Raw genomic sequence first — 109747 nt, forward strand, 5'->3', positions numbered from 1 at the left:
AAAATACCACTGCTCTCTTCCCCCTGAGACTTCAACATGAAAAGAGAGCAGCCTGGATCTGGGGTCCACTGTAAGGAGAAATATCCTGCCAGGAAAAATAGCTAATGTAGGAAGAGGCTCAGCCAAGACATGCAGATACATTTCAGCCTCAGGACCCGGCCTTCCCTGAAACTAATGAGATCCTGAAGCTAATAATACTGAAACCAGCAAATTCGTTTTAGATTACAACTGAAGAATTAAAAGACAAGCCAAAGACTAGGAAAGGTTATCTGCAATATATGTATATGTAATATAAATGATATTTTATGTATATATATAAAATATATAACATTTTATATCTATATGTATACATATGTAACTACGTAGGTACATACATACAATAAAGGACACATAACAGAAGGAAGCACTTCAAATAAAAAAGGAAACAAAAATGTGTGAAATGCTTCAAGAGGTGCCCTCTTATAAGTAAATAGCCAAGGATCCAACAGGCACATAAAATGTATTAACATCATTACGTATCAGGTAAATGCAAATTAAAACCCAAAATGAGATATTAGCATATCCTCTGCTCAATGGCTAAAATTAGGTACCAGCCAGGTATGTGGAACAACTGGAAATTTCATGCATTGCTTTTGGAATTATAGGTGGAATTAAATTTTTTGAAAAACTGGAATACTTACCAAACTAAACAGAGTCTCCCCTATGATTCAGTCATCTCCTTCCTTCATACAAAACAGATGCCAAGAGAAATAAGTGTTTGTCTTTTGAAAGAGGAATTAAAAGCCAAACCAGGGATTATGTATGGTGAGAATAGGAGGGAAACAGATTAACTGTACAGACTGTATTTTGATATCTGTATGAAAATAAAGAATAAGCAAACAATATTGTAACAAAAGCCAAAGTTGTGGTTGCTTCTGTGCCACAGTTCTTGAGAAAGCAGATGAATGAACTTCCTGGAGTCCTGGAAAAGTACTTATCAGAGTGTGTACATATGTGACATTCCATCGAGTTGCAAACTATAACAGTTAGTGTACTTCATGCATGTTGCATGCATACTGTACACATGCATAGTGTATGTATGCCTTAATAAAACTGAAAAAAGTGATTAAGGGAAAGTGGTACAAGTGTATTTTTAGACAAAAAGAGAAAATATAACAGAAAGAAAGACAGTGCAGCTAAATATACCTGAATCAGCAGAAACCAACTAACTTTCATCTTACAAGAAAAAGTAGTCAAATCTTGTTTGAAGGTGTCAAATATAAATATTTCCCCACTGAAACAGGATGATACCTGTCTGATGCTTACCTCAATGATACCTAATTTCTATCACTGTTCACAGCTCCTCCTGCTTTTGAGATCACAGTGCATTTGCACAGATGTCTTTTCCCTTGAGGAGAGTGAAATGATGAGACTGTACTATGTCGATGACAACAATCCTGGCCCAAACTGGGGTTAACGCTACAGAGTCACTTTATTTGACAAAGAGATGGTAATACCAAACTACAGTGTTAGTACTTGCCAGAAAATCTAAGAAGCTGTGTATGGCTGTGATGGAGAAACTCAAGGATATGTCTGTGCAGTTGCTGCCTCTGGGGGAACTGAAGTCAAGCACTTAATGTGCTGTTTTCAGCCAGTATTGACTGGTGGGTCAAATAATCAGGAAAACAAGCTGGAGACTGGAGTCCACAGGCCCCCAAGCATCTTTATCCCTGTCTCATGACCCCACTAAACTAAGAATGGCTTCCTTTCCTCTGTCTTCCAATCCCTCTGCAAACTCTTGTTTCAGACAAGGCTAATCTGGAATTGGATAAGGAAACGATCCTGGGAAATGCAGTGTCCTACGTTCAAATTAACACACAAACCAGGCCAACCAACTTTACTTCTACCTTTCCCATCACAAGGCCTCTTTTTAAACTCAGGGAAATATCCAGCCCACTTACTGGCCATGAGAAAGGACAAAGAACAAAAATCTGATAACCCCAGGGAGGTCCTCTTAGTAAGAAAGGGGGAAAAATATTAGGCAATTTGCAGTATCTGCTATCTGGCAGATGAAATTACCAACTACTAAATGAAATGAAATCACCAATTTCTAAAGAAATTTCAAATAGCAAAATGTCAGCACTACAAAGACTACACACCTATGAAACAATGAGTTAAATAGAAACAAAAAGACTACTCCTGCATACATATGAAAAACTGTACTTCAAATCCCCCATAGGTCCAAAAGTGTCCACTGTTCTGGGAATTACACGTATATCTGAACCAAAACAAATACCTCATAATTAACCATATATGACTAGAGCTGAAAAGTTATTAGAGGGAAATATATCAGCTTAAATATATTATAAAAAAAGCACTGAAAATCAATGAGCCAGCGGCCCACTTTAAGGGTGGACTTACATGTACAGTAAGGTGGGAGGAACTAATAAAGGCTTTGCCACATTCCTTACATTCATAAGGCTTCTCTCCACTGTGAGTTCTTAGGTGTTCAGTGAGGGATTAAGAGCAGCTGAAGGCCTTCCCGCATTCCTTACATTCACACTGTATCTTTCCAGTGTGATCTCTCACGTGTACTCTGAAGGACGAGGGACAACTGAAGGCTTTTCCACATTCTTAACATTCATAGGGTTTCTCCCTACTTTGATTTTTCACATGTGTATTAAGGGAGGTGGGAAAACAGAAGGCTTTTCCACATTCCAGAAATTCATACGACTTCTCTCCAGTATGTTTCCTCACATGGATACTTAAGGAGGAGGGACAGTTGTAGTCTTTCCCGCATTCATTACATTAATAGCGTTTTTCTCCCGTATGTGTTCTGATATGGATGGTGAGTTTTGAGGACTCACTGAAGGCATTTCCACACTCTGCATTTGTAAGCCGTCTCTCCAGTATGAATTCGTATATGTATTATAAGGTGAGAGGAAGAACTGAAGGCTTTTTCACACTCCGTACATTCATAAGGCTTATCTCCACTATGAATTCTTTCGTGTTCTGTGAGGGATGAAGAATAGCTGAAGGTTGTCCCACATTGCTTACTTTCACATTTTGTCTTTCCAGAGTGAATCTTCATATGCACCCTAAAGAATGAAGAACAACTGAAGGCTTTGGTACATTCCTTACATTCATACGGTTTCTCTTCAGTGGGAGTTTTCACATGCTTCTTAAAACAAGCGAGAAAGTGGAATGCTTACCCACATTCCTTACACTGATAGGGTTTGTTTCCTGTGTGAGACTTGATGTGATTCTTAAGGGATAGACAATCCATGAAAGCCTGTTTACAATCACAGCATTCAAAGGATTTTACATCAATGGTTCTCTTCAGTATATTAAGATGTGAAATTTGGCTGATGGTTTTTCCACATTGATTTTCTTCTTTACATTCATAGATGTTCTCCACCACATGACTTGTTTTAAAAATAAAAAGCATATTATGAGTAATAAATTTTTACCATTTTCAGTGATTATGTACATTGTCTGCCCTGTCAAGATATAAAATCAAATCTCTCAAAGAAGTCTGTACAATAGCCAATGTTATCTTGAGTTTTTGACTTACAGGATTGTTCTGATAATAGATACAGGAGTTCCATGTAGCTGAAATACCTTTAGGAAAAGAAAAAAAGTGTGGGAATAAATAACAACCAATAGCCATGAACAAACTAATAAAGTTCTGTTTGCTTTTTCTTGTGACTTCTTTTGTCTATGAAGTTTTCAGAGCCACAGCCAGAGAAACTAAGATGGGTAAAAGAAATAGCTATTTTCCTCCCATGCATTATGTTGTGAAGTTGCTGTAAGAAATCAAATTAAATAACAAATATGAAGGGGTTGGACAGTAGTTCTTAATGCTGGTGGATCATTATAATTAACTGTTGGTCTTTAACAATTTACAGATGTGTTGGCCCCAATCTAGAACCAATCAAATCAGAATCTCCACACATCAGATTATATCATTTAACATGGTCAGAATAGAGAACCATTGCCTGAATATCTCTAGGAACTTAATAAATGCTCCATTAATATTACCTATTATTCTTATCATTATAACCCTAAGTCATACTAAATTCATATTTTATAACACTAGCTTCAGAACTCATATTTTTTTACCAATAAAAACTGAGTTTTTCTTGTTATCCCTGCATGATCCTATTTCTCTGTACTTCAATGGCCCAAAAGCAGACACTATCATGAATTTGGTGGATTTGATTTCCATTTGACATTCCCATAACATTAATAGATATTCCAAATATTCTATAATGTGTTCCATATATGTATATATATATTCCATTATATATATATATATATATATATATATATACACACACATATATGTATATATATTTCCACAACATATTCCATAATGTTCCAAATATTGACTCATGGACCCACGGTTTTCCTGAAAGTTTACCAAAATATAGTCATACTACACATGTGGTTTCCTGAGATGGTCCTATTTACCACAGTATTGTGGTTTAATATTGTCTCTTCCAAGCACACATACTTCAAACATTGTAAATGATGCCTGCTCTTACCTGAGGGCTGGACCTTACTTTCATTTTCCATCTCTAACAACTCTCTTAATACAATGTTTATGCCTATCTCGGTGACACAAGTAAGAATTTCTCTAAGATACATTCAGGATAGATGTTTCAGTTGGAAAAACAGTTACATTAAATTTTACTACTAATTGCCTACACTTTTTTCTCAAAGGAAAAATCAGAAATAATCAAATAATTACTTTAATGTCAAGATATACACCAGAAAAATCCCTGAAGTCTGTCTAGCTATGGACTTCCCATGATAGAACCACTTAAAAATTTCCATCTTTTACAGGGAATATTATTTCAATAGCTCAGATTTCCAAAACAGTCCACAAAGTACACTAGTATTCATAGGAAACCATATGGCTCCCAACATTCAGGTGATAAAGACCTCTGTAAGCCATGTGGCCAATTCCTTTAATTCACATATGAACTCCCCAAATTCTGAGAAGGAATGAATGGTTTTACCTAAATTTGCTCATCTACGAGTGAAGCAGGTTTCAAAAGAAAGTATTTCTGCTTTGGTGGAGGGCACAGAGTCCCCAGATGGGAATCAGGAGACCTTTGGCTGAGTCCTTCATCTTTCATGTACTAAATACGATGTGTGTGTAACTCTCAGCCTCCCTGATCTGATTGGTGTCCTTTCCTGAGAAACAGGGAGACTGAGTCTCAGCTCTAGGACATGGGCAACACCCAACTGAGGTTAGCACTTGATCAATATTCACTCATCATTTCTAAACCAGAATTTGGATCGTTGTTAGGATAGTTGACTTAGTGGATGACATGCAATCCCAAGAAAGGGTTCATGGCCTTTTATTCTGTTATGTGCCAGAGAATTACAAGTCTATCATGTCCCAGGGAATTTGTTCCTGGGATTAGCAGAAATCATAAAATTTACTTCAACCTATATAAAAATATTTATTTCTCTCTATCTTTCCTTTGTCTTTTATTCATTTTCATGGAGATTTTTCTCCACAGTTTTTTACAATTAAGAGTCTATTAGCCAGGGGCAGAAAATGGCGGTGTGAGTAGAGCAGAGAAAATCTCCTCCCAAAACCACATATATCTATGAAAATATAACAAAGACAACCCTTCCTAGAATAAAGACCAGAGGACACAGGACAATATCCAGACCAAATCCGCACCTGAGAGAACCCAGCGCCTCGCGAAGGGGGTAGGATACAAGCCCCAGCCCGGAGGGAGCCGAGCGCCCATCCCCTGAACTCGCGGCGGGAGAAGAATAGGCAGAGCAGGAGGGAGACGGAGCCCAGGACTGCCGAGCACCCAGCACCCGCCATTCGGGCCAGAGTGCAGGGCGCTCGATACTAGGAAAACAGGGCAGCAAGAACAGTGAGTGGGCACTGGAGGCCGGGCGCTGGAGGACACCAGAAAAGCGAGTGAACATTTTTTTTTTTTTTGCTGTTTTGTTTTGGTGAGAGCTTTTTGGAAGTCTTAAAGGGATAGGGACCCCAATACTAGGGAAATAGGGCAGCAAGACCGGTGAGCAGACGCTTGAGGCTGGGCCAGAGAATAAAGAAAAACGAGCGGCCACCTTTTTTTTTTTAAATTAAAATTTTTTTTGTTTTGTTTTTGTGGTCGTTGTTTTGTTTTGGCAGGTGCTTTTGGAAGTCTTAAAGGGGCAGGGCAGGGAATCCGGGGATCTCTGGACACCCCAACCCCTGGGCTGCAGGGAGCAGGAAGGCCCCTTACGGAGATAAATAGCCTCCCAGCCGCTCCCCCTCCAACGCGACTCCACCACTTTGGAGCAGCTGCCCGAGCCAGGCCACGCCGACAGCAACAGCGGAGATAAACTCCATAGCAGCTGGGCAGGAAGCAGAAACCCTGTCTGCACGCAGCTGCCCAGCACAAGCCACTAGAGGTCGCTGTTCTCCCAGGAGAGGAGGGCCACAAACCAACAAGAAAGGAAGTCCATCCAGCCGTCACTCGTCCCAGCTCTGCAAACTATTCCTATCACCATGAAATGGCAAAGCTACAGGCAGACAAAGATCACAGAGACAACACCAGAGAAAGAGACAGACCTAACCAGTCTTCCTGAAAAAGAATTCAAAATAAGAATCATAAACATGCTGACAGAGATGCAGAGAAATACACAAGAGAAATGGGATGAAGTCCGGAGGGAGATCACAGATGCCAGAAAGGAGATTGCAGAAATGAAACAAACTCTGGAAGGGTTTATAAGCAGAATGGATAGGATGCAAGAGGTCATTGATGGAATTGAAACCAGAGAACAGGAACGCATAGAAGCTGACATAGAGAGAGATAAAAGGATCTCCAGGAATGAAACAATATTAAGAGAACTGTGTGACCAATCCAAAAGGAACAATATCCGTATTATAGGAGTTCCAGAAGAAGAAGAGAGAGGAAAAGAGATGGAAAGTATCTTAGAAGAAATAATTGCTGAAAACTTCCCCAAACTGGGGGAGGAAATGATCGAACAGACCACGGAAAAACACAGAACCCCCAACAGAAAGGATCCAAGGAGGACAACACCAAGACACATAATAATTAAAATGGCAAAGATCAAGGACAAGGAAAGAGTTTTAAAGGCAGCTAGAGAGAAAAAGGTGACTTATAAAGGAAAAGCCATCAGGCTAACATCAGACTTATCAACAGAAACCCTACAGGCCAGAAGAGAATGGCATGATATATTTAATACAATGAACCAGAAGGGCCTTGAACCAAGGATAATGTATCCAGCACAACTATCATTCAAATATGACGGTGGGATTAAACAATTCCCAGACAAACAAAAGCTGAGGAATTTGCTTCCCACAAACCACTTCTACAGAACATCTTACTGGGAGTGCTCTAGATGGAAGCACTCCTAGAAAAAGCACAGCACAAAACACCCAACATATGAAGAATCGAGGAGGAGGAATAAGAAGGGAGAGAAGAAAAGAATCTACAGACAGTGTATATAACAGCTCAATAAGCGAGCTAAGGTAGGCAGTAAGATACTAAAGAGGCTAACCTTGAACCTTTGGTAACCACGAATTTAAAGCCTGCAATGGCAATAAGTACATATCTTTCAATATTCACCCTAAATATTAATGTGCTGAATGCACCCATCAAAAGACACAGAGTAACAGAATGGATAAAAAAGCAAGACCCATCTATATGCTGCTTACAACAAACTCACCTCAAACCCAAAGACATGTACAGACTAAAAGTCAAGGGATGGAAAAACATATTTCAAGCAAAGAACAGGGAGAAGAAAGCAGGGGTTGCAGTACTAATATCAGACAAAATAGACTTCAAAACAGAGAAAGTAACAAGCGATAAAGAAGGACACTACATAATGATAAAGGGCTCAGTCCAACAAGAGGATATAACCATTCTAAATATATATGTACCCAACACAGAAGCACCAGCATATGTGAAACAAATACTAACAGAACTAAAGGGGGAAATAGACTGCAATGCATTCATTCTAGGAGACTTCAACACACCACTCACCATAAACGATAGATCCACTGGGCAGAAAATAAGTAAGGACACGGAAGCACTGAACAACACAGAAGAGCAGATGGACCTAATAGACATCTATAGAACTCTACATCCAAAAGCAACAGGATATACATTCTTCTTAAGTGCACATGGAGCATTCTCCAGAATAGACCACATACTAGGCCACAAAAAGAGTATCAGAAAATTCCAAAAGATTGAAATCTTACCAACCAACTTTTCAGAAACACAAAGGCATAAAACTAGAAATAAACTGTACAAAGAAAGCAAAGAGGCTCACAAACACATAGAGGATTAACAACACGCTCCTAAATAATCAATGGATCAATGACCAAATCAAAATGGAGATCCAGCAATATATGGAAACAAATGACAACAACAACACTAAGCCTCAACTTCTGTGGGACACAGAAAAAGCAGTCTTAAGAGGAAAGTATATAGCAATCCAAGCATATTTAAAAAAGTAAGAACAAGCCCAAATGAACGGTCTAATGTCACAATTATCGAAACTGGAAAAAGAAGAACAAATGAGGCCTAAGGTCAGCAGAAGGAGGGACATAATAAAGAGAAGAGAAGAAATAAATAAATTGAGAAGAATAAAACAATAGCAAAAATCAATGAAACCAAGAGCTGGTTCTTCAAGAAAATAAACAAAATAGATAAGCCTCTAGCCAGACTTATTAAGAAGAAAAGAGAGTCAACACAAATCAACAGTGTCAGAAATGAGAAAGGAAAAACACGATGGACCCCACAGAAATACAAAGAATTATTACAGAATACTATGAAAACCTATATGCTAACAAGCTGGGAAACCTAGGAGAAATGGACAACTTCCTAGAAAAATACAACCTTCCAAGATTTACCCAGAAAGAAACAGAAAATCTAAACAGACCAATTACCAGCAACGAAATTGAAGCGGTAATCAAAAAACTACCAAAGAACAAAACCCCCAGGCCAGATGGATTTACCTCGGAATTTTATCAGACATACAATGAAGACAAAAATACCCATTCTCATTAGAGTTTTCCAACAAATAGAGGAGGAGGGGATACTCCCAAACACATTCTATGAAGCTAACATCACCCTAATACCAAAACAAGGAAAGACCCCACCAAAAAAGAAAACTACAGACCAATATCCCTGATGAACGTAGATGCAAAAATACTCAACAAAATATTAGCAAACCGAATTCAAAAAAACATCAAAAGGATCATACACCATGACCAAGTGGGATTCATCCCAGGGATGCAAGGATGGTACAACATTCGAAAGTCCATCAACATCATCCACCACATCAACAAAAAGAAAGACAAAAACCACAGGATCATCTCCATAGACGCTGAAAAAGCATTTGACAAAGTTCAACATCCATTCATGATAAAAACTCTCAGCAAAATGGGAATAGAGGGCAAGTACCTCAGCATAATAAAGACCATCTATGATAAACCCACAGCCAACATTATATTGAACAGCGAGAAGTTGAAAGCATTTCCTCTGACATTGGGAACTAGACAGGGATGCCCACTCTCCCCACTGTTATTTAACATAGTACTGGAGGTCCTAGCCACGGCAATCAGACTAAACAAAGAAATACAAGGAATCCAGATTGGTAAAGAAGAAGTTAAACTGTCACTATTTGCAGATGACATGATACTGTACCTAAAAAACCCTAAAGACTCCACCCCAAAACTACTAGAACTGATATCGGAATACAGCAAAGTTGCAGGATACAAAATCAACACACAGAAATCTGTGGCTTTCCTATACACTAACAATGAACCAACAGGAAGAGAAATCAGGAAAACAACTCCATTCACAATTGTATCAAAAAATATAAAATACCTAGGAATAAACCTAACCAAGAGAGTGAAAGACTTATACTCTGAAAACTACAAGTCACTCTTAAGAGAAATTAAAGGGGACACTAACCGATGGAAAATCATCCCATGCTCGTGGCTAGGAAGAATTAATATCTTCAAAATGGCCATCCTGCCCAAAGCAATATGCAGATTTGATGCAATCCCTATGAATCTACCAGCAACATTCTTCAATGAACTGGAACAAATAATTCAAAAATTCATATGGAAACACCAAAGACCCCGAATAGCCAAAGCAATCCCGAGTAAGAATAATAAAGTAGGGGGGATCTCACTCCCCAACTTCAAGCTCTACTATAAAGCCATAGAAATCAAGACAATTTGGTACTGGCGCAAGAGCAGAGCCACAGACCAATGGAACAGACTAGAGAATCCAGACATTAACCCAGACGTATATGGTCAATTAATATTTGTTAAAGGAGCCATGGACATACAATGGCAAAATGACAGTCTCTTCAACAGATGGTGCTGGCAAAACTGGACAGCTACATGTAGGAGAATGAAACTGGACCATGGTCTAACCGCATATACAAAAGTAAACTCAAAATGGATCAAAGACCTGAATGTAAGTAATGAAACCTTTAAACTCTTGGAAGAAAACATAGGCAAAAACCTCTTAGACATAAACATGAGTAACCTCTTCTTGAACATATCTCCCTGGACAAGGAAAACAACAGCACAAATGAATAAGTGGGACTATATTAAGCTGAAAAGCTTCTGTACAGCAAAAGACACCATCAATAGAACAAAAAGGAACCCTACAGTATGGGAGAATATCTTTGAAAATGACACATCCGATAAAGGCTTGACGTCCAGAATATATAAAGAGATCACACGCCTCAACAAACAAAAAAACAAATAACCCAATTAAAAAATGGGCAGAGGAACTGAACAGACAGATCTCCAAAAAAGAAATACAGATGGCCAACAGACACATGAAAAGATGCTCCACATCGCTAATTATTGGAGAAATGCAAATTAAAACTACAATGAGGTATCACCTCATACCAGAAAGGATGGCTGCCACCCAAAAGACAAACAACAACAAATGTTGGCGAGGCTGTGGAGAAAGGGGAACCCTCCTACACTGCTGGTGGGAATGTAAGTTAGTTCAACCATTGTGGAAAGCAGTATGGAGGTACATCAAAATGCTCAAAACAGACTTACCATTTGACCCAGGAATTGCACTCCTAGGAATTTACCCTAAGAATGCAGCAATCAAGTATGAGAAAGACCAATACAACCGTATGTTTATCGCAGCACTATTTACAATAGCCAAGAATTGGAAGCAACCTAAATGTCCATCGATAGATGAATGGATAAAGAAGATGTGGTACATATACACAATGGAATACTACTCAGCCATAAGAAAAGGGCAAATCCAACCATTTACAGCGACATGGATGGAGCTGGTGGGTATTATGCTCAGTGAAACAAGCCAAGCGGAGAAAGAGAAATACCAAATGATTTCACTTATCTGTGGAATATAAGAACAAAGGAAAAACTGAAGGAACAAAACACCAGCAGAATCACAGAACTCAAGAATGGACTAACAGGTACCAAAGGGAAAGGGACTGTTGAGGAAGGGTGGGTAGGGTGGGATAAGGGGGAGAGAAGTAGGGGGGTATTAAGATTAGCATGCATGGGGGTTAGGAGAAAAGGGAGGGCTGTACAACACAGAGAAGGCAAGTAGTGATTCTACAACATTTTGCTACGCTGATGGACAGTGACTGTAAAGGGGTTTATAGGAGGGACCTGGTATAGGGGAGAGCCTAGTAAACATAATATTCATCATGTAAGTGTAGATTAGTGATACCAAAAAAAAAAAAAAGGTGCAGTTCCTGTGTGGTAACCTCCAATGAATTCTACACAAGGGTATAAAGGGTATATAAAAGTGTAGGCAAAGGGTCTGTTTGTGTTTATACAGAAGATCAAAGCCTAATTGGGCTACTCCGAAAAGGAAATATGATACGATATGAAAGAGAACTTCCAACATCAGCACTCTCTGGAAGACTCATGCCAGAAGATGATCATGAAAAAACCCCAACAAAGATCCACGCACTGCTACAGCTGTAGATGCACTCATCCCACCAGTTCCTGGACCTGCCATGGGAATGAAGAAGGATATATCTAAGCTGCCCTGTGCATCCAGTAAAACAACAAATTTGACTGGATCTATACTGTTGGAACTCAATCAAGAATTAGGAGAAGTGCACATTGTAGCGCTCCAAAATCTTACAACTACAGACTATTTACTGTTAAGAGAACATGAGGGATGTGAACATTCCCCAGGAATGGGTTGTTTTAATTTGTCTGATTTCTCTCAGACTGTTCAAGTTCAGTTGGACAATATCCACCATATCATAGATAAGTTTTCACAAATGCCTAAGGTGCCTAACTGGTTTTCTTGGTTTCACTGGAGATGGCTGGTAATTACAGGTATGCTTTGGTTATGTAACTATACTCCTATTATGTTAATGTGTGTGCGCAATTTAAGTAGTAGCTTAAAACCTATACATGCTGAAGTTACTCTACAAGAAGATATGTCAAAGAAATAATCAATCTTCCCATGTTTTCTGCCGCCTTCTACTTCTATAGCTTTTCTTCTTCCTTCCTAATTACAACCCTTAAGTAGAATTCGTGCCTCATATCAAATTTACAGAGTATCATAATTCTTCCAAGTGGTAAAGATACCTCAAGACAAATGCTGGGCATAGAAGCTACAGGGCATAAATATGCAAAGAAATAAAAAGCTAACCATTTCAAACAATAAGGCTTCTCTCTCACTTACCAACTTTACATTTCCCTGTATGGCCCCAGAAGATGACTGGTTAGCCAGAGACGGGTAAGATTCCTCAAGGGAGGAACAACCTAAGACAGGCACAGTCGCAGGGGGGCCATCAGGTGAGAAATTGGGGATCAATAGAGGTGAGGCTTAGAACCTCACCCCCCCTGTTCTGTGAGAAATTTTCTGCATACGTGGATGTTTTATTGCCCTTGTCTAGCTTGGATTAACACATAGTCTACAGGCACACACCTGATCATCTACATTTGCTCTCTTACAACACTAAACTATGTTTTCTACCTTTATGTTGTATCTACCTACCACTTCAGCATCTTATTAAAAATAATAATAATAAAGAGAGAAATGTGATATCCACATATAAATCAAGTATAAAAATCAAATGAGTATTCATATTTGAAGTGACTGTTTATAGTCCATATTGCATGAGCAAAACCGAAGGTTTCTGTGATGGCTGCCCTTGTACTGTTCAGCATGTAAGAACTTATTCACTATGTAAGAATTTTTTCTCTATGTAAGAACTTGTTTGTTATGCCTCAGAAGATTGGAGACTGACGAAAATTAGGCTTGGATTGGATTAATGATTGTGCATTGTGTTTTGACTCCCCTATACAGAATTTTATTGTTGTTATCAACCATTTGATCAATAAATATGAGAGATGCCCTCACAAAAAAAAAAGTACACATTTCCAATGGTAAAATAATAAGTAACCGGGATGTAACGAATATAGTCAAGATATTGTAACAGCTTGGTATGGTGATAGCTGGTACCTAGAATTGTCATGTATATAAATGTTGAATCACTATGTTGTACACCTGAAACTAATGTAATGTAATACTGTGTGTCAACTACCCTTCAATAAAAAATAATTATCTACAAAACAAACAAACAAAGAAACAAACCAAAAAATACTCTATTAAATGGAAAACAATGTGCCCTTGGAAAATTTGGGGCCTGGATACAAACACTGTTTTGTGTTTTATCTTGCACTGCAGAACGACACTGTACAGAAGGAGATTAAAGGCAGAAGGTATCCAGTGTGCGGAATACATAGGGCATGTGCTCTGTTTCCAAGAACCAGTGAATAATATATTGAATATTTAACAGAAATTGTTGTTCTCTAGCCTTCATTGGGCCAAGCAAAGTGCAGGCTCTGAGGAGTCAGGAATGATGAGATTCAGTTGTTTCCCACCAGGTGCTCAGAGTCGACTTGCATAAGGACAAAAATAAAATATACTCTCAGAATCAAGGGAAACCAGGTCTACAGATTATAGGATATCTGAGGTGAGTCTCTGGTGCTTAGCCTTGATAATAATAAAAGTGTTTAATTTAATTTGCTCTTACTCTACTCATCCATCATATATATTATTCCACACCCAGGATCCATTATGTTGAAATCTTATTCCATGGAGTTGTGTCCACTAGACAGCCGATGAGAACACTGAGGGTCAGAGATACTAAAATCTTCCCCGGTGTCACACAGGTAACAAATAGGACAGGTTAGATTAAAAATTAAACACTGGGTCTCTGATCCATACACTGAAACTGTTCACTATTTAGCAATGAGAGTCTAAGCAGACACCCAGAGTCTGTGAGCTCCGTGAGGTTACTGGGGAGCCGTGTCCTGGTGGGAAGTGGGCCAAACCCTCGGCCTTTAGGTCTCCCTCAGAGCGACAGGGGATAAGGCACCGAATGCAGGCAGGAGTGTCCTTGGCAGAAAAATCAAAGAGCAGGGACAGGAGAGAGGTCTGCGTGCATTCTTAGGGCTGCACTCTGGGATTCTGCCTGTGCCTCAGCTGTAACCGCTGCCCCTGGCTCCGCAGGGTCGACTCCTTGCTCTGCAATGTGGTTCTTCAGGAGCCCACGGAGAAAGCGCAGTGACTAGTGGGTCTCTGCCTGGAATGCCAGGGAGAGAAGTGCCAGCATGGGCTGGGAGGAGAGACGTGTCTAGGTGCCCTGGGAACGGATGGACTCCTTCCTGCTATGACGGGTGGGGCTGGGGGATTCCTGTGATGGCAGGACCAGGTGGGCGAGCGGCAAAGCTGTGAAAAGAGCTTTCGTGCCCCCCCAGAACCAAGAACATGAACTAGAATATTAGCCAAGAATGTGAGGAAAGCTGTGCATATGGGTGCCTCCCGTCTATTTGTCCTGAATATCCTGCTTATCTTCATGGTGAAAAACCAACACTCCTGACGTTCCCTCCTCCCTCCACTGTCTCCATGGGAACCACTGGGCTGTCCCGTGTCTTTGCAGGAGTGTCACCAAGGAATGAGCATCTGCTGCCCCTGTCCTGCCCGGCACGGGCTGAGGATTCAGGCTCTCTCCTCGGGACCGGCAGGAAGGCAGAGTCAGCCGTGGGCCTCCTGATGCCGACAGCGGTTCTGGGAGAGGACAGAGCTGCAAAGCCCCTGAACCTGGGCTAAAACGGGAAAGGGTGGAGGCACAGGCAGGTTACTTACTCTTATACATCCTTGGGGTCTCAGTGCACAGAGCTCCTAATTAGCCAAACGGGTCCATGTTCCCCCGTCTCTGATGACTTGGGATTATTAGAGGAGGAGGAAAAGGGAATGTATTCGGAAGTGCGGACCCTCCTGTTTTCAGAAGCAAGCTCCCCTGTGCTACTCCTAGTGTCCACCCCACAGAGTTTTTAAATTTAGACAACTTTTCTTTGTCAGTTAGAAGAAGCAATGGCCGACTTGTATGTCTGCAAATACATTGAATTGATCATGCTATATGGGGAGAATTATGTCTCTTATACCAAGAATCTTATACAGTTTCCATTTTCCCTGTTAAGTTTTATGTCTCTAAGGAGAACCTCCCATTTTTCTCTCTGTAGTCCTGCTTTTGGTTTGTGGACGGTATGTTTTTTGCTATCTTGAATGAAAACCAAAGTTTTAATCTTTCTGCATGCATCTTTTACATGCAATAATAGTCTACTTCAGTGTATTTGCAAATGAAATATTTGCTTAAATATTATAGCGGGCTTCACAGATGTCTGAAGTCTCAATGGAGGCTGCGGTCCTTTCAGGGCATGACTAACAGGGGATCTGATGCCAAGCTCAGCCCTCTGGCAAGGCCAGGATTCAGTGCTTCTTGGGCAGTTGGATTTGGACATCTTTTAGTTTCCTGCCATGTGGGCTTCCCCACTGGTCGCTGAAAATGTGGTGGCTGTCTTCTAGCAGAGTGAGCAGGTGGCAGAGGAGAAGAGGCTGGCAGGATGGGAGTTTGAGTCTACGTACACATTAATGTTGGTGCATGAGCCAGATATTTTTGAGGTTTTACTCACTGCATGCAAATCCCATGATACAGCTCAGTGAGAGATGGCATACGCAAGGCATGAATACAGAAGGCAGGGATATCAGGAGCAGCTTGAAAGCTGCCCATTCTCAAAATCTCCCCCTATCCGGGATTCGGGCTCTATGCCGAAGACTAGAGATGTCTCTCTGGCTACCATAGTCTCCAACTCTTTATATCAGCATCTTCTCAGCAAAACTTTGTTGGGGAAGAACTGGCACATGGAAGAACTTACACTGTTTTGAGTGTTTCTGAAGACCCCACCCTGTTTCTCTTGGCCATGTGGTCAGAAGTCTCTCTGGCTTCTCCTACACCAGCAGGAGCCCTCCACTGATGTAAAGGTGAACTGCAGTCATTCCATGTTGAAGGGCATTCAGCAAATATGCTTAGAGGCTTCTGATTTCTGCTCAACTAGAAAGGGCACATCTCTTTCCCAATGCATTGTCTTTAGAACCACTGTTCTGGAACCCTTGAATAAAATGTGCTTTGGGCTTCAAGAGAAGACTAGAGTGAGATGTATTGGAATGAGGACCTGGTGCATCTTTCTTAATCTCAGCTCTGCAGCCTGACTGTGCAAGAGTTCTTGTGATGAGGAACTCAGATTTATTTCTTATTTGTTGATCATGAGGAAGACTTGAACATATAAACAATTACTTTGGAAATCCACTAGAGGCTGTGGTGATCATTTCTTGAAATACACAAATAATGAATCACTATGTTGTACACCATAAGCAAATAACAGGCATCATCATGATCATTTTGTGATATACACAAATATTGAATCACTTTGCTGTACACCAGTAATGAATGTTCTTTGGCAATTATATCTCAGTGATAGAGAAGAGGAAATTCACACAGAGCCAAAATTTAAACCACATACAGACACAATAAAGACCTAGCTCCAGGAAGTAGTGATCACACCAAAAGCTAGGAGCTATAGGGGAAAGGGAGGGTTAGAGCATTTTGGTGAGAAGAGAATTCAGTCATTGTGTGCCATGCTGAGGTCTGTGTCTATAAGAATGGGCGGCTGCCCAGACCCCTGTTTGCCTCTGCTGTTGCTCTTTCACAACAAAGATACATGGACAGATATAGCACCTCTGAAGGTATTAAGGTGAATCTGACCTAAGCCTGGGTCCATGAACTGGGTAATGCTACTGCCAGCGTGGAGGAGGCCCCTGACTGTGAAGACACTGACTGGGGGAAGAAATTAATAAATATGGACAGGATAGAGAAGACGTGCCTTGAAGTATATCCAGTGGTATAGAGAGAAGGAAGAGAACACAATGTGGGAGAAACCAAGAAAAACGAGGGAGAGAAAAGGTGGAATGAAGGGAGAAAAGAAACCTGGCTGTAGCAGAGGAAACAAGAAGCTGAAACAGAAGTCCACAGTTGACCCAATCAGACCTCCAAATTTCACTAAAAGGTTTGTACAAAAAAAAAAATGTAAAAGGATCCTATTGGCTTTTCCATCTCCACAACATAGGTTCTGAATTAACTTTAACATCTTCTGAAAGGCTCCAGTGCACATACCTTTCAGTTTCAAAATAGCCCCGTTTGGACAGGAATTCAAATATTCTCCCTATCTTCTCAGAATGTTCTCAAGAACATTAAGGGGCAAAATTTCAAATATGTCCTCATCTCAAACAAGGATTGAGATTGAACAAACAGAAAAAAATTACTATAAGAATAAAGAAGCAATATGTACCAAGAAAGAGGGAGCTCTGTTTATTTTGCAATGATAGAAGGGAAACTGCTCCTGCCCAGACACCTGGGTGATGCATGAGGACAGTGAGAAGGGTGGACTGATGGACGACTGCATGTCATCCTGGAGTGGCTGTGACATCAGTAAATCCAGAACCATCTCCCAATTTCATCAGTTACACTAAGAGGACTAATTTTGTGAACAAAAGGCAGAGGCCTAGATGACTACATATACACTATGTGCCTGGAGACTCAGAATTTCTTGTTGTGCATGTTGGATTTTGCTGCATTTTCCAGTCCTATGAACCAAAAAGGATAAAACATTTTGAGATCAGGCTGCTCTGCTGATAATCCTCTGCAGCGCCCTCTTGATGTCCCTGTTCCTCAGGCTGTAGATGAATGGGTTCAGCATGGGGGTGACAACCGTGTACATGACCGAGGCTGCCACACCCTTCCTGGGGGAGGGGGACACAGATGATCTGAGGTACAGCCCAAGGCCTGTGCCATAAAACAGGCAAACCACGGCCAGGTGAGAGCCGCAGGTGGAGAAGACTTTGGACTTCCCCCCTGCCGAGGGGACTCTCAGAATGGCGGAGACAATTCTAGTATAAGAGTAAAGGATCCCCGAGACTGGGATGCCACCAAAGATGGCACCAACAGAATAGATTAATATGTTACTGGTGGAGGTGTTGGAGCAGACGAGGTGGATAAGCTGAGGGATGTCACAGAAGAAATGAGGGATATCCACATCTGTGCAGAAGGTACGTTGGGACACCATCAAACAGTGAGTCAGGGAGTCTGAAAGGCTGATGACAAATGACACCATGATCAGCAGGCCACAGAGGCGGGGCCTCATGATGGCCGGGTAGTGCAGGGGGTGGCAGATGGCCACAAACCGGTCATAGGCCATCACAGCCAGGAGTAGGTTGTCCATACACGCAAAAAGAACAAAAAAGGACACCTGAGTGAGGCAGCCTGCATAGGAGATGGACTTGCTGGGGGCTGGATGTTCACCAGCATCTTGGGGACGGTGGTGGTGCTGAAACCAGTGTCATCCAGGGACAGACTAGAGAGGAAGAAGTATATGGGGTGTGGAGGTGGGGGTCAGAGCTGACAGCCAGGATGATGAGCAGGTTCCCCAGGACGGTGATCAGGTACAGGGACAGGAACAGCCCGAAGATGAGGGGCTGCAGCTCTGGATCCTCTGAGAGGCCCAGGAGGAGGAAATCTGAGACACCTGTTAGATTCTGAGGTTCCATGTAGGTGGGGCACCTGTTGTAAAAGAAAATATAGTTTGAATAAACAAAACGAGAATACATGTACCGAGCTAATTTTGTATTGTTTATATTTTGTATAAAAATATATATATTACTTAAAGTGTGCAATATATATTTATAAATATATATTGTAATACATATTAGTATTAACATACATTGTATATTGTGTGAAATACAATGTGTAATAAATATTTTTAATTTGTGAAAGGAATTTAGTTTTCTGAATTTTCTTTTTTTAATTGAAAGATAGTTGATACAAAATACTATATTGGTTTCAGGTGGACAACATAGTGATTAGACAATTCTATACTAGATGCACACCATTGTAAGCATGATCACCATCTGTCAACATACAAAGATATTATGATATTATCACCTATATTCTGTATGCAGTACATTTATCCTTGTGACTAATTTAGTTTATAATTGGAAGTTTGTCCCTCATTATCCCCCACATCTCTTTCGCCTGTCTCCCCTCTTCAGCCCCACCAGTTTGTTCTGTTTTTATGACTCTATTTCTGTTCTGTTTACATTTTACATTCTACATTTAAGTGGTATCATTTCACGTAGCACAATCACTTATTTCACGTAGCACAATACACTCTAGGTCCATCCATGCTGTTGCAAATGGCAAGTTTTCACTCTTTGTATGGCTGAATAATATCTTATTGTGTATATATAGGCAGTAAACTGGAATATCAGCATTAGCAATTTTTTGTCTGGATATGGGGGAAAAATACAAGAATAAACAAACAGCATTCCATCAGACTAAAAAGATGTTTTCCAACAACGGAAACCATCAACAAAACAAAAAAGCAATCTAAATGGAGAATATACTTGCAAATTACACATCTGATAAGGGGTTAATGTCCAAAATATATAAAGAACTCATACCCCTCAATACCAAAATATATCTGATTGAAAAATGGGCAGAGGACCTGAATAGACATTTTTCCAAAGAGGATATGCAAATGGCAAGCAAGCATGTGAAAGCATGCTCAACATCACTAATCATCAGTGTATATATATTTGATTCAAGAAATTCACAAGTAAAATATTCACACTTGAGGACAACACACCCTGGTACCTTCAGCAATATTTATCATTTGCAAGCTCTTTTTAAAACTCATTGCTTCTTGATATCTGTGTTGTTTATCTGTTTCTGAAATTAACACAGTAAAATATCAGACCCTGATTCTAAAGAAAAATATAGAGTAATAAATGTCTCTCTCTTTAACAAAAAAAATGACTCCAATTAAAGTATATTAACAAGCCCTCAACTGTACTTTATCTTATCCAAAGGAAACAGAAGAAACTGTCCTGATTTGGAATATAACCGTATGGAAGTTAAGGTTTCTAAATTAAAATTGAATATGCATAAACTGAAAGTATTTTTTATATGCCAATTTTTCCCTCAACTTTTATGGTAATTTGCTATGACACCCATTTTCTCATGGAGCTGAGAGCTTACTCACATGGGTGGGTCTTCTGGTCAGAGGCTTCTCAAATATAACTCAAATATATAAATATTTGGTCATGGTGGAGTTCACATTTGGACAAATATGTTTTTGTTATGTGCACAGAAGCATTCAGCATCCCTAATCCTGAAGATGGTATTAGTGATTAAATGGTTAAACAACAACTTTCTGTGAATATGCTGTACCTTTTTTGTTGTTGTTTGATGGAATAAATTTGTTTTTATTGCTACATAGTTGATATACAATACAGAATTGCTTCCAGATGTATAATAGTGATTGGACAGTCATATACATTATGTAATGCTTTTTGACAGGTTATTTTCTATCAGCGTTATACCATCTCAGGGAAAGCTCTGAGGTTGATTACTTTTTGCTGTTCTTATTTGTAGTGCTTGGTTAAAACTCCCTAAATACATCTCTAGTTGTACACATTTGTGAAGGGTTCATCTCTCATCAGTTCCAATCCTCTTATGCACAGTTAAGAAATTTAAGACTAAGGCCCAGACTGAAACCTTATATTTGACTTCTTATGCCAGCTCAGGCATTTTTAAATCTACCCTCTCTTACTTAGAATTGCGATTCAGCTCACTGAAGGCAACTCAAAAGTGTTCATTTCTCCTGGCAGGTCAAAATACGATGTCATTCGAGGGAAAGAAAATATGATTTCATTCGAGGGAAAGAAAATACCATTTCATTCGAGGGAAAGAAAATATGATTTCATTTGAGGGAAATGAAAAAAAAAGGAAAAGAAATTTAATAAAAAATACTTTACAAACACATGTGTTGCTTGCTCATCTGTTAAAATTATATTAATTCAAATGACCTTATAGGGTTGCTGTAAGAAATTAAGTGATAACTATAAAGTGCTTAGACAAGGTTTTAGTGGATCATTATAACTGCTTGCTGACCTTTGAAAAGTTCTGCTCCACTGATCACACCCAGAACCAGTGAAATCTACACTTAACTCCTTTGGGTATATATACACATATATAAGGCCTAGGTAGAGAACCACTACCACACAGTAGCAAATCCTCCAATAACATTACCTATTATTATTACTGCCATTACTACCCTCTAACAATACTGAACATATAAATACGTAATACGTCCTTAAGAATTCATTTTTCTAGCTCAACTGAGGTATAATTGACAAGTAAAAATTAAACATACTTAAGGTGTACAATGTGTTTTTATATATGTATACACTGTAAAATGATTAGCATGATAAAGCAGATTAAATAACCATCACCTCACATGGATGTTATTGTATGTGTGTGTGTGTGTGTGTGTGTGTGTGCATGTGTGTTGAGAGCCCTGAAGATCAACTGTCTGAGCAAATTTCAAGTATATAACACACTATTCTGTATAACTATAGTCACCAAACAGTAAATTTTAGCTCCAGAGTTTATTCATTCTGCATAACTTAAACTTGGGGTTCTTTGTCCAATATCTCCTCATTTCCCCAACATCCAAGCCCGTGGTAACCATCATTTGATCACTCCTTTAATGAGTTCAACTTGTTCAGATTCTATATATACGTAAAATGAAGCAGTGCTTGTCTTTACATGTCTGGCTAATTTCACTTAGCATAATATCCTCCAAGATCATTCAATCATTCATGTATAAAATGAAATGCTGAATAATATTTCTTTGCATATATATATATATATAAACACACACAATATCCATCCCTAAATGGTTCCACTTCCCTGCCTTTCAATTGCTCATAAAACAAACACTTTTCATGCATTTGGTGGATGTATTTCCTTGTCAATATTGCTAGACAGTAACATTCACTTATGTGTCCATCAATTGTTGTCTTGAACTTACCTAAATATTTTCATTGTACACAGTTTTCCTGAGTTCTGATTTGCCACAATATTGTAATTTGAGACTCTGTGAAGTAAATGTATGTATTTCAAACACTTTGAGTGATACCTAATATTACTTGAAAAATAAATTTCATTTGTGATTTCCTTATTATGACACACCTAATAAAATACTTGTGCCTCCTTCTGTCTCACACAGTGAGAACTTCTGTAAGATACATGCATGAAGGAGAAAGGATTTGTAAAAACTGGTAATATGCAACTTCACCATGAGTTCCCTACATGTGTTTTTCCAATAGAAAAGTCAGACAAATTCCACCATATGTTCTTGCTGTCAAGGTATAGAAACAGAAAGATATGTCCAGCAATGAATCAATCTTTCCATGACAGGTCTTCATGAAAATGCACATATTGTACAGGGAATAATATTTCTGCACCTCAGCTTTCCAAAAATGATTTACAAGATGCATGGCTGTGCATAGAAATTCTGTGATCTACAGTAGTTGTGCAATAAAGGTCCCCATGAACCCTTGGCCCATTCCCCTACAGATGAGCTCACCAAATCCCAAGAGAAGGAATGAATGGTTCTGATTGCATTTGCTCATTTACAAGTAAGGCAGGTTTGAAAAGAACATAATCATTCTGCTTTGATGAGGGGCACAGAGCCCTCAGATGGGAACCAGGAGGCCTTTCACGGACTCCCACATCTTTCACATACTAAATGCGGAGTGTGGGTAACTTTCTCCAGCTCCCTGTGCTGGTGTCCCAGCTCTGGGATATCGGCAGCACCTAGCAGAGGTTAGCAATTGATGAAAAATCAGTCATGGTTTTCAAATCACAATTTGAATCGTTATTGGAGAAGTAGGATTATTGTTAAAACACAATCCCAAGAGAGGTTTAATGGCCTTTTATTCAAATTTTATGGCAGAGAAGTAGAAGTCTATTATAGTCCAGGGAATTCATTCATGTATTGACCAGAAATCTTAAAATGTATCTCAGCCCTGCAATAAGGTTTATTCCCTTGCTCTCTCACTCTTTTATGACACTTTCATTTTTAAGAAAATAGCCACATTTTTAAATGGAATACTGTTGATTCAATTAAATGGAAAATGACAGGGCTCCTAGGACATCTGTGACAGAGATACACGCACCAGGGTGTTATCTTTTGTCTAGTGCTGTGGGACATCACAGGAGGGAAGGAAGACACACAGTGTGCAGAAGCCACACTGAGGCTCAGTTCCTGGGAACCAGGGATGCATCTACTAAATATATAATAGAGATTGCTTTTCTCGTAGCCTGCGCTGTGCCAAGCAAGGTGTAGACTCCACAGAATCAGTAATGAATGACATTCAGTTGTTTCCCTCACGTACTCAGAATACACGTGTGTAAGGCTTACAAAACTGAAATGTTTTCTCAGGGACCGGGGAAAAACAAACCTTCATATGGCAGCATATTTTACTTGATTATATGGCACTTAGTAAGAATAATAATAACGTGTCAAATATACTTTGCCTTTACTGCACGCAAGCACCACATTCTTACACCCTCACTATTCCCTATATTTAATTCTCAATCAGTGCAGGTGTGTTCCAGAAGATCAATTCAGATGACAACGTTGAGGCTTTGAGACACTAAAAACTTTCCCTGTGTCACAATAAGTACTGAATAGATCAGACAAACTTAAAATTACATGGATCTCTGAGGCCCATGTACTGACCTTGATCACTCTGTGTCTCCCTGTACATCAGTTTTTAAGCAGAGGCCCAGAGCTCTAAATTTCCCGGTTTGCCTTTTCACTGTTTGCTATGAATATAATCCAACACTATGGCTTTATGTCTCCCATAGAGATTGAAAAGGGTTAAACTACAAGAATACAGTAGGAAGCAGACAGCTGAAGCAAAATCAGTGAAAAGGGGTGATAAAGAGCTTCCCCAAATTATCATGTTCTAACCTTTCCTGTGACCTCCACCCATGGTCTCGGGTAACCTTCCTTGGTTGATAACATCAGGTACCACACACAGCTCTCTGATGGGGTCTAACAGGGTCCTTGGAATAAAGTGCACAGCGAGGAGTGGGTCTCAGCCTACAGAGACTGAAAAGGGAAATGCCAGGTCAAGCTGACAGCGGAACATTATCCAAATGTCCTGTGATTAGAGTCTGACTTTTGGATTCAAACCTGACTTCAACCCTTTCTACCCAAGACACACAGTTACATTGCTGTCCTTCACTGTAAAATGATAATAATACAATGTCTGTCTTTTTGGAGGTGGTTATGCAGATTATATTTAACAAGCTACATTTTAAAAACCAAGCTCTGAGCATAACACTTAGAAACCCTGGTAAAACATTCAGGAGAGTGTGGTCAATATCATCATTTCCACCAACATGATTCCTACCTTCACAAGCATTTTCATGCTTATTGGACAGTATAGGAAGACATATTTCCTCCTCTGGGTTGTGGAGAAGTCTGCCAGAGCTACAAACAGTGGTGAGGAAAGCATAAGCATGCATGAGTTCTTGTAGCCTCAGCAGAACCAGGGATTTGAAGCTCACTGGCTTGTGAGCTGAAATGTAGCATATTGGTGCCCTTCCTTATGGCTGTTCCAAATGCTTGTCCTGATAAAGAAAAAGAAGCTCCTCTAGCCCCTCCTCCATCCAGCGCCCCCAAGTACTCACTGGGCTGTTCTGTGTCTCTGCCTGGGCATGACCAAGGGCTGATGAGACAACAATCCATCTCCTGCATGGAAGGCAATGGAAACGCAGGCCCTGCCCTCAGGACCGGCAGGGAGACCGACCCAGGCAGGGACCCGCTCAGGCAGACAACGATTCTGGGCGGAGAAGACACGGCTGTGAGGCCCACTGGACTGGAACCAGCAACCCGAGGTGCAGGAAGACAAGGGTTAACATCTACTATTGTGTGGCCTCGGGGGCTCAGTGCACAGAGCTCATAACCACCCCGATGGGTCCCTGTTTTCTCAATCTCCGAGGACTTGCAGGTATTAATGGAAGGGAAATGGAGAAAAGTGAGTGTGCTTGGGAGAGTCTGGACCCTTCTCCCAGGAGAAAGCTCACCTGTCCTCTGCTCTTCTGACTTCCAAGCCAAAGCGTTCTTATAAATATCATGCTTTTTTTCCAATTAAAAATAAACCATATGTGACCTGAATGTACAACTCTATTGAATTAATATTGAGATTTAGAGAGCATTTGGTCTCTCATACTAAGAATATAATATATTTCCATTTCCTCAGCTGAGATTTATGCCCCCAAGGGGAACTTCTATTATTTTTCTTTGCATAGTCCTGGGTTCCAGTGTACATGTTAGTATCGGAGATGGATTTTCTTTTTTCTATTTTGAATATTTTGGTTTCTTAGCTGAAACTGTGCATAATGGAGAATAGCCCAGGTTCTCACTTTTCTTGCAAATTGATGCATGTTGGTATATTAGACAAGTATCATGTTGACATACATCTCAGGAATTTGGCATGTTAAGTTCAGATGTGGGTCTCACAGATGTCTACATTCAAAATGTAGGCTTGGGCTGTAGTCACCTTAAGGATCGACTAAAAATTACCCAGTCCCAAGCCTGCCCATGTGACAATGGCAGGATTCTGCTTTCAAGGGCATTAGGCCATAGGATTTTCTCTGTTTTATGTCACAAAGGCTTCTTCACTGGGCAGCTGAGAATATGGTGGCGGTCTCCCGTCAGAGGGAGTTGATGACTGGGTAGAAGAGTCTGGCATGTTGAACATCTGAGTATCTTTATTCATTAAGGTTGGAGTGACACCCCAGTATTTTCTTAAATATTATTCATTGGATGCAAGTCAGTAGCTCTGGCCAACAGTCCAATCACTGGGTGCGCACATGGGCTTGAACACGGATACTAGCACTCGTGGGGAGTATCTGAGATGCTCTGCACCAACAAGGCCTGACCCACTTTCAGGAATTCCAGCTCTAAGCACAAGACTCCAGAATGTCTCTCTCCTTCTAACATAGTCCCCAACATTCACGTCACCATCTTCTCAACAAACTCTCCTAGAGAAGAACGTACTCTGTTGGTATTTCTGCAGCCCCTGCTGTGGGGCTCCTGGCCCTGCCATAGGAAGTCTCCCTGGTTTTTCTTACACAAACACGGTCCTTCCATCTTTGCCAGGAGAAGCCAGAGCCATTTCAGGACCAATTCCATAAGCATCTCTAGAGGCTTCTGATTTCTGCTCAACGAGTTGAGGGCTCATCTCTCTCCAAATATATTTTCTCTAGGACCTTTGTATTTCAACTCTCAAGGTCCTTCTTAAAGTGTGATTTTGTTTCATCTAGTGATATAAAAGTGATGTGTGGGTATCATGGTTTCTCTTATCTATCTTACCTTTTCTTTGAAGTTCTCCCAGCTCAGATACCACTGTTTGGGGAGCTCAGCGATGGATTTATTTTCAGCTGATAGGAAGAAAACTTGAATATTTAACCAATACACTTGCATATTGGAGAAAGTATGTCAACTGGCAAAAGAACTTTTAGGGAGCTCAAATGACCACACATCAGGGTAACACAAAAAATTGGAGAAAGATGTGTGAGTGTTGAGACATTCTACAATGCATAGGTAGGCGGAAAAATCTAATATTAAATTGTTATCATATTAAACTGAAGTCATTTTTTAATGGGAGGAGAAAATCAGATACTAAATTCATAGTTAGGGCAATTGTAGGCAATTGAAATTCATAGTAAAATCAAAGTAATATGAAAGTATGAATCATGAAGTACCAATCATATGACATCTTTTCAGAAGGCCTCGATTGCTACCTCAGAAACTATGTGCAGCATCTTTAAAGGAAAGATTGATATGTACTTAGGTGCCTGGGTATGTAGCCAAAGACAGAAGGAGCCCAAAGATTGACTGACCACAATAGCAGAAAAAGAAGCAGCTACAAACTGGAATCCTAACGAGGCAGTGACAATGACAGGAAGATGCTCCCTTTGCTGAGGACATGGTCTGTTGCTATCCTTGACTAACAAAAATGAAGACAGAGTTTAACCTAATCATAATGACTTGGATGACAACAGTCCAGACATAATTAGAACTACACGGCCATTGGAAATATACACCAGTCCTCGAAACGTCCGTGCTATACCCTTGACCAAGACATATCATTATGATCCCTTTTTTTTGGAGAGGGAATCTCTCATATTTATTTATCAAATGGTTGTTAACAACAACAAAATTCTGTATAGGGGACTCAATGCACAATCATTAATCAACCCCAAGCCTAATTCTCAACAGTCTCCAATCTTCTGAAGCATAAAGAGCAAGTTCTTACATGGTGAACAGTGCAAGGGAAGTCATATCACAGAAACTTTCGGTTTTGATCGCACATCATGAACTATAAACAATCAAGTCAGATATGATTATTTGTTTTATTTTTATACTTGATTTATATGTGAATCCCACATTTCTTCCTTATTATTATTATTATTATTTAATAAAATGCTGAAGTGGTAGGTAGATGCAAGATAAAGGTTGAAAACATAATTTAGTGCTGTAAGAGGGCAAATGTAGATGATCACGTCTGTGCCTAAAGACTAAGTATTAATCCAAGCTAGACAAGGGCAACAAAACATCCACGGATGCAGAAGATTTCTCTCAAAACATTGAGGGTGAGGTTCTAAGCCACCCCTCTGTTGGTCCCCAATTTCTCTCCTGATGGCCACCCTGCGACTGAGCCTTACTTAGGTTGTTCCTCCCTTGAGGAATCTTACCCGTCTCTGGCTAACCAGTCATCTTCCGGGGCCATACAGTGAAATGTAAAGTTGGTAAGTGAGAGAGGAGCAATATTGTTTGAAAAGGTTAGGTTTTTACTTTTTTGCAGATTTATGCCCTGTGGCTTCCATGCCCGGCATTTGTCTTGAGGTATCTTTACCACTTGGAAGAATTATGATACTCAGTAATTTTCGATATGAGGCACGAATTCTACTAAAGGGTTGTAATTAGGCAGGAAGAAGAAAAGCTATAGAAGCAGCAGACAGAAGAAAACATGGGAAGATTGATTATTTCTTTGACATATCTTCTTGTAGAGTAACATAAGCATGTATAGGTTTTAAACTACTAATGACATTGCACCCATACATTAACATAATAGGAATGCAGCTACATAACAAAAGCTGACCTACAATTACCAGCCATATCCAGTGAAACCAAGAAAACCAGTTAGGTACCCTAGGCATTTGTGAAAACTTATCAATGATATGATGGATATTGTCTAACTGAATTTGAATAGTTTGAGAAAAATCAGACAAATTAAAACAACACATTCCTGGGAACTGTTCACATCCCATGTGTTCTTTTAACAGTAGATAGTATATTTTGGAGCACAGCAACTTGCACCTCTCCTAATTCTTGCTTGAGTTCCAACAGTATAGATCCAGGCAAATTAGTTGTTTTATTGTATGCACAGGTCAGCTTAGATATCTCCTTCTTCATTCCAATGGCAAGTCCAGGAACTGGTGGGATGACTGCAGCTACAACTGCAGCATTGCCAGGATCTTTGTTGAAGATTTTTGATGTTCAGCTTCTGGAATGACTCTTCCAGAGGATGTTGATGTTGGAAGTTCTTCTTCATATTGTATCTTAATTCGTTTTCTGTGTAGCCAAATTAGGCTTTGATCTTCTGTATAAACAGAAACAAACCCATTGCCCACACTTTGATATGACCTTTATACCATTGTGAAGAAACTATTAGAGACCACCACCCTGGAACTGCTTTTTTTTAAAAGAGAAAGAAATATTATCAGAAAAATGTGCTTCCATAGCTGATCATCTGACACCCTTTAAAAGATCAAAGTTAAGGATATGTAAAGCATGCATTAATCATTGATTTGCAGTTAATTTTATCCTATCAGGGAGTAATCCCCCTTTTTTGTTATCATTAATCTACAATTACATGAAGAATATTATATTTACTAGGCTCTCCCCTGCACCAAGTCCCCCCCACAAACCCTATTACAGTCACTGTCCATCAGCATAGCAAAATGTTATAGAATCATTACTTGTTTTCTCTGTGTTGCAAAGCCCTCCCCTTTCTCCTACTTCCCACATTATACATGCTAATCATAATACCCCCTTTCTTCTTCACCACCCTTATCCCTCGCTACCCTCCCATTCTCGCCAGTCTCTTTCCCTTTGGTAACTGTTAGTCCCTTCTTGGGTTCTGTGATTCTGTTGCTGTTTTGTTCCTTCAGTTATTTCCTTTGTTCTTATACTCCACAGATGAGTGAAATCATTTGGTATTTGTCTTTCTCTTCTTGGCTTATTTCACTGAGCATAATAGCCTCTAGCTCCATCCATGTTGTTGCAAATGGCAGGATTTGTTTTCTTCTTATAGCTGAATAATATTCCATTGTGTATATGCACCACATCTTCTTTATCCAGTCATCTACTGATGGACACTTAGGTTGCTTACATTTCTTGGCTATTGTAAATAGTGCTGCGATAAACATAGGGGTGCCTCTGCCTTTTTCAAACTTGAGTGCTGCATTCTTAGGGTAAATTCCTAGAAGTGGAATTCCTGGGTCGAATGGTAAGTCTATTTTGAGCATTTTGAAGAACCTCCACACTGCTTTCCACAATGGTTGAACTAATTTACATTCCCACCAGCAGTGTAGGAGGGTTCTCCTTTCTCCAGAACCTCGCCAACATTTGTTCTTGTTTGTCTTTTGCATGGTAGCCATCCTTACTGGTGTGAGGTGATATCTCATTGTGGTTTTAATTTGCATTTCTCTGATAACTAGCGATGTGGAGCATCTTTTCATGTGTCTGTTGGCCATCTGAATTTCTTTTTTGGAGAACTGACCGTTCAGTTCCTCTTCCCAGTTTTTAATTTTATTATTTGCTTTTTGTTTGTTGAGGTGCCTGAGCTCTTTATGTATTTTGGATGTCAAGCCTTTATCGGATCTGTCATTTACAAATATATTCTCCCATACTGTAGGGTACCGTTTTGTTCTATTGATGGTGTCTTTTGCTGTACAGAAGCTTTTCAGCTTGATATAGTTCCATTTGTTCATTTTTGCTTTTGCATCCCTTGCTCAGGGGGATATGTCAATGCAGAAGTCGCTAATGTTTATGACCAAGAGATTTTTGCCTATGTTTTTTTCTAAGAGTTTTATGGTTTCATGACTTACATTCAGGTCTTTGTCCATTTCGAATTTACTTTTGCGTATGGGGTTAGACAGTGATCCAGTTTCATTCTCTTACATGTATCTGTCCAGTTTTGCCAGCACCATCTGTTGAAGAGACTGTCATTTCCCCATTGTATGTCCATGGCTCCTTTATCATATATTAATTGAGCGTACGTGTTTGGGTTAATGTCTGGAGTCTCTAATCTGTTCCACTGGTCTGTGGCTCTGTTCTTGTGCCAGTACCAAATCATCTTGATTATTATGGCTTTGTAGTAGAGCTTGAATTTGGGGAGTGAGATCCCCCCCACTTTATTCCTCTTTCTCCGGACTGCTTCAGCTATTCGGGTCTTTGGTGTTTCCATATGAATTTTTGAAGTATTTGTTCAAGTTTGTTGAAGAATGTTGGTGGTAATTTGATAGGGATTGCACCAAATCTGTGTATTGCTTTTGGCAGGATGGCCATTTTGACCATATTAATTCTTCCTAGCCAAAAGCATGGAATGAGTTTCCATTTGTTAGTGTCCTCTTTAATTTCTCTTAACAGTGTCTTGTAGTTTTCAGGGCATAGGCCTTTCACTTCTTTGATTAGGTTTATTCCTAGGTATTTTATTCTTCCTGATGCAAATGTGAATAGAATTGATTTCCTGATTTCTCTTTCTATTGGTTCATTGTTAGTGTATAGGAAAGTCACAGATTTCTGTGTGTTAATTTTGTATCCTGCAACTTTGCTGTATTCCGATATCATTTCTAGTAGTTTTGGAGTGGATTCTTTAGGGATTTTATGTACAATATCATGTCATCTGCAAATAGTGGCAGTTTAACTTCATCTTTACCAATCTGGATTCCTTATATTTCTTTGTTTTGTGTGGTTACTGTTTGTAGGACCTCCCGTACTATGTTGAATAACAGTGGGGAGAGTGGGCATCCCTGTCTTGTTCCCGATCTCAGAGGAAAAGCTTTCAGCTTCTCACTGTTCAATATGATGTTAGCTGTGGGTTTATCGTATATGGCCTTTATTGTGTTGAGGTTCTTGATCTCTATACCCATTTTGCTGAGGGTTTTTGTCATGAATGGATGTTGAATTTTGTCAAATGCTTTTTCAGCATCTATGGAGATGATCATGTGGTTTTTGTCCTTCTTTTTGTTGATGTGGTGGATGATGTTGATGGATTTTCGAATGTTGTACCATCCTGGCATCCCTGGGATGAATCCCACTTTGTCATGGTGTATGGTCCTCTTGATGTAGTTTTGAATTCGGTTTGCTAGTATTTTATTGAGTATTTATCATCTACATTCATCAGGGATATTGGTCTGTAATTTTCTTTTTTGGTGCGGTCTTTGCCTGGTTTTGGTTTTAGGGGGATGTTGGCTTCATAGAATGAGTTTGGGAGTGTTCCCTCCTCTTCTATTTTTTGGAAAACCTCAAGGAGAATAGGTATTATGTCTTCTCTGTATGTCTGATAAAATTTGGAGGTTAATCTGTCCGGCTCGGGGGTTTTATTCTTGGATAGTTATTTGATTACCGTTTCAATTTCTTTGCTCGTAATTGGTTTGTTTAACGTTAGTGTTTCTTCCTTGGTCAGTCTTGGAAGGTTGTATGTTTCTAGGAAGTTGTCCATTTCTTCTAGGTTTTCCAGCTTGTTAGCATATAGGTTTTCATAGTAGTCTTTAATAATTGTTTGTATTTCTGTGGGGTTTGTCATGATTTTTCCATTCTCATTTCTGATTTTGTTGATGTGCGTTGATTCTCTTTTTCTCCTAATACGTTTGGGTAGAGGCTTATGTATTTTGTTTATTTTCTAAAAGAACCAGCTCTTGGTTTCATTGATTTTTTCTATTGTTTTATTCTTCTCAATTTTGTTTACTTGTTCTCTAATCTTTATTATGTCCCTACTTCTGCTGACTTTGGGACTCATTTGTTCTTCTTTTTCCAGTTTTGGTAATTGGGATGTTACACTATTCATTTGGGATTGTTCTTCCTTCTTTATGTGTGCCTGGATTACTATACACTTTCCTCTTAAGACTGCTTTTGCTGCTTCACACAGAGTTTGGGGCTTTGTGTTTTTGTTGTCATTTGTTTCCATATATTCCTTGATCTCTATTTTAATTTGTTCGTTGATCTATTGATTATTTAGGAGCATGTTTTTAAGCCTCCATGTGTTTGTGAGCCGTTTCGCTTTCTTTGTAGAATTTATTTCTAGTTTTATACCTTTGTGGTCTGAAAAGTTGGTTGGTAGTATTTCAATCTTTAGGAGTTTACTGAGGCTCTTTTTGTGACCTAGTATGTGGTCTATTATGGAGAATATTCCATGTGCACTTTAGAAGAATGTGTATCCTGTTACTTTTGGATGTAGAATTCTGTAGCTGTCTATTAGGTCCATCTGCTCTACTGTGTTGTTCAGTGCTTCCGTGTCCTTACTTATTTTCTGCCCAGTGGATCTATCCTTTGGGTTGAGTGGCATGTTGAAATCTCCTAAAATGAATGCATTGCATTCTATTTCCTCTGTTAGTTCTGTTAGTACTTGTTTCACATATGCTGGTGCTCCTGTGTTTTTGCATATGTATTTATAATGGTTATATCCTCTTGTTGGACAGAGCCCTTTATCATTATGTAATGTCCTTCTTTATCTCTTCTTACTTTCTTTTGTTTTGAAGTCTATTTTGTCTGATACTAGTACTGCAACCCCTGCTTTCTTCTCTCTGTTGTTTGCCTGAAATATGTTTTTCCAGCCCCTGACTTTTAGTCTGTGCATGTCATTGCATTTGAGGTGAGTTTCTTGTAAGCAGAATATACATGGGTCTTGCTTCTTTATCCGTTCTCTTACTCTGTGTCTTTTGATTGGTGCATTCAGTCCATTTATATTTAGGGTGACTATTGAAAGATATGTATTTATTGTCATTGCAGTCTTCAGATTCGTGGTTACCAAAGGTTCAAGGTTCAGTTCTTTAGTATCTTACTGCCTAACTTAGCTCGCTTATTGTGCTGTTATATACACTGCCTGGAGATTCTTTTCTTCTCTCCCTTCTTATTCCTCCTCCTCCATTCTTTATATGTTCCTAGTTTTATTCTGTGCCCTTTCGTGTTTCCTTTAACTGCTTTTAAAGGGTAGTTGATTTTATTTTTTACCTTTAGTTAGTATTTGGTTGGTCTGCTTTCTTTGCTGTGATTTTATTTTCTCTGGTGACATCTATTTAATCTTATTCATGCTTCCGTCTAGAATAGTCCCTTTAAAATACCCTGTAGAGGTGGTCTGTGGGAGGCAAATTCCTTCAAGTTTTGCTTATCTGGGAATTGTTTAATCACTCCTTCATATTTAAATGATAATCATGCTGGATACAGTATCCTTGGTTCAAGGCCCTTCTGTTTCATTGCATTAAATATATCATGACAATCTCTTCTGGCCTTTAAGGTTTCTGTTAAGAAGTCTGATGAGAGCCTGATGGGTTTTTCTTTATAGATGACCTTTTTCTATCTGCCTTTAAAACTCTTTCCTTGTCCTTGATCTTTGCCATTTTAATTATTATGTGTCTTGGTGTCGTCCTCCTTGGGTCCTTTCTGTTGGGAGTTCTATGTATTTCCGTGGTGTGTTCTATCATTTCCTCCCCCAGTTTGGGGAATTTTTCAGCAATTATTTCTTTAAAACACTTTGTATCCCCTTTTCTCTCTCTTCTTCTTCTGGTACCCCAATAATATGGATATTGTTCCTTTTGGATTGGTCACACAGTTCTCTTAATATTGTTTCATTCCTGGAGATCCTTTTATCTCTCTCTGTGTTAGCTTCTATGCGTTCCTGTTCTCTGGTTTCTACTCCATCAATGGCCTCTTGCATCTTATACATTCTGCTTATAAATCCTTCCAAAGTTTGTTTCACTTCTGTAATCTCCTTCCTGGCATCTGTAGTCTCCCTCCAGACTTCATCCCTTAGCTCTTGCATATTACTCTGCATCTCCGTCAGCATGTTCATGATTTTTATTTTGAATTCTTTTTCAGGAAGACTGGTTAGGTATGTCTCCTTCTCTGGTGTTGTCTCTGTGATCTTGGTTTGCCTGTAATTTTCCCTTTTCATGGTGATAGCGATAGTTTGCAGAGCTGGCACGAGTGACGGCTGGAAGAACTTCCCTTCCTGTTGGTTTGTGGCCTTCCTCTCCTGGGAGAACAGTGAGCTCTAGTGGCTTGTGCTTTGCAGCTGTGTGCAGAAAGGGATTCTGATTCTTGCTTGACTGCTTTGGAGTTTATCTCTGCTGTTGCTGTGGGCGTGGACAGCCTCAGCCACTGCTCCAATATGGTGGAGCCGTGTTTGACGGGGAACGGCCGGGAGACTTTTTATCTCCATGAAGGTCCTCCTTGCTCCCTGCTGCCCAGGAGGTTAGAGTGCCCAGAGATCCCCAGAATCCCTGCTGCTGGACTAAGTGTCCCAGAATGCTTCCGCCGGGCCGTGAGGTCCCTGTCACTTTAAGACTTCCCAAAAGCACATGCTTTTCTTTGTCCCGGGTGCAACATTTGGAGGGACCCGCTCACAGGTATTACTATCCTGTTCCCCTAGTTTCCGGCACCTCAGTCTTGCACTGTGTCTGCCCTCTGGTGCAGATGGCCGGGGCTGGGTATTTAGCAGTTCTGGGCTCCCGCTCCCTCCCCGCTCCGCCTCCTCTCCTCCCGCCAGTAGCTGGGGTGTGTGGCGCTCGGGTCCTGCCGGGCTAGGGCTTGTACCTTACCCACTTCATGAGGCAGTGGTTCCTCGCAGGTTTGGATGTGCTCTGGCTGTTGTCCTGTGTCTTCTGGTCTCTCTTTTAGGAAGAGTTTTCTTTGTTGTATTTTCAAAAATATATGTGGTTTTGGGAGGAGATTTCTGCTGCTCTACTCATGCCACCACCTTGGCTCTGCCCCTCTTTGTGCATACTTTTAATTTGGTCTTTTTTCCTATTTGTTTGGAGGATATAATCTCTACCTTAAGGAGTAAAGCATCTAATATAATTTTGCTTCTTAATGGTCTTGGTCAGATTATTGATCAAGTAGGGTGACTCGGTAAATTCCTGTCCAAAGCAGAGTCTTTTAAAATAGAAACGGGACATGATTAAAATTGAGTTTCGATGAATAGTTATCGACTGAGATTTTCTAATGAAAACTAGGATGCAATATACCCAAGGGTTATATTCACAAGCACCTATCAGAGCAGAGGTATTTCCAAACTCCTTGACTATTCTCATTTCCATTCCATCTGCCTTTCCTCCAATCATATCTGGCTATGTGACAAAGGGACAAATCAGGTATGATCACTCCTTGGGGGTCCCTATGAGTCACATCCACAGTTATAAGTAGCTGGCAGAGGCCAGGGGCTGGGGGAGGGAAGATAGAGTTAGTGTTTAACTGGGACAGAGTTTGACCTGGGAAGATGGAAAATTCTGGAGATGAATAGTGGGGATGGGTGCACAGCATGTGAATATGATTAATACCATTGGACTGAATACTGAAAAAATATTTAATATGGGAAATTTTCAATTATACATATATTACCACCATAAAAACATAAATTAAAAGTAAAATACAGTAAAATTTTTGTAATTTTCTTTTCCAAGTAGATTCCCAGAATTCCCCTAGAGACTGACCAGATAAGACTGGGTTAAAGTGATAAGTTATACATTAATAAAAGGACCCAGGTAATACTTTTGATAAAGTTAAATTCTGAAACATTTCCCTTTTTCTCAATATTTCTCAAAGACTGTCCTAGGGACCAGAAAATTTGGAAAATGTAAAAAATCCAAATTATCTGATCCAAACCCTGACCTACTGAGACAGAAACTTGAGGTGGAACACAAAATGTTTTAACAGGTCCTCCCAGTCATCTGCTGCAGCTAATGTTTGAGAGCCACTACCCTAGGGAATCCTGGGTCTCTTTGATGCTCAGCCACTTCCCTGATGGCTACAAGTTAGAAAATGCTGGCATTTGTCCCCCAAAAAGGCTAGAGTGATTTTTCCCACAGGAAAGGGGCCCAGGGGAGAGGAATTACAGCTTGCCGCACTGTGTGTCTCCCAGGGTTAAGGAATTGGCAGGTCAGAGTCCCCTGTCTTTGTCGTCCCTGCCCTTGAGGAGTCTGACTGGGTCAGGAATGGAAGATTCACTGAATAATTTGTCTAACAAGCTTCAAAGAGGATTCAGCTCCTGGGGAAAACAAACTCTGTAACACATGCACTTATAGTCATCAAGGCCCCAACATGCACACCGAAGACACTCATGCCTTCTCTGCAAGAAGTGTTGCTTTTTTGGGGAAAGAAATGCCTTTTTCACTACGTACTCTCCATGAGAAAATGAGATTCAGGGAAGTTGACCTCTGTGGTGGGCCCGTATTGTGAAGCCTGGACGGACCAGTAAGTGTTGCAGGAAATAGGGAAAAGATGTGGCCAAATGGAAAGGGCATTACTATTGTGAAGCATGTGGTAGGGAACACCCTGTGACCTCTTTGGAGAAGTCACTCTAGGGGATAATTTCTTTGGAGGGTGAAGGTATAGACCACTTGAATGAAGTCCTCATTGGTTAGAGAATTTTGACTTTGGCCATAAGGTTGATGGAGTCAGTGGCGAGGTAGAGGAAGAGGTGACATCCACAGTCCTCCCTTGACATCATAGTTTACAAATTGATGCCCCCAGGTTCATAAAGAGATTTAGACGCTTTACTGTGAAATCTTGATCTCCAATTACTCTTTTTCCTATTCCCTGGCTCCAAACCTTGAGACCCTCATATTGGGGCAGCCAAGACACACCATTTCGGAGGCCTTCGTTGCCACTCCCATTTGCTTGTGGGAACGTCCCATTTCTCTAAAGGACCTGCTCTTACTCCTCCCACTTCACCCTTATCCATGGATCTTATTAGAAACTCCCAAGAGTGAAGGGTCTGTGTGCCTTGGTATAAAGGGCTTCTGGGTATAAAGGCTGGGGATGGTTGGGTAACACGGAAATTTAAGGGCACAGAAAGACCTAACAAACATCCCCCGTGGACCTCCTCCCCTTTTACTACAAAATCATCCTAGAAGGCACTGAAACACCCATGTTCCTTCTACACAGTTCCACTGGAGCCCACGTGGGGTCAGGGCTCATCCTCAAGCAGTGACAGGGGTTTCTCACAAGATGCTGGAGCCATTTCTTAACTTCTTCTGGCCCTTGTTCCTCTTCCCTGTTGAAAAAAAAGATATAGTAAGAATAAACAAAACAAGAATGCAGGTACTGAGCTAATTGTGTATCTTTTATATTTTTTATAAATACATATATACCATTTAGAGTATACAATATATATTTTATAAATACATAGTGTAAAATATATTGCTATTAACATACATTGTATATTGTGTGAAATACAAGGTGTAATAAATATTTTAAATGCATGATTGATACAAAATATTATATTGGTTTCAGGTGGACAACACAGTGATTAGACAGTTCTGTACTAGATGCACACCATAGTAAGTGTAATCACCATCTGTCAACAAACAAAGACATTACTATATTGCTGACTATATTTTGTACACAGTACTTTCATCCCTATGCTAATTTACTTTGTAATTGGAAGTTTGTCCCTCCCTATTCCTTTCACCTTTTTCCCATCTCCCCTCTTCAGCCCCTATGGTAACCACCAGTTCATTCTCTGTTTTTATGACTCTCTTTCTGTTCTGTTTATATTTTACACTGCATGTAAGTGGTATCATATGTTATTTGTCTTTCTCTGCCTGACTTATTTCACTTACCATAGTCCCCTCTAGGTCCATCCATGCTGTTGCAAACGGCAAGTTTTCATTCTTTTGCATGGCTAAATAATATTGCATTGTGTATATATAGACAGTAAACTGGAATATTAGCATTAGCAATTTTTTGTCTTGATATGTCTTCCCAGGTAGGGGGAAAAATACATAACTGAAACTTTGTGTTCTTTGTCCAATATCTCCTCGCTTCCCCTATACCCAAGCCCCTGGTAACTATCATTTGATCTGTCCTTTTATGAGTTCAAATTGTTTAGATTCTACATATAAGTAAAATCATGCATTGTTTGTCTTTCCATATCTGGCTAATTTCATTTAGCATAATATCCTCCAAGTTCATACATGTATCACATGAAAGGCTGAATAATATTCCATTGAATGCCATATACAATATCCATCCCTACATGATTCCACTTTTAGGCACTCCAGTTGCCCAAAAGCAAGCACTTTTCATGAATTTGGTGGATGTATTTTCATTTCAATACTGCTAGAATGCATAATTGTTTTATGTGCCCGTCAACTGTTGTCTTCAACCTTACCTAAATATTATCATTGTACAAATATTGTTCCTGAGTTCTGATTTGCAGCAACACAGTGTTTTAAGACTCTCTGTGAAGTACATATATGTATTTCAAACACTTTGAATGATACATAATATTATTTGAAAACTAAACTTAATTCGTCAATTCCTTATTATGATACATGTAAGAAAATTCCTGTGCCTCCTTCTTTAGCACACACTGACAACTTCTGTAAGATATATCCATTAAAGACAATTGATTTTCAAAAACTGGCAATGTGCAACTTCACAATGAATTACCAACATGTGTTTTTCCAATAGGAAAGTCAGACAAATTCCACTATATGCTCTTGTTGTCAAGGCATAGAAAGAGAAAGATCTGTCTAGCAATGAATCTGTCTTTACATGACAGTTCTTCATGAAAATTCACATATTGTAGAGGGAATAACATTTCCACACCTCAGATTTCCAAAAATGGTTTATAAGATGCATGGCTGTGCATAGAAACTCTGTGATCTACAGTAGTCAGGCAATAAAGGTCCCCATGAACCCTCAGCCCATTCCCCTACAGGTCCCAAGGGAAAGAATCAATGGTTCTGATTGCATTTGCTCATTTACAAGTAAGGCAGGTTTGAAAAGAACATAATAATTCTGCTTTGGTGAGGGGCACAGAGCCCTCAGATGGAAATCAGGAGGCCTTTTGCAGAGTCCTACATCTTTCACATACTAAATGCGGAGTGTGGGTAACTCTCTCCAGCTGCCTGTGCTGGGGTCCCTTACCCAGACACCCGGAGGCTGACTCCCAGCTCTGGGACATTGGCAACACCTAGCAGAGGTTAGCACTTGATGAAAAATCAGTCATGGTTTTCAAATCACAATTTGAATCGTTATTGGAGAAGTAGGCTTATTGCTAAAACACAATCCCAAGAAGGGTTTAATGGCCTTTTATTCAAATTACTTGGCAGAGAAGTAGAAGTCTATTACAGTCCAGGGAATTCATTCATGGATTGACCAGAAGTCCTAAAATGTACCTCAGCCCTGCAATAAGATTTATTCCCTTCCTCACTCACTCTTTTTTGACACTTTCATTTTTAAGAAAATAGCCACATTTTTAATGGAATACTGTTGATTCCATTAAATGGAAAATGACAGGGCTCCCAGGACATCTGTGACAAAGATATACGCAGCAGATTGTTATCTTTTGTCTAGTGCTGTGGGACATCAGTGAAAGGAAAGAAAACACAGTGTGTAGAGGCTGTATTGAGGCTCTGTTCCGGAGTACCAGGGATGCATCTAATAAATATTTAATATAGATTAATTTCCTTGTAGCCTACACTGTGCCAGACAGTATGTATGCTCTGAGGAATCAGAAATGAATGAGATTCTGTTGTTTCAATCCAGGTGCTCAGAATGCACTTGCATAAAGCTCACAAAACTAAAATGTTTTCTTGGGGATCTGAAGAAAAGCAAACCTTCATAATACAGCATATTTTACTTGATTATATGGCATGTAGTGATAATAATAATAATGTCTAAAACATAATTTACCCTTACTGCATGGACCCACCATGCATTTGCTCACATATTCCATAGTCACTATGCTTAATTTCTAAAAAGTGCTGGTGAATCAACTGAAGATCAATTCAGATGACAATGCTGATGTTCAGAGATACTTGATATCTCAAGAAAAACATGCCCTGTGTCACAGTGAGTAATAAACAGATCAGACAGATTTAAAATTACATGGATCTCTGAGGCCCACGTACTGAGTTTGATCACTCTGTGTCCGTATGTACATCAGAAGGTTTAAGCAGAGGCCCAGAGCTCTAATTTTCCTGAGGTTCGCCTTTTCATTGTTTCCTAAGAATATAAATCGGCACTCTAGGTTCATGTCTCCCTTAGAGATTGGCAGCAGTTAAATTACAAGAATACAGTAGGGACAGTTGGAACAAACCGAAGGAGCACAGCAAAAGGGGGCTTCCCCAAATTATCATGTTCCAGCAATTTCTGTGGCCTCCACGTATGACCTCAGGTGACCTACCTTGGCTGATACATCAGGGACGACACACTGCTCTCTGATGGGGTCTAACAGGGAATGACACCCAAAGGAAGAGAACAGTGATGAGTGGGTCTCTGCCTATAAAAGACTAAAAGGAGAAATGCCAGGCTATGTTAATAGCCGAGAATATTATCACATGTCCTGTGAATGGAGTCTGACATTTGGATTCAAACCTGACTTCACTCCTTTCTACCCAAGACACACAATTATGTTCCTATCCTTCACTGTAACATGATAATACTCCAGTGCCAGTCTTTTTGGGCGTGGTTATGCAGATTAAAGGTAAGAATCTACATTTTAAAAACCAGCTCAGAGCTTGACACTTGGAAACCCTGGTAAAAGATTCAGCATAGTGTGCTTAATATCATCATTTTCACCATCATGATCCCCACCTTCACAATCATTTCAGTGCTTAGTGGGCAGTAGTTCCTGAACTGGGGTGGGGCAGGGGGAGAGATGTCTGCTGGAGCTACAACCAGTGTGCAAGGAAAGCAAAAGCACACATGAGTTCAGTGCCCCCAACAGAACCAGGGATTTCAATTTCCCTGGCCTCTGAACTGGAAGGTGGCATACTTGTGCCCTTCCTTATGGCTGTTCCAAATGCTTGTCCTGATAAATAAAAAGATGCTCCTCTAGCGCCTCTCCATCCAGTAACCCCCAAGTACTCACTGGGCTGCTCTGTGTCTCTGCTTGGGCATGACCAAGGGCTGATGAGACAACAATCCCTTTCCTGCCTGGAAGGCAATGGAAACGCAGGCCCTGCCCTCAGGACTGGCAGGGAGACCGACCCAGGCAGGGACCTGCTCAGGCAGACAACGATTCTGGGAGGAGAAGACATGGCTGTGAGACCCACTGGACTGGAACCAGCAACCCGAGGTGCAAGAAGACAAGGGTTATCATCTACCATTGTGTGACCTCGGGGTTTCAGTGCACAGAGATCATAACCACCCCGATGGGTCCCTGTTCTCCCAATCTCTGAGGACTTGCAGGTATTAATGGAAGAGGAATGGAGAAAAGTGACTGTCCTTTTAGAGTCTGGACCATCCTCCCAGGAGAAAGCTCACCTGTCCTTCTGACTTCCAAGTTACAGGGGTCTTATAACAGTCATACTTTTTCAATAAAAAGGGATCAATATGTCACCTGAATCTGCAACTCCATTGAATTAATCGTGAGATTTAGAGAGACTTTGATATCTTATCCTAGGAATCTACTATATTTCCTATTCGTCTGTTGAGATTTATTCCTCCAAGAATACCTTCTATTTTCTTTTGTGCAGTCCTGGTTTGTGGTATACCTGTTAGAATTGGAGGTGGATTTAAAAAATTTTTAAATATTTTTGCTCTTTTGAATATTTTGGCCTTTGGGGTGAAACAATGCATATTGGAGAAAAGCCCAAGTTTTCATTTTTCTTGCAAATTGATGTATGATGTTATATTAAACAACTATCTATGTACTCAAGTGGAAGTCACAGATGTCTACAGTCAAAATGTAGGCTAGGGCAGTAGTCAACTCACGACTTGATTATAAGAGGTTCTAATTCCAAGCTTGCTCAACTGAAAATGGCAGGATTCTGTTACTCTTCGGCAGTGGGCGCTAGACATCCCTCGGCTTCTTGTCACAAGGGCTTCTCCACTGGACAGCTGACCGTATGGCAGCTGCCTCCCATCTGAATGAGTTTTGACAGAGTAATAGAGGCTGGCAAGTTGAAAATCTTAGCCTTTTTACTCATTACAGTTGGAGTGACACTGCAATATTTTCCCAAGTATTATTCACTGGATGCAAGTCTCTAGATCTAGCGAACACTCCAATCACTGGGTGCACACATGGCCTTGAATATGGATGTTAGCACTCATAGGGAGTATCTGAGATGCTCTGCACCAACAAGCCCTTACCTGTTATCAGGAATTTCAACTCTGAGCACAAGACCCCAGAGATTCTCTCTTTCTAACAGACACTAACCTTCATGTCACCATCTTCTCAACAAAATTTCCTAGGGAAGAACTGGCACATGGAAGAACTTACTCTTTTAGTATTTCTGCAAGCCCTGCCACGGTGCTCCTGGCCCTGCCATAGGATGTCCCCCTGGTTTCTCTTATACAAACAGGTGCTTTCAACTTTGCCAGGAGAAGCCACCGCTAGTTCAGGACCAGTTCCATAAGCGTCTCTAGAGGATTCTGATTAGGTTCATCTGTCTCCTAATATACTTTCTTAAGAACCTTTGTATTTCAACTCTCAAGGTCTTTTCCAATATGTGATTTTGGCTCATCTAGTGAAATAAAGGTGATGTATGATTTATCTTATCTATTACCTTATCTTTGCAGTCCTTCTGCTCAGATGTCTCTGTATGAGGAGCTCAGAGATTGATTTCTCATTAGCTGATAGGAAGAAAACTTGAATATTTACCCAATTAACTTGCAAATGGTCCAAAGTGTGCTCCCTCTGTGTGTGTGAATGGCAAAAGAAAATTTAGGAAGCCGACATGACCCAGTGTCAGGAGAATAGAAAACAATTTGAGAAGGAGATGTGAGTGTCAAGACATTCTACAATGCACAGATAGGAAGAAAAATCTAATATTAAATTTTCATGATATTTAACTGTAGTCATTTCTTAATGGGAGGAGCCAATTAGATACAAAGTTCATAGTTAGTGAAGTTGTAGGCAATTTAGTGTCATGGTAAAAGGCAGCGTTCATTCAACCAGTTATTTCACAGCTTCTCAGAAAGCCAGATTGCTACCTCAGAAACTGTGTGCAGCATCTCTAAAGGAAAGGTTGATGTGTATGCGGGTGCCTGGTTTTGCAGCAGAAAACAGAAGGAGCTCAAAGACGTATTGGTCTTAATAGAAGAAAAAGAAGCATGTACGAACTGGAATCCTAATGAGGCGGTGACAATGACAGGGAAGATGTTCCCTTTGCTGATGTCATGGTCCTGTGCTATCCTTTAGTAACAAAAATGAAGATAGAGTGTAATTTTATCATAATGGCTTGGATTACAACAGTCTACAGCCATAGTGCCACACAGCCACTGGAAACATACACCACTACTATGACTTCAGTTGTATACCCTTGACCAAGACATATCATTATCTCACTTTTTTTTATCCTGAGCACAATTTGTGACCTTCCAATTGCATCTCACAATGTAGCTTTATTCCCTATGTTCTGATTTATTAGTCAGGGTTCATTCAAGTAAAAGAAGAGCCACACTGGTTATTTTAATGAAGGTAACTTAATATAAGTATGGCTAAATAGTTAATGGAAGATGAAAGGCACATAAGAAAAAATGTGGTCACACAGAGTCATCACTTTAGGATGTAGTGACAGCCCCATCAGCTAAGGGGTATAGGGAAGTGGTTGGGCATTAGGGCGTGGTGTCCTTTACTGACTATTATTGGAAGAAACTGAAAAGAAACCAGGAAAATCAGAGCAGTAGTCTGAAGACTACAAGTCCCACCACAGCATCAAAACTTTAAGTATAGAAAAGTAAGTTTGGAGCACAATCATAATAGCTTTATAAAACCGTATGTAGACATGATCTGCTGCAGAGCTTGGAGGAAGATGTGAAAACATAACACCAGGACTGTTGAGAAAAATCACCTCGGCTGTTGTTAAGGCAAATGCTTTTACATCTTCTCCTTTATGAGCTCTGACCACATGATGGTCTTTAGGATGAGACTGTGACCAGTAAATAACCCAAACACAAGTCATGTTTGAATGAAACATCTGAGAAAATCCAAGAGTCCTGCACCTTGGCTATACCTTTGAACCAACAGGGTTGAGGTTAAAATGTCCACACTTTTTCCACTCTTAATCCTTGTTGGTGGGACTCAGGAAGATGCCTTAAAGTTCATCAGTCTCTTCTAACATATAGGCTCTCCCGTGCAATCTGCATCAATAGATTTGACTGAAACCAAAGTTTTATGGAAAATAGACATAGAGTGAAAATGGTTTAGATAAATTGGATATATATTTAAAAAGAGATTGTGAACTTCTGCAGGATGCCTGGGTCATGGGTGACAAATGCAGAAGATTCCATAGGTGTAATAGGATTCCACTCAGCAGTGATTTGGGCATAGATGGGATCCCAGAATACAACCTTAATCCCGTCAAATATGTGTCAAATATACAATTTTCAGATAATATAAACCAAAGGAATGAAGAACATTGGCTACAAAAACCATGTGATCAAGCAGGCATGTTTGACAATTTCAGATGTTTGATTTTACCATCTTTTCTAATCTCCAGAGAAAAGAAAAAAATGGTGGAAGTTTAAGATGGGGCTATTCTGTTGAGGAGCTTCTGCATGGCCCCCTTTAGGTCCCTGTTCCTCAGGCTGTAGATGAAGGGGTTCAGCATGGGGGTGACCATAGTGTACAACAATGAGGCCCCTGCACCCTTCCTGGGAGCATGTGAGACACTTGAGCTGAGGTACAACCCAAAGTCCTGTGTATAAAACAAGCAAACCACTGACAGGTGAGAGCCACAGGTGGAGAAGGCTTTATACTTCCCACTGGTTGATATGACTTTCAGAATGGAGGAAACAATTTTGTAGTAAGAGTAAAGGATCCCTAAGATTGGAACACCCCCAAAGACGGCACCAATACGATAGATGAATATATTATTGGTGGAGATACCATCACAGCTCTGCTTGAGGAGTTGTGGAGGGTCACAGAAGAATTGAGGAATTTCCACTTTGGTGCAGAAGGTAAGTTGTGACACCATCAGGCAGTGCAGCTGGGAGTCCAAAAGGCTGATCGAAAGAGACAGCAGGACCAGCAGGCTACAGAGGTGGGGTTCATGATGGTCACATGGTGCAGGGGGTGACAAATAGCCACAAACTGGTCATAGGCCATGACAGTCAGGACTACACTGTCTAAACATCCAAAAAGATTTTAAAAAGTCAACTGAATCAGGCAGCCCACATAGGAGACAATTCTGCTGTGAGTTTGAATGTCAAAAATCATCTCTGGGACTGTGGTAGAAGTAAAACCGAGGTCAGCCAGGGACAGAATGGAGAGAAAGAAGTACATGGGGGTGTGGAGGTGGGGGTCAGAGACGATGGCCAGGATGATGAGCAGGTTCCCCAGGACTGTGACCAGGTACATGGACAGGAACAGCCCGAAGAGGAAGGGCTGCAGCTCTGGATCTTCTGTCAATCCCAGGAGGAGGAATTCCACGACACCTGTTAGATTTTGTGGTTCCGCATAGCAGAGACACCTTATGAAATAAAGAGGGAAGCTGATATAAATGGAACCAGTTTCCGGGTACCCAACAGTCTGTCTATATTTTGAATTCAAATGATTCACAAATAAAGTTTTCACATGTAAGGACCACGCCCCATTAACAAAATCTCTCATTTGTAGCAAACACATTCTTCTTAGAACTCCTTTCTCACTGGTATTTGTTCCAATCCCCTGTTTCTAGGTGTGTCCACTTTGGAAAGATTGGGCCAAAGAAATTAGAGGCACAAGGATATATACAGATCTAAAAAGTCCATCAGTAGAGCAGGATCTTTAAATATCTCTGCAGCTATTTTTGTCTATTCTTCTGTCAGAGCAAAGACTCGTGTCCTCGGAGTTAAAAGTAGAAACACACACGGCACCCTGGTAACACAGTGCAGGGGTTCATTCAACCTGATTTAAGCACAGGGTATAGAATCCCCATAGAACAACCATTATCGTGGAGGAAGTCGCTAGTCCTAAACATACTGATTGGAGGCTTTCTGGAGTAAGATATTTCTAAATATGAGCAGGATTAAGAAGCCCTCCCTTGAAATAAACTCAGTTATTAAAAGACAAATAATAACAAGAGAAAAAGGAAAGCACAGGGCTTTCCTAAGCCCCTAGTGTGTGCAAGCTGTATGGACTACATTGCATTCCTGTGAATGAGAAGGTTAACCCATATATATATACATCTTTTTTTTCAGAGCCTACTCAGTGCTGGCCACTGTGTACATTCTGGGGAATAAGAAATGAATGAAACTCAGTAGTTTCCCTGTGGGCCTTCTGCTTGGAGAACACCTGGAAGGAGAAAGGAAAGCATTGAATAAGTAGGTTGGTTTGTAATTTCAATATTTTATTGAAGCCACTATACCAAGAATATGATGATTTCAGCAAGACAGAAAATTTATACTAACAGCACAACTCAGTTTGGACTTGCCACATTTCAAGGGCTCAATAGTCACTGCAAACTAAATTGTGTGAAGACATTAACATGGCTTATGTGCTGTGAATAATGTCTGGCCACTCAGATCCAAACCTGACTTCTCCCATTTTTACTCCAGATCATGGTACAGATTAAATAAGGATGTTGTGTTCATTTTGTCAGCTCTACAGCAATGTGTGCACCTGCATCTTAGAAATGATCAGGCAGATGGAAATTGAAGTTCCATAGCACAAAGCTCGGGGCCTGGCACAAGAAACCCTAAATAATGTTTGGTGATAGTGGGGGTACTCTATCATGATCCTAATCGTGCTCATTTGGGAGTGCTCTGAACTGGTTTGCACAGATCCATTTCCTGCTCTGGCTTGGGCAATGCTCATGGGAGCGAGACATGGTAGTGGAGGAGAGCGGGATTCCGAATGATTTTCTGAAATCCCCAAGAAAAAAGACAAGTGCAGGAAACTCATCGGCTTTTGAGCTGAAACTTTGTACATGTGAGCCCTCCCATCTGGCCACCCCAACCTGTCTCTGCTTGTCTTCTTGATCAGGAAACAGCTCCCGAAGCCCCTTCCACACCCACCACCTGCCCAGGCAATCCCTTGTCTGTGCTGTACCTCAGCCGAGTCATGACTTAGGAGCTGGGATGCAATGCCTTCTCCTGCATGGTCAGTGATAGGGCTGAGGCTCTGTCCTCAGGACCAACAGGAAGACAGACTCAGGCATGAATCAAGGAGTGCAGATGATGAGACATGGATGAGGCATGACCGAGACTGGCACCCAGATAAGGCTGGTGGCGCTGGCTAATTGTTTTCACGTCCTTGACCTTGGGAGCTCAATGCACAGAGCTCATCATTAAGTGAAATTGGTCCCTGTTCTACCAAACTCTGAGGACATCCTGATCTTAACAGAAGAAAAGGATAAAGTGAATGGGTTTACAAGGTTCTGGGCCCTACCTCTTCCCAGGAGAAGACTCATGTACATTTCCCATCTGATTCCCAGTTTTAAGGATCTTCATATAATGCAGACTTTTTTTCAGTTTAATTGATGAGTTCCAGAGCTTGATATTTGCAAGTCCATTGTATTAATAGTGTAAACTAGGGGGAATTAGGTCTTCCATAACAAAATCAAATCATTCTGTCTCCTGACTTAAGATCTGTCTCTCACAGAAACTACTTCCCTTTCTTCAGTATTTTTTCATTTTATTTAAAGGACCGCCCAAGTTCAAATTTTTCCCTTTCACTGATGTATGTTGGCATATTAGAAAACTACTGATTTTTATACATTGACTCGTAACTCCCTAATCCTCTTGAATAACCCAGAGTGTTGAACAGGACTGCCGTTAGGAGGGTCGCTAGGGTGGAGACCCCTCTGGGTCTGCCTGGGTGAGGACCGGTTTCTGGGCCATCCACGTGGTTGCTGGGAGGACTCAGATGCTGTGCGCCGCTGTCCCGGGACCTTCCTCAGTGTCAGACCCGTGGGTCTGTCATAGGGAAGCTCCCACATGGCAGCAGGTTTCCATCAGAGCACGCAGAGAGGTGACAGAAACAAGGGCCTGGAATCCAAAAGCCAGTCTGTTTTGTGCCCTAATCTGGGAAATGACATCCCATCAGTTCTGCCATGTTGTATTTGTTGGAAGCCAGTCAGCAGGCCCAGGACACACCTGAGGGGATGGGTCTCCACAAAGGTGCGAATGCAAGGGTTGGAGGCCCAGGAATCAGAGTGGAATCCGCCTCACCCTCACTCAGAGCGCTGTGCTCTAGGCAACAGAAGATGCTGGGGCTGTCTCCCTGCTTCCCATGGTAACCCCAAACCCATCACACTCCGGTGCTCTCAGCGAAATTTCCTGCAGAGTCACTGCCAGCTGGGTAGAAATTGCCTCTGACTTGGTATTTCTGCAGATATCAAGTTCCTTGTGGACACACAGCCAGAAGAAGCCAGTGTGGTTTCCCTTCTGCCAACAGCACCCCTCCACTGTCATCGCATCAAATTGCAGCTCTTCTGGCCCAAATTCAGCAAATGCCCCTAATAGCTTCCAATTTCTGTCCATTCAGAAGAGTTCATTTGCTCCAGAATATATTTTCTTTAAATTACTTTGGGTGGACAGACCCTAAAGTTTAAATGAATGTTCTTTTGCCCGTTTGGTTTTTCTCGAGTTGAAAAAGTGAGTTTGGTGGTAGTGATGGTCCTTTGCAAGTTGCTGCATCCCACCCCTGCAGCCCTCCTGCCCCACAGGACTCTGGGTGAGGAATCTGGGGATTCATTTGTCATTAACTGATACAAAGAAAATTTGACAAAACCTTGATGGTGAAGTAGGAGACCCCAGCCTTATCCCACCAACAAACATCAGTAATTAGACAGCTATCCATGAGCACAACAGCTCTGGGACAGCTCGGGAGTCACTTAGGAAATTCCAGCAACACATCAGGACAAAACACCTGGGAATAACCAGAATGTGACACAAAAGGGAAGCAAGAACAGCTTCATTTGTCTTCATCATCCCTGGTTAAAAAGGCAGCATTACTTTCCGTCATACCAGAACTCTTTGTGTATCATTTAGTTGTGCATAAATGGATGCGCAAATATAGAAATCTTGTAATGCAGTCATTTTTACTGGGTGTCTTCCCACTGACGGCTACGGCCTCATCACTAGTCAGGAGCATTCCTTTCATTCATATCAAAGTTCATTATCAATGTAGTTGGTAAGTGATGTTATCTAGAGGGAAAAGTCACGGTAAAACTAATTAGTCTTTGGATGGGTTTTCACAGAACCAAGACCACTACCAGAAAGCCATGTGTGACACCTCTGAGGATAGGAGGATACATATTTTGAAGAACAAAAATATTGCCCAAAGATGGATTCGTCATGACCAAAGACAGGGAACCATGGCAACCAAGTAAATACCAAACAGGTTCTTACAAATGAAAGAAAGGAGCCGCCTTTGCCGACAACATGGACCTTTGCTGTGCAGGATAAGGGACAGGAAGACAAAGTACAACTTCTTCATGATGAAATTTGTGACTTAATTATCCTTGACACATCCTTAATTATCAGAACCACATGTAAACTGGGAATATGACATCAGTACTTGAGTCGCAGTGGTGCAGTCTTTACAGAGACATTTATTTAAAACCACCTACATTTTATGGGCTTATTTTGCAATATTCCAACTGCACTCAACTCATATCTTTCTCCTCATGTTATGATTTGCATTCAGGAGTCAGGCCATAAGAAAAGAAACAAAAGCCAATTATTTTAATAGCAGTAATAGAGTCTAAGGAGCTTGTCAAATGGCTACCAAAGGACAAAGACAAAAAAGGAGCAATGTGCTTACAGATGGAAGCCGAGAAATACAAAGGGCTTAGGGATGTACAGCGAGTAGTGGACTTAACTTTAGCGGGTAGTGAAATTACTTACCACTATTGGAAGAATGCAACAAGAAAGCCAGATGGAAAATAGAGCAGTGATTTCAAGCGACTCATCTTAGCATCACAAGATAAGGACAGAAGGGTGAGTTTGTAGCAGAAAGACAATAATTTAATAACCAACACAAACGAAAAATCACAGTGCTGACGGACAATGTATTTGAGGATAATATTGGAAGAAAATGGCATTACCTGGAGCTACAATAAGCTCCTTCATAATTTAGCCCTTTAAGGTTGATCTCTTCAGGAACTCACAATTTAATGATCTTGGGTGCTTTTAAAACTATCCTCATTCCTAGGCACACACTAGTCCAATTGAATCAAAAGGAGCACAAAAATTCTCAATCACAGTATAAGCTGGTCACAGGGCTAGTAGTGCAGCGTGAAGAATATAGTCAGTGATTCTGCACATCTCCCAATGTTGGCAGATAATAACAGCACTAGTGGGTGTGAGGATATAATTATATGGGTAACTGTTTAACTACTGTGTTGTGTAGTTGCAGCGAATATAAGATGGTGTATCAATGATACTTAAACAAAAAATAAATTTATTAAACAATATCTGGGAATGAGACCCAGCCGTCAGGATTTACAAGACTCCCCAGGGTATGCCAATAAAATCCATGGTTGAGGACCAGGTAACTGCATTGTCAGACAATACATAAATGAATATATTTGCCAGATGAAAAATTTGTAATGAAAATACATGAGCAAGTGTGGGAAAGGATGTAAATTTCAAGCATATAAAAAGAGGTTTTTTCACCTCGATAGCAGATTTTTGAAAAGAGTCTCTCGTGCATTCATTCTGATGACTAGGGATCCCAAAATATTACCCAATACAATTAATGACAAAATAAAAGAACTAACACTCATCTATAAAACATGGACAGGAATGAAAGCCATGGCAATGGAAAATATATGACCCAGGAGGAGAATTCACTAGTATCTATGTTTGGCTTCACTGATTAATTCAACCTACGCACCAAAAAGGATTATACCTACCGAGATGACCCTGTTTTTCTGAGGAACTTCCACGTGGAGCTCTGGGTGTCCCTGTTCCTCACGCCCAGATGAAGGGGTTCACCATGGAGAAGACCACCGGATACATTCACAAGGCCACCACACCCTTCCTGGGAGAATGTGACAATGCTGATCCAAGAAACCCCAACAGCTGATCCACAAAGTAAACAAACAATTGACAGGGGAGAGCCACAGGTGGAAAAGGCTTTGTACTTCCCACCTGCTGAAGGTATGCTCTGAATGGAGTGGGAAAATTTACAGTAAGAGAACAGGATCCATGAAAAAGGGAGACACACAGAGACGGTACCAAAGAAATACATGACTATGTTATTGGTGCAGGTGTCAGAACAGGTGAGGTTGAGGAATCGAGAAGGGGTAGAGAAGAAATGAGTGATTTCCACATCCTTGAAGCAGGTGGGTTTTCACATCCTCAAAGTGTGCAGCTGGAAGAATAGAGGCTGATAAAAAAACCCTTCAGCTAAGTCACTGAGACTTGTGTTCATAATGAGCAGGTAGGGCAGGGGGTGGCAGATGGCCCTTAACAGATCATGGGCCATCACGGTCAGGAGCATACCAACAATACATCCAAGAATGACAATATAGACATCTGAGTCAGGCAGCCCACCTAGGAGATGACTATGCTGTGAGTTTTGATGTCCACTATCATCTTGGGTATCATGGTTGAGGTGAAACCGATGTCAGCGAAGTATAAGTTGAAAAAGAAGAAACGCATGGGAGTGTGGAGGTGAGGGTCGGAGCTGACAGCCAGGAAATAAGCATGTTCCCAAGTTTGGTGACCAGGTATATGGACAGGAACAGCCCTAAGAGGATGTGCTGCAGTTCCAGGTTATCGAAGAGATGCGGAAGGAGGAATTCTGAGACATGTGTGATGTTTTGTGATCTGGGGAAGCTTTGATGATTTTTGAAATACAGTGGGGTGTGTTCAATAAAAGGAAACATTAGAGCATAAATGCACCTATTACTGTGTCTATATGTTTTGTTCAAGCAGTTGCCAACCAGTATACAAGCCTGGAGCCATACACCCCAAGAACTTGCAATATTTATCAGTGAGATGAATCCTACCTGCCTTGAACTCTTTCCTCCTTGGCTTCTTTATTTACCTTTCTACACACATGAAATTTAGAGAATACTCAACTGAAGAGGATCAGAGGAACTAGAACACTGAGATAACAAATCCATGATCACAGTGAAAACACATCCTACTTATTTAAGAAAAAATATGCAGTAATAACTATTCTTCACCCATTAGGAAAAAAAAGTTATTCAAATTTAAAGAACTTAAGAAGCGGTTATATATAACTAATTTTATTCAAATACAATGCTAGATATTCCCTGCATTTAGAATATTTATAAGCATTTCCATTTTCTCACATTTAATGGGCAGGTATGAAGACAGGAGTTAGGGGTCAATGGGAGCATCTTGGATACGGCAAACCACACAAAACCCAGCATCTAGAGTGACTCAGGTTGTGTCTCAAATTCACTGCACAACAAAATTCCCTTGGAGACAACCTGCCAAAAGGGTAGAATTTCCTCTGCATTGGGTAGTTCTGCAGACCCCACTATACTACTTCAGGACATGCTGGCTCAAGTTGAATCCCTGGTTTCTGTTACAGCAGGATGGCCCTCCATCATCAGGCCAATCTGCAACAGTTGCATGGCCACATTTAACAAATGTCCCCAGGGGCTCTGATTTTTGGTAACCAGAGAGGGCTCAACACACTCGAGAATGCGTTGTCTTCAGGTTTCTTCGTGTTTTGAACTAATGAGAATGTTAATAAAATGTGGTTTTTGGTTTATCTGCTTTTTCCCATAGTTTATCAAAGTGGGATATATGTGGATAACAGGCTCTTGTAACTTTCTCAATCCATTCCTTGTAGCCTTCCTGACCCAGACACCTCTCTGCTGAGGAACGTGGAGATCCGTTTGTCATTAAATGGTGGGATGAAAATGTTAATGTGTACCCATTATATACATCATGTACAATAGCCAGATTATATACAATCGTCAGATTGGACATGGAGGGAATGATGCTCTCTTTCATGTGTTCGGATAAATGACAGAGGGTATCTTTTTGGGTTAGCACATGGCAGGTATGCAGAGGTGGGCATGAGAAGAGACTGGGTGGGAAATGTTTAGAATGAGTAGTCCAGAGAAAAATGTATTATTAAACTGAACTTATTTTGTAGTAGACGACAGAGACAAACCAGAATTCGCAGGACATGGACTATGAAAACCAAAGTTAGTTATGCTTGTGCATTAAAATGTGACATATTCTCTTTGTTCTCATCCCAATTTCCAACTACCCTGCCAACGTGAGTGTCCTTGGCCAAATGGCAAGTGAGCAGAAGTGGGCTGGGAAGGGAAGAAGGTGAAAGTTGGAGCCTTTTAAAATATTTGGGCAATAATAAAAATAATATGAAATTGAAGTCATCACACACTGGGAAGAGCGGATCAGATATTGACTCATCACCAAAGATGAGTGTATGGGACATAGTGTACAAATAAAAAAGATACTTATGTTCATGTAGTAAAATCCATAAATTACTTTGTGCTTTTCCCAGTTCCTTATTAAGCAATGAGTATCTTTGAAGAAAACAGGAATATTCTCACATTTAGTGTGTGGTGTGTAATTCAGAAATTACTGTCCTCACTTTTATATCCCTTTATTGTACGTGGAAGTTTTTAAAGTCCACTTTTTATTCTGAGGCTTCATCTTGCTCTTTCTATTAAGGAAAAACAGATCCCATTTGAGGGTCCTAGTAATAAAAACAGACAGACCATGCATTTCTTAGAAAGGCCTATGAAGGCAAGGGATTTGGAGAATTAGAAAAAAAATATGAAAAGATGTCAAATTCTTTCCACTTTTTCTTATGATAAGGTGAATGATTTATTCAGTGTTGCAGAGAGTAGCTTACTGTGCTATTTTTACTGAATGTTAAATGATAGTCAGTCCCTGCCCTTGACCTGGCCATGGCCTCATCCTGTACACATAAAATGTAATGGCCAGGCAGGCATTCGAGATAAAGTATTCATGGTGTTCAAATAATATACTTAAAGTATGTTGGACTCAGAATAGATAAGAATTTTATTGATATTTACAGTTTTCTTACCATGTACACGTATGATCTATTAAATCCAAGATGTCTTTAAGCATTCTGCCATGCCAAGAGCTTAACTGATGTTAAGGGATAACTTGAACTTTTAGGACATAGTGAGTTTTTAAAATATATTTTTCATTAAAGTACACTTAATATACTATTATGTTGGTTTCAAATATACAACATAGTGATATGATAGTTACCTACATTACGAAAAAATCACCCACTAGTGTAATTACTCTCTGTCAACATAGAAAGATATCATAGAACCTTTGACTGTATTCTCTTAAGGCATCGCGATTTTACTGACCACTTTTGAAAGTACCTAAGATGAATCAAGATGGAAAATACAGCAGTGATTTCAAGAGCCTCAGCCCAGCACCAGAAAGCAAAGTAAAGAATGTGAGTTTTTTGCAGAGACTGTAGATTCATAACCAGAACCTATTTCCAGCTGTATGGATTAAATAGAAGATAGTTGAAAATCATTATCAGGAATAATGGGAAAAATACATTGTTGCTTAGGCCCTTCATGTCTTCCCCCTGAGAACTCTGATCTCATTCAGTTCTTCAGCGTTTGTCCCTGGGCAGTCGGGACACTGCTTGGTATCCTAAGGCATCCAAGCCACAGTTGCAGAAACAATCAGACTTACATCAATCAGTAGGTGTCAATGTCAGTTCCACACTGGAACCATCTGGATGCTTTTAAAACTCCTCATGCTCAGGCCACACTCCAGTCCAATGAAATCAGGATCCTCTGGTGGCGAGACTCAGCTACCAGTATCGAGAAGTTTCCCAAATGATTTCAGGAAGAACCAAGGCTGAAACAAGCAAATGCATCTTCACACATAACCTACATACTGAGATTTATGAAGGAGCAATATGTATGGAAAATATACAAGAGCTGCTGTACAGGCGCAGACTTTAAACTTATGAAAAGACAGTCGTTCATCTTCCCAGGATGCTTGGATCACCAGTGAAAATCCACAGAAGTACCCACGGAAATTATGGGATTCCATCACGCAGGAATTTTGAAACAACCAAGTTCCTTTAAAGATGTACCAATGGAAGCAATGTTCAGATTTTAAGCAAGAAGAGGTGGAACCCACATGCTCTGCCAGAATGATGTGATGAGTGAGAAATAACTGGCAGGTGTAGGTGTTTGGCTTTCAGCATTTTCCAATGCATGTTCCAAATTAATGGCATGAGGGCTGAGATTAGACGCTTTTGCTGAAGAGCTTCCACATAGCCGCTTTGATATCCATGTTCCTCAGGCTGTAGATGAAGGGGTTCAGCATGGGGGTGACCACGGTGTACACCACCGAGTCCACCGCATCGTTCCTGGTAGAAAGTGAGACAGCCGAACTGAGGTACACCCCAAGACCAGTGCCATAAAATAAGCACACGACTGACAGGTGAGAGCCACAGGTGGAGAAGGCTTTGTGCTTCCCACCTGCTGAGGGGACTCTCAGAATGGAGGAGACAATTTTGTAGTAAGAGAACAGGATCCCGGAGATAGGGAAAAACCCGGAGATGGCACGAACAAGATACATGACTATGTTATTGGTGGAGGTGTTGGAAGAGGGGAGTTTGAGGAGTTGAGAAGGTTCACAGAAGAAATGAGCAATTTCCACATCCTTGAAATAGGTGAGCTGGGAGACGATCGAATTGTGCATCTGGGAGACCAGAAGGCTGGTGAAAAATGATGCCAACACCAACAAGCCACAGAGGTGGGTATTCATGATGGCCATGTACTGCAAGGGGTGGCAGATGGCCACCAGCCAGTCATAGGCCGTCACGGCCAAGAGAAGACTGTCCAAACATCCAAAAAACATAAAAAAAGACATCTGCGTCAGGCAGCCTCTATAGGAGATCACTCCGCTGTGAGTTCGAATGTCCACTATCATGGTGATCATGGTGGAGGTGAAACCGAGGTCAGCCAAGGACAGGTTGCAGAGGAAGAAGTACATGGGGGTGTGGAGGTGGGGGTCAGAGCCGAGAGCCAGGATGATGAGCAGGTTCCCAAGCATGGAGACCAGGTACATGGTCAGGAACAGCTCGAAGAGCACAGGCTGCCATTCCCGATCATCTGACAGGCCCAGGAGGAGGAATTCTGGGACACGTGTTAGGTTTTGTGGTTCTGTGGATCTTGGACAACTTTTGAAAAAAAAAAGAGTGTTGGGAATAAAGAAGCACGTAAGTGGGTACCTGGACCTGTGTCCATGGTTCGGGTGCCAGCAGTTCACAAGTGAATTGTCCACACGCGGGGTCACATTCTCCGGTCCCTTCAGCAGTATTGCTCAGTGTCTGAAATACAATTTTTCTATCCCTGTTTCCTTACTGTTTCCTAAGCTTATTCACCCTTTTTATACACAGTTATGCTAGAGAAACTGAGATATAGAATATCAGAAGAAAAGAGGACATTTAGGGATGAATGAGCAGTCCATGAGAATACCTTAAAAGTATAAGCCTGATTTTTTAAGGAAACACATTGAATAAGAAGTGTTCTTCCCCCTCAAGGAAAAAGAATCATTCCAGCTGAAGTATGTTTTAATGAAAGAAGCAGCCTTCTGTCATTTAAATACAGTGGAACTATACTATCAGCATTCTCTATTAAAGTAACATGTTCATAATCAGAAGGTATTTATTCGATGTACCTGTTATCCTCACGAGTTGTCATTTGTCTTTGGTTTCCAGGCAGAGACACAAACCAGTACCACTTCACTGCACCTCTTGTCCTGAGGGGCACCCCATAAAATTGAGAGAAAAGCATGAAAGAAGCAGTGTATGCAATCCGTAAGTACTATGTTCTGTTTCTGTGAACCAAGGAAGGATTTATTCAGTATTTAACTTTTTGTTATTGTTGTTGCCAGCGCTATTCCAAAGTTGATGTAAGCTCTGGGGAATCAGAAATGAATGTGACTCAGTAATTTCCCTCCAAGTACTCAGTATCCAGTTGTCCAGGGAAAAAATGAAAATGTTTTGTCAGATGTCCATTAAAAATGAAGCCACGCATCAGATCAGCATATACTTTGGATGAATGTGATAAAAATTAGTGTATTCACTATTAAGAATAATAATCACTATATTTTTTGCCTGTTGTATGCATCCATCACATATTTAATCACATAGGTACTGTTCATCATCTATTTAGTCCTTCCTCAATGGTATCAACTAGGAATCAACTGAGAAGACAATGTGGAGAATCAGTGATAAAGAACTTGCTTCGTGAAAGTAGTTAATAAGCATGGCAGATGGCACTTAAAATTATATAACAGAGGCGCTTGCAGTTAACTTCTTTACTCTGTTAAAATTTAAAAAGATTAAACCAGAGGTTAGGAGCTGTTAACCAGTAACCCACTTATGGGCATCTTCCCATAGGTTCTGGTTTCCTGAGTGCGGAGGGAACTACGCAAATTGACCTTCTGTTTCCTTTTGACATGGTGGAGGGCTAACTGATGGAACAGAGGAGGAAGTGGACAGCCTAGGCGAAATCCAGGAGCAGGTGTATGAGAGAGATCTGCCCTAAATTCATGAGCCTGCTCTTACTGCAATCCCGCCTGGCCATCTCAGTGATCTTTCCTATACTATATGCAGCAAGTGCCACCTTCTCCACCCACAGAGGCCTGCCAGTGACCTCCAAAGACAAGAGCATGGTGGGCAGAGGGCGTCTGTGGGGAGTAAGCAGAGAAGTGAAATGGCATGTTTCATTGGCAAGGGATGGCCGCTGGCTGGGCGACCTGCGTCTCCAACCCGACTCTTTGACTCCAGCCCGGCTTCAGCCCGTTCTCTCTCATGATCAGGAACAGTTACACTGACAGTCTGTCATCCCTTCATCCTCTCTGGAAGAATAATAACAGGGCACACATACCTTACGGATGACTGCACAGATAACACAGAGCACTCCATTCACAGCCTGGCCCTTAGGAATCTACTCAAGAGCCATGGTGTCACGTCCATGCTCACCCGGTCTCATTCTCCTTTGTCATCACCCTCATGATCACACCAGGATCCTTAGGAGATAGCTGAGAGGGACTGATTTCTCAGTGTGGTGAAAGAGATGCCTGTAAGGGCTGGGAACAGTGTGGGAGGGAGGCAGGACACTGAATACAAGCTGATGCCCAGGAGCAGAACCGAGGACATACACGTCATGACTGTCTGCACTCAGGCTGCATACTGGCACCCTCCCATCTGGCCACTCCAGCTGCCTGCTTCTCCTGATGACACGTACATGCGTCCCCAACCCCCTGTAGCCAGTACCCCCAGTGGCACTCACTGGACATAACTGCTTCTGTGCTGGGACATGACAAAGGAGAGATGAACAAGGGCCCTTCTGGTGCCTGGGGGCTGGTGGCAGCTGGCGATCTGTTCTCAGGACTGGCAGGGACCTCTTGATTCAGACAGTGACTCTGAGGAGAGAAGTCACACATGCAGACCTGTCCTGGGACCAGCAACCTGAAAGCTTATTTACAGCTGTGTGGGTTTGCAGGCTCAATGCTCAGAGCTCACAATTAGCTAAATGAGTCCGTGCGTTCCCCATTTCTGAGGATTTTTTAGTAGTATTGGAACAGAGTCATAGGAAAAGTAGTTGTCCTTCGCATGGTATGAGACTTCTACTTTTTGAGAGGAATCCCACCTGTACTCCTCTCCTTTTCTTTATTAAAATATACTTGATATACAGTGTATCACATTGGTTTCAGGCGTACAGCAGCACATTGGCAATTATATACATTATGAAGTGGTCACCATGAGCAGTGTAGCTAATGTCTGTGAAATACAAAAATATAACAGTATTGATGACTCTATTCCCTATGCTGCACTTTTTATCCCTTGACTTTTTTATTTTATAACTGAAAGTTGTACCTTTTTATCCCCTTAACCTGTTTTGACTGTCCTCACACTAACTGCTCCCATGACAATCACCAGATTGTTCTCTGTATTTATAGAGTCCATTTCTGTTTTATTTGTTCATTTGTTCTAGTTTTTAGATTCCAAAGATAAGTGAAATCATATGGCATTTGTCTGTCAGTGTCTGAATTATTTCATGTAGCATAATACTCTAGGTTTATATGTGTTGTTGCATTGCAAGATTTCATTCATTCTCATGGTTGAGAAATATTCCATTGTGTACATGTAGTACCACATCTTCTTTAGCAATTCATCTATCAATGGACACCTATGTTGCTTCCATATTTTACCTATTCTAAGTGATGCTGTGGTAAACATAAGAATGGATGTACCTTTTTGAATTGGTGATTTTGTTTTCTTTGGATAAACTCCCAGAAGTAGAAATGACTGGGGCATATGGTATTTCTATTTTTAGTTTTTTGAGAAATATCCATACTGTTTTTCATAGTGGCTGAACCAAGTTACATATTCCTCTTTCTGGCTCTCTTGCCTGGGAATTCAGCCCTTGGCAGGTTCCCTAGGAACTCAGCAAGACTGAGAAATGACAATGGAACATTCTTGGCATAAAAGAATTTATTATTCAGCTTTATACTCCTGGCAATAGATTGAGAATCTTCATCCAACAGTGTGCAGGTCTGCAATGCTTCTCCACCTCTGTATCTTGCCAGGGCACTGGGCAAACCTCTTTCTATGGTGACTCAATCAGTATGATTTATTGTCTACAGGTGTGGAAGCAGTAGCCAAGCAGTAGGTCAAGTATTTTATAAGTAGTGTATGTTCAAGTGAGGACTGGCCGCAGGAAATTTTATTTCCCCTTCACTGACTTTTAAGTTTCATAATTCTTAATAAAAAATTAAGACCTATTAGTTAACATACATTAACATGTGAGTTTATCATCATCAAATGCATTCAAAGGACCAAGTAATTTAAGGGGAATTTGGTCTTGATGTAGAGTATCAAGAGTCTAATAGAAGTGATCATGGGAAGATGGCAGCATGAGTAATTCAGAGGAAATCTCCTCCCCAAAACATATATATTTATGAAAATACAATAAATAGAACTATTCCTAAAAGAGACACCAGTGGATGCAGTACAACTGCCAGGATTCACCTACATCTGTGAGTACTCAACATCACATGAAGGAGGAGCCATAAGGGTCCGGGAGTAGATCCATGTGCCAACAGTGCCAGATGGGACCAGGAGAGGCTTGTGTGAGCCCACAGCAGCACGAGCGAACCGCCCAGGCATGGCTCGCATGCACTGGTGGCAGTGAAGACAGAGGATCCCAGTAGAGCCCCGCACGCACCTGCAGTGGAGCCATAGGGAGCAGGCGTGCATGCAGCAGCCGACTGGAATCCAAGCCCAATGCACAGCCGCCTGGGACAGACCAAAAGGCCACTGCTGCTACACAGCTTTCTGGCAGGGGTGCTTCTAGCATGGAGGAGTGCAACTGGCATGCCTGCCACTCCCCACTGGGCTCCGTGCTGCTCTGAAGGAGACCACGCACAAAGCAGTTTAGGGGACTAACCTGGTGGCTGCTTCAGGAGTGCGGGTTACTGTCACAGGCAGCGGAGAAAGGAAAGGCATCCAGCAAGCAGGAAAGGACTTCCTTCTCCCAGCTGACACACCTGCAACCTGCCTACAGCCACTGCTATCACCATGAAAAGGCAAAAAAATTTAGTCCAGTCCAAGATAGTTCAAATAACATCTGAGAAAATATCTGCAGAGGCAGACCTAACCAGTCTCCCTGAAAAAGAATTCAAAATAAAAATCACAAACATGCTGACAGAGCTGCAGAGATATATGCAGGAGCTAACAGATGAAGTCTGGAGGGAGATTACAGACGTCCAGAGGGAGATTACAGAAGTGAAACAAACTCTGGAAGGATTTAGAAGCAGAATGGATAAGATGCAAGAGGCCATTGATGGAATAGAAACCAGAGAACAGAAACACATAGAAGCTGATGCAGAGAGAGATAAAAGTATCTCCAGGAATGAAACAATATTAAGAGAACTGTGGGACCAATCCAAAAGGAACAATATCAGCCTTATAGGGGTACCAGAGGAAGAAGAGAGAGAAAAAGGGTAGAAAGTGTCTTTGAAGAAATAATTGCTGAAAACCTCCCCAAACTGGGGGAGGAAATAGTTTGCTCAGACTACAGAGGCACACAGAACTCCCGAGAGAATGGACCAAAGAGGACAACACCAAGACACATAATAATTAAAATGGCAAAGATCAAGGACAAGGACAGAGGATTAAAGGAAGCAAGAGAGAGAAAAAAGGTCACCTACAAATTAAAACCCACCAGGCTATCATCAGACTTCTCAACAGAAACCTTACAGGCCCAAAGAGAATGGCATGATATATTTAATGCAATGAAACAGAAGGGCCTTGAACCAAGAATACTGTATCCAGCACGATTATCATTTAAATATGAAGAAGGGATTAAACAATTCCCAGACAAGCAAATGTTGAGGGAGTTTGCCTCCTACAAACCACCTCTACAGGGTATCTTAGAGAGACTGCTCTAGATGGGAGCGCTACTAAAAAGAGCACAGAACAAAACACCCAACATATGAAGAATGGAGGAGGAGGAAAAAGAAGGGAAAGAAATAATCATCAGACAGTGTTTATAACAGCTCAATAAGCGAGTTAAGTCAGACAGTAAGGTAGTAAACAAGCTAACCTTGAACCTTTGGTAACCACGAATTTAAATCCTGCAATGGCAGTAAGTACATATCTTTCAATAGTCACCCTAAATGTAAATGGAGTGAATGCACCAATCAAAAGACACAGTAATGGAATGGATAAAAAAGCAAGCCCCATCTATATGCTGCTTACAAGAGACTCACCTCAAACCCAAAGACATGCACAGATTAAAAGTCAAGGGATGGAGAAAGATATTTCATGCGAACAACAGAGAGAAAAAAGCAGGTGTTGCAATACTAGTATCAGAGAAAGTAGACTTCAAAATAAAGAAAGTAACAAGAGACAAAGAAGGACATTACATAATGATAAAGGGCTCTGTTCAACAAGAGGATATAACCATTATAAACATATATGCACCCAATACAGGAGCAAGAGTATAAGTGTAACAAATACTAATCGAATTAAAGGAGGAAACAGAATGCAATGCATTCATTTTGGGAGACTTTAACACAGCACTTACTCCAAAGGACAGATCCACCAGACAGAAAATAAGTAAGGATACAGAGGCAATGAACAACACACTAGAACAGATGGACCTAATAGACATCTATAGAACTCTACACCCAAAAGCAACAGGATATACATTCTTCTCAAGTGCACATGGAACATTCTCCAGAATAGACGACATACTCAGCCACAGAAAGAGCCTCAGTGATTTAAACAATATTGAAATCCCTATGAACCAACTTTTCAGACCACAAAGGTGTAAAACTAGAAAAAAATTCTACAAAGAAAGCAAAAAGGCTCACAAACACATGGAGCCTTAACAACATACTCTTAAATAATCCATGGATCAACGACCAAATTTAAATGGAGATCCAACAATACATGGAAACAAATGACAACAACACAAAGCCCCAAATTCTGTGGGACGTAGCAAAAGCAGTCTTAAGAGTAAAGTATATAGCAATCCAGGTATATTTAAAGAAGGAAGAACAATGCCAAATGAATAGTCTAATGTCACAATTATAGAAATTGGAAAGAGAAGAACAAATGAGGCCTAAGGTCAGCAGACAGGGGGACATAATAAAGATCAGAGAAAAAACAAATAAAATTGAGAAGAATAAAACAATAGAAAAAATCAATGAAACCAAGAGCTGGTACTTCAAGAAAATAAACAAAACAGATAAGCCTCTAGCCAGACTTATTAAGAGAAAAAGAGGGTCAAAACACATCAACAGAATCAGAAATGAGAAAGGAAAAATCACGACAAACCCCACAGAAATACAGAGAATTATTAGAGAATTCTGTGAAAATCTATATGCTAACATGCTGGAAAACATAGGAGAAATGGACAACTTCCTAGAAAAGTACAACCTACCAAGAGTGACCCAAAAGAAACAGAAAATCTAAACAGACCAATTACAGCACCGAAATTGAAGCAGTAATCAAAAAACTACCAAAGAACAAAACACCCAGGCCAGACGGATTTACCTCAGAATTTTATCAAACACACAGAGAAGACATAACTCCCATTCTCCTTAAAGTTTTCCAAAAAATGGAAGAGTAGGGAATACTCCCAAACTCATTCTATGAAGCCAACATCACCCTAATACCATAACCAGGCAAAGACCCCACCAAAATAAAAAACTACAGACCAATATCCCTGATGAACATAGATGCAAAATTACTCAACAAAATATTAGCAAACCGAATTCAGAACTACATCAGGAGGATCATACACCATGACCAAGTAGGATTCATCCCAGGGATGCAAGGATGGTACAACATTCGAAAATCCATCAACATCATCCACCACATCAACAAAAAGAAGGACAAAAACCACAAGATCATCTCCATAGATGCTGAAAAAGTATTCGACAAAATTCAACATCCATTCATGATAAAAACTCTCAACAAAATGGGCATAGAGAGCAATGACCTCAACAAAATAAAGGCGATATATGATAAGCCCACAGCTAACATCATACTGAACAGCAAGAGGCTGAAAGCTTTTCCTCTGAGATTGGGAACAAGACAGGGATGCCCACTCTCCCCACTTATTCAATGTAGTACTGGAGGTCCTAGCCACGGCAATCAGACAAAACAAAGAAATAAAAGGAATCCAGATAGGTAAAGAAGAAGTCAAACTGTCACTATTTGCAGATGACATGATATTGTATACAAAAAACCCTAAAGACTCCACTGCAATACTACTAGAACTAATATAAGAATTCAGCAAAGTTGCAGGATACAAAATTAACACACAGAAATCTGTGGTTTCCTATACACTAACAATGAACTAATAGAAAGAGAAATCAGGAAAACAATTGCATTCACAACAGCATCAAAAATAATAAAATACCTAGGAATAAACCTAACCAAGTAAGGGAAAGACCTATACCTTGAAAACTACAAGACACTCTTAAGAGAAATTGAAGAGGTCACTAACAAATGGAAACTCATCCCATGCTCCTGGCTAGGAAGAATTAATATCGTCAAAATTATCCTGTCCAAAGAAATATACAGATTCGATGCAATCCCTATCAAATTACCAACAGCATTCTTCAATGAACTGGAACAAATAGTTCAAAAATTCATATAGAACCACCAAAGACCCCGAATAGCCAAAGCAATCCTGAGAAGGAAGAATAAAGGGGGGGGAATCTCACTTCCCAACTTCAAGCTCTACTACAAAGTCACAGTAATCAAGACAATTTGGTACTGGCACAAGAAAAGAGCCACAGACCAGTGGAACAGAATAGAGACTTTCTTCTTTGAAGAATTGTCTGTTCTTCAAAGGGGTATGTCGGGGGGACTTGGTGAATGGGGTGGACCTAGTAAACATAATGTTCTTCATGTAATTGTAGATATATGATGCCAAAATAAATAAATAAATTAATAAATAATGAAGTAGAAGACAAAAAAAAAAGGATCTAATAGTATTTCCATTTTCCTGCTTCATAGTTTTGTCTCTAAGGACAACTTTTTACCATGGAAAGAATGCTTAACATAAGATATACTATTTTAACAAGACTTGGTAATAAATTATCATTGAGGGTAGGCATAATGCTGTACTTCTGATCTCTAGAGTTTATTCACCTCCCTTGACTGAAACTTTATACTATTTGATTGGTAACTCTCCAACTCCTCTTCTGCCAGCCCATGGCAGCCACCATTCCACCCTACGATTCAATGAATTTGACTATTTTAGGTACATCATATATGTGGAATCACGCAGTATTAGTCTCTCTGGGGTTGGCTTATTTCATTGAGCACAATGTCTTCAGGGTTTACCCATGTTGCTGCAAATGCAGAATCAACTTTTTTGAATCAGGACAAATTATAATATGTAATCACAGTTGATTTATTCATTGTCAATGGACATGTAGAGTTTAGGCTGTTCCCAGTTCTTCGCTATTCTGGCTAGTACTGCAATGAAAACAGGAATGCAAATTTCACTTAGATATCTTGATCTCGATTCTCTTGTGTATATACCAAGAAGTTATGCCGGATCCTGTGGAACTCTATTTTTAATTTTCTAAAGAAGCTTCATACTATTTTGCATAGTGGCTACCACATTTTTAAAAATTTACCCTTACAAATACCTGAATGTAAGTAATGAAATGATAAAACTCTTAGAAGAAAACATAGGCAAAAATCTCTTGAATATAAACATGGGCAAGTTTTGCCTGAACGCACCTCTTCTGGCAAGGTTAGCAAAGCAAACAATGAACAACTGAGGCTACATCATGCTGAAAAGCTCCTGTACAGCCAAGGACACGATCAGCAGAACAAAAAGGCATCCTACAGTATGGGAGAACATACTTGCAAATGACTTATCTGATAAGGGGTTAACATCCAAAATATATAAAGAACTAATATGCCTCTACACCCAAAAAGCAAATAACCCTATTAAAACATCTATAAACCTTGATTCCACATATATGATGTGGCAGAAGATATGAACAGACAATTCTTCAAAGAAGAAATTCATATGGGAGACAAGCACATAAAAAGATGCTCCACATCACTAATAATCAGGGAATGCAAATTAAAACCACAATGAGATATCACCTCACACCAGTTAGGATGGCCAACATAGAAAAGAGCAGGAACAACAAATGTTGGTGAGGATGTGGAGAAAGGGGAACCCTCCTGCACTGCTGGTGGGAATGTAAATTAGTTCAGCCATTGTGGAAAACAATAGGAGGTTCCTTAAAATTCTTAAAATACAAATACCATTTGACCCAGGATTTCCACTCAAAGCAATTTACCCTAAGAATGCAGGAGCCAGTCTCAAAAAAGACATATGCACCCCTATGTTTATCACAGCACTATTTATAATAGCCAAGAAATGGAAGCAACCTAAGTGTCCATCATTAGATGAATGGATAAAGAAGAAGGGGTACATATACACAATGGAATATTACTCAGCTGTGAGAATAAAACAAATCCTACCATTTGCAACATGGATGAAGCTAGAGAGTATTATGCTCAGTGAAATAAACCAGGTGGAGAAAGACATGTACTAAGTGATCTCACTCATCTGTGGAGCATAAGAACAAAGCAAAACGAATGAACAAAACAGCAGCAGACTCACAGAACCCAAGAATGGACTAACAGTTACAAAAGGGAAAGGGACTGGGGGCAAAGGGGTTGGGAAGGGAGGGAGAAGGGGAATAAAGGGCATTATGATTAACACACATAATGAAGTGAGGGGACATGGGGAAGGCAATGGAACACAGAATAGACAAGTAGTGATTCTATAGCATCTTACTACACTGATGGATAGTGACTGTACTGCGGTATGTGGTGGGGAATTGATAATGAGGGTAAACTAGTAACCACAATGTTGTTCATGTAATTGTATATAAATGATACCAAAGTAAATAATAAATAATATATAAATAATTTGCACTTACATTTTACAAGTGTTTCAATTCCTCCACAAACTTGCCAACAGTTGTGATCTTTCTTTTTTATAATAACCATCCTGACAGCTGTGAAGTGACATCTCAGGGTGGTTTTAATTTGCATTTCCCTGATAAATAGTGATAATGAGTACTTTTTCATATACCTGTTAGCCATGTGTATACATTCTTTAGAGTAATGTGTGCTTCCATCCTTAGCATGTTCATTAACCAGGTTATTAGGTTTTTTTTTACTGTTGATTCATAGGAGTTCGTTATATATTTTGGAGATTAACCAATTAGCAGACTTATAGATTGCAGATGTGTCCTCCATCCCAGAGAGTGCCTGTTCTCTAATGAAGAATCTGAAGTGCACTGAGGTGCCACAGGTATCAAATTTTTGCTGAGATCTAGATGGAGTGTGTCTTTAAATCCCATACTCTTCCTTTTATCTGTGATGCCTCCCTTAGAACAGAGTTAATAGCAACATTCTAGATAGCTACTGTGGACTTGTTTGGCATATTTCCATCTAGGCTTTTCCCCATGCATTGTGTTTATATTAGTAGCATTCATTCTGAATTTCAAAGTTTTAAGAATGAAAAAAGAGAGTTTTACCTCTGGGGAGAATAGAAAATGAGATGTCAAAGGAAACCTTGCTGAATGAGGTTTTCCAGAGAAACATATATATATATATATATATATATATATATATATATATATATATATATATATATATAATAGAAGGGAGATTTAAGAAATTTGTACACAGGATTGTGGAGAGGTAGCCAGCCCAAATTTTACAGGGTAGACCAGCAGGCTGGAAACAGTGAGGTATTCTAATTCAGTCAAGAGGCAGTCTGCTGGCAGGGTTTCTTGCTCTACCATATCAGTTTCTTTCTATGAAGGCTTTTAACTGATTGGGTAAGAACCACACCTATATAGAGGGTTCTCAGCTTTACTCAAACTGCATTGATCTAAATGCTAATCTCAGCCATAAAACACTTTTACAGAAACATCCAGAATAATTGGCCAAATATCTGAGCAACAAAGTCGGGCCAAACGGAAACATTAAATGAGCCATCACAATTACCTTGGCAAATTCCAAAACTTTTTTCCGTTTATTTGGCTTTCAGAAATGTAGGCATATCCTATTCATTTTTTCCAGAGTAGATCATATCCAAAGCTTTTTATATCACCTCATGAAAAACAAAGGAATCAAAACCCTAGTTTGGTCATTTTTGATTGGGGATAGTTCTTCTTATTAAGTCTGCATGGCTTTAACCTCTTTAAAGGGTGTTCCCTTATCTAGTATGAAAGTTCCTCATCATGAAGTCGATAGACAGTTTAGTTACTGGCCAAAGGTCAAATAAATTAAACTAGTTATTAGACATGTTTTCAGAGAGTCCCAGCACGCTGAACAAACTACGTGCAGCATGTCTAAAGGAAAGATGGGCACCCGCATAGTGCACACACATCAGAGGCACAGGCTGATTTCTCAGGATAAGAAATAGGGAGGAACATCTTCAAGTTTAGCCCTGTAGTGTTACTAGTGAAGGGAGGTCGCTACCTTTGCTGAAGTAAAGTGCACAGGGGGACAGCATCTTATTATCAACACAGATATGCAGTTGCAAGGTACACAAGGAAAAGGTAGGTAGAGGAATATCAAGGATGTTGGGTAAAATCACATTTCCCATTCCCAGGGGGAACTTGCTTTCGTCCCTCGTGTGAGCTGAGATCACTTTGAGAACTTCATCACCTAGTCATGAGCAGAAAAGGATTCAAACACACTAGATTTCACTGAACAAACATGTACTTATATCAGTAGTTCCAGCCTTGATTATACATGACAGCCAATGGGGATCATTTTTAAATCCTCATGCTAAGGCTACACTTAAGTCAAATGAAATCATGGTCTATGGTGAAGAGGATTCATCCATACTTTTAAAGCTCCCCAGTGATTGTAACAGAAAGCCAGAGATGAGAGCCAGTTATGGGCAATCTTTCTCATAACATGCATCCAAAAGTTCTTTGGATGTGAATAGCTGTGAATTTTCGAAAGGATTCAGGATTGCAATTCTTAAAAAATCCTAAGTTGTATGCTTCTCCAGAATGCAGGGATCATAGATGAGAAAAGAAATGCTCCACTCCTGTATAATGATTTACTCATGCACTGATTGTATGAGGATAGGTTCCCACAGAACTGCCACAATCCCGCTGATAATGCATCAAATAATCAATACTGAGATAGGAAACACTGAGGGTATTGACAGGCACAAGAACCACAAAAATCATGGAACCAAATGGGCACAACTTCATGCTCCAGCTATTTGGTTTCACTGAATTTTTCAACCTGCATGCTGAGAAAGGTGGCATAGGCATTGAGATTTGGAGGCTCCCCTGAGGAGCCTCCGCACGGCGCCCATCAAGTCCCTGTTCCTCAGGCTGTAGATGAAGGGGTTCAGCATGGGGGTGACCACTGTGTACATCAATGAGGCCACCGCACGCTTCCTGTGGGCACGTGACGCATCTGAACTGAGGTACACCCCAAGGCCCGAGCCGTAAAGCAAGCAAACAACTAACAAGTGAGAGCCACAGGTGGAGAAGGCTTTGGACTTCCCACCTGCAGAGGGTCTCTCAGAAAGGAGGAAACGATTTTATAGTAAGAGAGAAGGATCCCTGACACCGGAACACCACCAAAAATGGCACCAGTAAAATACATTAATATGGCACTGGTGGGGATTTTAAAGCAAGCGATGTTGAATAGCTGAGAAGGGCCACAGAAGAAATTAGGCAGTTCCACATCTATGAAGAAGGTGAGTTGTACAACCATCAGACTGTGCAAATGGGAGTCCAAAAGGCTGATGAAAAATGACGCCAAAACTAGCAGGCCGCATAGACGGGGATTCATAATCACTGGGTAGTGCAGGGGGTGACAGATGGCCACAAATCGGTCACAGGCCATTGCAGTCAGCAATATGCTGTCCATACATCCAAAAACAATAAAAATAGACATCCGAGTCAGGCAGCCTGCATAGGAGATGACTCTGCTATGAGACTGATTGTCCAGTATCATCTTGGGGACCGTGGTGGAGGTGAAACCAATGTCAGCCAAGGACAGGATGGAGAGGAAGAAGTACATGGGGGTGTGGAGGTGGGGGTCAGAACCAACGTCCAGGATGATGAGCAGGTTCCCCAGGACGGTGGCAAGGTACATGGACAGGAACAGCCCAAGTAGGAGGGGCTGCAGTTCTGGATCATCTGAGAGGCCCAGGAGGAGGAATTCTGAGATGGCTGTTAGATTCTTTGTTCCCATGTAGCTGAGACACCTCCTAGAAAGGAAAAAAATGCTGGGAATGAATGAAACAAGCGCACAGGAAGCCAGCACTCCATCTACATTTTGAATTCAAGCAAATCGAAGTAAAGACTTCAAATACTGAAGATCATAGACTGCAGGACCTTGAGCAATATTTGTCACTGGTGGCCAACTCATTTACTTTTACATATCTTGACTCATTGATTTCTTGTCTATTTACCTGTTTCTATATATACCCACTTCAGAGACAATGAGCTAAAGTGTGACAGAGGAGCAAATGATTTAGAGCTGATACATTCACGATTGCACTTACATATCTGTCCCCTCATTTGAAGAAAATAGATGGGATAAAAATATCATTCTCTGATAAAAAAATTCACTCCAATTAAAAGACATTAGGAAACAATCAAATATACTTTAACTTATCCAACTGCATTACAAGACATTCCCTTATTATGGAGCATTTATAAACACTCTGTAATATTACCTGAATTCTAAATGAATGTCAAGTTCTGTTTAATCAGTTAGAATTTTGATATGACAGTTATCTAGACGGATTTTCATTATGATTTGGTTTTCTGATATCTGTCCTCAGTGGAACTAAGTGCTTACCCACCTATGTGAGTTGTGTTTAAGGTTTTTTGTGAACATTAATCCTAATATGAAGTTTTGTACACAGCACTGTTTGTATCAACTCTACAGCATGTCAAGGACAGCCTTTGTGCTTGAGGATGCTTTCTGCATTTAAATCTCTGCTATATATTGCATTGATAGAAATATTTAAACTTTAGCAGCAGGGGAAAAAGATGGTGGCATGAGAAGTGAGGCAGAAACCTCTTCACATAACCACACATAACACAAAAGTACAGCAAATATAACTACTCCTGAAAAAGCTACCCAAAGAATGCAGAACAGACTGCCTACATCTGGGGAAAAGAGAAGAGTTCATAGAAAAAGGTAAATTAACTGGACATACAATGGCGAAATGACAGTCTCTTCAACAGATGGTGCTGGCAAAAATGGACAGCTACATGTAGGAGAATGAAACTGGACCATTGTCTAACCCCATATACTAAAGTAACCTCAAAATTGATCAAAGACCTGAATGTAAGCCATGAAACCATTAAACTCTTGGAAGAAAACATAGGCACGAACCTCTTAGACATAAACATGAGTGACCTCTTCTTGAACATATCTCCCCGGGCAAGGAAAACAACAGCAAAAATGAGTAAGTGGGACTATATTAAGCTGAAAAGCTTCTGTACAGCAAAAGACAACATCAATAGAACAAAAAGGATCCCTACAGTATGGGAGAATATATTTGAAAATGACACATCCGATAAAGGCTTGACATCCAGAATACATAAAGAGCTCACACGCCTCAACAAACAAAAAACAAATAACCCAATTAAAATATGGGCAGAGGAACTGAACAGACAGTTCTCCAAAAAAAGAAATACAGATGGCCAACAGACACATGAAAAGATGCTCCACATCGCTAATTATCAGAGAAATGCAAATTAAAACTACAATGAGGTATCACCTCACACCAGTAAGGATGGCTGCCATCCAAAAGACAAACAACAACAAATGTTGGCAAGGCTGTGGAGAAAGGGGAACCCTCCTACACTTCTGGTGGGAATGTAAGTTAGTTCAACCATTGTGGAAAGCAGTATGGAGGTACATCAAAATGCTCAAAACAGACTTACCATTTGACCCAGGAATTGCACTCCTAGGAATTTACCCTAAGAATGCAGCAATCAAGTATGAGAAAGATCAGTGCACCACTATGTTTATCACAGCACTATTTAAAATAGCCAAGAGTTGGAAGCAACCTAAATGTCCATCGATAGATGAATGGATAAAGAAGATGTGGTACATTTACACAATGGAATACTACTCAGCCATAAGAAAAGGGCAAATCCAATCATTTGCAGCAACATGGATGGAGCTGGAGGGTATTATGCTCAGTGAAACAAGCCAAGCAGAGAAAGAGAAATACCAAATGATTTCACTTATCTGTGGAATATAAGAACAAAGGAAAAACTGAAGGAACAAAACAGCACCAGAATCACAGAACTCAAGAATGGACTAACAGGTACCAAAGGGAAAGGGACTGGGGAGGATGGGTGGGTAGGGAGGGATAAAGGGTGGCGAAGTAGGGGGGTATTAAGATTAACATGCATGGGGGGGGTAGGAGAAAAGGGAGGGCTTTACAACACAGAGAAGGCAAGTAGTGATTCTACAATATTTTGCTATGCTGATGGACAGTGTCTGTAAGAGGGGTTTATAGGGGAGACCTGGTACAGGGGAGAGCCTAGTAAACATAATATTCGTCATGTAAGTGTAGATTAGTGATACCAAAAACAAAACAAACAAACAAAACAAAAAAAAGGGCAGTTCCTGTGTGGTAACCTCCAATGAGTTCTACACAAGGGTATAAAAGGCATATAAAAGTGTGGGCAAAGGGTCTGTTTGCGTTTATACAGAAGATCAAAGCCTAATTGGGCTACCCCAAAAATGAACTAAGATACGATATGAAAGAGAACTTCCAACATCAGCACTCTCTGGAAGACTCATGCCAGAAGATGATCATCAAAAAACCCCAACAAAGATCCACGCACTGCTACAGCTATAGATGCACTCATCCCACCAGCTCCTGTAGTTGCCATGGGAATGAAGGAGATACCTAAGCTGGCATGTGCATACAGTAAAACAACAAATTTGACTGGATCTGTACTGTTGGAACTCAACCAAGAATTAGGAGAAGTGCAAATTGTAGCGCTCTAAAATCTTACAACTACAGACTATTTACTGTTAAAAGAACATAAGGGAGGTGAACATTCCCCAGGAATGGGTTGTTTTAATTTGTCTGATTTCTCTCAGACTGTTCAAGTTCAGTTGGACAATATCCACCATATCATAGATAAGTTTTCACAAATGCCTAAGGTGCCTAACTGGTTTCCTTGGTTTCACTGGAGATGGCTGGTAATTACAGATATGCCTTGGTTATGTAACTATACTCCTATTATGTTAATGTGTGTGCGCAATTTAAGTAGTAGCTTAAAACCTATACATGCTGAAGTTACTCTACAAGAAGATATGTCAAAGAAATAATCAATCTTCCCATGTTTTCTTCCGCCTGCTACTTCTATAGCTTTACTTCTTCCTTCCTAATTACAACCCTTAAATAGAATTTGTGCCTCATATCAAATTTACCGAGTATCATAATTCTTCCAAGTGGTAAAGATACCTCAAGACAAATGCTGGGCACAGAAGCTACAGGGCATAAATATGCAAAGAAATAAAAAGCTAACCATTTCAAACAATAAGGCTTCTCTCTCACTTACCAACTTAACATTTCCCTGTATGGCCCTGGAAGATGACTGGTTAGCCAGAGACGGGTAAGATTCCTCAAGGGAGGAACAACCTAAGACAGGCACAGTCGCAGGGGGGTCATCAGGTGAGAAATTGGGGATCAACAGAGGTGAGGCTTAGAACCTCAACTCCCCATTCTGAGAGAAATCTTCTGCATACGTGGATGTTTTATTGCCCTTGTCTAGCTTGGATTAACACATAGTCTACAGGCACACACCTGATCATCTACATTTGCTCTCTTACAACACTAAACTATGTTTTCTACCTTTATCTTATATCTACCTACCACTTCAGCATTTTATTAAACATAATAATAATAAAGAGAGAAATGTAGTATCCACATATAAATCAAGTATAAAAACCAAATGAGTATTCATATTTGAACTGACTGTTTAGAGTTCATAATGCATGAGCAAAACCGAAAGTTTCTGTGATGACTGCCCTTGTACTGTTCACTATGTAACTTATTCATTATGTAAGAATTTGTTCTCCATGTAAGAACTTGTTTGTTATGCCTCAGAAGATTGGAGACTGATGAAAATTAGGCTTGGGGTTGATTAATGATTGTGCATTGAGCATTGACTCCCCTATACAGAATTTTACTGTCGTTAACAACCATTTGATCAATAAATATGAGAGATGCCCTCACAAAAAAAAAAAAAAAGGACAGACTTCCAATGGTAAAATAAATAAGTAAGCGGGATGTAATGTATAGCATAAGGAATATAGTCAAGATATTGTAACAGCTTGGTAGGGTGATAGCTGGAACCTAGAATTATGTATATAAATATTTTATCACTGTGTTGTACACTTGAAACTAATGTAATGTAATACTGTGCGTCAACTACCCTTCAATAAAAAATAATTATCTAAAAAATTAAAATAAAATAAAAAAATAAAAAATAAATAATAAAAAATAAATAAATAAAAGAATATCCATTCCATCCATGAAATTCAAATTGGTCAGTATAATATTAACCTACAGCAGAAAATAGAGTCTTCTCATTTTTTTCAATATTATAATTCTGAGGGGCAGAGAAAAACCCTCTTGTTGAAAGTGTTAAAATCTTTTCTCAAACAAAATATTTTGTCTTGAGGGGAAATTTTCCTTCAGTTAGTTTTCATGTGGGAATGGGCAGAATACACTCTTCCCATTTTTAAAGGTGTACTCAATAAAGAGGTAATCCTTCTTCCCGCCCCCCCGAAAAAAGGTAAATTAACAAAGCCATGGTCTGGCAGGAAACAAGCCCTCCCTCCCCCACCCCAGCTCACAGGCAGGAGAAAAAGAAATGGGGAGGGAAGGGAGTAGAAGCCCAGGACTGGTAAACACTCATCCCTGGAGCTCTGCTCCTGGAGCACCAACCCATATTAAATGGTGCTCTGGAGATTAGTGGGGTTGGAAAGCAAAGGCAGGCTGAATACATGGAGAGACAGAGATTCCAGTTGTTTGTACATAACAGGTACCAACAACCTGCTGCTCCAGAGCAAAACAAAGACAGGCACTGTTTGCAGATGGCATGATATTGTACATAAAAAGCCCTTAACAATCCACCCAAAAACTACTTGAACTAATAACTGTATTCACCAAAGTTGCAGGATACAAAATTAATATGCAGAAATCTGTTGCATTACTATACACTAACAATGAAACAGCAGAAAGAGAAATCAGGAAAACAACTCCCTTTACAGTTGCATCACAAGGAATAAAATACCTAGGAATAAACCTACCCAAGGACGTGATAGACCTATACCCTGAAAACTACAAAACACCCATGAGGGAAATTAAAGAAGACACCAATAAATGCAAATACATTCCATGCTCATGCATAAGAAGAACTAATGTACTCAAAATGGTAATCCTGCCTAAAGCAATCTACAAATTCAATGCAATCCCAATCAAAATGCCTACAGCATTCTTCAACAAACTAGAGCAAATAGTTTTAAAATTCATGTGGAACCACAAAAGACCCTTAATAGCCAACGCAATCCTGAGAAGGAAGAATAAAGCTGGCAGGATTATGCTTCCCAACTTCGAGCTGTACTACAAAGCCATAGTATGAAAACAATTTGTTACTGGCACAGGAACAGATCCATCGATCAATGGAACAGAATAGAGAGCCCAGATATAAACCTACATATACATGGCCAATTAATATACAATAAAGGAAGCATGGACATACAATGAGGAAACAGCAGCCTCTTCAACAACTGCAGCAAAACAGGACAGCTACATGCAAGAGAATAAAACTGGACTATTGTCTAACTCCATACACAAAAGTAAACTCAAAATGGACCAAAGACCTAAATGTAAGTCATGAAACCATAAAACACTTAGAAGAAAACATAGGTAAAAACCTCTTGAATATAAACATGAGCAACGTTTTCCTGAAAACATCTTCTTCTGAAAGTGAAACAAAAGCAAAAATGAACAAGTGGGACTACATCAAACTAAAAAGCCTCTGTACAGCAAAGGACACCATCAGCAGAACAAAAAGGCATTCTACAGTAAGGGAGAATATATTAGTAAATGTCTTATCTGACAAGGGGTTAACATCCAAAATATATAAAGAGCGCACATGCATCAACACACAAAAAACAAATGACCCGATTAAAAATGGGCAGAGGATCTGAACAGACACTTCTCCAAAGAAGAATTTCAGATGGCCAACAGACACATGAAAAGATGCTCCACATCACTAATTATCAGGAAATGCAAATTTTAAATGCAATGAGATATTACCTCACACCAGTTAGGATGCCCAACTTCCAAAAGACAAGAAACAACAAATTCTGGGGAGGATGTTTAGAAATGGGAACCTTCCTACACTGCTGGTGGGAATGTAAATTAGTCCAATCATTGTGGAAAGCAATATGGAGGTTCCTTAATAAACTAAAAGTAGAAATACAATTTGACCCAGTAATTACACTCTTAGGAATTTACCCAAAGAATACAAGATCCCAGATTCAAAAAGAATTATGCACCCCTATGTTTACCGCAGCCCTATTTACAATAGCCAAGATATGGAAGGCACCTAAGTGTCCATCAGGAGATAAATGGATAAAGATATGGTACATATACACAACAGAATACTATTAAGCCATAAGAAGAAAACAAATCTACCATTTGCAACAATGTGGATGGTGATAGACAGTATTATGCTTAGTGAATAATCCAGATGGAGAAAGTCAAGTACCAAAAGACATTCCTCATTTGTGGAGTGTAACAAGCAAAACTGAAGGAACAAAACAGCAGCTGACTCACAGACTCCAAGAAGGGACTAGCGGTTACCAGATGGAAGGGGTTGGGGATATTAGGTAGGGAAGGAAGGAGAAAGGGATTGAGGGCCTGTATAATTAGCACTCACTATATAGGTGGGTCTTGGGGAAGGCAGTACAGCACGGAGAAGACAGTAATGACTCTACAGCATCTTGCTATGCTGATGAACACTGATTACAGTGCGGTGGCGGGGACTTGATAACATGGGGGAACACTGAAACCAGAATGTTGCTCATGAGAAACCTTCATTAGATTATTTGTCAATGATAACCTTAAAAAATGTTTCAATACATTTCTAATTCTAAGATTTGTGGAGCATTGTTTCCTCATGAAATCAGCACTTATTTACAGTTGAGGTTTTACAACCAAGTCATGTCCCAAAGCTGACTGAATCCCAGCCTTCTTAAACTAGATTGAGAACTTCAATGTTAGTCCTTCCTGATCGTGGGGTCTACAATGCTCAATTGTAGGCAGCTCAGGTCATAGTGCATCCTGGCAGGTAACAACGTGATTTAATTTGAAAAAAATGCAAAAAAATGTGTAATTCAGAGAATAATATTAAAAAAGTCTGAATTGTAAACGGAGGTAAGAATGGAACCCAGTTTATAGGGTCACTTTGAGAAATGAAAGGAAATAATAAATATAAAGTGCTTAGACCACTGATGGTCACTCCCAATCGACCATTATAATTAACTGGGGATCTTTTAAAATATACTGAGGTGCTGGCTGCAGCCTAAAACCAGTTAGAGTAGAATTTCTGTATGTGAATCTGTTCATAAATCTAATGTACAGTGAGAGCTGAGAAGCACGGCTTTTGAATACCACCACTTAGTAAATCCTCCATTAATGCTATTTCTTAATAGTATCAGTAAAACCCACTCATCATATCAAACATTAAAAATGTGAGCATTCAGTAATATGTGCTTCATAGCTTATTCTATAGGGATTTGAAATACTACCAATAATATTTCAGCTTTCTTGCACCCCCTTCATGATCTCTTTCCACTATATATACATGTCCCTCAAAGGCAACCAGTGTCTAGAATTTTACAGGTATATTCTCTTGCCAATGTTTCTGTGGTGTTAGGATTGATAAAAATGTTAAAATGCATTTCTAATTCTAAAATTTGTGAAGTACTGTTTCCTCATCAAATGAATACTCTTATTTACAGTTGAGGATATACAACTAGGGAAGGTCTCAACGGTCTTCTTGAAAACTTAGCTTATTTCCTTATCATGACAATCTTATGCAAATTCATTTACCTGTCCACATAACACAAGTGAGAATGTGTATGATATAAATATGAAGTATAGTTTTTTGATTGTTCAAATCAGTGCTCATTTAATTCTGCTATTCGTTGCCTGCATAATTTTCCCATTTAAAAAATCAGATACAATCAACTACCTATTCTTACTGCTGAAATATAGAATCAGGTATATCCCTGAAGTTTGTCTAGTAATCGTTATTCCATGATGGCTCACCTAAAACTCTAAGCTTGTAGAGGAAATAATATTTGTATACCTCATATTTTCAAAGTAGGATGGAAAAAATATTACTATTCTTGGAAACCCTATGAGCCACAATAGGCACACCAGACAGACCCCAGTGAACGACTTTTTCCATTCCCAGATTCACAGGTGACTTCAGTGGTCCCGTGAAGAGAAACCATCTGGGACAAAGGTAGTCTGAGTCCAACATCTTTCACTAAATTTGGAGAGTGTGTAAATATCTCAACCAGTTTCTGATGGCATTTCTTATCTAGAAATGGGAAGAATAATATCCCTGAAATTTGGCACTTTATTGTTATGGAAATTTAATCAGAATAAAATTATTATTGCAGCAGTAAGTTACTGATAAATTTAACCTCAAGAAATACTTAATGGCTTTTATTTAGTTACATGGCAGAGAGATCAAAGCATTTCTCATCCCAGGGAAGTAGAGCATGGCATGACTTCATATAATAAATGTAGAATGCTGTACATGTCTCAGTCTATGATGGCAAATTAGTCTTCCCTTTCCATTTCTCCCTTCTTTAAAATTTTCATTGTTTAAAATCTCCACAAGTTTTTGACACTTAAATATATTTAATTGATATTTGAGTATATAGTGACATATACTTTATAAAAGGAAAATAATAGGCTCATAGAAAGTTCATGCTGTAGAGACACACCAGTACTGCTGTACCTTGTCTTGTTTTAAGGGATATTCTGGAAAGGATCTACTTGTATAAGGGCAAAACTAAATGTCCTGTCAGACAAATCCATACCTGCAGATCACAGGATATTTTAATCAAACAGTATGAAGCTAGACTTTTAATAATAATAATAATAGCTGAAATTTTTTCTGACCTTTCTATGTACACAGAGATGCTAAGAACTGGCCCCATATCACACAAGAGATAAGAAATAGAGCAGACAGAATTAACGTAATTTGTGAGTGTCTGACGCCCATACACTAAGCTCCTCTTCACACTGTTTCCCTGCCCTTCACAAGGCTTAACACAGACGTCCAGAGGTCTTAACAAAATTTAGTTGAGATAAACCATTTATCTGAGTTTGGACTCCTGAGAATGGAAACCAGCACCCTGACTGAGAAGGGCTACAGCACAAGCTGAAGGAGGAAGAAGACACTTCAAGGAAGATGGCAGCAGTGGCGAGAGAGAGATCTGCCTTAAATAATTATCTGCTGATCCTTCTCTGACCCTGGCCTTCATCTCAGCTGTCCTTCCTGTGGCTGATGAAGCAAGGGGATCCAGTCGTCTCTGAGAGGCCCACTGGGAACCTCCAAAGGGCAGAGCACGGTGACCGGGGCGGTCTCTGCCCAGAGTGGCCTGGCAGGTTGAACGACATGTTATGTTGGCAGGAGAGAATAGCGTGCCTGGTGCCCTGTGTCTGGATTTTGGTGGCCAGATTGAAACTCTACTTCATGCATTTCACCCCATGGCAAGATATATTTAAATGCTGTGCTCCCTTGTTCATCTGTAAAATGACAATAATGTGCATTCCTTTTCTCTGGGGTGTGACTATGCAGGTAAAATGAAACAAGCTCTAGACAACGGCTAGCTCCTCGCACTTCAGGATGTTCTTAGGGAAGACTCGTGATGCCATGCTTTCTGGATTCGTCCTCACCTCTACTTCATGACCTTTGAGTTCTTCGGGGACAGTTCAGACAGACCTGTTTCCTGTTATAGTTGTAGTAATGCCTATGGCGTCCAGAAGCAGGGTCGGAGGAAAGCAGAACTCTACTAAGAGTTCTTGGACTCCCTCCAGAACCAGGAACATTACTTCACAGCGCACAGATGCGAAACTTTGCACGCTGCTGCCCCTCCAGTGGTCCATCCCCATCCCAGATGTCCTGCTTCTCCTGGCAATAAGGAAACAATATTTCCCAGTGCCCCCTCCACCCAGTCTCCCAGGGCACTCACTGGGCTGCGCTGTGACTCTGCCGCTGCATGACCAGGGAAGGCCAGTCTGCTGTCCCTCTCCTGCCTGGTGCGCAGTGACGGCTGTGGCTGTTTCCTGAGGACTAGCAGGAAGACAGAGTCAGGCTTGCCTCCTGAGGGAGATTAATACACTGGGAGGAGGAGACACGGGGACTGTCAACCTGAAAGAGTGGAGATACAGGCCAATTATTGATGCATGGCCTTGGGAGCCCCATGCACAGGACTCATAATTGGCTAAATTGATCCATGAGCTCTATTCCCTTAAGGCTTTGCAGTTTTGAGGAACCGTGGGAGGAAAGTCAATGTCCTTGGTCCAGCTCAATTACTTCTGATTCCTACCCTTTCCCAGAGGCACGTGTACTTGGCCTACTCCTGTAGCACGTCCAAAACAGAAGCTGTTCCTCGAAAGCTTAGATTATTTTAACTTGCAAATTCTATGGCACTTTTGATTTACTGAAATGACAGTGATGAAATATCAGGAATATTGCCATCGTTACTGTTAAGAATTACATACCAGAACCTGTAAATATTCCTGTATTTAAACATTTTTATGTCTGCAAGGAGAGTTTCCTACTTCAATTTTTTTTCATGTTTTTCTTTGGTATACATACAATAAAGTGCACAAATCTTACATGTACAGCTCAATGGATTTTATCGTGTGTATACACTCACATAACTATCACCCAGATCAAAACATGAAACATTCTCACATGTTTTTCCCTCGCATTGGTTTCATTTGTTGCTGATTTATATTGACATATTAGAAAACAAATTGTATATTGCCATTTTCTAACACTCTTTGTTCTAAGAGTATTTCTAGGTGTTTTTTTAAGTACAATTTTATTATCTGAAATTTATCATTGTGGTCTTTTTCCTTATTGCTATTTCTGTCCAAAAGCACAGGCTACCTCCCCTTGAACATTATGCATTATGTAACAGTGATAGAATGGACATCTGAGTGTCTTTGCTCTCTATGATGAAAACGATTCAAAGGTTCTACCATTTAACGTTATATTGGTTGTTAGCATACGTATTTTTTTGTTTATATTGCTGTTCTACTAAGATTTTAAATCTGGGTCAGTTTTAATTTACCAAAATGCCATTTTAACATCTCCAGAAATGAATATTTTGCTTTTCCCTATTATTATGACCACTACCTTTACTTATTGATGCTTTACTGTGTGCTAAACAGTGTCCCAAAAATTTTACATATATTTGATCTCCTCATGACAGTAACCCCATAAAGGAATCTAATTATGATCTCAATCATATTGGACAGAGGTGAGTAAAATTTTCCTACAAAGAGCCAGATAGCAAATAATTTAGGCTGTGTAGGCCACCACACATCCTTTGTTATAACTACTCAGTTCCATCGTGGTAGCACAAAAGTAGCCTCAGATAACAGGTACATGAATGAGCAAGTCTGTGTTCCAATAAAATTTTATTTATGCAAAGAGTTAACAGTCTACTTTTGTCTTACAGATCATAGGTTGGAATAAATTAAAATTATGTGCCCAGATCCACAGCTTGAACTTGTCCAGGATCACAAAGATAGAAATGGAAGTTCAGTTTTGAATTGTTGGAGTTCTTATTTTAAATAAAACTATGTATGTAGAAGTTATAATCATGGTGACCACATTTGGTGTGAACTTAGCATGTGACCAAAGTTTTATCACATTAGGTGATCCCCACCGTGTGCTACCAATATAAACCTTGTCAGCTGAGCTCCCTTGTGCCTCTGTTTCACCATGTCTATGATGTTAATAAGCGTTTGCCTCATAAAGTTTTTATGATCAAGTAAGTGAATACATGGAAGTTACGACTTAAAACATGAATGACAGAGAAAGAAAGCTCATTAAATATTAAATAGTGTTTTCTTCTATCTCTTCTCTTTTGTCATAAACCAAGCTAACCCTTCCCTTAGAGCATCTCTGAAACTAATTTTGGTCCTTTAAACTCTTCTCAGTCTAAAAAACTGGGAGAGTGAAGCAGGAATTTATGATTGCACAGAAACGAAATGGTCCTGCCCCCAAGCAGCCACACCTGTAGTGCTTTCTTTATGAATCTTCGATGGTACTGGATGGCTTTGGTTTGATTTATCGCCAGGGATAATATAACTGCCTTAAGTGAAAACAAAAACTTTCTGACTCCTTGTCTGTTTTTACCTCCCTTATGTGTCTACTGTAATGCCAGCGTGCTTTAGCATGCCTAACTGCACCAATGAGTTTTGAGTCTCTGCTCGCATTTGACTACCTGACATTTGACTGGACCAAACAAGTCACATGACAAAAGGCAAGAACACACGGGTGAAGAAATGGTAGAATTAATCTAAAACATGGGAATGAAGGCTATGGTCCTCAGACCATGACATGAGACCACTATAGAGACGAAAGCAACTATTAACACAGGGATCCCATTTGAGCATTCCAAAATTGCAAGGTCATATATGTCCAGAGACTTTGCTCACCGGACACTGAGAAGTTTTGCTGTTCCCTAGGTGGTGAAAATGAAGACATTCCAGCTTATTATGGCTCAGGGTTTCCTTTGGATCTCAGTAGAGATGGAGGCTGCCATGGAAATGGGCTAGCTGTACACCATGCTCTCTCAAGTTTAGCACCACTGGTATCTGGGCCACAGAGCTCCTTGTTGTGGGCGCTGTCTGGTGCATTCCCTGAATTCCTGGTCTCCTTCCAATAGATACCAGCAGGCCCCCTAATCCCAACTGTGACATTCAAAGTTGTGTCAAGATATTGCCAATGTCACCTAGTGGGTAAAATTTCTCCTGGTTAAAAACCACTGCTGTGCACACTGTCTTAAAGAGCCTTTTATCTTGTCCAGAGCAGAAGACAAGTGTAGCTTGACTCAAGTCCACATTCCTGTTGGGAGTTGAATACCATATTCCCACATGGCATTCCATGTATGAAGTTACAGGAACTTTGAGAAACTTCACAGAATATAGGTACAATTATGTGTGCCTGCATTGTGCATTTATGGACCTTCTGATTCTCCAAGCGCCAGTGACTCAGAACCGCTATTGTTTTACTCAGGCTCTTGTGTCCAAAATTTGGAGGAACAAATACTGGACCCGAAGGGTTGGGAAGTGTCACAGATGGTTTTGGGTTCTTAAACTTCAGCACATGTAATTTTCACAAAATACCCCAATGTTGTAATTCCTGGAACACCCAGGGGCTTCCGTGCCTTGAGGCATTTCCCCTGCTGCTGCTCTGCCAGTGCTGCACTTGCCCAATATTCACCTTCTTTCCCTTTCTAATATTCATCAGCCTTTAGTTGAAATCTTTTCTCAATTTCTGAGGCACTAATTTAAAATTATTCTCTCTCAGGTCTTCTCCATCCACCCCCCAGAGCACTTGTTTCCTTAGAGCACTTGTTTTAGTGAGTGCTGCTTTCCCTGGGATTTGAATTCTTTGTGCACAGTGAGTGTTGTCTGTCTTCTTCATGCCTCTGTCCTCAGCACCTGGAATGCTTGGATACAGGAGGCAGTTGGGTTGGTTCTTTCCCTTTCTGCTCGACACTCATATCTCTACTTATTGATTTGTATCTTTTTTCAATGACAGAAAATTCTTGGAATATCAAAATAAAAACCAAAACCTACCTGTTCATGATATTTTTAAGTGAGAAATAAAAAAAATAGCACAGCTGCACACACAGCTTGGATGGATCCCAAGGGGATTATGCCAAGTGAGAAAGTCTACCTCAGATTACACACCGCATGATTACATTTATATCACATTCTTGAGATAACAAAATTAGAGAGGAGGACAGATTAACGGCTGCTGCGGCTGGTGATGAAGAGGATTTAGTCTAAAGGCAAACGAATAGCCTTCAAGAGCTATTTTGTGGTGATGGAGCAGTTCTGTACCCTGTGACAGTGGTTCCATTAATCTACATATGCACTAAAACTGCAGACACACACATGTGCACACTCATGTGAAGCTGGTGAAATCTGAGTAAGATTTGTAGGTTTCCACTGTGGGCAACTGGGTAATGGATTACATGTTCTTCCTTGTACATATTTTTTCTACAGCCTACTATGAATCTATAATTATTCCATAATAAAAAGTTAAGCACACAAACACCAAAATGTCCAGAAAGTTTAATGTGTTTTCTAAGGACAGAGAAATAATGAATTGAAATATGAAGACTGTAAATCACGTGTCTTGATTCCCAGTCTTCTCTCCATTCCTCCAAGGAAACCCTTGTGACTTTAGCTGTCACATAAAAAGTTTTATCTGCACATATCTCAAATGCACTGCTGCTGATAATGTTAATAGTAGCAAGTTCTGATTGGATGGATTTATAGGCCAACTGGACATAGTAAAAGACAGGTAATGATATAAGCATCTGTCTCAAATACCTAGAAAAATATGAGAAAATAAATCCAAATAGAAGGGAAAAATTTATCTTTTAATTTTCTAATTTTGAAAATAGAAAGCAGAAAAACTGAAAGTTGGTTGTTTCAATAAATTAATATATCGTAAATCCCTTCCAAAGAAGGAAGATAACACATAAATTACCAATATCAGGAATAAGAAAGGGTATATAGTTGGTTTTCAAATATTATACAGAAATTGTAATATATCATGAACTTTATTGCAACAAATTAGAAAAGCTTTGGAATGCACACTTACAACTTAGCAAAACTAACAGAAGAACAAATAGAAAATTTGAATAGTGTTTTGTCTATTTATATGTCTGCTATAATTCACCTGTGAAACTATCTTACAAAAGCTTCCTGTAAAGAAAACCCAAAGAAAGTTTCACTGGTGAATTATTAAAAACATATCAGAAATAGGTAGTTCAAATTTTATACAAAGTCTTTCAGAAGTATTTCCAACTCCTTCTAAGAGACAGCATAAACCTAATTTAGAAAACAACAGACAATTAAAATAAAAGACAAACTTCTCATGAACACAGACATGGAAATAATTTTTCATGTTACCATAATGAACTAGCAAGAGGAAAAGGCTAATAAACTCATACATATCATGTCCAAGGGTGGTTCATTCAGGAACACAAGATTCTTTACCAATTTAAAATCGAGAATTGTTGTAACTAGCCACGTTAACAGACTACAGGATTTTTTTTCTTTTAAGATCCTGATACATGCATAACACAGAGAAGACAAGTAATGATTCTAGGGCATCTGACTACACTGATGGACAGTGACTGTAGTGGGGCATATGGGGGTACTTGATAATGGGGGGAGTCTAGTAACCATAATGTTGTTCATGTATTTGTACATTAACGATACCTAAAAAAACAAACAAACAAAGAAATAGATAAATAAAAAGATCCTGATACATGCAGAAAAGGCATTGAATAAATTCAGTTTCTGTACATGATAGAAAAAATTGGCAACCTGGAATTGAATGGAATTCCTTTCACTTAACACATATTATTCATGAAAAACTTACAGCTATTGTTATACTTAAAGGTAAAATACAGAACACTTTCCCCTAGCTAAGGAACATGTACATGCATCACTTAAAGCAATGAGGCAAGAAAAGTAACAGTTTAGAAACCAAGCAAGACTTTATTTGTATTGACAGGACTGTAGACACAGAGAATCCAAAATAATCCCATTGAATAAATAATTGGATTTATAAATGTCACTGGATAAAAGATGTACAATGTACAAAGAGAATTTGCAATTATACGTGCTAAAACAAAAATCAAGAAAAAAATGTAGAAAGCAAAACACACAATACACCCAGAAATGAATTAAATAGTTGCATTCAATATCTATGATTAAGATTATGAAACACCGTTAAGAGAATTTAAAGAAGACCCAGGTAAATGGACAGTTGCATTGTGTTCACTTGGAAGACTCAGTAGAACAAACATGTCAATTTTATTCAGGCTTGTCTATAAAGTTAATGCAATTCCAAGCATAGTCTGAGATTTATTTGTGAAAATTGATATGAGATTCTAAAATCAGCATTTCAAAAACAAATGGGGGATAAAGAAGGCAAGGGAATCTTGGATTAAAAAGTTGGAAGTCTCCACTATCAGATCTCCAAAATCCTACAGATCAACATCACGAATGAGCAGAAAACTTGAGCACCCAAGAAATGTTAACAGATAGCATCTAACCTTTCTGACCTTTCAGAAAGGATTTCTAGAACTGTTTAGCCTTGGCTGAATTCGCAGACTTAATAGTTCCCTCCCATTGCTAAGTAAGCACAAGTGACAATATTATTACCTATATTTCTATATCCCACCTGCCTACTGCTGCCCCCCCTTCTCTACACATCACAATGGCCAAGACTCTATGATCCCACTGGTGCAGACTCTGGTTTCTGGGTGAGCATGGCAGCCAGGCCTAAACATTCCTCTGGCCACAGGGATTGGATAATGGTTGTCAACTGAGACAGTCACATTCAAATATAATAATATTGGAATAGTTCAAAAAGAACACTGCTCTCTTCCCCTGAGACTTCAACATGAAAAGAGAGCAGCCTGGATCTGGGGTCCACTGTAAGGAAAAATATCTTGCCAGGAAAAATAGCTAATGCAGAAAGAGTCTCAACCAAGACATGCAGTTACAATTCAGCCTCAGGACCCGGCCTTCCCTGAAGCTAATGAGACCCTGAAGCTAATAATACTCAAATCAGCAAATTCGTTTTAGATTACAACTGAAGAATAAAAGGACAAGCCAAAGACTAGGAAAGGTTATCTGCAAAATATATATATATAACATAAATGATATTTTATGTATATATAAAAAATATATAACATTTTATATCTATATGTATACATATGTAACTACATAGGTACATACATACAATAAAGGACACATAACAGAAGGAAGCACTTCAAATAAAAAAGGAACCAAAAATGTGTGAAATGCTTCAATAGGAGCACTCATATAAGTAAATAGCCAAGGATCCAACAGGCACATGAAAAAGTATTAACATCATTATGTATCAGGTAAATGCAAATTAAAACCCAAAATGAGATATCAGCATGTCCTCTGCTCGATGGCTAAAATTAGGTGCTTTCCAGGTTATGTGGAACAACTGGAAATTTCATGCATTGCTTTTGGGATTATAGGTGGAATTAACTTGTTTGAAAAACTGGAATACTTACCAAACTAAACAAACTCTCCCCTTATGATTCAGTCTTTCCTTCCTACATACAAAACAGATGCCAAGAGAAATAAGTGTTAAGTCTGTTGAAAGAGGAATTAAAAGGCAAACCAGACAATATGTATGGTGAGAAAAGAAAGGAAACAGATTAATTGTACAGACTGTATTTTGATATCTGTATGAAAATAAAGAATAAGCAAACAATATTGTAACAAAAGCCAAAGTTGTGGTTGCTTCTGTGCCACAGTTCTTGAGAAAGCAGATGAATGAACTACCTGGAGCCTGGAAAAGTACTTATCAGGGTGCGTACATATGTGACATTCTATCGAGTTGCAAACTGTAGCAGTTAGTGTACTTCATGCATGTTGCATGCATACTGTATACATGTATAGTGTATGTATGCCTTAATAAAACTGAAAAACGTGATTAAGGGAAAGTGGTACAAGTGTATTTTTAGACAAAAAGAAAATATAACAGAAAGAAACAAAGTGCAGCTAAATATACATGAAGCAGCACAAACCAACTAAATTTCATCTTACATGAAAAAGTAGTCAAATCTTGTTTGAAGGTGTCAAATATAAATATTTCCCCACTGAAACAGGATGACACCTGTGTGATGCTTACCTCAATGATACCTAATTTCTCTCACTGTTTGCAGCTCCTCCTGCTTTTGAGATCACAGTGCATCTGCACAAATATCTTTCCGCTTGAGCAGAGTGACATGATGAGACTGTACTATGTCGATGACAACAATCCTGGCCCAAACTGGGGTTAACGCTACAGAGTCACTTGATTTGACAAAAAGATGGTAATACCAAACTACAGTGTTAGTACTTGCCAGAAAATCTAAGAAGCTGTGTATGGCTGTGATGGAGAAACTCTAGGATATGCCTGTGCAGTTGCTGCCTCTGGGGTAACTGAAGTCAAGCACTTAATGTGCTGTTTTCATCCAGTATTGACTGGTGGGTCTAATAATCACGAAAACAAGCTGGAGACTGGAGCCCACAGGCTCCTAAGCATCTTTCTCCCTGTCTCATGACCCCACTAAACTAAGAATGGCTTCCTTTCCTCTGCCTTCCAATCCCTCTGCAAACTATTGTTTCAGACAAGGCTAATATGGAATTGGATAAGGAAATGATCCTGGGAAATGCAGTGTGCCACATTCAAATTAACACACAAAAGAGGCCAAACAACTTTACTTCTACCTTTCCCATCACAAGGCCTCTTTTTAAACTCAGGGAAACATCCAGCCCACTTACTGGCCATGAGAAAGGACAAAGAACAAAAAACTGATAACCCCAGGGAGGTCCTCTTAGTAAGAAATGGGAAAAAATATTAGGCAATTTGCAGTATCTGCTATCTGGTAGATGAAATTACCAACTACTAAATGAAATGAAATAACCAACTACTAAAGAAATTAAAAATAGCAAAATGTCAGCACTACAAAGACAACACACCTATGAAACAATGAGTTAAATAGAAAAGACTCCTCCTGCCTACATATGAAAAACTGTACTTCAAATCACCCATAGGTCCAAAAGTGTCCACTGTTCTGGGAATTACACTTATATCTGAACCAAAACAAGTACCTCATAATTAACCATATATAGCTTGAGCTGAAAAGGTATTAGAGGGATATATATCACCTTAAATATGTAAAAAAGAAACACTGAAAATCAATGAGCCAGCGGCCCACTTTAAGGGTGGACTTACATGTACACTAAGGTGGGAGGAACTAATAAAGGCTTTGCCACATTCCTTACATTCATGAGGCTTCTCTCCACTGTGACTTCTTGGGTGTTCAGTGAGGGAGGAAGAGTGGCTGAAGGCCTTCCCGCATTCCTTACATTCACACTGTATCTTTCCAGTGTGATCTCTCACATGTACTATGAAGGACGAGGGACAACTGAAGGCTTTTCCACATTCTTTACATTCATAGGGTTTCTCCCTACGTTGATTTTTCACATGCATACTAAGGGAGGTGGGAAAACAGAAGGCTTTTCCACATTCCAGAAATTCATACGCCTTCTCTCCAGTATGTTTCCTCACATGGATACTTAAGGAGGAAGGACAGTGGTAGGCTTTCTCGCATTCCTTACATTAATAGGGTTTCTCTCCCGTATGTGTTCTGACATGGATGGTGAGTTTTGAGGACTCACTGAAGGCATTCCCACACTCTGCATTCGTAAATCTTCTCTCCAGTATGAATTCGTATATGTATTATAAGGTGATAGGAAGAACTGAAGGCTTTCCCAAACTCCGTATATTCATATGGCTTATCTCCACTATGAATTCTTTTGTGTTCTGTGAGGGATGAAGAATAGCTGAGGGTTTTCCCACATTCCGTACTTTCATATTTTGTCTTTCCAGGGTGAATCTTCATATGCGCCCTAAAGAATGAAGAACAACTGAAGGCATTGGTAAATTCCTTACTTTCATACGGTTTCTCTTCATTATAAACTTAAGTCATACTAAATTCATATTTAATAACACTAGCTTCAGAACTCATACTTTTTTACCAATAAAACCTGAGTTTTTCTTGATGTCCCTGCATGATTCTATTTCTTTGTACTTCAATGGCCCAAAAGCAGACACTATAATGAATTTGGTGGATTTGATTTCCATTTGGCATTTCCAAAATATTAATAGATATTCCAAATATTCCATAATGTGTTCAATGTATATGTGTATATATATATATATTATTATTATTATTATTATACAACATATTCCATAAATTTCCAAATATTGACTCACGGACCCAGACTTATCCTGAAAGTTTACCAAAATATTATCATACTACACATGTGGTTTCCTGAGATGGTCCTATTTACAACAGTATTGTGGCTTAATATTGTCTCTGCCAAGCACAACATATTTCAGACATTGTAAATGATGCCTGCTCTTACCTGAGGGCTGGACATCACTTTCACTTTCCATTTCTAACAACTCTCTTAATACAATGTTTGTGCCTATCTCGGTACAACAAGTAAGAATTTCTCTAAGATACATTCAGGATAGATGTTTCAGTTGGAAAAACAGTTACATTAAATTTTACTACTAATTGCTTACATTTTTTTCTCAAAGGAAAAATCAGAAATAATCAAATAATTACTTTATTGTCAAGATATACACCAGAAAATCCCTGAGGTCTGTCTAGCTATGGACTTTCCATGATAGAACCACTTGAAAATTCCCATCTTTTACAGGGAATATTATTTCAATAGCTCAGATTTCCAAAACGGTCTATAAAGTACATTAGTATTCATAGGAAACCATATGGCTCACAACATTCAGGTGATAAAGACCTCTGTGAGCCATGTGGCCCATTCCTTTAATTCACATATGAACTCCCCAAATCCTGAGAAGGAATGAATGGTTTTACCGCCATTTGCTCATCTAGGAGTAAAGCAGGTTTTAAAAGAAAGTAGTTCTGCTTTGGTGGAGGGCACAGAGCCCCTAGATGGGAATCAGGAGAACTTTGGCTGGGTCCTTCAACTTTCATGTACTAAATACGAAGTGTGTGTAACTCTCAGCCTCCCTGATCTGATTGGTGTCCTTTCCTGAGAAACAGGGAGACTGAGTCCCAGCTCTAGGACATGAGCATCACCCAACTAAGATTAGCACTTGATCAATATTCACTCATTATTTTTCAATCAGAATTTGGATCGTTGTTAGGATAATGGACTTAGTGGATGACGTGCAATCCCAAGAAAGGGTTCATGGCCTTTATTCTGTTAGGTGCCAGAGAATTACAAGTCTATCATATCCCACGGAATTTGTTCCTGGGATTAGAAGAAATCATAAAATGTACCTCAACCTATATAAAAATATTTATTTCTCTCTATCTTTCCTTTGTCTTTTATTCATTTTCATGGAGATTTTTCTTCACAGTTTTTTACAATTAAGACTCTATTAAATGGAAAACAATGGGCCCTTGGAAAATTTGGGGCCTGGATACAAACACTGTTTTGTCTTTTATCTCGCACTGCAGAATGACACTGGAAGGAAGGAGATTAAAGGCAGAAGGTATCCAGTGTGCGGAACACATAGGGCATGCGCTCTGTTTCTGAGAACCAGGGAATAATCTATTGAACATTTAACAGAAACTGTTGTTCTCATAGCCTACATTGTGCCAAACAAAGTGCAGGCTCTGAGGAGTCAGGAATGATGAGATTCAGTTGTTTCCCACCAGGTTCTCAGAATAGACTTGCATAAGGATAAAAATAAAATGTCCTCTCAGAATCAAGGGAAATAATGTCTACAGATGACAGGATAACTGAGCTGGGTATCAGTTGCGTAGCCTTGATAATAATAAAAGTGTCTAATTTAATTTGCTCTTATTCTACTCATCCATCATGCATATTATCGCAGACCCAGGATCCATTATGTTGAAATCTTATTCCATGGAGTTGTGTCCACTAGACAGCAGATGAGAACACTGAGGATCAGAGATTCTAAAATCTTCACTGGTGTCACACAGGTAACAAATAGGACAGGTTAGATTCAGAATAAAACACTGGGTCTGTGATCCATACAATGAAACTGTTCACTATTTTGCAATGAGAGTCTAAGCAGACACCCAGAGTCTGTGAGCTCTTATCATGAGGAAAACTTCAATATATAATCAATTACTTTCGAAATCCACTAGAGGCTGTGTTGATCATTTCTTGAAATACACAAATAATGAATCACTATGTTGTACACCATATGCAAAGAACAGGCATCATCATGATCATTTTGTGATATACACAAATATTGAATCATGTTGCTGTACACCTGAAATGAAAGTTCTGTGGCAATTATATCTCAGTGATAGAAAAGAGGAAATTCACACAGAGCCAAAATTTAAACCACACACAGACATAATAAAGACCTAGCTCCTGGAAGTAGTGATCACACTGAAAGCTAAGAGGAATAGGGGAAAGGGTGGGATAGAGTACTTTGGTGAGACGAGGAATCAGCCATTGTGTGCCATGCTGAGGTCTGTGTCTATAAGAATGGGCGGCTGCCCAGACCCCTGTTTACCTCTGCTGTTGCTCTTTCACAACAAAGATCCATGGACAGACATGAGACCTCTGAAGGTGTTAAAGTGAACCTGACCTAAGCCTGGGTCCATAAACTGGATAATGCTACTGCCAGCATGGAGGAGGCCCCTGACTCTGAAGACACTGACTGGAGGAAGAAATTAATAAATATGAACAGGATAGAGAAGACCTTCCTTGAAGTATATCCAGTGGTATAGAGAGAAGGAAGAGAGACACAGTGAGGGAGAAACCAAGAAAAAGGAGGGAGAGAAGGTGGAATGAAGGGAAAAAGAAACCAGGCTGTAGCAGAGGAAACAAGAAGCTGAAGCAGAAGTCCACAGTTGACCCAATCAGACCTCCAAACTTCACTAAAAGGTTTGTACAAGAAAGGGTGCTATTGGCTTTTCTATCTCCACAACATAGCTTCTGAATTAACTTTAACATCTGCGCTTAGGCTCCACTGTGCATACCTTTCCATTTCAAAAGACTCCAGTTTCGACAGGAATGTAAATTTTCTCCGTATCTTCTCAGAATGTTCTCAAGAACATTAAGGGGCAAAATTTCAAATATGTCTTCATCTCAAACAAGGATTGAGATTGAACAAGAAGAAAAAAAAATAAGAAGAATAAAGAAGCAGTAAGTACCAAGAAAGAGGGAGCTCTGTTTATTTTGCAATGAAAGAAGGGGAACTGCTCCTGTCCAGACACGTGGGTAATGCATGAGGACAGTGAGAAGGGTGGACTGATGGACGACTGCACGTCATCCTGGAGTGGCTGTGATTTCAGTGGTAAATCCAGAACCATCTTCCAATTCCATCAGTTACACTAAGAGGAATAATTTTGTAAACAAAAGGCAGAGACCTAGATGACTACATATACACTGAGTGCCTGGAGACTCAGAATTTCTTGTTGTGCATGTTGGATTTTGCTGCATTTTCCAGTCCTATGAACCAAAAAGGATAAAACATATTGAGATCAGGTTGCTCTGCTGATAATCCTCTGCATCGCCCTCTTGATGTCCCTGCGCCTCAGGCTGTAGATAAAGGAATTCAGCATGGGGATTTCCACAATGTACATGACAGAGGCTGCCGCAACTTTCCTGGGGGACAGGGACACAGATGAGCAGAGGTACACCCCAAGACCTGTGCCATAAAATATGCAAACCATGGCCAGGTGAGAGCCTCAGGTCGAGAAGGCTTTGGACTTCCCATCTGCCAAGGGGACTCTCAGAATGGAGGAGACAATTCTAGTATAAGAGTAAAGGATCCCCGAGACGGGGATGCCACCAAAGATGGCACCATCAGAATAGGTCAATGTGGTATTGGTGAGGGTGTCCGAGCAGGCAAGGTGGACAAGCTGAGGAGCATCACAGAAGAAATTAGGGATTTCCACATGTGTGCAGAAGGTAAGTTGGGACACCATCAAGCAGTGAATCTGCAAGTCCGAAAGGCTGATGACAAATGACACCATGACCAACAGGCCACAGAGGTGGGGCCTCATGATTTTCGCATAGTGCAGTGGGTGGCAGATGGCCACGATCTAGTCATAGGCCTTCACAGCCAGGAGTAGGCTGTCCAAACACCCAAAAAGAAAAAAGAAAGACACCTGAGTGAGGCAGCCTGCATGGGAGAGGGACTTGCTGTGGGTCTGGATGTTCACCAGCACCTTGGGGACAGTGGTGGTGCTGAAACCAGTGTCAGCCAGGGACAGGCTGGAGAGGAGAAAGTACATGGGGTTGTGGAGGTGGGGACAGTGCCGACGGCCAGGATGATGAGCAGGTTCCTCAGGATGGTGACCAGGTACATGGACAGGAGCAGCCCAAAGAGGAGGGGCTGCAGCTCTGGATCCTCTGAGAGGCCCAGGAGGAGGAACTCTGAGACGCCTGTAAGATTCTGATGTTCCATGTAGGTGGGACACCTGCTGGAGAAGAAGATATAGTTTGAATTAAAAAAAACAAGAATAAAGGCACTGAGTCAAATTTGTATTGCTTATATTTTGTATAAAATTATATGTATTAATTAAAGTGTGCAATATATATTTATAAATGTATATTGTAATACATATTAGTATTAACATACATTGTACATTGTGTGAAATACAATATGTAATAAATACTTTTAAGTTGTGAAAGCAGTTTGGTTTTTGAATTTTCTTTTTTTAATTGAAATTTAGTTGATACCAAATATTATATTGGTTTCAGGTGGACAACATAGTGATTAGACAATTCTATACTTTTCTAGATGCACACCATCATAAGTGTGATCACCATCTGTCAAATTACAAAGATATTGTGGTATTATTGACTATGTTCTGCATGCAGTACATTTATCTCTGTGACTAACTTACTTTATAATTGGAAGTTTGTCCCTCATTATCCCCCACACCTCTTTCGCCTGTCCCCCCTCTTCAGCCCCACCAGTTTGTTCTCTGTTTTTATGACTCTATTTCTGTCCTGTTTACATTTTACATTCTATACATAAGTAGTATCATATGGTGTTTGTTCTTCTCTCCCTGACTTAGTTCACCTAGCACAATACCCTGTAGGTCCATCCATGCTGTTACAAATGGCAAGTTTTCACTCTTTTGCATGGCTGAATAATATCTCATTGTGTGTATATAGGCAGTAAACTATAATATCAGCATTAGGAATTTTTTTTCTGGATATGGGGGAAAATACAAGAATAAACAAACAGTATTCCATCAGACTAAAAAGATGTTTTCCAACAACGGAAAACATCAACAAAAAAAAGGCAATCTACTGAATGGAGAATATACTTGCAAATGACACATATGATAAGGGGTTAATGTCCAAAATATATAAAGAATTCATACACCTTAACGCCAAAGAATATCTGATTGAAAAATGGACAGAGGACCTCAATAGACATTTTTCCAAAGAGGATATGCAAATGGCAAGCAGGCTTGTGAAAACATGATCAACATCACTAATCATCAGTGTATATATTTTTGATTCAAGAAATTCACAAGTAAAGTATTTACACTTGAGGACAACACACCCTGGTACCTTTATCAGTATTCCTCATTTGCAAGCTCTTCTTAAAACTCATTGCTTCTTGATATCTGTGTTGTTTATCTGTTTCTCAAATGGACAAAGACAAAACTGGAGCAACGTGGTCACAGATGGATGCCGAGAAATACCAAGGGCTTAGGGAGGTACAGCGAGTAGTGGACTTAACTTTAGAGTGTAGTGAAATTACTTACCACTTTTGGAAGTATGCAACAAGAAATCCAGATGGAAAATAGAGCAGTGATTTAAAGAGTGTCATCCTAGCATCACAAGATAAGGACAGAAGGGTGAGTTTGTAGAAGAAAGACAATAATTTAATAACCAACAAAACCGAAAAATCACACTTCTGGCAGACAATGTATTTGAGGATAATATTGGAAGAAAATGACAAATCTACAATAAGCTTCTCCATAATTTAGTCCTTTAAGGTTGATCTCTTCAGGAACTCACAATTTAATGATCTTGGGTGCTTTTAAAACTATCCTCATTCCTAGGCCCACACTAGTCCAACTGAATCAAAAGGAGCACAAAAATTCTCAATCACAATATAAGCTGGTCACAGGGAGAGTAGTGCATCGTGGAGAATATAGTAAATGATTCTGCAACATCTCCCAATGTTGGCAAATAATAACTGCACTAGTGGGCGTGAGGATATAATTATATGGATAACTGCTAAACTACTGTGTTGTATAGTTGCAACCAATGTAAGATAGTGTATCAATGATACTTCAACAAAAAATAAATTTAAAAAATAATCTCTGGGGATGAGACACAGCCATCAGTATTTACAAGACTCCCCAGGGGATGCCAATAAAATCCATGGTTGAAGACCAGGAAACTGCATCGTCAGACAATACATAAATGAATACATTTGACAGATGCAAACTTTGTATGGAAAATACACAGGCTACTGTGGGAAAGGATGTAAAGTTCAAGCATATAAAAAGAGGTTATTTCACCTGGATAGCAGGTTTTTGAGAAGAGTCTCTCGTTCATTCATTCTGATGACCAGGGATCACAAAATATTACCCAATACAATTAAAGACAAATTAAAACAACTAACGCTCATCTGTGAAACATGGACAGCAGTGAAAAACATGACAATGGAAAATACACGACCCAGGAAGAGAATTCACTGGTATACATGTTTAACTTTGCTGATTTTTTCACCCTACACTCCAAAAAGGACTATACCTACCGAGATGAGCCTGTTTTGCTGAGGAACCTCCACATGGAGCTCTGGGTGTCCCTGTTCCTCATGCCCAGATGAAGGGGTTCACCATGGAGAAGACCACCAGATATATCCACAAGGCCACCACACCCTTCCTGGGAAAAAGTGAGAACGCTGATCCAAGACACTCCAACAGCTGTACCACAAAGTAAACAAACAACTGACAGTGGAGAGCCACAGGTGGAGAAGGCTTTGTACTTCCCACCTGCTGAGGGGATGCTCTGAATGGAGCGGGAAAATTTACAGTAAGAGAACAGGATCTATGAAATAGGGAGACACCAGAGATGGCACAAAAAGAATACATGACTATTTTATTGGTGCACGTGTCAGAACAGGTGAGGTGGAGGAATCGAGAAGGGGCACAGAAGAAATGAGGAATTTCCACATCCTTGAACCAGGTGGGTTTTAACATCCTCAAAGTATGCAGCTGAGAGAACAGAGGCCAATGAAGAAAACCCTTCAGCTAAGCCACAGAGGCTTGTGTTCATATGAGCAAGTAGTGCAGGGGGTGACAGATGGCCGTTCACAGATCATAGGCCATCACGGTCAGAAACATACCATCCATAAACCCCAAAATGACAATGTAGACATCTGAGTCAGGCAGCCCACCTAGGAGATGACTATGCTGTGAGTTTTGATGTCCGCTATCATCTTGGGTATCATGGTGGAGGTGAAACTGATGTCAGCCAAGGATAAGTTGGAAAAGAAGAAACGCATGGGAGTGTGGAGGTGAGGTTTGGAGCTGACATCCAGGAAATAAGCATGTTCCCAAGCTTGGTGACCAGGTACATGGACAGGTACAGCCCTAAGAGGATGGGCTGCAGTTCCAGGTCATCCAAGAGATGCAGAAGGAGGAATTCTGAGACATGTGTTAAGTTTTGTGGTCTGGTGTAGCCTTGATGCTTTTTGAAGCACAGTGGGGTGTGTACAATAAAAGGAAACATTATAGTAAAAATGCATCTATTACTGTGTCTGTATGTTGGGTTCAAGAAATTGCCAACCAGTATACAAGCCTGGAGCCATACACCCCAGTGACTTGCAATATTTATCAGTGTGATGAATCCTACCTGCCCAGAGCTGTTTTCTCATTGGCTTCTGTTATTCACCGCTCTACACACATGAAATTTAGAGAATAATCAACTGAAGAGGATCAGAGGAACTAGAACACTGAGATAACAAATCCATGATCACAGTAAAAACACATCATACTTCTTTAAGATAAAATATACACAAAAACTATTTTTCACCCATTAAGAAAAAAAAATAATTCAAATTTAAAGAACTTAAGAAGCAGTTATATGTAACTTACTTTATTCAAATACAATGCTAGATATTCTCTGCCTTTAGAATATTTATAAGCATTTCCATTTTCTCACATTTAATGGGCAGGCATGAAAACAGGAGTTAGGGGTTATTGGAAGCATCTCGGATACAGGACACCACAAAGACCCCAGCATCTAGAGAGACTCAGGTTGTGTCTCAAATTCACTGTACAACAAATCTTCCTTGGAGACAACCTGGCAAAAGGGTAGAATTTCCTCTGCATTGGGTACTTCTGCAGACCCCACTATACCGCTTCTAGTTATGCTGGCTCAAGTTGACTGCCTGGATTCTGTTACAGCAGGTGGGCCCTCCATCATCAGGCCAATCTGCAGTGATTGCAAGGCCACACTTAACAAATGCCCCAGGAGCTCTGATTTCTGCTAACCAGAGAGGAATCAACAGACTCGAGAAGGCATTGTCTTCAGGTTTATTCGTGTTTTCAGGTAATGAAAATTTTAATAAATGTGGTTTGGTTTATTTGTTTTTTTTCCCCTAATTTATGAGAGTGGAATGTATGTGGATAGCGGGCTCTTGTAACTTTCTAAATCCATTCTGTGCAGCCTTCCTGACCTGACCCCTCTCTGCTGAGTAATGTGAAGATTCGTTTGTCATTAAATGAAGGGATGAAAATGTTAATGTGTACCCATTATATACATCATGTACAATCGCCAGATTATATACAATAGTCAGATAGGACATGGAGGGAATGATGCTCTTTTTCCTGTGTTCGGATAAATGACAGAGGGTATCTTTATGGTTTAGTACATGGCAGGTATGCAGAGGTGGGCATGAGGAGAGACAGGGTGGGAGATGTTTAGAATGATTAGTCCAGAGAAAAATGTATTATTAAACTGTAGTTATTTTGTAGTAGATGACAGAGATGAACAGGAATTCGCAGGACATGGAAAATGAAAACCAAATGTAGATATGATTGTGCAGTAAAATGTTACATATTCTCTTTGTTCTCATCCCAATTTCCAATTCCCCTGCCAATGTGAGTGTCCTTGGCCAAATGGCAAGTGAGCAGAAGTGGGATGGGAAGGGAAGAAGGTGAAGGTTGGAGCCTTTTAAAATATTTGGGCAATAATAAAAATAATACGACACTGAAGTCATCACACACTGGGAAGAGGGGATCAGATATTAGACTTATCACCAAAGATGAGCATACAGGACATAGTGTTTAAATAATAAAGATACTTATGTTCATGTAGTAAAATTTATAAATTATTTTGGGCTTTTCCCAATTCTTCCTTAAGCAATGAGAATCTTTGAAGGAAACAGGAATCTTCTCACATTTAGTGTGTGGCGTGTAATTCAGAAATTACTCTCCTCATTTTTTTATCCCTTTATTATATGGGGAAGTTTCCAAACCCCATTTTTATTCTGAGGCTTCATGTTGCAGTTTCTATTCAGGAAAAACAGATCCCACTTGAGGGTCCTGGTAATAAATACAGACAGACCATACATGTCTTAGCAAGGCCTATGAAGGCAAGGGATTTGGAGAATTGGAAAAAAAATATGAAAAGAGGTTAAACTGTTTCCACTTTTTCTTATTATAAAGTGAATAGTTTATTCAGTGCTGTAGAGAGTAGTGATGTGCATAATCTCTACCCCTTACTGTGCTATTTTTAATGTATGGATAAATGGTAGTCAGTCCCTGCCCTTGACCTGGCCATGGCCTCATCGTGTATACATAAAATGTAATGGCCAGGCAGGCATTCGAGATAAAGTAGTCATGGTGTTCAAATAATTTATTTGAAGTATGTCAGACTCAGAACAGATGATAGAATTGCATTGATATTTACAGTTTTCTTACCATGTACACATATGATCTGTTAAATCCAAGAGGGCTTTAAGCATTCTGCCATGCCAAGAGCTTAAATGACGTAAAGGGATAACTTGAGCTTTTAGGACATAGTGAGTTTTTAAATATATTTTTCATTAAAGTATACTTAATATAGTATTATATTGGATTCAAATATGCAACATAGTGATATGACAGTTATATACATTACTTAAAGATCACCCACTACTGTAATTACTCTCTGTCAACATAGAAAGATGTTACAGAACTATTGACTTAAGGCATTTTACTGACCACTTTTGAAAGTACCTAAAATGAATCAAGATGGCAAATACAGCAGTGATTTCAAGAGCCTCACCCCAGCACCAGAAAGCAAAGTAAAGAATGTGAGTTTTTTGCAGAGACCATAGATTCATAACCAAAACCTATTTCCAGCTGTATGGATTAAGTAGAAGATAGTTGAAAATCATTATCAGAAATAATGGGAAAAACAGATTGCTGCTTAGGCCCTTCATGTCTTCCCCCTGAGAGCTCTGATCTCATTCATTTCTTCAGCGTTTGTCCCTGGGCAGTCGGAACACTGCTTGGTATCCTAAGGCATCCAAGCCACCATTGCAGAAATGTTCAGACTTACATCAGCCAGTAGGTCTCAATGTCGGTTCCACACTGGAACCATCTGGATGCTTTAAAAACTCCTCATGCTCAGGCCACACTCCAGTCCAACGAAATCAGGAACCTCTGGTGGCGAGACTCAGCTACCAGTATCGAGAAGTTTCCCAGATGATTCCAGTAAGAACCAAGGCTGAAACAAGCAATTACATCTTCACACAACACCTACATACCGAGATTTCTGAAGGACCGACATGTATGGAAAATATACAAGAGCTGCTGGACAGGCGCAGACTTTAAACATATGAAAAGAGAGTCATTCATCTTCCTGGGATGCTTGGATCACCAGTGAAAATCCACCGAAGTACCCACGGAAATATTGGGATTCCATCACGAAGGAATTTGGACACACCCCCATTCCCATTAAAGTTGTACCAAAGGGAGCAATATTCAGATTTTAAGCAAGACAAGGTGGAACCCACATGCTCTGCCAGAATGATGTGATGAGTGAGAAATAACTGGCAGGTGTAGGTGTTCGGCTTTCTGCATTTTCCAATGCATGTTCCAAATTAATGGCATGAGGGCTGAGATTAGACTCTTTTGCTGAAGAGCTTCCACATGGCCGCTTTGATTTCCGTGTTCCTCAGGCTGTAGATGAAGGGGTTCAGCATGGGAGTCTCCACGGTGTACACCACCGAGGCCACCGCTTGGTTCTGGGAGAAAGTGAGGCAGCCAAACTGAGGTACACCCCAAGACGAGTGCCATAAAATAAGCACACGACTGACAGGTGAGAGCCACAGGTGGAGGAGGCTTTGTGCTTCCCACCTGCTGAGGGGACTCTCAGAACAGAGGAGACAATTTTGTAGTAAGAGAACAGGATCCCAGAGATAGGGAGATACCCGGAGATGGCACCAACAAGATACATGACTATGTTATTGGCGGAGGTGTTGGAACAGGCGAGGTTGAGGAGTTGAGTACGGTCACAGAAGAAATTAGCAATTTCCCCATCCTTGAAATAGGTGAGCGGGGAGACGATCAAATTGTGCATCTGGGAGACCAGAAGGCTGGTGAAAAATGATGCCGACATCAGCAAGCCACAGAGGCGGAGGTTCATGATGGCCATGTAGTGCAGGGAGTAGCAGATGGCCAGCAGTCGGTCATAGGCCATCACGGCCAATAGAAGACTGCCCAAACATCCAAAAAACATAAAAAAAGACATCTGCGTCAGGCAGTCTGCATAGGAGATGACTCCGCTGTGAGTTTGAATGTTCACTATCATTTTGGTGTTTGTGGTGGAGGTGAAACCTAGGTCAGCGAAGGACAGGTTGCAGATGAAGAAGTACATGGGGGTGTGGAGGTGGGGGTCGGAGCCAATGGCCAGTATGATGAGCAGGTTCCAAGCATGGTGACCAGGTACATGGACAGGAACAGCCTGAAGAGGACAGGCTGCCATTCCCGATCATCTAAGAGGCCCAGAAGGAGGAATTCTGGGACACGTGTTAGGTTTTGTGGTTCTGTGGATCTTGGACAACTTTTGAAAAAGAAAAGAGTGTTGGGAAAAAGAGGCAGGTAAGCGGGTACATGGGCCTGTACCCATGGTTTGCGTGCCAGCAGTTCACAAGTAAATTATCCACACACGGGGTCACATTCTCTGGTCCCTTCAGCAGTATTGCTCAGTGTCTGAAATCCAATTTCCCTAGCACTGTTTCCTCACTAGTTTCTGAGATTATTCACCTCTTTGTATACACACTTACATTAGAGAAACTCAGATATAGAATGACAGAAGAAAAGAGGACATTAAGGGATAAATGAGCAATCCATGAGAATACCATAAAATGCAAGCCTGCTTTTTTTATGGAAATATGTTGAATAAGAAGTGTTCTTCCCCGTCTAGGAAAAAGAACTATTCCAATTAAAGGATGCTTAAATGAAAGAAGCAGCCTTCTGTCATTCAAATACAGTACAAGCAATTCCACTGATTTAGAATATTGATAAGCTATGACTTGTAGAACTATATTATCTGCATTCTCAATTAAAGTCAGATATTTATAATCAGAAGGTTTTTATTCTATGTACCAGTTATCCTCATGAATTGTCAGTATTCTTTGGTTTCCTGGCATAGACACAAACCAGTACCATTTCACTGCACCTCTTGTCGTTTTGGGCACCCCTGAAATAAAGACAAAAGCAGGAAAGAAGCAGTGTGTGCAAGCCATAAGGACTATGCTCTGTTTCTGTGAACCAAGGAAGGATTTATTCAGTATTTAACGTTTTGGTGTTGTTGCCAGTGCTGTTCCAAAGAAGATGTAAACTCTGGGGATTCAGAATTGAATGTGACTCAGTCATTTGCCTCCAAGTACTCAGTATCCAGTTGTCTGGGGACAAAAGGAAAATGCTTTGTCAGACGTCCATTAAAAATGAAGCCACCCATCTGATCACCATATACTTTGGATGAATGCAATAAAGATTAGTGTATTCGCTATTAGGAATTATAATCTCTAAATTTTCTGCCTGTTGTATGCATCCATCATATTTTTAATCACATAGGTACTATTCATTATCTATTTAGTCCTTCCTCAATGGTATCAACTGGGAATCAACTGAGAAGACAATGTGGAGACTCAGTGACAATAAGAATTTGCTTCTTGTAACTAGTTAATAAGCATGGTAATGGGACTTAAAATTACATAACAGAGGCGCATGCAGTTAATTTCTTTACTGTGTTAAAATTTAGAAAGATTAAAGCAGAGGTTAGGAGCTGTTAAACAGTAACCCACTTATGGGCATCTTCCCATAGGTTCTGGTTTCCTGAGTATGGAGAAAACTGGACATATTGACCTACTGTTTCCCTTTGACATGGAGGAGGGCTAACTGACAGAACAGAGGAGGAAGTGGACAGCCTAGGCAAAATCCAGGAGCAGGTGCATGAGAGAGATCTGCCCTAAATTCATGAGCCAGCTCTTACTGCGATCCCGCCTGGCCATCTCAGTGAGCCTTCCTATACTATATGCAGCAAGTGCCACCTTCTCTACCCACGGAGGCCTGCCAGTGACCTCCAAAGACAAGAGCACGGTGGGCAGAGGGCGTCTGTGTGGAGTAAGCAGAGAAGTGAAATGGCGGGTTTCGTTGGCAAGGGATGGCCGCTGGCTGGGCGCCCTGCGTCTCCAGCCCGACTCTTTGACTCCACCCCGGCTTCATCCCATTCTCTCTCATGATCAGGAACAGTTACACTGGCAGTCTGTCATCCCTTCATCCTCTCTGGAAGAATAATAACAGGGCACATAAACCTTAGGAGTGACTACACAGATAACACAGAGCACTCCATTCACAGCCTGGAACTTGTGATTCTACTCAAGAGCCATGGTGTCATGTCCGCGCTCACCCGGCCTCGTTCTCCTTTTTCATCACCCTCTTGATCACACGGGGATCCTTAGGAGAGACCTGCGAGGGACTGATTTCTCAGTGTGGTGAGAGAGATGCCTGTAAGGGCTGGGAACAGTGTGGGAGTAAGGCAGGACTCCGAATGCAAGCTGATGCCCAGCAGCAGAGCCGAGGACATACACGTCATGTCTGTCTGCGCTGACGCTGCATACTGGCACCCTCCCATGTGGCCGCTCCAGCTGCCTGCTTCTCCTGATGATGCGTACATGCCTCCCCAGTCCTTCCTGTAGCTGGTACTCCCAGCGGCACTCACTGGGCAGAACTGCCTCTGTGCTGGGACATGACAAAGGAGAGATGTACCGGGTCCCTTCTGGTGCCAGGGACGGGGGGAGGTGCTGGCAGCTGGCGCTCTGTTCTCAGCACTGGCAGGGACCTCTTGATTCAGACAGTGACTCTGAGGGGAGAAGTCTCACATGCAGACCTGTCCTGGGATCAGCAACCTGAAAGGTCACAGAGCACAGGCTGGTTATTTACAGCTGTGTGGGTTTGCAGGCTCAATACTTGGAACTCACAATTATCCAGATGAGTCCATGTGTTCCCCATCTCTGAGGACTTGTTAGTTGTAATGCAACAGAGTCGGAGGAAAAGTAGGTGTCCTTCGCAGGGCCTGAGGCTTCTACTTTTTGAGAGGAATCTCACCTGTACCCCTCCTTTTTCTTAATTGAAATATACTTGATATACAATATATCACATTGGTTTCAGGTGTACAGCAGCACTTTGACAATTATATACATTACTAAGTGGTCACCATGGGCAGTGTAGCTACCGTCTGTGAACATACAAAGATATAACAATATTGTTGACTGTATTCCATATGCTGTACTATTTATACCATGACTTTTTAATTTTATAACTGAAAGTTTGTACCTTTTTATCCCCTTAACCTGTTTTGACTGTCCTCACACAAATTGCCCCCATGACAATCACCAGATTGTTTTCTGTATTTATAGAATCCATTTCTGTTGTATTTTTACATTTGTTCTAGTTTTTAGATTCCACAAATAAGTGAAATCAAATGGTATTTGTCTTTCAGTGTCTGAATTATTTCATGTACCATAATAATCTCTAGGTTTACCTGTGTTGTTGCAATTGCAAGATTTCATTCATTCTCATGGTTGAGTAATATTCCATTGTGTACATGTAGTACCACATCTTCTTTAGCAATTCATCTATCAATGGACACCTATGTTGCTTCCATATTTTACCTATTCTAAGTGATGCTGTGGTAAACATAAGAATGCATGTACCTTTTAGAATTGGTGATTTTGTTTTCTTTGGATAAACTCCCAGAAGTAGAAATGACTGGGGCATATGGTATTTCTATTTTTAGTTTTTTGAGAAATATCCAAACTGTTTTTCATAGTGGCTGAACCAAGTTACAAATTCCTCTTTCTGGCTCTCTTGCCTGGGAATTCAGCCCTTGGCAGGTTCCCTAGGAACTCAGCAAGACCGAGAAATGACAATGGAACATTCTTGGGATAAAAGCATTTATTACTCAGCTTTATTCTCCTGGCAATAGTTTGACAATCTTCATCCAACAGTGTGCACGTCTGCAATGCTTCTCCACCTCTGTATCTTCCCAGGGCACTGGGCAGACCTCTTTCTATGGTGACTCAGTCAGTATGACTTATTGCCTACAGGTGTGGAAGCAGTAGCCAAGCAGTGGTCAAGTACATCATAAGTAGTTTAGGTTCAAGTGAGGACTGGCCATAGGAACTTTAATTTCCCCTACACTGACTTTAGTTTCATACTTTTTAATAAAAACTTAAGACCTATTAGTTAAGTTAACATCATTAAGATGTGAGTTTATCATCATCAAATGCATTCAAATGACCAAGTAATTTAAGTGGAATTAGGTCTTGATGTAGAGTATCAAGAATCTAATAGCATTTCCATTTTCCTGCTTCATAGTTTTGTCTCTAATGACAAATTTTTATCATGCAAAGAATGCTTAACAAAAGATATACTCTTTTAACAAGACTTGTTAATAAATTATAATTGACTGTAGACATAATGCTGTGAAGCTGATCTCTAGAGTTTATTCACCTCCCTTTACTGAAACTTTACACTATTTGATTGGTAACTCTCTATCTCCTCTTCTGCCAGCCCATGGCAGCCAGCATTCCACCCTACGATTCTATGAATTTAACTATTTTAGGTGCATCATATATGTGGAATCACGCAGTATTAGTCTCTCTGGGATTGGCTTATTTCATTGAGCACAATGTCTTCAGGGTTTACCCATGTTGTTGCAAATGCAGAATCACCTTTTTTGAATCAGGACAAATTATAATATGTAATCACAGTTGATTTATTCATCTGTCAATGGACATGTAGCGTTTAGGCTGTTCCCAGTTCTTGGCTATTGGGACTAGTACTGCAATGAACGCAGGAATGCAAAAATCTCTTTGAGATCTTGATTTCGATTCTCTTGTGTATATACCAAGAAGTGGGATGCAGAATCCAATGGAGGTCTAGTTTTAATTTTCTAAGGAAGCTCCATACTGTTTTGCATAGTGGCTTCCACATTTCTAAAAATTTACACTTACAAAGACCTGAATATAAGTCATGAAATGATAAAACTCTTAGAAGAAAACATAGGCAAAAATCTCTTGAATATAAACATGAGCCACTTTTTCCTGAACACTCCTCTTTGGGCAAGGGGAACAAAATAAAAAATGAACAACTGGACCTACATCTACATCATGCTGAAAAGCTAATGTACAGCCAAGGACACCATCAGCAGAACAAAAAGCCATCCTACAGTATGGGAGAATATATTTGCAAATGACATACCTGAAAAGGGGTTAACATCCAAAATATATAAAGAACTCATATGCCTCTACACCCAAGAAGCAAATAACCCCTATTAAAACATGGCTAAACCTTCTTTCCACATATATTATATGGCAGAAGATATGAACAGACAATTCTCCAAAGAAGAAATTCAGATGGACGACAAGTACATGAAAAGATACTCCACATCACTAATTATCAGGGAAATGCAAATTAAAACTGCAATGAGATATCACCTCAAACCAGTTAGGATGGCCAACTTAGAAAAGAATAGGAACAACAAATGTTGGTGAGGATGTGGAGAAAGGGGCACCCTCCTACACTCCTGGTGGGAATGTAAATTAGTTCAACCATTGTGGAGAGGAATATGGAGGTTCCTCAAAATGCTTAAAATAGAAATACCATTTGACCCAGGAATTCCACTCTTAGCAATTAACCCTAAGAATGCAGGAGCCAGTCTCAAAAAGACATATGCACCCCTATGTTTATCACAGCAGTATTTATAATAGCCAGGTAATGGAAGCAACCTAAGTGTCCACCAGTAGATGAATGGATAAAGAAGATGTGGTACCTATACACAATGGAACATTATTCAAGTGTAAGAATAAAACAAATCCTATCATTTGCAACATGGATGGAGCTAGAGAGTATTATGCTCAGTGAAATAAGCTACGTGGAGAGAGACAAGTACCAAATGATCTCACTCATCTGTGGAGCATAAGAACAAAGCAAAAACTGAAGGGCCGAAACAGCAGCAGACTCACAGGACCCAAGGATGGACTAACAGTTACCAAAGGGGAGGGTACTGGGGGTGAAGGGATTGGGAAGGGGGTGAGAAGGGGAGTTAAGGCATTATGATTAACACACATAATGTAGTGGGGGGACATGGGGAAGGCAGTGCAGCACAGAAAAGACAAGTAGTGATTCTATAGCATCTTACTACACTGATGGACAGTGACTGTATTGGGGTATGTGGTGGGGAATTGATAATGAGGGGAATCTAGTAGCCACAATGTTGCTCATATAATTGTATATAAATGATACCTAAATAAATAATAAATTATAAATAAATAATTTGCACTTACATTGTACAAGGGTTCCAATTTCTCCATGTCCTTGCCAACAATTGTGGTCTTTCTTTTTTATAATAACCATCCTAACAGCTGTGAAGTGATATCTCAGGGTGGTTTTGATTTGCATTTCCCTGATAAATAGTGATAATGAGTACTTTTTCATATACCTGTTAGCCATGTGTATACATTCTTTAGAGTGATGTGTGCTTCCATCATTAACCACGTTATTAGGTTTCTTGACTATTGATTCATGGGAGTTCCTTATATATTTTGGGGATTAACCAATTAGCAGACGTACAGTTTGCAGATGTGTCCTCCATCCCAGAGAGTGCCTGTTCACTAATGAGGAATCTGAAGTGCACTGAGGTGCCACAGGTACCAAATTTTTGCTGAGATCAAGATGGGGTGTGTCTTTAAATCCCATACTCTTCAATTTATCTGTGATGCCTCCCTTAGAACAAAGTTAATAGCAACATTGTAGATAGCTACTGTGGACTTGTTTGGCATATTTCCGTCTAGGCTTTTCCCCATGCATTTTGTTTATATTAGTAGCACTCATTCTGAATTTCAAAGTTTAAAGAATGAGAAAAGAGAGTTTTAGCTCTGAGGACAATACAAAATGAGATGTCAAAGGAAACCTTGCTGAATTAGGTTCTCCAGATAAACATATATATATATACATACACATATATATGTATAATAGAAGAGTGATTTAAAAATTAGTACACAGGGTTGTGGAGATTTAGCCACTCCAAATTTTATAGGGTAGACCAGCAGGCTGGAAACAGTGAGGTGTTTAGTTCAATCAAGAGGCAGTGTACTGGCACGGTTTCTTCCTCTACCATATCAGTTTTTTCTATGAAGGCCTTTAACTGACTGGCTAAGACCCACTCCTATTATAGAGGGTTCTCAGCTTTACTCAAACTGCATTGATATAAATGCTAATCTCAGCCATAAAACACTTTTACAGAAACATTCAGAATAATTGGCCAAATATCTGACCACCAATGTCGGGCCAAACGGAAACATTAAATGAGCCATCACAATTACCTTGGCAAATTCCAAAACTTTTGTCCGTTGCTTTGGTTTTTGGAAATGGAGGCATGCCCTATCCACTTTTTCCAGAGTAGATCATACCCAAAGCATTTTATATCACCTCATGAAAAACAAAGGTTCCAGAGTAGATCATACCCAAAGCATTTTATATCACCTCATGAAAAACAAAGGAATCAAAACCCTAGTTTGGTCATTTTCAAGTAGGGATTCTTCTTCTTATTAGTTCTGCTTTGCTTTATCCGCTTTAAAGGGTGATCCCTTCTCCAGTATGAAAATTCCTCATGATGAAGTCAATAGACAGTTTAGTTACTGACCAAAGGTCAAATAAATTCAATTAGTTATTAGACATGTTTTCAGAGAACCCCAGCTCTCTGATGAAACTACGTGCAGCATCTCTAAAGGAAAGATGGGCACCCGCATATTGGACACACATCAGAGGCACAGGCTGATTTCTCAGTATAAGAAATAGTGAGGAGCATCTTCCAATTGAGCCCTGTAGTGTTACTAGTGAAAGGAGGTAGCTACCTTTGCTGAAGTAAAGTACACAGGAGGACAGTATCTTATTACCAACACAGATATGCAGTTTCAAGGTACACAAGGAAAAGGTAGGTAGAGGAATATCAAGGATTTTGGGGAAAGTCGCATTGCCCATTCCCAGGGGGACCTTGCTGTCTTCCCTCGTGTGAGCTCAGATCACTTTGAGAACTTCAGCACCTACTCATGACCAGGAAAGATTTCAAACACACTAGATGTCACTGAACAAACACGTACTTATATCAGTAGTTCCAGCCTTGATTATACATGACAGCCAATGGGGATCATTTTTAAATCCTCATGCTAAGGCTACACTTAAATCAAATGTAATCATGCTCTATGGTA

General features: G+C 40.1%; 2 protein-coding genes and 4 pseudogenes across 2 annotated transcripts; all 6 read right to left on the reverse strand.

Moving 5' to 3' along the window:
* Nucleotides 1–18028: 18028 nt before the first annotated feature.
* On the reverse strand, nt 18029–18965 carry LOC118921799 (olfactory receptor 7E24-like). Its single transcript, XM_036903887.2, is given in 3 exon segments — nt 18029–18696; nt 18699–18782; nt 18785–18965. Coding segments are annotated over 3 exon segments (924 nt in total). The 5' UTR covers nt 18957–18965.
* A 26071-nt stretch (nt 18966–45036) lies between these two features.
* LOC130679736 (olfactory receptor 18-like) lies at nt 45037–48907 on the reverse strand (annotated as a pseudogene).
* Nucleotides 48908–55708: 6801 nt separating this feature from the next.
* On the reverse strand, nt 55709–58489 carry LOC118921055 (olfactory receptor 18-like). The gene is made up of 2 exons (XM_057489174.1): nt 58458–58489; nt 55709–56705 (listed from the first exon to the last, which is right to left on the reverse strand). Exons 1-2 carry the CDS (start codon nt 58487–58489, stop codon nt 55709–55711), a joined length of 1029 nt encoding a protein of 342 aa, XP_057345157.1.
* Nucleotides 58490–69306: 10817 nt separating this feature from the next.
* On the reverse strand, nt 69307–70319 carry LOC118921063 (olfactory receptor 7E24-like; annotated as a pseudogene).
* A 23163-nt stretch (nt 70320–93482) lies between these two features.
* LOC118920806 (olfactory receptor 7E24-like) lies at nt 93483–94411 on the reverse strand (annotated as a pseudogene).
* Nucleotides 94412–101092: 6681 nt separating this feature from the next.
* On the reverse strand, nt 101093–102005 carry LOC118920810 (olfactory receptor 18-like; annotated as a pseudogene).
* Nucleotides 102006–109747: the final 7742 nt, after the last annotated feature.

Source organism: Manis pentadactyla, chromosome 12 (genome assembly GCF_030020395.1).
Source record: "Manis pentadactyla isolate mManPen7 chromosome 12, mManPen7.hap1, whole genome shotgun sequence".
NCBI classification, from domain to species: Eukaryota; Metazoa; Chordata; class Mammalia; order Pholidota; family Manidae; genus Manis; species Manis pentadactyla.

What these genes read in the sequence shown, in the direction of transcription:
- LOC118921055 (XM_057489174.1), bottom strand. Translation starts at nt 58,489, where the DNA reads ATGAGGGTGATGACAAAGGAGAATGAGACCGG. An exon ending in ACAAAGGAGAATGAGACCGG is followed by an intron (nt 56,706 to 58,457) that starts GTGAGCATGGAC and finishes CCATGGACACAG; the next exon opens with GTCCAGGTACCCACTTACGT.